The 144179-nt window shown below is 48.2% G+C and overlaps 1 protein-coding gene and 1 long non-coding RNA gene across 2 annotated transcripts; one reads left to right on the forward strand and one right to left on the reverse strand.

Annotated features, from left to right (window-relative positions):
- Nucleotides 1-11295: 11295 nt before the first annotated feature.
- LOC142257579 (uncharacterized) lies at nt 11296-11822 on the reverse strand. The gene is made up of 3 exons (XR_012727645.1): nt 11651-11822; nt 11445-11568; nt 11296-11363 (listed from the first exon to the last, which is right to left on the reverse strand). It is a non-coding gene; the product is annotated as an uncharacterized LOC142257579 (long non-coding RNA).
- Nucleotides 11823-79804: 67982 nt separating this feature from the next.
- On the forward strand, nt 79805-121568 carry LOC142257586 (uncharacterized). The gene is made up of 7 exons (XM_075329727.1): nt 79805-79853; nt 87546-87614; nt 93343-93519; nt 93602-93725; nt 93807-93874; nt 94076-94178; nt 116744-121568. The coding sequence occupies exons 2-7, from the start codon at nt 87561-87563 to the stop codon at nt 117892-117894; spliced, it is 1677 nt and encodes a 558-aa protein (XP_075185842.1). The 5' UTR covers nt 79805-79853; nt 87546-87560; the 3' UTR covers nt 117895-121568.
- The last annotated feature ends 22611 nt before the right edge of the window (nt 121569-144179 follow it).

The raw sequence follows: 144179 nt of genomic DNA on the forward strand, positions 1-144179 counted from the left end.
TCCACCAGGACTAATAGTGAGCAGTCTATATGGTCTACTAAACTGTATACTAGATACAGCAAAAACAAACATGCAAAAGTGAAGGGAAAAGGTTTCCACAGGACTATCAGCAATAACCTCTGCTAAGGTTCATTAGTGGGAACACAATGGGGAACAACTGCATATATGACCAAAAAAACGGAGTGTGTGTTTCAGGTCCCTATATCCCCCCTCTGCAGTCCCTGCTATGTCAGCAATAAACAGAGCAGTGACTTTGGCTGATAAAACAAAAATAGGGAACTGGGTGTCGGCTGGACTAAAATGGCGTCTAAAGATGAACTATGTAGTGTCTGAGTTAAAACGTCCACTGAAAATAATTACCGATAAGAAACAGCCGCTAAAAGAGGAAGTAGGTGTTGGCCAAAAATGGCATCTGAAGAGGCCTGGGAGGGAGTGACATGTATTGTGACATCTACATTCAGGAGGTATTCAATCTGTCACTGGGAATATGGATTATATAGGGATCCCTGGGCTGACCCTGTAACTAGGGACCCTGTGCTTGCCCTCATCTCGACGGTAGACCTGATGGTGGTCAGGGCCGAGCCTCCAGCGTATCCCTATCTCCTGTCAGCCCCTGCAATAATATCCCCATACCATACCCCACCCAGGGCTGGGTAAAACACTGAGTGACAGAAAGAAATCTACATTCAGAACAGGAAATAATGGGGTGGACCTACGTGGACACAGTGCTCCACAGACAGCACACAAGTCCACCCTATATATCAGCTTATGTTTCTTATTTTCACAGACAAGTAAAATACACATAGTGTAGTTACTAGATTCAGAATTACTCATCAATTCTCATCTAACCTCCCCCCTTGGGAGAATTCTCCATTTCAACATACGTACATTCACAGGACACTGAAATAGAAACTAACACTTCCCCTTTTTTTTTTTTTTTCCTTCCTTTCAATTTCAACCCTACGGTGTTATACACCAAAAACTGCGTACATTATACATAAAGTGATAAGGTACATACACCCTCACTGTAAACCCGCAAACCTGGCTCCATTACTGGCCAGAAAGAATCCCCAGCTTTAATTTGGGTGAAAACATCTTTCAGGGAAAACTATATATGAGATATTATGTCAGGGAGAGAATTCACGATATACATACACCTCCTTGAGAACGGTCTACCGAATACTCAATAATTCCGATTAAGGCCAAAGTTTAGGGGTCTTCCCCAGTGTATTCAATTCTAGGTAAGAATACATTGACATCCACCAAAACAAGACCAGTGAGTACGCATACAACGTTCAACTCACTGCTTAGGAGGAAAACCGTACCAGGTAACAGTCAGGGCTCTTTCACCCACTTTTTCCTTAACACTGCACCTGTAGATCAGGTCCAAGGTATCAAACATCAATCATTGATGACACGAAATGAAAAAGGAGAGGGCGCTCCTGTGTGGAACCTTAAAAGCACAAGATTTAAGTGGTGTGAGATACACACTCACCTGATAGTGTTGTACAGAAGGTACAACACTGTATGATGCTGAAGGGGGAAACCTGGTTCACCGCTCCTCATCAGCGGGGATCCCATCCTCTATGACCCGCAGGAATCTGCTCACACGATCGGAACTTCCACGTGTAGTGTGAAGCCGCCAGACCGGCGTCTGACAGCAGCTCTTCCTCCGAGACGGAAGGTCCCGTGATCCCGGTAGCAGTGATTCACCAGCCCCTTGCATACACATCAAATGGATCGCAGGATCCTGATCTGGCTGCAGCAGCACCGTGAGCTCCCAAGGGGAGATAATTTAGTGGAGAGCAAACAAAAAAAAACAAACAAAAAAAACCACGGTATCGGCCGCGCTGCTCAGAAGAAGGTAGTGATAAGATTATTGATGAAGATTTATTAAGGATTAATATGCCACTATGCGTTACGGAGGTACATCCTCTCCCTTCCTCAGGCCTGAGGAAAGGGGAGGATGTACCCCCGTAACGCGTAGTGGCATATTAATCCTTAATAAATCTTCATCAATAATCTTATCACTACCTTCTTCTGAGCAGCGCGGCCGATACCGTGGTTTTTTTTTTTTTGGTTTTTTTTTGTTTGCTCTCCACTAAATTATTGATGACACGTCACTCATAGGTGTATATATCTCAGTGTTCCTTCACAAGGACTGCAGCCTCTTGAGGCTTCCATGTCACATATTTAGGGCGTTCTTGTCTGGGACTATCGGAATAATGGTGCGATGCCATGTGTGGCCTGACGTCCTCAAATAAGGACAGCACCTGTGGTTTACCTCTACTAGGGACAGTGTTGGTGGTGGGGTGGATCATTGTTAAATCATTGTCATCTTCCTGACCCCCCCTGGTGTCTTCTGTTGCTCCAGCAACAAATAGGCCAGTGGCCTTGGGACTGAAGATGGCTGGAAAAGGGAACTAGGTGCGGCCCGACCTGAAATGACGTCTGGGCAGGCTAGGGAGGGCGTTTGGTGGGCAGGGGGACAAACTACACAACTCCAACCCTCTGGGGACGACTTATAAGGAGGGGGGCGTTGTTTCCTAATGGGCTTGGCCACTTCCTGAGGTGCCATTTTCTGAGCTGGTGCAATATAGAAATATCTACCATCTCTATCCCATTCCTCTTTCCATGCCAATCTTTTAACGTCCTTTGACGTTCTATACCATACCTCAGCATCCATAAGGAGATCTTTATCTTTCAAGATCCCTCGCTTATTTAACAAAACATCTTTCCATTCCTGCTCCTCTAATCTCCCTTTCTTGGCAGTGATTCCTGCCACCTTCAAGAGCGACCTCATATTTTTAACATACTTCCTTCCTTTTCGTTCGCTTACTAATTCTTCTGCCGTTAACTTGACAGGTGTGGACTGATTAGACCCCATGCTTCAAGGGTACACGACCTAGATGTCTGGTCTGCCGTAGTGCACTTCCTCTCCTGGACCAGTGACTATCCACATCCACAGAATACACAGAATTTCTACCTCAGTCCACAAACCACAACACAAACGGGTTGTCCTACCAGGAAGAAGTGTCACGTGGGTGATAGAAACTAAATTCACCCTCATTATCTCTTACTTCATGTACTAGTAACCTCTGTTCACACTATATACACCTTCTTCGAACGGTCCGTCCAGAACATCAATAATACTGTTTAAAACCAAAGTCAAGGGATTCTGCCAATGTTCCTCCTACCTAGGATCGCGGAGAACATCAAATTCCACCGGATACAGTCAGGGTCTTACCATGACGCTGTACCGGCCAAAACCAATCCCCCTATCGCCTCCTCTCCCTGGAAGACGCACCAGGATACAGTCAGGGTCTCACCATGACACTGTACCTGCCCTTTAGATTTATCAATTACTGACTGTCCACCGGACACGTCACACACCAGTGTATACACTATATACATAAACAGCATACTTTTCCAAGTTTCTCATTCACTCAAAGAAGAAACAGCTTCAATATATCAAAGTACATTCTCGAGACACTACTTCCTCTTTTTGCATAAACCAGTAAGTACGAACAAAGCACATAGAACTTCCTCTTTTTCAGGCAGCCAGCCTTGCTGCAAACACAGTGATTAGAGTGATACCAGCAAGTACTCCACCTGCTGCAAATAGACAGACATTTCAACAGGTAGACACAGGTCAACACAATGACATAACAATAAGGACACTATATACACCATCCAGGTGGCTGATCTCACCTGCAGATATAACCATATATATCCATATATCCAGCGTATATAACAACTTCCTCATTTTCCCCTGCAGTTAAGTCAGAGAAAAATAACATAGAACTTCTGCTTTTCTCCAACGAGCAGACAAAACCTCAAACCACATTACATTTCATGTGATTTAGAATTACATTACAGACAGCTTAAGGTGAACCTGACCACCTTGGTGTGAGATCTCTTAGGACGGCTTATCTCATGCGAGATGGCGGTCATTAGGTGTCTAGACTGGGACAGCCCAACCCCCCCTTCGAAATGCAAGTACACGCATGAGGTTGCAAGGTGAGATTATACAAATGTTCTCACCTGCAGCTGGAGTGTGCATCTCCACCTCTCGCGTAGTTGCCTTTCGACTGAAGGTGTCAGCACGGCTGTCCGCCATCCAGAGCTCCGTCCTAAGGTTCGTTGGGCGCCAAATGATAAGGCCTCATGGCGATGTACAGTTCCATTGGCAGTGATCAAGTCTCTTGTCCTCCACAGAGTAGATGCTGGCTGCCATCTTGCAGGCTTCAGCGAGAGCACATACATCTGCTCCTTCACAGACAGGCATGCGGGTAGCGACTGCTCTATCAGCACAGCGTCTTCTGCTACCAGCACCATACCCATGTGGAACCGTCTTCTTGATGCACATCTTGATCCATCCTCAAATGGGTTAAGTCAGGGTCCAAAGGTGTATCCGTCACTGTATCGAATCCAGAGTTTCAGCTATGCCAGAATCGACTACCTCTTCCACCAAGGTGTCAGAGGTGGGACACTAATGATAAGGCCTCATGGCGATGTACAGTTCCATTGGCAGTGATCAAGTCTCTTGTCCTCCACAGAGTAGATGCTGGCTGCCATCTTGCAGGCTTCAGCGAGAGCACATACATCTGCTTCTTCACAGACAGGCATGCGGGTAGCGACTGCTCTATCAGCACAGCGTCTTCTGCTACCAGCACCATACCCATGTGGAACCGTCTTCTTGATGCACATCTTGATCCATCCGCAAAGGGGTTAAGTCAGGGTCCAAAGTCTGTCTGTGAAAATAAGAAACATAAGCTGATATATAGGGTGGACTTGTGTGCTGTCTGTGGAGCACTGTGTCCACGTAAGTCCACCCCATTATTTCCTGTTCTGAATGTAGATTTCTTTCTGTCACTCAGTGTTTTACCCAGCCCTGGGTGGGGTATGGTATGGGGATATTATTGCAGGGGCTGACAGGAGATAGGGATACGCTGGAGGCTCGGCCCTGACCACCATCAGGTCTACCGTCGAGATGAGGGCAAGCACAGGGTCCCTAGTTACAGGGTCAGCCCAGGGATCCCTATATAATCCATATTCCCAGTGACAGATTGAATACCTCCTGAATGTAGATGTCACAATACATGTCACTCCCTCCCAGGCCTCTTCAGACGCCATTTTTGGCCAACACCTACTTCCTCTTTTAGCGGCTGTTTCTTATTGGTAATTATTTTCAGTGGACGTTTTAACTCAGACACTACATAGTTCATCTTTAGACGCCATTTTAGTCCAGCCGACACCCAGTTCCCTATTTTTGTTTTAGCAGCCAAAGTCACTGCTCTGTTTATTGCTGACATAGCAGGGACTGCAGAGGGGGGATATAGGGACCTGAAACACACACTCCGTTTTGTTTTTTGTTTTTTTTTGTTTTTTTTTTTAACTGTTTTGGTCACTTTATTAAATGAGATATTAAATATATTTTTTTTAAAGTTTCAACTACTAAACAGCACTTTCAATGGTGAAAACACATAGGATATCTTCATTTTAAATGCTCGCTCATTAAAAACACAATTTCAGTCCTTCAGTATTTTACAAACAGAGAAAAAAAAATCTGCGCTGTTGGAATTAATAACTTCTGTAGTACTTATACAGTACTTAATATCGAAATCAAAAGAGCTGGAAAGGAGAAAAAAAATGCAATTTCAACAGCTGTAGGATTTCAGCAGCCAAAGCTGATCAGATGGATTTGAAACTACTATACAACTGAGACATACATGTACAAGATCACAAATACCAACGCTTTACATTCAAAGTAACAGCATCAAAATGTGGAGAATTTAGCAGGCAAAACTGTAATACAAGCAACTCTGTTTTAACTGTGCTTAAAAGGTAACGCAGCTAGTTAAAACGCCAAGAACATAAAAAATGAGCCTTCCACTTCTTTCTAAGGTTGAGAGAAGTCTCTGAATATTGGTTAAAGCTTGATGCTCTACTTAGTACAGACAGTATATGCAACTAAAAGGTCTACTGACAAACTGGTGTGGGTGGTCCGCGATGTGCGTCCTCTTCGCAAAACTTGCTCTGTAACTGCAGGGACGCTGCTGATCTACCAAGATGTAGTTGTGAACTTAAGGTAAAAAGTCATTACTTCAAAAAAGGCAAAAATAAAAAACAAAATGCGTTTTGCATGTAGGTAAAAAAAAAAAAAATAAAATACTACAAGACATTTAAAGCAGTTAGAAAGCATGTACATTAATTTTTCTTAAACATCTGAACATTTTACTCGTTTGACAGATTTTGAACTTAATTCCGCTTTGACTTTCACTACTTATATGCAAAACTAATGAAACATTTAAATAACAAAAATATAGAAAGTTTTGTAAAATTGTCTGGTGGTGAGATTATTTTTGGAATCATAGTGGCTACAATTTTGCTTGTCTACTGAACGACTAGAGCCTACATGACAGCTCAATCTAACCCAATGGTTATAGTGTGATTTCTGTGTATACTGTAAGCTAGTTAATAGAACAAGTATTTTTATTTTCCCATGAAAAAGTGTGGGTTCCACTTTAACAGCAAATGCTGTCTAAATAGTTTCACTCTTTCCAGTGCAGCCATGGCTTATGAGTCCCATTTCCAATCACTGGTCATGGAAAGCTAACAACTAATGAAGAAATGTACAGAGATCCCACAAAATTTTGGAAGAAGCCCCAAGACCACTTACCAGAAAAACAGTCAGTCAATCTGAGCTTTTTGAATGACCCCAATGTGAAGAAGAAAGGAAAGATGGAAAGTCTTGAGAAAACGTTGTCCTGACCCTACAAGAGCAAGTCTCAGAAGAAGAAGAGGACTGGGATAGGGTGCAACTGTGGGCTCCCGGAGACCATAGAAAGTGGTTAGTGACCTGCTTTCACTGCCAGCCAAAGAGATATGGCAGGCCTTAGACACAGAACTGACTCTACACACCCCATACCAGCCACAGAATAGAGGGAAGGTTGGGAAGATGGGGCAGTGTAGAAGGCAAGGGCATGAGAGTCTTCCCCTTGAATTGTTCAGTGTCAGACACACCCCAGCAGGGACCACTAGGTTGAGACCCTATGAAATCCTGTTTAGAAGTAGCCTCAGATACTTCAACTAAGCTTGTTGTTTGTTTAAACATTTGCCTAATATACGTTTTTGAGTTTTCTCCTCCAGATCCAACCAGATCTAGATTTTTCTCTCTTTTCTTTTTCTCTCTCCTCTTTTCCTCTCTCTTTTCCTCTCTCTTTTCTCAATCTTTCTCTCTCTTCTCAATCTTTCTCTCTCTTTCTCTCTCTCCTCTCACTCTTTTTCTTTCGGACGAAGATCCATGCATTCCACTACAAAGAGATGTCGGACCTGCCTGAGACCAGGAGATGGCTGTCTTCCCTCTTCTATCCGATACTTTGTGCCAGGACGATGATATCTAAGCATGTGGACCAGAAGACGACTGTGCATCCCACCTTTGATGATGTCCCACCATCACTGCCTAAGGACTGAGGAGCATGAGACTCTGAGTGAACCTAACCCTGATAAATATTAGTCAATTAAAGGACTACTGCCACGTTCCCCCTTCCTGAATAATGTGTGCCAGCGGAACATAGCCATGAGGACAGTCTAGAGAATACGGTCAGGATCTGGTTTCCTATGCATAGTCTGTTGGGTGGGAAGATTCATCCACAAGGGATGGGGTATCTCGTATGTGAGTGAGGTAACCATCGGCATTAGGACAGATCAATAGACCTGGAAAAGTAAGGAAAGACTTTTTGGCTATCTCCAAAGGGGGGACTGTTATGGACAAGATTATGAGTATATAAGAATTACATGGAGATATCCATAAAGAACAGGATTTAAGATGCTGTTTCAGACTGTGTACCTCACCTAGTTCTGCATTTGGACATAAGACTCAGACAGTCTGGGCTATTCTTGTTACAAGTGAATCATGCTGACATTGCTTAATATAAATGAGGAACCAAGCACATTACAGTAAATTGTATATCACAGAATAAGCTGTTCTACTTTATCCAATAGGAGACGTGTTACGTATTCTTGGCACCTAGCCAATAAGCCCGGTTATATATATATGTACAAACTTCCCGAATAAAGGAGTCTTACTTTCTATTCATATCCGAGTACGTCTCTCTGGTGTGTGTGAAAGAGAGTGGTATGCATGCTACCACGAGTGACTCATAATTTGGACTGCAGACAGTTTAAGAGGGATGCATGACTGAATGGCATCAACCTAAATTGAGGCCTTATCATGTGTGTGTGTGTACATGCATGTGCGCTATGTGTGTATGCGTTCGGTGTATCCATGTGTGCCTGCTGTGTGTGTATATACATGCATGTGTGCTATGTGTGACACGGACGTCTGAAAGCAGCCGTGCACTGTGTACAGGACAGTGGCTGCGCCGCAACTTCCTGGTCACATGACAACATGTGATCGGAGCTTGTCGTGCGGCAACTGTAGTGTACACAGTGCACGGGAGCGCGCCGACAAAGTGGAGAAAAGGTAACTATTAAAAGCGACAGTGCCGACGTGTGCGGGACAAGGGGTAAGCTAGTTACATCGGGTAACTAAGGAAACCGGTTTCTATAGTTACCCGATGTGTACTATAGTTACCAGCCTACGCCGGCTCCGGCACACGTGTGCCAGCAGGCGGGGTAAGCTAGTGGCTTTTCTCCACTTAGTCCTGCCGGTGTGGGCTTCCGGGGCTGCAGCAGTCACCTGGGAGTCGGGCGTCTCCGTGTGGGTTCGAGGAATGCGTGCGGGGGGTGGGGCCAGGGCGAGCATCAATGAGTGAGGGGGCGGGGCCTGGCCGAACGCCCAATACGTGCAGGGGGCCGGGGCGAGAGGCCAATCCGTGCGGGGACGGGGCCAGGCCGAGCGGCCAATCCGTGCAGGGGGGCGGGGCCATGCCGAGCCCAGCGGCCAATCCACTGGTTGTCACTGTAACGACACAATTTTGGAGCAAGACAGACAGACAGACAGACAGAATAAGGCAATTATATATATAGATAATGGCAACTTGAGAACTGCGACGGCCATCAACTTTCAGAAACCAACTCTGTCCACAAGGTGGAAAGGCAGCATTTCAGTGGCCAACAAACTGATGGACTGTGAGGGAGGCCTAGGCAGAGATGTTATGGTGGGTTGAGAAAGATGTGGTTTGCTCTGTGTCTCACATCCGTCAAAAGCACCTGGCATGTCCATTTCCGTAAAAGGTGATAGGCTCTCACTCACCCTGACTGTAGCGGGAACACAAGTGGAGGGTCTGCGGCCGGAGACCTGTGTGAGGACACTTGTCATGGTAAGGGAGGAGGCAGAAGCAGCAGACAGAGTTGATGTGGTGGCCGGTAGTAAGCAAGGTGTTTTAGTGCAGTAAAATTCCCAGAATAACTCATGTAGGTTGTGGATGTGCAGTTTTATTCAGGTAGTAGTCAAATTGTTGGAATTTCTGCCTCTACTGATTTGTTTTGTTTGTGTCGTTTTTTTTCAACAAGTTTGGCAAATAATGTAAAGCCCGCTTTACACGCTGCAATGTATCTTACAATGTGTCGGCGGGGTCACGTCATAAGTGACGCACATCCGGCATTGTAAGGTACATTGCAGTGTGTGACAGGTACGTGCGATTGCAATTGAACGAAAATCCGTTCATCGCATACACATCGTACCTGTCTCTAGAATTGCACGAGAGATTGTTCATCGTACCCGGGGTAGCACACATTGCAGTGTGTGACACCTTCGGAACAATTAACAGATTTTACCAGCGTCCTGCGGCTCCCGGCCAGCAATGCAGAAGGAAAGAGGTGGGCGGGATGTTTACGTCCCGCTCAGCTCCGCCCCTCTGCTTCTATTGGCCGGCTGCCGCGTGACGTCACTGTGACGCTAACGTCCCTCCCATTCCAGGAAGTGGATGTTCGCCGCCCACATCGAGGTCGTATGGACGGGTAAGTACGTGTGATGGGGGGTTATTAGTTTGTGCGGCACGTTCAACAAATTGAACGTGCCACACATACGATGGGGGCGTTGCAAATCGCATACGCTATCGTATGCGAAATTGCAACGTCTAAAGCGGGCTTTTGTTGGGTCATTCTTTGCAATCTCAAAAAAAAAAAAAAAGCCCAGTAACCCCTCCTACAAACTGTATACCCACAGCCTGAGGTTTTGGCTGTGAATAAAGCACATGGCGTGGTTGCTCGGAAAGCGGCAACGTAACCTCCTCGTCTTCCTCCTCTCCTGAGCTACTTGGCTGCATGTCTCTGAGTTCACACCAAGTGGGATCTACAACATCATCATCATCCTCACTGTTGTCCCACTCCTTGCCCTGAGAGTCACTCTTCCTCCTCTTTCTGCCTTCACAGGACAATACATTACGCGTGCTCCTCAAGTGTCCGAGTCTCAACATCATCACCTCCAACCCGGGGGATAACATCTGTTGGCGAGGGTCTGGATCATGCTCGCACACAATTTTGTCCGGGCCCGGTTCCAATTGACAAAGATTTTGGGCATCAGTGCAGATGCTTTCCTCCTCGAGTCTGGGAATCTTTGGAAAAAACCTCTGATAGTCATGGGATAGAATGTGTGAATAGCTCTGAAGACTCGCTCATCTGTGATTCCGCACAGTCACTGGATGGTTGGAGAGTTGTGACGCGGAAAAAACAAGAGTAATTGGGGTGCTACTTCTGAAGACTGTTCTGTGTGGGATGTTGAGGAATAGGAGGAGAGGCCACTTGTTACAGTGCTTGCTGTCCACTGTAGCACATGCTCTATCTGGCCATCATCTACAAGTCATACCATTGTGAGGCTGCCAAAGAAAAGGAGCGGAGTAGCCCGCCCGGTAACGGAAGCCGTCAGCTGTCTTTAGACAAGACATGCCCGTGTTTGTTCAGTAGAGCTTGCAGGAACATTAGCACCTACCCCACGTACACCTCAAACACCAAACCTATGCCCCCTTCCACCACAACCGCGGGATTAATTACTCATATTTAATGTATCTTTCCCCTCTTTAAACCAGCTGTTTCCCAACCCGAGGCCCACACCTGTGTCACCTATCACTAAATTAATAATCAGTATTTACATGATGAAATGTCATTATGGGGCTGGACCACGGATTTGCAATCACCACTTAGATGATGAAATAGAAATTTTTGTCTGAACCACAGATTTTGTATGTGAGGTCTGTGGTCAGCTGTGATCCTGCCGTCTCCACCGCTCTCATTACACAAGTATAAAGCATCTAATACTGGAGGAGAAAACAAGACTGAACACAAGGAGGTCACAGCCGTCTACACCTCATAGGGGAGATCTCCATCTACCTGAGGATCCTGTGGAGGAGGAGGAGGAGCGGGACATCTCTCTGGGGTCGTCCTCGTACTGGAGAGACCTGCAGGAGACACAGACAGGACGGACATCATTATTACATACAGATAATTATAGGCCGGGTGTATTCAGTCCTGTCTATTACCTGGTGATGTGCGGGGCTGGGGCTCCTCCATCATCACCTCCTTGTACCGCTCCTTGTGTTCTTCTAGATACTCCCACTCCTCCATGGAGAAATAGACGGTGACGTCCTGACACCTTATAGGAACCTGAGAACACAATGATACCGTCATCACCCAGAATCCTCCAGTGCCGTCCAGTATAATGTCCCAGCATTCCCAGCAGTGTCACCTCTCCAGTCAGCAGCTCCAGCATCTTTTTGGTGAGTTCCAGGATCTTCTGGTCATTGATGTCCTCATGTATCCGGGGGTGAGGTGGAGGCCCCGGGATTGGGCTCAGGGTTCCTCCCCGTCCTTCACACACAGGGGCCTGACAGCGATCACTAGAGGTCTTCACTACTGTGTAATCCTGAGTGTGGATACATTAATAATATCACTACAGACATTTCCAGAGTCCATCACCTCCCCTGGTCATATCCTCTGTTATCCCCATAGATAATGATGTAATGTGATGACATCAGAACCTCTCACCTCTCCGGTCATATCCTCTGTTATTCCCATAGATAATGATGTAATGTGATGACATCAGAACCTCTCACCTCCCCGGTCATATCCTCTGTTATCCCCATAGATCATGATGTAATGTGATGACATCAGAACCTCTCACCTCCCCGGTCATATCCTCTGTTATTCCCATAGATAATGATGTAATGTGATGACATCAGAGCCTCTCACCTCCCCGGTCCTATCCTCTGTTATTCCCATAGATAATGATGTAATGTGATGACATCAGAGCCTCTCACCTCCCTGGTCATATCCTCTGTTATTCCCATAGATAATGATGTAATGTGATGACATCAGAACCTCTCACCTCCCCGGTCATATCCTCTGTTATTCCCATAGATAATGATGTAATGTGATGACATCAGAGCCTCTCACCTCCCCGGTCATATCCTCTGTTATCCCCATAGATAATGATGTAATGTGATGACATCAGATCCTCTCACCTCCACGGTCATATCCTCTGTTATTCCCATAGATAAATGATGTAATGTGATGACATCAGAACCTCTCACCTCCCTGGTCATATCCTCTGTTATCCCCATAGATAATGATGTAATGTGATGACATCAGAATCTCTCACCTCCCCGGTCATATCCTCTGTTATTCCCATAGATAATGATGTAATGTGATGACATCAGAGCCTCTCACCTCCCCGGTCATATCCTCTGTTATCCCCATAGATAATGATGTAATGTGATGACATCAGAATCTCTCACCTCCCCGGTAATATCCTCTGTTATTCCCATAGATAATGATGTAATGTGATGACATCAGAGCCTCTCACCTCCACGGTCATATCCTCTGTTATTCCCATAGATAATGATGTAATGTGATGACATCAGAACCTCTCACCTCCCCGGTCATATCCTCTGTTATTCCCATAGATAATGATGTAATGTGATGACATCAGAGCCTCTCACCTCCACGGTCATATCCTCTGTTATTCCCATAGATAATGATGTAATGTGATGACATCAGAGCCTCTCACCTCCCCGGTCATATCCTCTGTTATTCCCATAGATAATGATGTAATGTGATGACATCAGAGCCTCTCACCTCCCCGGTCATATCCTCTGTTATTCCCATAGATAATGATGTAATGTGATGACATCAGAGCCTCTCACCTCCCCGGTCATATCCTCTGTTATTCCCATAGATAATGATGTAATGTGATGACATCAGAGCCTCTCACCTCCCCGGTCATATCCTCAGTTATTCCCATAGATAATGATGTAATGTGATGACATCAGAGCCTCTCACCTCCACGGTCATATCCTCTGTTATCCCCATAGATAATGATGTAATGTGATGACATCAGAGCCTCTCACCTCCCCGGTCATATCCTCTGTTATTCCCATAGATAATGATGTAATGTGATGACATCAGAGCCTCTCACCTCCACGGTCATATCCTCTGTTATTCCCATAGATAATGATGTAATGTGATGACATCAGAGCCTCTCACCTCCCCGGTCATATCCTCTGTTATCCCCATAGATAATGATGTAATGTGATGACATCAGAGCCTCTCACCTCCCCGGTCATATCCTCAGTTATTCCCATAGATAATGATGTAATGTGATGACATCAGAGCCTCTCACCTCCCCGGTCATATCCTCTGTTATTCCCATAGATAATAATGTAATGTGATGACATCAGAGCCTCTCACCTCTCCAGTAAGATGGAAGATTATCTCCAGATTCAGGCTGAATATCTTCTCCATAATTTTGTCTTCGTCTTTATTCATCATTTATGGGTCAATCAAGAAAAATAAAAAGAAAACAGAGAATTTTTTTATTGTAATGAGGATGAAATGATGTTAACAAAAAATCAACTAAAAACACAAAATATGTGAAGATAATAAGGAGAAATCATTGGAGGCAATAAACTGTAGATTTCTTCCGTCCTCTTTCGGCGCAGATTGAACCTGATCTGAGGAGACTCCAACACTTTCTTAATGGTCCTAAAATTGTCCAGCTTTAAAGGAGTTAATCATAAATCATGTTTCCCTCTCCCCCATGTGTAGTGCGGGGTCTGTCGCTCTCTCCCTCATGTGTAGTGCGGGGTCTGTCGCTCTCTCTCCCTCATGTGTAGTGCGGGGTCTGTCTCTCTCTCTCCCCCTCATGTGTAGTGCGGGGTCTGTCGCTCTCTCTCCCTCATGTGTAGTGCGGGGTCTGTCGCTCTCTCTCCCTCATGTGTAGTGTGGGGTCTGTCGCTCTCTCTCCTCCATGTGTAGTGCGAGGTCTGTCGCTCTCTCTCCTCCATGTGTAGTGCGGGGTCTGTCGCTCTCTCTCCCCCTCATGTGTAGTGTGGGGTCTGTCTCTCTCTCCCCCATGTGTAGTGCGGGGTCTGTCACTCTCTCTCCCCCTCATGTGTAGTGTGGGGTCTGTCTCTCTCTCCCTCATGTGTAGTGCGGGGTCTGTCACTCTCTCTCCCCCTCATGTGTAGTGTGGGGTCTGTCTCTCTCTCCCCCATGTGTAGTGCGGGGTCTGTCTCTCTCTCCCCCCCATGTGTAGTGCGGGGTCTGTCGCTCTCTCTCCCCCATGTGTAGTGCGGGGTCTGTCGCTCTCTCTCCCTCATGTGTAGTGCGGGGTCTGTCGCTCTCTCTCCTCCATGTGTAGTGCGGGGTCTGTCGCTCTCTCTCCCCCATGTGTAGTGCGGGGTCTGTCGCTCTCTCTCCCTCATGTGTAGTGCGGGGTCTGTCGCTCTCTCTCCTCCATGTGTAGTGCGGGGTCTGTCTCTCTCTCTCCCCCATGTGTAGTGCGGGGTCTGTCGCTCTCTCTCCTCCATGTGTAGTGCGGGGTCTGTCGCTCTCTCTCCTCCATGTGTAGTGCGGGGTCTACTGTTGCACCCATAGTGGGAGAGTGTAGGGGACAGATTATCTTAGTGAGGAGAAGTTGTAGAATGCCATGAAACTGGTGACTGAGTAAATGTTTTAAGAAATCCCCGGAGTAGCGTGATTCATGTTACCAGGACGGGAAAACAGACGGAGACTCAGACGATGACGTGAGAGCCGCGCCCTACCCACAGGTCACACACACTCTGGGACCCCTCAGTGATGACCCCCCCACAGGTCACACACACTCCGGGACCCCTCAGTGATGGCCGCGCACCCCCCACAGGTCACACACACTCCGGGATCCCTCAGTGATGGATGCGCACCCCACACAGGCAGGGCCGCCATCAGGGCATTACTACTGACGGGTGTATCGGGCCCCGTGAAGATGGGGGGCCCGGCCAAGCCTGGGGTAATAACTTAGCTGTATTAAGCCCCAGGCCTGCCTCTTCACCAGGCCCCAGTCACAGCCGCAGCAGAGGGGCCCAGCAGTGTGGCTTCGGCTACTATAGATGGATAATTTGCATGCAACAGGGCGTGGCATGCCAATTAGCCACGTGTTGGACGGACTGGAGATCGGGTGAGTGGAGGAGGTAGGGCTTGGGGAGGGGAGATGCACGTCAGAGGGCGGACCTGGTGGGCAGAGGCACACAGGGGGGCCCAGACCCGCTGGCAGCCCAGGCCCCTCCTCTTTCATTCTTCTACTCACCAGGCCCCAGAGCCAAATGTAGAGAAGGCAGGCGGGCGCAGCTGGCAGGGGTCGCCTGATGTGGGGTCCACGGTATCTCCCAGCAACTGCCTGGGAGTCGGACGTTCTGAGCCGCTGTCAAGCTGACCGCGGCTCACAGAATCTGAAGCGCGGGCTCCCAGGGATCGCTGTACAAGTGTCTATTCAATGCCAGTACAAACCCTGACCCGGTGACGTCAGCATTGTGAGCCGGTCAGCTAATCACGCTTCTGACGACACTCGGCGCCGCAAAGGGCGAACAGAGCTGGTGGAAAAGTGCTCCAATGGATCTGGAGACGCCAAGATTGATTGTAATTAGGGGACGGGGAGGGGGTGTATGTGGAGCAAACGGGGCCATTTGAGAACCTAGAATGGGGAGCAAGGGAGTTAAAGTGCACATACAGTATGGGGACCGAATGGAGGAGGCGTATGGGGAACCATGGGTTAAATTTAAAGACAGTATTGTGAAGGGGGTTGGGTGAAGACAGTATGAAAGGTGAAGGGGGATGTTTGTGAACAGTATAAAATGTGAGGGGAGGGTTGGTGCGGACACAGTATGAGAAGTGAAGGGGACAGGTGCGGACATAGCATTGGGAGAGAGGGGGATGGGTGCAGACAAAGTATGCAGAAAGGGAGGATGGGTGCAGACATTATGGGAAGTGAGGGGGGATGGGTGCAGACACAGCATGAGAGGGGGGATGGGTGCGAACACATTATAAAATGTGAGGGGGATGGGTGTGAACACAGTATGCAGAGAGGGAGGATGGGTGCAGACAGTAAGGGAAGTGAGGGGGGATGGGTGCAGACACAGCATGAGAGGGGGGATGCGTGCGGACATAGTATGAGTGTTGAGGATAAAGAATTGAGTATCCAAAAATACTTAATTCAGCCATTTCATAGACTCAGTTATATAGTTCAGTAGATGTGAACTAACTCACATATTTGTGAATGCTTTTGTTTCTTACTAACATGTATATATGTATATTGCATATTCAGTGTATTTTCCTTAACCTCAGTATATACTAGGATATATATATATATGTATAGCAAGATGGCCACCATTTCCTGGTTTACACCCAAGACAGATGGACAATGAAATTCCTGAAGCCTTGGATTGACCAATCCAAGGGGCATATGCAGATCTCTCTACGTCATGAAGCCCTGACCTACGATACTTGATTGGACTAAAACTTTTGTTTACACCCCCTTACTGCTCGGTCTAGAGTCTCTTTCAAACAATAAAGAACACACTTGGTTAAGAGCCGGTCATGGAGATAGATGTAACTGACTTGCTGTGCAGTTATTTTTCATTCTCGTGTGCACCCATGACATTTTAATTAGAAGCAGCAGCCGGATATCAAGAGATCCTTTGAGTCTCATCATCATCGTCATTCTGACCTTGACAACTGGCGACCACGAAGGGACTACCGTAAAGGGTGAGTCAGAGCTTCCATTTTCCGGACGTCTGGGGGCTACTCCACAAGTATCCAGGTGTCGCTTGATAGGATTGATCACCCTTCATTTCGCAGGTAACCATCATATACATTGTGTGTGCTGTTTTACCTGTGGATCGAGAGACACCTGGCGAAAGTGGGTGGTCACTAGTCCGGAGAATGGTAGTGCACCGGAGACCTAACGGTGTGACTGTCACCCGCCGGTGGGCTAGAAGGACCCAGCTCCCATAGGGGCTAGGGGTAGGTTGTAAAGTATCCGGCTGTCTGTAATTAGAAATGGGGTGTTTTCTTGAGTAGCTGTTTATTTGTATATAAGTGTATGGTTAATCAAGCTTGTGATTTCTCTGTTTGGTTCTCGGAGAGTTAATTGCCTGTAGTTTTTTTTTTTTCTTCTTCGCTGTGAACAAAGGGAGAAGGGGGGTCTGGTTAAGCCCAGGGATATCCCTGACAGTCTTTCTATTGAGAACAAGGAATGCGAGAGGGGGGAGCACATCCTTACATTCTTACACTCAGAGGAAGCAAAAAGGTGGGGGCTATATGTCCACCAGCTGCTTGAGGCAGAGCGGAGATCAAGTTACACAGCTCCGCAGTCTTTGTATAGTACATTAAGTTGTAATGATTTGAAAGAAAAACAAGTGTTATTTTAGTTTGGATTTGAGAGAAATTAACGGGTTCATGCATTTTTCAGTTTTTTTAACTTGTTTGTTTTTGAACAGAAGTATGAGAACTAGCGATTCCCCTGTGTTGCGGACACAGCCACTGTTTGTTAGATATTAGACATCAGATATTAAATATTAAATATTGAATATTAAATATTAAATGTTGAATATTGAATATTGAGTGTTGGATAGATAATAAACGAGGCGGGAAGGGTTCTGTTAACTTAAAGTGGATTTAGCGTATTCCTCTGCGTATTAAACGCGAGCCACTGTTATGAGCAGGTAGGTCTTCATAACGAGGCAGGAAAGGAACTCACTTTAGTTGAGGTAAGGGTGCTGGAGTTAGCGGATTCTCATGCGTATTAGACGCGAGTCACTGTCAGTGTGTTACAAACGCGGACGAGACGAGAAAGGACTCCATTGGAACGGCCGATCCAATTAAGCACTGTATACTCTGTTCAAAAGATAAATATGTTGTTTTTAGTAGGAGCTGAGAACGCTGTCGCCCTAGTTACAAAAAACGGAAAAAATATAAAAGATTGCAAAAAAGTTGTGTAATATCGTTGGACTACCACTAGATGGCAGGCTGCAACCCATGTATTGAAGTTCAGATTAATCTGTAGTGAGTTTATAATGAAGAACAAAGACCTCATTCACTGTCTGTTGCTGTTTGTAGAATCACTAAATGTTTTTCTCTAGCGGTGCCTTATTGTTCTTCCCTAGAAGTCATTATATCTGGTGCTAATCATATCTCTCCTTTGTATGCTGGAATGCAAATTTACAGGCACTAAAGTATCCCTGGTTTACTACGTAGTTCCAGCCACTCCCAGTACACCCAGGGAGTCACAACATGGATGCTGCACCCGGAAGTCAGGTGCCTGGAACTTCCTGTGGCAGCCGTCTTGCTACACCCACTGATGGCAGTACACCTCATAAGCCACACCCCTCGCAATGGCTCTTTGTTCAAAGCTCTCCACCCATCCCCGGTGGGAGGTGTTCTCTGGTATATATGACTAACACATTTGAATAAGCATAAATAGTATATTTGTTTACTCAGTTATCCCATAAGTGCAAGTCAAAGATAAGTAAGTGAAATTTTTACAGAAATGATGTGGAAATAGATCTGTTCACATAAAATTAATTGGTATTTTAAAAGTCCTGCAGCATTATATCATAAAATAAAATAGAGGAAGGTAAATATATATATCTTTGTATTATGTTAGTTAATTTAAAACAAAAATTGTAAACGACTTACCCCTACTGATGTCAAAATGTATCAAATCCATTTGTAAAAAGGAATTAGGAAAAATGTATAATGCATTCAATGTACATGGGTAATGGATGTGTTCCCTGCTATGTCTTTGTTATAACAAAGGATGAGTTTTTTTTCCCTCTTCCTCTCTCACTTTAAGAAGTAAGAATGGAATGTGTCTCTCTCCAATAGTGACGTAAGTTTGGTTTAACCCTTAGAGTTCAGGGTTTCACATTTTTAGTTTGCTGTTTATACCTGAATAGGGAATATTAAATTTTATGGGATGCGCGATATAATTTGTGTTGTTTTGTTTTTAATGGCGATTTATTTGAACAATATATTTTTATTTTGTGACTCTATCACCTTTTCTGTTTTTACGATTATTTCTAAACCATTCATATATTTTTTTGCCAGTTAGTCGCCTAGTCACAGCTGTCATTTAATCATGTCTCAGTCGTTTCTACTATGAAAGGCTTTTCTTTTCTTTATGGATACAGTGTTGTTTATTGTAAAGTTTTGAAATTTCCCAGTATTGTATATTGTTGTGAGATGTACGTTATTTTCAGTGTTTGTTCATTTTAGTATGTGGCTAATTTATTACCTGCTGTTTTATCTTTTCTTTTAGGGAATACCAGTATAAAAATGCTGAATTTTGCCATATTGGTAAATAAACAATTAAACAAGGGGGGAATAAGGTATTAATTATATTCTCCAGTTTCTTGGAGGGTGCAGTAGGCATATTAGATAGGTTTTGAAGTTGACCTTGGTTTTGAAGCTGACCTTTTTCCCATAGGTTATGTTTATTAGATTACTATGAGGTATATCTGTTAACTGAAATAGGAAAGTCTTGTTTTATATGTTTATTTGTTTATTTATTTGTTTGTTTATTTATTTAGTATTCTCAGTCATGTGAAGTATAGATGACCACTAACTGTATTATGATCAGAGATGAAGTTATAAGAATGATCTAATGTATATTTTTTAGTTTTTGTTTTTATAGATGACACCAGATGGTGGTCGATTCTGCACTGGATATGCTGCTGTTTACACCACATGAGGTAGTCTAAATTCGACCACTCCCTCCAATCCTATTGATACAGGAGACAGTGATGCATTAAATGCCCTCTCTAGATGGGTAGAACAGGAGTGGGTAAGAGTCTTTAGAGGTGTATGTAGGTTGTAGATTTTTTCCTGTTGTCAAATGAATTAGGTATGCCGAAAAGAAAGTCTAGATCTGAGCTGATGGATTCGGATGGAGATCCTCGCACAGGTGCAGCTGACCAAGAAGCAGTGAACGGGCCTAGAGTTGAGAGTCTTTCACCAATACCGACCATGCCTTGGTGACATTGGTCACGTCAGTGACTTCTGTTACTCCTTGTGTTCTTAAATCCCTACAGGAACAAGCGATACAACAAGGAATGGAGTGTGACATGCAGGGAGCCAGCTGACTGAGGAAGGTCTGTGGATAAAGGGTGGTAAGCTTTCTCTGCCATGAGAGCTCTTCTTAATGATGGCCCAGGTAACATCTGTGAAAGACAATTGTCAGTGTGTGCTTTGGTGACACCGGGTTCAGTACCCAGGTGGGCAGACTCACCCAGTCTTGTGAGACAAGTGCCTAGAACGAAGTGAGAAAAAACTGTAAAGAGTCCGTAGAAACACCCTGCACCTGCTCTACCCATTCTTAGAGACTGCAAACTGATTATAGATGTATATCATGAGCACGTTGTATGCAAGTCTGTGCGTGTTGTGTAAATTTCTTTCCAGGTTTGGTCAGAGGTATTCCAGTGCAGAAAACGACATTATTGTTGAGAAGCACATGAAGGTGGTATGTAAAGAAAAATGTGTTTACAAAAAGTGTATATTTTATAGAAAAGTGGAAACTAGTAAATGGTGTATAAAATGTATATGTTCTGTTTTCTTTTTGCAATAAGCAGGTCTTTATGTAAGATGTTTTTTGGTTTAGCATAGGCATGTATATTTTTATATAATTGACTGAATAGTGTGCTAAACAGGTGTATTCTCCAATTCCAGATCTTAGATCAGAGCTATTAGCATATGGTCTCCAGTCAGGAGACTGATTGATTCTAAAGGACAAGCGAGAAAGAGCCATGAGTCAACACTAGAGGAGCTGATCCAACCACAGAAACATCTATGGATCCACACCTCGCATTGCAGAAGGGTTAATCAACCAGAGCTGCACTGAGCGTTCTGCTCATACTTATCCTTTCCAGAAAACCCTGTACAGTTTTAGACCAGTATTGCCAGAACAGTTAGAAGAGAGGACTTAGAGAACCTTGAGACATGGGAAAGTCCAACTACAAAGGGTGAGGACTCGCCTAGGAGTCCTTGGTCTCAAACTGGTGAAGAAAACCCCTTTCCCCTTTCCGCCCATGTTTCAACGTTCAGTTAGGCAGGTTTTTCAACAGATCTTTCTACCTCTCTTCCTAAGGGAACACAGTACCCTTAGAATTCAGAAATGGCAGAAGTAAGTCTTTAGGGGGGACTGTTGAGGATAAAGAATTGAGTATCCAAAAATACTTAATTCAGCCATTTCATAGACTCAGTTATATAGTTCAGTAGATGTGAACTAACTCACATATTTGTGAATGCTTTTGTTTCTTACTAACATGTATATATGTATATTGCATATTCAGTGTATTTTCCTTAACCTCAGTATATACTAGGATATATATATATATGTATAGCAAGATGGCCACCATTTCCTGGTTTACACCCAAGACAGATGGACAATGAAATTCCTGAAGCCTTGGATTGACCAATCCAAGGGGCATATGCAGATCTCTCTACGTCATGAAGCCCTGACCTACGATACTTGATTGGACTAAAACTTTTGTTTACACCCCCTTACTGCTCGGTCTAGAGTCTCTTTCAAACAATAAAGAACACACTTGGTTAAGAGCCGGTCATGGAGATAGATGTAACTGACTTGCTGTGCAGTTATTTTTCATTCTCGTGTGCACCCATGACATTTTAATTAGAAGCAGCAGCCGGATATCAAGAGATCCTTTGAGTCTCATCATCATCGTCATTCTGACCTTGACATGAGCAATGAGGGGGTATGGGTGCAGACAGTAAGGGAAGTGAGGGGGGATGGGTGCAGACACAGCATTAGAGGGGGGGATGCGTGCGGACACAGTATGAGCATTGAGGGGGCATGGGTGCGGACAGTATGAGGAGAGGGGGGATTGGTGCGGACACAGTATGAGGAAGGGAATAAGGCAGTCATAGTATGTGAAGCAAGGAGGTGATGACTACGGAGGTTGTTATATGACCGTATGGGATGAGAAAAATGGCACATAATAAAGACTGGGTAGGGTGGAGAGGAGTGTGAAGAGAGGGCTTAATATGGAAAGGAGAGGGCAGTGTGGAGGGCACGTATCATAAGAGGGACTGGGTGTGCCATGTTTTGTGCAGGGAACACAGTGAGGATTAATTATTTATTCAGGAGCGCAGCGTGGGGCAGATATTTTTATTCAGGGACATTATAATCAGGGCTGTGGAGTCGGAGTCGGAGTCGGAGCTCATTTTGGTGGAGTCGGAGTCGGAGTCGGTATAAAATGCACCGACTCCGACTCCTAAAATATATAATAAATTGGGGACAGGAGTGCAATGCAGAATGTGCTGAATATTTTACTAAATAATAACATTTAGTATAATGCTTATATTTAAGTGAAAAATTTATTGTAGTACAATGTGAACATCAGACATTTAATTGTTTTTATGATACAATAATCAAGATATTTGGATAGAACATAAAATATTTATTGGAATACAACTTTAGAACACAAAAAACTAATAAATTGTAAATATGTAATATATATATATATATATATATATATATATATATATATACAGTGTATATACACACACAAGATATATATGTAATCTACTGTATATTACATAGTGTATTACATATTTACAATTTATTACAGTTTTATGTGTTCTAAAGTTGTATTCCAATAAATATATTTTATGTTCTATCCAAATATCTTGATTATTGTATCATAAAAGTTATTAAATGTCTGATGTTCACATACACATATTCATGTACTACAATAAATTTTTCACCTAACTATAAGCAATATATGTAGGAGTCGGAGTCGGAGCCGGAGTCGGAGTCGGAGCCGGAGTCGGAGTCGGTGCAAGAGAATTTGAGGAGTCGGAGTCGGAGTCGAAGGTTTGGCTTACCGACTCCACAGCCCTGATTATAATGACACTTATTTTTCCGGCATTGTGTTGGGATGTGCTGCAGAAAAGTGGAGAAGATGGAAGTCTGCAGAGACGAGCTGTGGCCACGAAAATTCTTCATGGCAGCTGGACAAGATAAAGAAAAGAAAAAGAACGACTCTTTAGAGACAAGGTCATCTATAAGGGACCTGGATGTACAGTGGGTACTCAGATCCCTTTAAATTTTTCACTCTGTTTCATTGCAGCTATTTGGTAAATTCAATAAAGTTCATTTTATTCTCATTAATGTATGTAACGCAAAGGGGCTGAATACTTATGACCATGTGATACTTCAGTTTTTCTTATTTAATACATTTGAAAAAAAAATCTACATTTCTGTTTTTTCTGTCAAGATGGGGGATGGGGTGCAGAGTGTACATTAACGAGAAAAAAAAATGACCTTTTTTGAATTTACCAAATGGCTGCAATGAACAAAAGAGTAAAAAATGTTAAGGGGTTTCTATACTTTCCGTTTTTTTTCGGTTTTGATGCTGTTTCAGTACTGATAGGGATTATATGGATGTATTTCTGTACTGCTGGTGGTACTGATGATGAATTTCTTTCCTGATAAGAATTTTGATGCTTTGTTTCTGTACCTATGGTGGTTCTAGTGATGTATTTCTGTACTGATGAGGGTTTCAATGCTGTGTTTCTGTACTAATGGGGGCTCTAGTGATGTATTTCTGTACTTCTGGTGGCTCTCGGTTGATGTATTCCTGTGCTGTTATAAATCCTGATCCTGTACAGGATGTAACAGTTCAGACCTTGTAAGATTACATTATACAGGGCAATGTTAATAAAGTATTGTGCCATCTGCCAATTTAATGCCTGCTTTACACGCTTCAATAAATCTTTCAATCCGTCGTCGGGGTCAAGTTGTAAGTGACGCACATCCTGCATCGTTCGTGACGTATTTGCGTGTGACACCTACGTGCGATCAAGATTGAACGAAAATACGGTGATCGCATACACGTCGTTTATTCCTCATACATTGGACGTTTTGTTGTATGAACCTAGTCAATTGTAACGTGTGACATCCCTCATACGATTTTGGTGTCTGAGGCTATGTGCGCAGGTGTGCGCTCTGCACCGCAGCTTAAAAAAGCTCTGCTTCAGAGCGCAGCTGAAAAGCTGCGTTCTGAAGCGCCTCACAATGTCTGTCATTCACTAATCTCTGTCAGTCGGTCACTATCTCTGTCCCTCTCTCTCTGTCCATGTCAGTCTATCCCTCTTACCCCCTCTCTCATATACTCACCGATCCCCGGCCCGGCTCTGCACGGCATTCACACTGCTCCGGCGGCTTTTACTGTTTTGAAAAAGCCGGCCGCCCATTAAACAATCTCGTATTCCCTGCTTTCCCCGCCCACCGGCGCCTATGATTGGTTACAGTGAGACACGCCCCCACGCTGAGTGACAGGTGTCACACTGCACCCAATCACAGCAGCCGGTGGGCGTGTCTATACTGTGTAGTGAAATAAATAATTAAATAATTAAAAAAAACGGCGTGCGGTCCCCCCCCAATTTTAAAACCAGCCAGATAAAGCCATACGGCTGAAGGCTGGTATTCTCAGGATGGGGAGCTCCACGTTATGGGGAGCCCCCCAGCCTAACAATATCAGTCAGCAGCCGCCCAGAATTGCCGCATACATTAGATGCGACAGTTCTGGGACTGTACCCGGCTCTTCCCGATTTGCCCTGATGCGTTGGCAAATCGGGGTAATAAGGAGTTATTGGCAGCACATAGCTGCCAATAAGTCCTAGATTAATCATGTCAGGCGTCTCCCCGAGATGCCTTCCATGATTAATCTGTAAATTACAGTAAATAAACACACACACGCCCGAAAAAATCCTTTATTAGAAATAAAAAACACACACATATACCCTGGTTCACTACTTTAATCAGCACCAAAAAGCCCTCCATGTCCGGCGTAATCCAGGATGCTCCAGCGTCGCTTCCAGCGCTGCTGCATGGAGGTGACCGGAGCTGCAGCAGACACCGCCGCTCCTGTCACCTCCACGCAGCAACTGAAGACAGCCGCACGATCAGCTGAGCTGTCACTGAGGTTACCCGCTGTCACTGGATCCAGCGGTGGATGCAGCGGTGGCCGCGGGTAACCACAGTGACAGCTCAGCTGATCGCGCTACTCACCTCAGTTGCTGCGTGGAGGTGAGAGGAGCAGCGGTGAGTAGCGCGATCAGCTGAGCTGTCACTGAGGTTACCCGCGGCCACCGCTGCATCCACCGCTGGATCCAGTGACAGCGGGTAACCTCAGTGACAGCAGCTGATCGTGCGGCTGTCTTCATTACCTGCGTGGAGGTGACCGGAGCGGCTGTGTCTGCTGCAGCTCCGGTCACCTCCATGCAGCAGCGCTGGATGCGACGCTGGAGCATCCTGGATTACGCCGGACATGGAGGGCTTTTTGGGGCTGATTAAAGTGGTGAACCAGGGAATGTGTTTGTGTTTTTTACTTCTAATAAATGATTTTTTCGGGTGTGTGTGTTTATTTACTGTAATTTACAGATTAATCATGGAGGGTGTCTCATAGACGCCTGACATGATTAATCTAGGACTTATTGGCAGCTATGGGCTGCCAATAACTCCTTATTACCCCGATTTGCCAACGCACCAGGGCAAATCGGGAAGAGCCGGGTACAGTCCCAGAACTGTCGCATCTAATGTATGCGGCAATTCTGGGCGGCTGTTGACTGATATTGTTAGGCTGGGGGGCTCCCCATAACGTGGAGCTCCCCATCCTGAGAATACCAGCCTTCAGCCGTATGGCTTTATCTGGCTGGTTTTAAAATTGGGGGGGACCGCACGCCGTTTTTTTAAATTATTTAATTATTTATTTCACTACACAGTATAGACACGCCCACCGGCTGCTGTGATTGGGTGCAGTGTGACACCTGTCACTCAGCGTGGGGGCGTGTCTCACTGTAACCAATCATAGGCGCCGGTGGGCGGGGAAAGCAGGGAATACGAGATTGTTTAATGGGCGGCCGGCTTTTTCAAAACAGTAAAAGCCGCCGGAGCAGTGTGAATGCCGTGCAGCGCCGGGGATCGGGGATTGGTGAGTATATGAGAGAGGGCTGCTCAATTCAGTTACTCAGGAGTTTAGCGGTCACCGGTGAGCCCTTCACTGGTGACCGCTAATCGGGACGCGACTCAGACAGAGCCGCAGCATGACAATGAAGTCGGGTGAAGTTCACCCGAGTTCATTCTGACAGTGCGGCTCTGTCTGTGTCTGCTGTCAGCGGCCATTCAGCTCTGCTACATGGCTGTCTGTGGCTGCTGTTAGCGGCCATCTAGCAGAGCTGAATGGCAGATGACATAGTAAAAACGCATCTCTACACATTACACACGCTTGGCAAGTCAATAAATAAAAAAAAAAAAAAGGGTGCCCAATGCATACGTCACAGAACACATGATCTAAAGGATCGCACACAAAATTGATCAATTTAACATAGACTACTAACGCTCGTGTGACAGCAAATGAACGACCTACGTGCAATCTCGTTAGATCGCATATGCGACCTGGGCGTGTCACATCGCATACGAGATCGCATACCTAATTGTAAGGTGTAAAGCAGGCTTAAGGTTTACTCTGTTTTTTTTTTTTTTAATGTTAGGAGAATTAAAGGAGTTGTCCCACGTTTGTGATGTGTCTGCACTTACTGTGTCACTCTATGTGACTACAGACTTTGAGTTCTCACAGTGCGCACTCTGCACACTGTTAGTATTCTCTGGTGCCGGTGGTGAGAGTGGGAGGTCACAATTGCGATTTACATAGATGAGGTCACATGCTGACTAGACATGCGTGGCCTTGATCACTGAAAATTAATTGCATGAGGCCGGACACGTCTAGTCAGAATGTGGCCAGAAGTATACAAATCACACACTTGTGTTCATATGACCGTCCACTCTTAAGGGGGCTTTACACGCTATGATATCGTTAATGTTTTGTCGTCGGGGTCACGTCGTTAGTGACGCACATCCAGCGTCATTAACGGTATCGCAGCGTGAGACACTGACCAGTGACCTTAAACGTCCTCCAAAGTGGTGAAAATCGTTCTCCATCGAGAGGTCGTCCTAAAACCAAAAATTGTTAATTGTTGTTTGTTTAAAGATGTTGTTCCTCGTTCCTGCGGCAGCAGACATCGCTGTGTGACACCGCAGGAGCGAGGAACCTCACCTTACCTGCGTCCCACCCGCAATGAGGAAGGAAGTCTGTGGGCGGGATGTTCATCCCGCTCATCTCCGCCCCTCCGCTTTGATTGGCCGGCCGCTTAGAGACGTCGCCGTGACGCTGAACGCACCTCCCCCTTGAGGGAGAGATTGTTCGGCAGTCACAGCGACGCCGCCGACCAGGTAAGTGCGTGTGACGCTGCCGTATCGATAATGTTCGCTGCGGCAGCGATCACAAGATAACGCAGCTGCGACGGGGGCGGGTGCTTTTGCGTACGATATCGCCAGCAATTGCTAGAAATATCGTAGCGTGTAAAGCCCGCTTTACAACTAGCAAAGGAGAAACCTAAAAGTGTGCAGTGCAAGTGCAGTGAGAATGCAGAAGCCGGCAGTCACCTCATCTCAAACCTGCACAAGCCCTTCAATTATAAAATTCAGCCGTGTAGCATGCCCAATCCTAACAGCGTGTAATATACTCACTGTCAGGATTCGGCTCTGCTTGCTGGTTACAGCAGTCATCACATGGCCACTCCACTCATGTGTGATTTCATACTTACGGTCATCTGACAATTCGCTTTTCTTCTTACCGCTCTCTTTTTCACTGATCATTGAAAGAATTAGGAAAAGCAGCTCGACATCACATGACTAAGTATGAAAATCACATATGAATGATTGGTCACATGATGACTACTCAGACTATGGGAGCGGAGTGTCGATTGGAGTTTTTCCAGAGTGGACAGTGAGACTGTGGAAGGTCTGAGGGTTGGAGGCGGAGCTGTGCAGAGGCGGGGCTGGGGTGGAGCCTGGGCGGAGTCTCAAGGGGGCCCGAAAATTTTGCCAGTATGAGGCCCTGAAATTCCTAGTGGCGGCCCTGCATGCTGTACATGGGAACGGGCTACACACAAAATACAGATATAAATTACAGTGACTAAACCAATCCTGACAGACGGGTACAGAGGGGAGCGGACCCTGCCCTCGGGGGCTCACAGTCTACAGAGTAATGGGGAGGAGACAGTAGGGCGGGGATACAAATATATAACAATCAACTGTACAAATCAATACATAGAATTAGGCCATGTTGGACATTGGAGACAATGAAAGAAAAAAAAAATCTCTTGTACCCGAGTCCCGTGCGTTTTAGGTGTAAAAATTGTATTTCTGCATTTACCATAAATTCCTCTCATTGAATACATTGGAGGACACCGGAGGATGATGTGGATTACACCGCACTGTTCTCTCCGTCTCTAAGGTGGGACGACGGGGGGCAATTACACCCAGCGCCGATAGTCACAAGCTGTACATGAAAAACAAAGATTAATAACACAACAGTTTCCTGTGCGAGCCCCCCTTAACGTGCAACACGGACCCCTGCAAGCCCCCCAAAGCGCAGCGTCAGCCCCTGCGTAGTACGAGCCCCCCCAACGTGCGACCTGCCCCCCTGCGACACCCCCCACCGTGCGACCTGCCCCCCTGCGAGCACCGCCAACGTTCGACCTCCCCCCCCGCGAGCCTCCCCCAACGTTCGACCTCCCGCCCGGCGAGCCTGCCCCAACGTGCGACCTCCCCCCTCCCCTGCCAGCCTCCCCCAACGTGCGACGGCGACCCCCTCCCCCCGCGGGCGTCCCCCAACGTGCGACCCCCCCCCGCGGGCGTCCCCCAACGTGCGACCCCCCCCCTGCGGGCGTCCCCCAACGTGCGACCTCCCCTCCTGCAAGCCTCCCCCAACGTGCGACCTTCCCTCCTGCGAGCCTCCCCCAACGTGCGACCTCCCCTCCTGCGAGCCTCCCCCAACGTGCGACCTCCCCCCCGCGGGCCTCCCTCAACGTGCGACCTCCCCCCCTGCGAGCCTCCCCCCCAACGTGCGATCTGCCCCCCTGCAACCCACCACCGTGTGACCTGCCTCCCTGCGACCCCCCCCCCACCGTGCGACCTGCTCCCCTGCAAGCCCCCCCAACGTGCGACCTCCCCCCTCCCCTGCCAGCCTCCCCCAACGTGCGACCCCCTCCCCCCGCGGGCGTCCCCCAACGTGCAACCCCCCCCTGCGGGCGTCCCCCAACGTGCGACCTCCCCTCCTGCAAGCCTCCCCCAACGTGCGACCTCCCCTCCTGCAAGCCTCCCCCAACGTGCGACCTCCCCTCCTGCGAGCCTCCCCCAACGTGCGACCTCCCCTCCTGCGAGCCTCCCCCAACGTGCGACCTACCCCCCGCGGGCCTCCCTCAACGTGCGGCCTCCCCCCCCGCGGGCCTCCCTCAACGTGCGACCTCCCCCCCTGCGAGCCTCCCCCCCAACGTATGATCTGCCCCCCTGCAACCCACCACCGTGTGACCTGCCTCCCTGCGACACCCCCCACCGTGCGACCTGCTCCCCTGCGAGCCCCCCCAACGTGCGACCTCCCCTCCTGCGAGCCCCCCCAACATGCGACCTCCCCCCTGAAAGCCTCCCCCAACGCTCGACCTCCCCCCCCCCAAAGCGAGCCTCCCCCAACGTGCGACACCCCCCCCCCCCGCGGGCGTCCCTCAACGTGCGACCTCTCCCCCTGCAAGCCTCCCCCAACGTTCGACCTCCCCCTCACAGCGAGTCTGCCCCAACGTGAGACCTCGCCCCCTGCCAGCCTGCCCCAACGTGCGACCCCCCCCCCCCCTGCCAGCCTCCCCCAACGTGCGACCCCCTCCAACCCGCTGGCGTCCCCCAACGTGCGACCCCCCCCCCTGCGGGCGTCCCCCAACGTGCGACCTCCGCTCCTGCAAGCCTCCCCCAACGTGCGACCTCCCCTCCTGCGAGCCTCCCCCAATGTGCGACCTCCCCTCCTGCGAGCCTCCCCAAACGTGCGACCTCCTCCCCCGCGGGCCTCCCTCAACGTGCGACCTCCCCCCCTGCGAGCCTCCCCCCCAACATGCGACCTGCCCCCCTGCAACCCACCACCGTGTGACCTGCCTCCCTGCGACCCCCCCCTACCGTGCGACCTGCTCCCCCTTGACCCCCCCCCAACGTGCGACCTTTCCCCCCTGCGAGCCCCCCCAACATGCTACCTCTCCCCTGAAAGCCACCCCAACGTTCGACATCCCCCCCAGCGAGCCTCCCCCAACGTGCGACCCCCCCCTGCGGGCGTCCCTCAACATGCGACCTCTCCCCCTGCAAGCCTCCCCCAATGTTCGACCTCCCCCCCCAGCGAGCCTGCCCCAATGTGCGACCCCCCCCTGCCAGCCTGCCCCAACGTGCGACCTCTCCCCCTGCAAGCCTCCCCCAACGTGCGACCTCCCCCCCTGCGAGCCTCCCCCAACGTGCGACCTCCCCCCTGCGAGCCTCCCCAACGTGCAGCGCCTCTCCCTGTGAGACCCCCCAATGTACAGCCACTCTCCATGCGAGCCCCTCCAAACAGTCAGCGTCCCCCCTGCCCAGTACGAGCCCTTCCAAAAGTGCAATCACCTCCTGCCCAGTGCGAGCCCCCGCTATATCCCCTCCTTCCTTCTAGAAGCCTCCACAGCCTCTCCCCCTGCCCTGTGTAGCCCCCCATATCCGCCTCCTTATAGAAGCCTCCACAGCCTCTCCCCCTGCCCTGTGTAGCCCCCCATATCCCCCTCCTTATAGAAGCCTCCACAGCCCCTCCCCCTGCCCTGTGTAGCCCCCCATATCCCCTCCTTATAGAAACCTCCACAGCCCCTCCCCCTGCCCTGTGTAGCCCCCCATATCCCCTCCTTATAGAAGCCTCCACAGCCCCTCCCCCTGCCCTGTGTAGCCCCCCATATCCGCCTCCTTATAGAAGCCTCCACAGCCTCTCCCCCTGCCCTGTGTAGCCCCCCATATCCCCCTCCTTATAGAAGCCTCCACAGCCCCTCCCCCTGCCCTGTGTAGCCCCCCATATCCCCCTCCTTATAGAAGCCTCCACAGCCTCTCCCCTGCCCTGTGTAGCCCCCCCATATCCCCTCCTTATAGAAGCCCCCACAGCCTCTCCCCCTGCCCTGTGTAGCCCCCCATATCCGCCTCCTTATAGAAGCCTCCACAGCCTCTCCCCCTGCCCTGTGTAGCCCCCCATATCCCCCTCCTTATAGAAGCCTCCACAGCCTCTCCCCCTGCCCTGTGTAGCCCTCCATATCCCCCTCCTTATAGAAGCCTCCACAGCCCCTCCCCCTGCCCTGTGTAGCCCCCCATATCCCCCTCCTTATAGAAGCCTCCACAGCCCCTCCCCCTGCCCTGTGTAGCCCCACATATCCGCCTCCTTATAGAAGCCTCCACAGCCTCTCCCCCTGCCTGTGTAGCCCCCCATATCCCCCTCCTTATAGAAGCCTCCACAGCCCCTCCCCCTGCCCTGTGTAGCCCCCCATATCCCCCTCCTTATAGAAGCCTCCACAGCCTCTCCCCTGCCCTGTGTAGCCCCCCATATCCCCTCCTTATAGAAGCCTCCACAGCCCCTCCCCCTGCCCTGTGTAGCCCCCCATATCCCCTCCTTATAGAAGCCTCCACAGCCCCTCCCCCTGCCCTGTGTAGCCCCCCATATCCCCTCCTTATAGAAGCCTCCACATCCTCTCCCCCTGCCCTGTGTAGCCCCCCCATATCCCCCCTCCTTATAGAAGCCTCCACAGCCATTCCCCTGCCCTGTGTAGCCCCCCCATATCCCCCTCCTTATAGAAGCCTCCACAGCCCCTCCCCTGTGTAGCCCCCCATATCCCCCTCCTTATAGAAGCCTCCACAGCCCCTCCCCCTGCCCTGTGTAGCCCCCCATATCCCCCTCCTTATAGAAGCCTCCACAGCCCCTCCCCCTGCCCTGTGTAGCCCCCCATATCCCCTCCTTATAGAAGCCCCCACAGCCCCTCCCCTGCCCTGTGTAGCCCCTCATATCCCCTCCTTATAGAAGCCCCCACAGCCTCTCCCCCTGCACTGTGTAGCCCCCCCATATCCCCCTCCTTATAGAAGCCCCCACAGCCTCTCCCCCTGCCCTGTGTAGCCCCCCATATCCCCTCCTTATAGAAGCCCCCACAGCCCCTCCCCCTGCCCTGTGTAGCCCCCCTGCCCTGTGTAGCCCCCCCATATCCCCTCCTTATGGAAGCCTCCACAGCCCCTCCCCCTGCCCTGTGTAGCCCCCCATATCCCCCTCCTTATAGAAGCCTCCACAGCCCCTCCCCCTGCCCTGTGTAGCCCCCCATATCCCCTCCTTATAGAAGCCTCCACAGCCCCTCCCCCTGTCCTGTGTAGCCCCCCCCATATCCCCCTCCTTATAGAAGCCCCCACAGCCCCTCCCCCTGCCCTGTGTAGCCCCCCATATCCCCCTCCTTATAGAAGCCTCCACAGCCCCTCCCCCTGCCCTGTGTAGCCCCCCATATCCCCCTCCTTATAGAAGCCCCCACAGCCCCTCCCCCTGTCCTGTGTAGCCCCCCATATCCCCTCCTTATAGAAGCCTCCACAGCCCCTCCCCCTGCCCTGTGTAGCTCCCCATATCCCCCTCCTTATAGAAGTCTCCACAGCCTCTCCCCCTGCCCTGTGTAGCCCCCCCATATCCCCTCCTTATAGAAGCCTCCACAGCCCCTCCCCCTGCCCTGTGTAGCCCCCCCCATATCCCCTCCTTATAGAAGCCTCCACAGCCCCTCCCCCTGCCCTGTGTAGCCCCCCATATCCCCCTCCTTATAGAAGTCTCCACAGCCTCTCCCCCTGCCCTGTGTAGCCCCCCCATATCCCCTCCTTATAGAAGCCTCCACAGCCCCTCCCCCTGCCCTGTGTAGCCCCCCCATATCCCCTCCTTATAGAAGCCTCCACAGCCCCTCCCCCTGCCCTGTGTAGCTCCCCATATCCCCCTCCTTATAGAAGCCTCCACATCCTCTCCCCCTGCCCTGTGTAGCTCCCCATATCCCCCTCCTTATAGAAGCCTCCACAGCCTCTCCCCCTGCCCTGTGTAGCTCCCCATATCCCCCTCCTTATAGAAGCCTCCACAGCCTCTCCCCCTGCCCTGTGTAGCTCCCCATATCCCCCTCCTTATAGAAGCCTCCACAGCCCCTCCCCCTGCCCTGTGTAGCCCCCCATATCCCCCTCCTTATAGAAGCCTCCACAGCCTCTCCCCCTGCCCTGTGTAGCTCCCCATATCCCCCTCCTTATAGAAGCCTCCACAGCCCCTCCCCCTGCCCTGTGTAGCCCCCCATATCCCCCTCCTTATAGAAGCCTCCACAGCCCCTCCCCCTGCCCTGTGTAGCTCCCCATATCCCCCTCCTTATAGAAGCCTCCACAGCCTCTCCCCCTGCCCTGTGTAGCTCCCCATATCCCCCTCCTTATAGAAGCCTCCACAGCCCCTCCCCCTGCCCTGTGTAGCTCCCCATATCCCCCTCCTTATAGAAGCCTCCACAGCCCCTCCCCCTGCCCTGTGTAGCTCCCCATATCCCCCTCCTTATAGAAGCCTCCACAGCCCCTCCCCCTGCCCTGTGTAGCTCCCCATATCCCCCTCCTTATAGAAGCCTCCACAGCCTCTCCCCCTGCCCTGTGTAGCCCCCCATATCCCCCTCCTTATAGAAGCCTCCACAGCCCCTCCCCCTGCCCTGTGTAGCCCCCCATATCCCCCTCCTTATAGAAGCCTCCACAGCCCCTCCCCCTGCCCTGTGTAGCCCCCCATATCCCCCTCCTTATAGAAGCCTCCACAGCCCCTCCCCCTGCCCTGTGTAGCTCCCCATATCCCCCTCCTTATAGAAGCCTCCACAGCCCCTCCCCCTGCCCTGTGTAGCCCCCCATATCCCCCTCCTTATAGAAGCCCCCACAGCCCCGTGCTGCAGCTTCAGGCCATTCCCTGTGAGATATACACGAGCTGCAGCCCCAAGAAATGACCGGAGGCAAAATCCAGTCTGAGAGGAAAGTTCTAGAACTAATGAGGAGCCGCTGAATCTTCTCCACCTCAGGGTCAGGATCCGTCCGCTCTGCCCCGCCCACAGCTCTGCCCCGCCCACAGCTCTTCCCAGCCCGAGTACTGCCCCGCCCACAGCTCTACACAGCCCACAGCTCTGCCCCGCCCACAACTCCGCCCCGCCCACAGCTCTGCACAGCCCACAGCTCTGCACAGCCCGAGCACTGTCCCGCCCACAGCTCTGTCCCGCCCACAGCTCTGCCCCGCCCACAGCTCTGCACAGCCCGAGCACTGCCCCGCCCACAGCTCTGTCCCGCCCACAGCTCTGCCCCGCCCACAGCTCTGCACAGCCCGAGCACTGCCCCGCCCACAGCTCTGCACAGCTTGAGCACTGTCCCGCCCACAGCTCTGCCCCGCCCACAGCTCTGCTCAGCCCGAGCACTGCTCCGCCCACAGCCCTGCCCCGCCCCTTTCGGTGACGTCACCCCCTCAGGAAATCAGCTCCAGACGCTCCCGCGCATGGGCAGCAGAGCAGTGTGAGAGGAAGAAGTGGAGAGTGGAGGAGACGGAGCCCTCAGCACAGGACGCTACATCGGGACCGAGGAGAAGCAGCAGCTGTGAGTGTCCCCGGCTCCTCTGTGCAGGGGCAGCGCGGGCTGTAGAGACGGGGACTCCTCTGTGACCTGTGGGGGGAGCGCGGCCATCACTGAGGGGTCCCGGAGTGTGTGTGACCTGTGGGGGGTCATCACTGAGGGGTCCCGGAGTGTGTGTGACCTGTGGGGGGAGCGCGGCCATCACTGAGGGGTCCCGGAGTGTGTGTGACCTGTGGGGGGTCATCACTGAGGGGTCCCGGAGTGTGTGTGACCTGTGGGGGGAGCGCGGCCATCACTGAGGGGTCCCGGAGTGTGTGTGACCTGTGGGGGTCATCACTGAGGGGTCCCGGAGTGTGTGTGACCTGTGGGGGGAGCGCGGCCATCACTGAGGGGTCCCGGAGTGTGTGTGACCTGTGGGGGGTCATCACTGAGGGGTCCCGGAGTGTGTGTGACCTGTGGGGGGTCATCACTGAGGGGTCCCGGAGTGTGTGTGACCTGTGGGGGGGAGCGCGGCCATCACTGAGGGGTCCCGGAGTGTGTGTGACCTGTGGGGGGGTGCGCGGCCATCACTGAGGGGTCCCGGAGTGTGTGTGACCTGTGGGGGGCCATCACTGAGGGGTCCCGGAGTGTGTGTGACCTGTGGGGGGAGCACGGCCATCACTGAGGGGTCCCGGAGTGTGTGTGACCTGTGGGGGGAGCGCGGCCATCACTGAGGGGTCCCGGAGTGTGTGTGACCTGTGGGGGGGACATCACTGAGGGGTCCCGGAGTGTGTGTGACCTGTGGGGGGCCATCACTGAGGGGTCCCGGAGTGTGTGTGACCTGTGGGGGGTCATCACTGAGGGGTCCCAGAGTGTGTGTGACCTGTGGGGGGTCATCACTGAGGGGTCCCGGAGTGTGTGTGACCTGTGGGGGGTCATCACTGAGGGGTCCCGGAGTGTGTGTGACCTGTGGGGGGCCATCACTGAGGGGTCCCGGAGTGTGTGTGACCTGTGGGGGGTTCATCACTGAGGGGTCCCGGAGTGTGTGTGACCTGTGGGGGGTCATCACTGAGGGGTCCCGGAGTGTGTGTGACCTGTGGGGGGTCATCACTAAGGGGTCCCGGAGTGTGTGTGACCTGTGGGGGGAGCGCGGCCATCACTGAGGGGTCCCGGGGTGTGTGTGACCTGTGGGGGGACATCACTGAGGGGTCCCGGAGTGTGTGTGACCTGTGGGGGGTCATCACTGAGGGGTCCTGGAGTGTGTGTGACCTGTGGGGGGCCATCACTGAGGGGTCCCGGAGTGTGTGTGACCTGTGGGGGGCCATCACTGAGGGGTCCCGGAGTGTGTGTGACCTGTGGGGGGTCATCACTGAGGGGTCCCGGAGTGTGTGTGACCTGTGGGGGCCATCACTGAGGGGTCCCGGAGTGTGTGTGACCTGTGGGGGGTCATCACTGAGGGGTCCCGGAGTGTGTGTGACCTGTGGGGGGCCATCACTGAGGGGTCCCGGAGTGTGTGTGACCTGTGGGGGGTCATCACTGAGGGGTCCCGGAGTGTGTGTGACCTGTGGGGGGTCATCACTGAGGGGTCCCGGAGTGTGTGTGACCTGTGGGGGGTCATCACTGAGGGGTCCCGGAGTGTGTGTGACCTGTGGGGGGTCATCACTGAGGGGTCCCGGAGTGTGTGTGACCTGTGGGGGGCCATCACTGAGGGGTCCCGGAGTGTGTGTGACCTGTGGGGGGGTCATCACTGAGGGGGCCCGGAGTGTGTGTGACCTGTGGGGGGTCATCACTGAGGGGTCCCGGAGTGTGTGTGACCTGTGGGGGGAGCGCGGCCATCACTGAGGGGTCCCGGAGTGTGTGTGACCTGTGGGGGGCCATCACTGAGGGGTCCCGGAGTGTGTTTCACCCCTGCATTACACGTGATGGGGGGGGAAGTGAAATATTGTTTGTTTTTGATTAACTCCTTTAAAGCTGGACATTTTTAGGACCAAGAATAGTGTTGGAGTCGCCCGATCTACTGCAGTCTCCTCCTCAGATCGGGGTCAGTCGGCGCTGGCAGAAAAGAGGGAAGACGACATCTGCACTGTTATATCTTCTCATTATCTTTAGTTTATTTTTTGTGTTTTTCCCTTTAGTTGATTTTCTCTTTCTACAGTAAAGAATATTTTATGTATTTATTTATTTTTTTTACAAATTAGAGATTTTTCCTGTTTCACCCAAGAAAGATAAATAAGAACAAAGACCAAATTATGGAGAAGATATTAAACCTGAGTCTGGAGATAATCTTCCATCTTACTGGAGAGGTGAGAGGCTCTGATGTCACCACATTACATCATTATCTATGGGGATAACAGAGGATATGACCGGGGAGGTGAGAGGCTCTGATGTCATCACATTACATCATTATCTATGGGAATAACAGAGGATATAACCGGGGAGGTGAGAGGCTCTGATGTCATCACATTACATCATTATCTATGGGAATAACAGAGGATATGACCGGGGAGGTGAGAGGTTCTGATGTCATCACATTACATCACTATCTATGGGAATAACAGAGGATATGACCGGGGAGGTGAGAGGTTCTGATGTCATCACATTACATCACTATCTATGGGAATAACAGAGGATATGACCGGGGAGGTGAGAGGTTCTGATGTCATCACATTACATCACTATCTATGGGAATAACAGAGGATATGACCGGGGAGGTGAGAGGTTCTGATGTCATCACATTACATCATTATCTATGGGGATAACAGAGGATATGACCGGGGAGGTGAGAGGCTCTGATGTCATCACATTACATCATTATCTATGGGAATAACAGAGGATATGACCTGGGAGGTGAGAGGTTCTGATGTCATCACATTACATCATTATCTATGGGAATAACAGAGGACATGACCGGGGAGGTGAGAGGTTCTGATGTCACCACATTACATTATTATCTATGGGGATAACAGAGGATATGACCGGGGAGGTGAGAGGTTCTGATGTCATCACATTACATCACTATCTATGGGAATAACAGAGGATATGACCAGGGAGGTGAGAGGCTCTGATGTCATCACATTACATCATTATCTATGGGAATAACCGAGGATATGACCGGGGAGGTGAGAGGTTCTGATGTCATCACATTACATCATTATCTATGGGGATAACAGAGGATATGACCGGGGAGGTGAGAGGCTCTGATGTCATCACATTACATCATTATCTATGGGAATAACAGAGGATATGACCGGGGAGGTGAGAGGCTCTGATGTCATCACATTACATCATTATCTATGGGAATAACAGAGGATATGACCGGGCAGGTGATGGACTCTGGAAATGTCTGTAGTGATATTATTAATGTCTCCACACTCAGGATTACACAGTAGTGAAGACCTCTAGTGATCGCTGTCAGGCCCCTGTGTCTGAAGGACGGGGAGGAACCCTGAGCCCAATCCCGGGGCCTCCACCTCACCCCCGGATACATGAGGACATCAATGACCAGAAGATCCTAGAACTCACCCACAAGATGCTGGAGCTGGTGACTGGAGAGGTGACACTGCTGGGAATGCTGGGACATTATATAGGACAGCACTGGAGGATTCTGGGTGATGACGGTATCATTGTGTTGTCAGGTTCCTATAAGGTGTCAGGACGTCACCGTCTATTTCTCCATGGAGGAGTGGGAGTATCTAGAAGGACACAAGGAGCGGTACAAGGAGGTGATGATGGAGGAGCCCCAGCCCCGCACATCACCAGGTAATAGACAGGACTGAATACACCCGGCCTATAATTATCTGTATGTAATAATGATGTCCGTCCTGTCTGTGTCTCCTGCAGGTCTCTCCAGTACGAGGACGACCCCAGAGAGATGTCCCGCTCCTCCTCCTCCTCCACAGGATCCTCAGGTAGATGGAGATCTCCCCTATGAGGTGTAGACGGCTGTGACCTCTTTGTGTTCAGTCTTGTTTTCTCCTCCAGTATTAGATGTTTTATACTTGTGTAATGAGAGCGGTGGAGACGGCAGGATCACCAAAAATTGCCAATTCATCATCTAAATACTGATAGTTAATTTAGTGACAGGTGACACAGGTGTGGGCCTCGGGTTGTGAAACAGCTGGTTAAGGCCTCTTTCACACGTACGTGCCTCCGGTAGTTTGGCAGTTTTCTCACGTACCGGAGACACTTACACATGTAGACGTACATCTATGTATTCCTATGGTTTTGGACACACTTAAGTATTTTCGCACGGAACGTGTGTCCATTCCGTACTTGCGTGTGTCCGTGTGTTTCTCACGGCAACATGCCCGTTTTCTCTCCGGCATTACAGGTTTCACACGGAACGCAAACGGACCACACGGATGTGTTCCGTGTGATACGCACCGGATAAAAGACATGTCTGTGAGGGGAAAAAAACCCAAACCTTTTCGCCCTTTCTCCAGCCCTCCTGTCACTTGCTGCTGACAGCCGCTCATTGAATATTCACTTTACTGCGGACGGAAGCAGCAGCAGCGGGGAGTCGGCAGGATCGGAGACTGAAGATCAGCACCACGGACAGCGACGGCAGGGACAGGTGAGTAGAAAGTTCCCATTCTCCGTGTGTTTATCACGGAGAACACACGTAGCCCATAAACATGGCTCACGGAGGGCAAAACGCACGTCTGACACGTCCATGAAAAACGTGCGTGGTTTTTCACAAACGTGTGAAAGAGGCCTAAAAGGGGAAAGGTACATCACACATGAGTAGTTAATACCACGATTGTGGTGGAAGGGGGAATAGCGGTGGTGTATGTAGGGTAGATGCTAATGTTCCTGAAAGCTCTACTGAACAGACACCGGCATGTCCTACCCAAAGACAGCTGCCGGCTTCCGTTACTGGATGGCTGCTCCACTCCCTTTCTTTGGCAGCCGCACAGCGGTATAACTTATAGGTGAGGGCCAGAAGGAGTATGTGCTACAGTGGATGTCAAGCGTTGCGTCAAATGGTCTCTCCTCATCACACACAGTACAGTCTTCAGAGGTAGCACCCAAATTACTCTTGTTCCCTGGATGTTACAACTCTCCATCCGCTCCATCACTGTGGGGAGCCACAGATGAGTTTGTCTTCAGAGATATTCACACATTCTATCCCATGAGTAACAAAGGTCTGCTCCAAAGATTCCCAGACTCGAGAGGAAAAAAGCATCTGCATGGATTCCCAAAATCTTTGTCAATTGGATCAGATTCTGGACAAAGTAGGGTCTGAGCAGGATCCAGACCCTCAAGAGACGTTAACCCCCAGGGGTGGAGGAGACTGCGATACTCGAGGCACAAGCGTATTGTACTGTGGAGGCCGGAAAAGGAGGAGGGTGACTCTGGGTGAGGAGTGGGACAACCGAGAGGATGACGATAAGGTTGTAGATCCCACTTGTTGTGAATCCAGAGGCATGTAGCCAAGTAGCTCAGCAGAGGAGGAAGGCGAGGAGATTATGTTGCCGCTTCTCGCACGAACACGTAGTGATGCAACTACGCCAAGCGCTTCATTCTCAGCCAACTCTGACTGTGGCCAGCAGCAGTCATTGGTCTGCAGTTCGTAGGAAGGGTTGTCTAGCCTGGGCCTTTGTTGAGATCGCAAAGAATGACCCAACTTTCATTATCTGCCAAAAAAAAAAACCCCACACCTCAGTAGAGACATCTAAGGCTATGTGTCCACGAGAGAATGTTGCTGCAGATTTTTCTGCATTAAAATCCGCGGCTTTCCCTCAAAATCCGCACCGTTTCAAAGGTGCGGATTTACTGCGGAATTGCCGCGGATTTTGGTGCGGATTTTTTTTTTTTTTCCCAATTCTAAAGCCAAAATCCGGATCAAAATTTGCAACAATAATTGACATGTTGCAGATTTTTCCGGATCAAAATCCGCACCAAATCCGCCGCGGAAAAATCCGCAGCATGGGCACAGCATTTCCAAAAAGCCATAGAAATGGCTGGGAAGTGCCGCTGCTGCAGATTTTCGGAAGATCCGCGGCTTTTCAACGAGAAATCCGCGGCAAAATCCGCGCATTTTCCGCAGTGTGGGCATATAGCCTAAGCGTAAAGCTTTTCTCCTTGCAGAGACCTGACAAAACAATCTGCCTGTGAGGAGTCTTAGGCTACATGCGCACGCTGCTTCTTTTTCGTGTTCACAAACTGCAGCCAAAACTGCACCTTGTCAGAGAGAGCCTGGAAATGTCACAAAAAATGTAGGTGCTTTTTTGGTGCATTTTTGCTGCTTTTTTTGGTGCGTTTTTGGCTGCAGTTTTGTCAACAATTGTTTCATGTATTTTTCAGTTCAAACAAGCCCATAAAGCTTGTTGAATTGAAAAAAAAAAATTTAGAAATAAATAATTTAAAAAAAAATGGCGTGCGGTCCCCCCCAATTTTAATGCCAGCCAGATAAAGCCATACGGCTGAAGGCTGGTATTCTCAATATGGGGAGCCCCACGTTATGGGGAGCCCCCCAGCCTAACAATATCAGTCAGCAGCCGCCCAGAATGGCCGCATCCATTAGATACGGCTGTTCTGGGACAGTACCCGGCTCTTCCCGATTTGCCCTGGTGCGTTGGCAAATCGGGGTAATAAGGAGTTATTGGCAGCCCATAGCTGCCAATAAGTCCTAGATTAATCATGTCAGGCGTCTATGAGACACCCTCCATGATTAATCTGTAAATTACAGTAAATAAACACACACGCCCGAAAAATCCTTTAATAGAAATAAAAAACACAAACACATTCCCTCATTACCAATTTATTAACCCCGACAAAGCCCTCCATGTCCGGCGTAATCCAGGATGCTCCAGCGTTGCATCCAGCTCTGCTGCATGGATGTGACCGGAGAAGCAGCAGACACCGCCGCTCCGGTCACCTCCATGCAGCTAATGAAGACAGCCGCGCGATCAGCTGAGCTGTCACCGAGGTTACCCGCGGCCACCGCTGAATCCAGCGGTGGCCGCGAGTAACCTCAGTGACAGCTCAGCTGATCGTGCTACAGCGTGGAGCCGGCAGGAGCGTGGAGGACGGGACTTTCAGCGGCGGTGGCAGTGAGAGGGGTCCATCATCTCCCCTGTGCGTGCACGCTGGGGACAGCGGTACTTCAGGGAACACGTGGAGGACGGGACTATCAGCGGCGGCAGCGAGAGGGGGATGGACATTGGCAGTTGAAAACATTGATTTTTCCCTCTCGCTGCCGCCGCTGTTGATAGTCCCGTCCTCCACATCATCTCCCCTGTGCATGCACACTGGGGACAGCGGTACTTCGGGGAACATGTGGAGGACGGGACTATCAGCAGCGGCAGCAGCGAGAGGGAAAAATCAATGTTTTCAGCTGACAATGTCCATCCCTCTCTCTGCCGCCGCTGCTGATAGTCCCGTCCTCCACATCATCTCCCCTGGGGACAGTGGTACTTCGGGGAACACGTGGAGGATGGGACGGGACCACTTGCCTGACCTCACTTCCTGACAAATCACCTGCGTTTCTGCTAGCAAAAACGCAGGTAAAATGCACCACTTTTGATTAGCATGCATTTTTCCTGCGTTTTTGATGCCCTCATTGATTTCAATGGGTGACAAATGTTGACAAAAACGCAGGAAGAATGAACATGCTGCATTTTTTTTGTCACAAACTTTTGACAAAAAAACGCTGACAAATAAACTGCAATGTGCGCATGACAAATCTGACTTCTCATAGACTTTGCTGGGAAGTCAAATGTCAAAGTTCAGCTGACAAAACTGCAGCCAAAAAAGCAGGAAAAAAAGCAGCGTGCGCATGTAGCCTAATAGCTGCAGAGCTCCTTTGGGGAATATGCAAATTGTCCCTTTAGGGAGGAAGGAGACGAGCTCTAGTGCAATCACCCCAAAACACTGTCTGCAAATTGAGGTTCTGGTCTGGCATAAAGCCTAATTGGTACTTTGCACGCTGCGACATCGCTAGCGATCTTGTTAGCGATGTGAAATTCTAGATCGCAATTGCGATCTTTTGAGATCGCACATAGGTCATTTTACGCATGTGCGATCTCAAAAGATCGCAATTGCGATCTAGAATTTCACATCGCTAACGAGATCGCTAGTGATGTCGCAGCGTGCAAAGTACCCCCAAGTCCTATGAAAAGGCTCGTTAAAGGGCCACTTTTGACTTTTAGGATTGCTGCTTCCATCAGTAGAGGCAGAAATTCCAATAATTTGACTACTACCTGAATGACTCTGCACATGCGCGACCAACAGGAGTTATTCTGGGAATGTTACTGAGCTATAACGTGGCCTAGAGGGGCCTTGCAAACCACCGGCCGCCACTTCACCCGTGACTGCTGCTTCTTCCTCCTCAGTCACTGTGGCAAGTGTTCTCACACCAGTCTTCAGCCGCAGCACCTCCACTTGTTTTCCCACTACAGTCGGGGTGAGCGAGAGCCCGGGCTCCGGGGCCGCAATTTCGCCATGACGTAACCAGTACGTCATGGGTCGCTAAGGGGTTAATTACCTTGCAAAGTTTAGTCTCATCTGCAAATATTGAAATTCTACTCACTGCCCCCTACAAGGTCATTAACCTACGGAGGCTGTGATTGGCTGAGCGGCATTCGTCAGCCAATCGCAGCCACTGTAATGTTTTAGCCATTGAAAATAGCTGAAACATTGAAATCCAGCCATGATCAGAGCAGCTATAGCACTGATCTTTGGCTGTAGCTGGGTGACCTTTAACCCGCCCCCAGCTCTGATTGGAGAGACCAGCGTTGTGACCGATCTTGTGACCGTCCGTGGAAGCTGAGGAGAGCGATCCTTGCGCGTGGCAACCTCTCACCCTCCCCGATCTGTTGCCTCCTCCACCTCCTGTGATCCTGCTGCCGAGATCCATCCTGTAAGGTAGCTATCCCCAATCTCCCATCCTCCGCCGCTCCTTCATCCGCTGCGCCCTCTCCCAGCCGCTGCCACCCTTTCACATCCACCTCCACCCATCTGCTGCCTCATTGATCTGCCTCTATCTCTCCTGTGATCCTGCTGCTGTTCTGATCCATCCCGTCAGTATTGTTCGTGGCTCTTTTCTAACTATCCCACCTCCCACTCCCTCTCCACCCCCGCCTGCTTGCCGCCAAGTGCTGATCAGGTACATAATTGCTCGAATTTTTGCCTTTAGCCTTTTTTTTTTTTTTTTTGTGCACTCCAAATAAAAAAGACAAAACTTGATCCATTAGGTACCTGATCAGCAAGCGTCCTGCAGCCATACTCTACTTTGAGCAGGACTTCTTTTCTTTGTCGCTCCTAATTGGGAGACCCAGACAATTGGGTGTATAGCTATTGCCTCCGGAGGCCACACAAAGTATTACACTTAAAAGTGTAAGGCCCCTCCCCTTCTGGCTATACACCCCCCGTGGGATCACGGGCTGATCAGTTTACATGCTTTGTGCGAAGGAGGTCAGACATCCACGCATAGCTCCACTGTTTAGTCAGCAGCAGCTGCTGACTATGTCGGATGGAAGAAAAGAGGGCCCATACTAGGGCCCCCAGCATGCTCCCTTCTCACCCCACTCTTTGTCGGCGGTGTTTGTTAAGGTTGAGGTACCCATTGCGGGTACGGAGGCTGGAGCCCACATGCTGCTTTCCTTCCCCATCCCCCTTAGGGCTCTGGGTGAAGTGGGATCTTACCGGTCTCCAGGCACTGAGGCCGTGCTCCATCCACAGCCCCCGGGAATCTGCTGGACTTGGAGCGGAGTATCTTCAGGGACATGGCCCTGCTACGTTGAGGTACTCGGTGTCCCCGTGGGGACCGCGCACAGACACACGGCAACATTGCTGGGTCTGTTAGTGCGCCAGCGGCGCTGCCCGCACTAGTGCCATCGCACACCACAGCGTAGCTGGGTGTGTTAGAGTATTGGGGGACTACCGCGCTAACCGCCGCTGCCATTTTTATTCAGGCGCGGCTGGGACTTGTGGTGCGCCGGGGACTTCCACGCCGACCAGGGCTTATATGCCGGCCGCGTTTATCACTCGAGTCCCCGGCTTGTGCGGCCTAGTCTCACTTCGTTACCGCCCACAGGCCTGCCAGTCAGGGTAGGGGCGTGACGCTGCACAGCACGACAGCGCTGAGAGCTGGGGTATGTTTTGCATACTCCACCTCTCTCACTGTGCACAGTGTGAAACCGGATTCCCGCACTTTCTCAGGCACGCCCACGGCTTCCTCCTCTACACAGGACGCTGGCAGCCATTCATGTCAGTTTTTTTCTGTAGCAAGAAAAGAGACAAGTTTGGGAAGACCCTGGCAGGGATTCGGATAGTCACACAACCGCTGTGAGCAGGCGTTATGCAGCACCTGTAGTGCTGACTCCACTAGTGCCGAAGTGCACATATATATATATGCTTATACGCCATACATTGCACTGTTTGGTCGCATTTTTTGTATATACCTTCCTTGATTTGTTCGGAAGAGATTACAGCATATTGTCGATGTAAAACAGGGGTGCACAAGCACATGTTTTCTTCAGCGCTCTATTGGGAGACCCAGACGATTGGGGTATAGCTACTGCCCTCTGGAGGCCACACAAAGCACTACATTAAAAGTGCAAGGCCCCTCCCCCTCTGGCTATACCCCCCCCGTGGTATCACGGGTTCTCCAGTTTTAGCTTTGTGTGCGAAGGAGGTCAGACATTCCATGCATAGCTCCACAGATTTTAGTCAGCAGTAGCTGCTGACTATTTCGGATGGAAGAAAAGAGGACACATATAGTGTCCCCAGCATGCTCCCTTCTCACCCCTGGATGGTGTTGTAAGGTTGAGGTACCTATTGCTGGTACAGGGCTGGAGCCTGACATGCTGTTTTCCTTCCACATCCCCTGGAAGGGCTCTGTGGAAGTGGGATCCTGCCGGCCTCTCAGCTCTGACGCCGGGCTCCAACCACAGACCCATTAGAACCTGCATCATACAGGTACTCTGTGTCCCCGGCAGGCACAGACACACTCCGGGCTGGCTGGGTGTTGTAGTGCGCCGGGGACCGCAACGTTGGAGTTAGTGTCCCTACAGATTACTGGGGGATTTTTTGTGTATGGGAACGCAGCGCCGACCCCCTCTGGACCGGGCGGCGCTGCTGTGACTTGTGGTGCGCCGGGGATCCGCCGTCCGCGCTTTTACGGCGGCGGCGGTTATAAATTGAGTCCCCGGCTTTTTGGGCCTAGGACGCCGGCAGCTCCGATTCGTTCCCGCCCCCACCCTGTCATTCAGGGTAGGGGAGAGACGCTGTTCGCTAGCAGCGACGAGGGCTGGAGCCTGATTTACATGCTCCAGCCCTCACACTAAGCACAGAGGGAAGCAGGCTTCCCGCACTTAGTCAGGAACGCCCAGGGCCCGCCCCCCTTCTCTCTCAGGACGCCGGCAGCCATTACATGCATGTCTGGCTGGAGGAAGGACGCAAGGCTCTGGGAGACCTGGACTAGGGGCTATCTGGCGACCACACACCCGCTTTTTAAGCGGGCGGTAAGCGATTTTTCTGTGCTGGTCCCTCTAGTGCCTCATGGTGTATCGGTGGACTGTGTAAGATATAGAGAGATTGTATTTCTTGCACTGTGAGGTCGCTTCTGGCTGCATTTCCCAGATCCCTCTGTGGAAGCAACAACATGCCATCCTCAAAACGCAAGGCTGCCAAGGCTAGGGCTGTGTATTCTGCGTGTGCTGCATGTGGGGCTAATCTACCAGCAGGCTCCGATGACCCCCATTGTGTGCAATGCTCCGACCCGGTGCTGCTTCGCCAGCCGGAGTCAGGAGAGGTAGTGACCCAGGCTGAGACGCTTGTAAGTTCTGCCCCGGTGTCAGGGACAGACTTTGCAGTTTTTACTGATAATATGTCTGTGACTATGGCAAAAATCCTTGAAACCTTGCAATCCATGACTGGGGCTCAGTCTATGGACACGGCGAGGTCTCTGTCCTCTAATCCCCCTCACTTGGATTTAATCCAGCCCACAGGGGGGTCCCCGGCTTCACAGGCCGAGGATTATGACTCAGATGATAGCCCCAGCCACCCTAAGCGAGCTCGCTGGGAAAGACCCTCGACGTCATCACACTGCTCAGGGTCTCAGCGCAATCAGTCTCCCGGTGATGTGTCTGATGAGAGTGATCAGGAATCCACTCCTGGAACCCCTCTCAACCTGGATACCCCTGATGGGGATGCCATGGTAAACGACCTTATCTCAGCCATCAATAGGCTGTTGGATATTTCTCCCCCAGCCCCTTCAGCAGAAGAGACGGCTGCGGAGCAGGAGAAGTTTCGTTTCCTTTATCCCAAGCGTAAATTAAGTGCTTTGTTGGATCACTCTGACTTCAGAGAATCAATCCAGAAGCACGACGCTCACCCAGAAAGGCGTTTCTCTAAACGATCTAAAGATACGAGTTTCCCTTTCCCCCCTGAGGTGGTCAAGCGCTGGACCCAGTGTCCAAAGGTAGACCCCCCGATTTCCAAACTCGCAGCTAGGTCCATAGTTGCAGTGGAGGATGGCGCTTCACTTAAAGATGCCAATGACAGACAGATGGACCTTTGGTTAAAATCTGTCTATGAAGCTATCGGCGCGTCGTTTGCTCCGGCATTCGCAGCCGTATGGGCACTCCAGGCTATTTCAGCTGGCTTAGCAAAAGTGGATGCTATCATACATCCAGCAGTGCCGCAAGTGGCGCACCTTACCACGCAGATGTCGGCGTTTGCGTCTTACGCTATCAATGCGGTCCTAGAATCTACCAGTCGCACCTCAATGGCGTCCGCCAATTCGGTAGTTTTGCGCAGAGCCTTGTGGTTAAAGGACTGGAAAGCAGATGCTGGTTCCAAAAAATGTTTAACCAGTTTGCCTTTATCTAGAGATAGACTGTTTGGCGAGCCATTGGCTGACATCATTAAGCAGTCCAAGGGTAAAGACTCCTCTTTACCACAACCCAGAACAACCAAACCTCAGCAGAAAAAGTGGCAGCAGAGGTTTCAGTCCTTTCGAGGTTCGGGCAAGACACCATTTACCTCGTCCAAAGGGACTCAGAGGACGCAAAGAAACTCAGATTCGTGGCGGGCTCACACGCGCCCCAAGAAAGCAAATGGAGGTACCGCTTCCAAAGCGGCTACCTCATGACTTCCAGCCCCCTCCCTCCGCATCGCCGGTCGGGGGCAGGCTCTCCCGCTTTTCCGGCATTTGGATGTCACAGGTTAAAGACCGGTGGGTGACGGACATTTTGTCTCGCGGGTACAGAATCGAGTTCAATTCTCGTCCTCCAGCTCGGTTCTTCAGAACCTCCCCACATCCAGACCGAGCAGATGCTCTGCTGCAGGCGGTGGACTCCCTAAGAGCGGAAGGAGTGGTGATCCCAGTCCCTTCTCAGGAACAAGGGCAAGGGTTTTACTCCAATCTCTTTGTGGTTCCAAAAAAGGACGGCTCGTTCCGTCCTGTTCTGGACCTAAAACGGCTCAACAAACATGTGCACGCCAGGAGGTTCCGGATGGAGACCCTGCGTTCTGTCATTGCCTCAATGTCCAGAGGAGACTTCCTTGCCTCAATAGACATCAAAGATGCTTATCTCCACGTGCCAATTGCTACAGAACATCAACGTTTTCTACGTTTTGTGATAGGAGACGACCATTTTCAGTTCGTAGCTCTGCCATTTGGTCTGGCGACAGCCCCACGGGTCTTCACCAAGGTCATGGCGGCGGTGGTAGCAGTCTTGCACTCTCAGGGACACTCGGTGATCCCTTACCTAGACGATTTATTGGTCAAAGCTCCCTCTCAAGAGGCATGTCAGCACAGCCTGAATGCTACGCTGGAGACTCTACAGTCTTTCGGATGGATCATCAACTTTCCAAAGTCGATCCTATCACCGACTCAATCACTAACGTATCTTGGCATGGAGTTTCATACTCTAGCAGCGATAGTGAAGCTTCCGCTGAACAAGCAGCGGTCACTACAGACAGGGGTGCAATCTCTCCTGCAGGGCCAGTTGCATCCCTTGCGGCGCCTCATGCATTTCCTAGGGAAGATGGTGGCAGCCATGGAAGCAGTTCCCTTTGCGCAGTTTCATCTGCGCCCACTTCAATGGGACATTCTCCGCCAATGGGACGGGAAGTCAACGTCCCTGGACAGGAAAGTCTCGCTTTCCCAGACGGCCAAGGACTCTCTACAATGGTGGCTCCTTCCCACCTCATTGTCTCAGGGAAGATCCTTCCTGCCCCCATCCTGGGCAGTAGTCACGACAGATGCGAGTCTGTCAGGGTGGGGAGCAGTGTTTCTCCACCACAGGGCTCAGGGGACGTGGACTCCGCAGGAGTCCACCCTTCAGATCAATGTTCTGGAAATCAGGGCAGTGTATCTTGCTCTACTGGCCTTCCAACAGTGGCTGGAAGGAAAGCAGATCCGAATCCAATCGGACAACTCCACAGCGGTGGCATACATCAACCACCAAGGAGGGACGCGCAGTCGGCAAGCCTTCCAAGAAGTCCGGCGCATTCTAATGTGGGTGGAGGACAGAGCATCCACCATATCCGCGGTTCACATCCCAGGCGTAGAAAACTGGGAAGCAGACTTCCTCAGTCGCCAGGGCATGGACGCAGGGGAATGGTCCCTTCACCCGGACGTGTTTCAGGAAATCTGTCGCCGCTGGGGAGTGCCGGACGTCGACCTAATGGCATCCCGGCACAACAACAAGGTCCCGGCATTCATGGCGAGATCGCGCGATCAAAGAGCTCTGGCGGCAGACGCCTTGGTTCAAGATTGGTCGCAGTTTCAGCTCCCATACGTGTTTCCGCCTCTGGCGCTCTTGCCCAGAGTGCTACGCAAGATCAGATCCGAGTGCAGCCGCATCATACTCGTCGCTCCAGACTGGCCGAGGAGGTCGTGGTATCCGGATCTGTGGCATCTCACGATCGGTCGACCGTGGTCACTGCCAGACCGACCAGACTTACTGTCCCAAGGGCCGTTTTTCCATCTGAATTCTGCGGCCCTGAACCTGACTGTGTGGCCATTGAGTCCTGGATCCTAGCATCTGCAGGATTATCTCAAGGAGTCGTTGCCACAATGAGACAAGCTAGAAAGTCGAATTCTGCTAAGATCTACCACAGAACGTGGAAGATTTTCTTATCCTGGTGCTCTGCTCAGGGAGTGTCTCCCTGGCCATTTGCATTGCCCAAGTTTCTTTCCTTCCTGCAATCGGGGTTAGAAAAGGGCTTGTCGCTCAGCTCACTTAAAGGGCAAGTCTCGGCACTATCTGTGTTTTTTCAGAAGCGTCTAGCACGTCTTTCTAAGGTGCGCACGTTCCTGCAGGGGGTCTGTCATATTGTGCCCCCGTACAAGCGGCCGTTAGATCCATGGGATCTGAACAGGGTACTAGTTACTCTCCAGAAGCCGCCCTTCGAGCCTCTGAAGGAAGTTTCCCTTTCTCGCCTGTCACAGAAGGTGGCGTTTCTCGTTGCGATCACATCGCTTCGGCGAGTGTCTGAGCTGGCAGCTCTGTCATCCAAGGCTCCCTTCCTGGTGTTCCACCAGGACAAGGTAGTGCTGCGCCCCATTCCGGAGTTTCTCCCTAAGGTCGTATCCTCTTTTCATCTTAATCAGGATATATCCTTGCCTTCTTTTTGTCCTCATCCGGTTCACCGGTATGAAAAGGACTTACGTTTGCTAGATCTGGTGAGAGCACTCAGGATCTACATTTCCCGCACGGCGCCCATGCGCCGTGCCGATGCACTTTTTGTCCTTGTCGCTGGTCCGCGCAAGGGGTTGCAGGCTTCTAAAGCCACCCTGGCTCGATGGATCAAAGAACCAATTCTAGAGGCCTACCGTTCTGCGGGGCTTCCGGTTCCTTCAGGGCTAAAAGCCCACTCAACCAGAGCCGTGGGTGCGTCCTGGGCATTACGTCACCAGGCTTCGGCTCAACAGGTGTGCCAGGCAGCTACCTGGTCCAGTCTGCACACTTTCACCAAGCATTATCAGGTGCATACCTATGCTTCGGCGGATGCCAGCTTAGGTAGAAGAGTCCTGCAGGCGGCAGTGACACCCCCGTAGGGGAGGGCTGTTTTGCAGCTCTAACATGAGGTATTTCTTTACCCACCCAGGGACAGCTTTTGGACGTCCCAATCGTCTGGGTCTCCCAATAGAGCGCTGAAGAAGAAGGGAATTTTGTTACTTACCGTAAATTCCTTTTCTTCTAGCTCTTATTGGGAGACCCAGCACCCGCCCTGTTGTCCTTCGGGATGTTTTTTTGTTGTTTGCGGGTACACATGTTGTTCATGTTGAACGGTTTTTCAGTTCTCCGATGTTATTCGGAGTTAATTTGTTTAAACCAGTTATTGGCTTCCTCCTTCTTGCTTTGGCACTAAAACTGGAGAACCCGTGATACTACGGGGGGGGTATAGCCAGAGGGGGAGGGGCCTTGCACTTTTAATGTAGTGCTTTGTGTGGCCTCCAGAGGGCAGTAGCTATACCCCAATCGTCTGGGTCTCCCAATAAGAGCTAGAAGAAAAGGAATTTACGGTAAGTAACAAAATTCCCTTCTTCTATGCAGCCTGTACAGCATGTACGGCTATACGTCCGGCAAATCACATAGACCCCCATTGTATTCAACTCAGCCGGAGTCTCTGATAATGGTCCAGGGGATGGGGACGGAGTCTGCAGTATTTACTGACAGATTTTCTGAGACTATGGCTATGATACTAGAAGCCTTGCAGTCCAGACACGTCTCTCAGACCATGGGCACTGTTGAATCATTGCTCCCTGGTCCCCCTCAGTTGGAACAACTGCGAGCTCCGGGGGTGCCACGGGCATCCCAGAGTGACGGCTCTAGCACGGACGACAGTCCCAGACAGCCTAAGCGAGCTCACTATGAGCGGCCCTCGACTTCATCACACTGGAGGACCCCAGCAGGAGGACTCTCTGTGGGATGAGGCGGAGGTAGCTGCTCAGAATTCTGATCCTCAGACCGCTTTCAATCACGATATACCTGAGAGTGACGCCATAGTGAATGATCTTAGCGTCCATCAATAGAATGTTGGATATTTCTCCCCCAGCTCCTCCAGTGGAGGAGTCAGCTTCACAGCAGGGGAAATTCCATTTCTTCAGCGCTCTATTGGGAGACCCAGACGATTGGGGTATAGCTACTGCCCTCCGGAGGCCACACAAAGCACTACACTAAAAAGTGCAAGGCCCCTCCCCCTCTGGCTATACCCCCCCGTGGTATCACGGGTACTCCAGTTTTCAAGCTTTGTGCGAAGGAGGTCAGACATTCCATGCATAGCTCCACAGATTTTAGTCAGCAGTAGCTGCTGACTATTTCGGATGGAAGAAAAGAGGGCCCATATAAAAGGGCCCCCAGCATGCTCCCTTCTCACCCGTAGATGGTGTTGTAAGGTTGAGGTACCTATTGCTGGTACAGAGGCTGGAGCCCCACATGCTGTTTTCCTTCCACATCCCCTTGTAGGGCTCTGTGGAAGTGGGATCCTGCCGGCCTCAAAGCTCTGACGCCGGGCTCCATCCCCAGACCCATAGCACCTGGTGGATGCCGAGCAGGAGTACCATCAGGGACAAGGCCCTGCATCATACAGGTACCCTGTGTCCCCGGCAGGCACAGACACACTCCGGGCTGGCTGGGTGTTGTAGTGCGCCGGGGACCGTAACGCTGGAGCTAGTGTTCCTACAGTTGAACTGGGGGACTTTCTTTGTGTTGTGGGAACGCAGTGCCGACCCCCGCTGGACCGGCGGCGCTGCTGTAACTTGTAGTTCGCCGGGGACACGCCGACCGCGCTTTTACGGCGGTGGCGTTTATAAATCCAGTCCCCGGCTTTTGCGGCCTAGGACGCCGGCAGCTCCGATTCGTTCCCGCCTCCACCCTGTCACTCAGGGTAGGGGAGAGACGCTGTTCGCAGCAGCGATGAGGGCTGGAGCCTGATTTACATGCTCCAGCCCTCTCACTTGGCACAGAGGGAAGCAGGCTTCCCGCTCTTGGTCAGGAACGCCCAGGGCCCGCCCCCCTTCCTCTCTCAGAACGCCGGCAGGCATTACATGCATGGCTGGCTGGAGGAAGGACGCAAGGCTCTGGGAGACCTGGACAGGGGGCTTTTGGACTCCACACACCCGCTATTAAGCGGGCGGTAAGCGGCTTTTCAGGCCCCTCTAGTGCCTTAGTGTATTTTGGACTGTGTCATTGGACATATATATTTATTTGTTTCTTGCACGGTGAGGTCGCTTCCTGGCTGTATACCCAGATAGCTCTGAGGAGGCAGCAACATGTCATCCACAAAACGCAAGGCTGCCAAGGCTAGGGCTGTGTACACTGCGTGTGCTGCATGTGGGGCTGCTCTACCAGCAGGCTCCAACGACCCCCATTGTGTGCAATGCTCAGATCCGGTGCTGCTTCGCCAGCCGGAGTCAGGAGAGATAGTGACCCAGGCTGAGACGCCTGTAAGTCCTGCCCCGGTGTCAGGGACAGACTTTGCAGTTTTTGCTGATAATATGTCTGTGACTATGGCAAAGATCCTTGAAACTTTGCAATCCATGCCTGGGGCTCAGGCTATGGACACGGCGAGGTCTATGTCCTCTAATCCCCCTCAGTTGGAACTTATCCAGACTGTAAGGGGGTCCCCGGCTTCACAGGCTGAGTATTATGACTCAGATGATAGCCCCAGCCACCCTAAGCGAGCTCGCTGGGAAAGACCCTCAACGTCATCACACTGCTCAGGGTCTCAGCACAATCAGTCTCCCTGGGATGCGTCTGCAGAGAGTGATCAGGAATCTAATCCTGGAACCCCTTTCAATCTGGATACCCCGGACGGGGACACCATGGTAAACGATCTTATCTCAGCCATCAATAGACTGTTAGATATTTCTCCCCCAGCCCCTTCAGCAGAAGAGGCAGCGGCAGAGCAGGAGAAGTTTCGTTTCCTCTACCCCAAGCGCAAATTGAGTGCTTTGTTGGATCACTCTGACTTCAGAGAATCAATCCAGAAACATGACGCTCATCCAGAAAGGCGTTTCTCTAAACGTTCTAGGGATACACGTTATCCTTTCCCCCCTGATGTGGTCAAGCGCTGGACTCAGTGTCCAAAGGTAGACCCCCCGATTTCCAAACTTGCGGCTAGATCCATAGTGGCAGTGGAGGATGGCGCTTCACTTAAAGATGCCAATGACAGACAGATGGACCTTTGGTTAAAATCTGTCTATGAAGCTATCGGCGCATCGTTTGCTCCAGCATTCGCAGCCGTATGGGCACTCCAAGCTATTTCAGCTGGTTTAGCAAAAGTGGATGCTATCATACATCCAGCAGTGCCGCAGGTGGCGTCTCTTACCTCGCAGATGTCTGCGTTTGCGTCTTACGCTATCAATGCGGTCCTAGAATCTACCAGCCGCACCTCAATGGCGTCCGCCAATTCGGTAGTTTTGCGCAGAGCCTTGTGGTTAAAGGATTGGAAAGCAGATGCTGGTTCCAAAAAATGTTTAACCAGTTTGCCTTTATCTAGAGATAGACTGTTTGGCGAGCCATTGGCTGACATCATTAAGCAGTCCAAGGGTAAAGACTCTTCCTTACCCCAACCCAGAGCAAGCAAACCTCAGCAGAAAAAGTGGCAGCAGAGGTTTCAGTCCTTTCGAGGTTCCGGCAAGACGCCGTTTACCTCGTCCAAAGGGTCTCAGAGGACGCAAAGAACCTCAGATTCCTGGCGGGCTCACGCACGCCCCAAGAAGACAAATGGAGGAACCGCTCCTAAGGCGGCTACCTCATGACTTTCAGCCTCCTCCCTCGGCATCTCCGGTCGGGGGCAGGCTCTCCCGCTTTTGCGACATTTGGCTGTCACAGGTCAAGGACCGGTGGGTGACAGACATTTTGTCTCGCGGGTACAGAATCGAGTTCAGTTCTCGCCCTCTAGCTCGGTTCTTCAGAACCTCCCCACATCCAGACCGAGCAGATGCTCTGCGGCAGGCGGTGGATTCCCTAAGGGCAGAGGGAGTGGTGATCCCTGTTCCTCATCAGGAACAGGGGCGAGGGTTTTACTCCAATCTCTTTGTGGTTCCAAAAAAGGACGGCTCATTCCGTCCTGTTCTGGACCTAAAACTGCTCAACAAACATGTACACGCCAGGCGGTTCCGGATGGAAACCCTAAGATCCGTCATTGCATCAATGTCTCAAGGAGACTTCCTTGCCTCAATAGACATCAAAGATGCTTATCTCCACGTGCCCATTGCTACAGAACATCAACGTTTTCTACGTTTTGTGATAGGAAACGACCATCTTCAGTTCGTAGCTCTGCCATTCGGTCTGGCGACAGCCCCACGGGTCTTCACCAAGGTCATGGCGGCGGTGGTAGCAGTCTTGCACTCGCAGGGACACTCGGTGATCCCTTACCTAGACGATCTACTTGTCAAGGCTCCATCTCAAGAGGCATGCCAACTCAGTCTTCATGCTACGCTGGAGACTCTACAGACTTTTGGATGGATCATCAACTTTCCAAAGTCCACTCTGTCACCGACACAGTCACTAACGTATCTTGGCATGGAGTTCCATACTCAAGCAGCGAGAGTGAAGCTTCCGCTGAACAAGCAGCGGTCACTACAGACCGGGGTGCAGTCTCTCCTTCAGGGACAGTCGCACCCCTTACGGCGCCTCATGCACTTCCTCGGGAAGATGGTGGCAGCCATGGAAGCAGTTCCCTTTGCGCAGTTTCATCTGCGTCCACTTCAATGGGACATTCTCCGCCAATGGGACGGGAAGTCAACGTCCCTGGACAGGAAAGTCTCCCTTTCCCAGACGGCCAAGGACTCTCTACAATGGTGGCTCCTTCCCACCTCATTGTCTCAAGGCAGATCCTTCCTGCCCCCATCTTGGGCAGTGGTCACGACAGATGCGAGTCTGTCAGGGTGGGGAGCAGTGTTTCTCCACCACAGGGCTCAGGGGACGTGGACTCCGCAGGAGTCCACCCTTCAGATCAATGTTCTGGAAATCAGGGCAGTGTATCTCGCCCTACTAGCCTTCCAACAGTGGCTGGAAGGAAAGCAGATCCGAATCCAGTCGGACAACTCCACAGCGGTGGCATACATCAACCACCAAGGAGGGACGCGCAGTCGGCAAGCCTTCCAGGAAGTCCGGCGCATTCTGAAGTGGGTGGAGGACACAGCATCCACCATCTCCGCGGTTCACATCCCAGGCGTAGAAAACTGGGAAGCAGACTTCCTCAGTCGCCAGGGTATGGACGCAGGGGAATGGTCCCTTCACCCGGATGTGTTTCAGGAAATCTGTCGCCGCTGGGGAGTGCCGGACGTCGACCTAATGGCGTCTCGGCACAACAACAAGGTCCCGGCATTCATGGCGCGGTCGCGCGATCAAAGAGCTCTGGCGGCAGACGCCTTAGTGCAAGATTGGTCGCAGTTCCGGCTCCCATATGTATTCCCGCCTCTGGCACTCTTGCCCAGAGTACTACGCAAGATCAGATCCGATTGCAGCCGCGTCATACTCGTCGCCCCAGATTGGCCGAGGAGATCGTGGTATCCGGATCTGTGGCATCTCACGGTCGGCCGACCGTGGTCTCTTCCAGACCGTCCAGACTTACTGTCTCAAGGACCGTTTTTCCATCAGAATTCTGCGGCCCTGAACCTGACTGTGTGGCCATTGAGTCCTGGATCCTAGCATCCACAGGATTATCCCAAGGAGTTGTAGCCACAATGAGACAAGCTAGAAAGCCGACTTCGGCTAAGATCTACCACAGAACGTGGAAGATTTTCCTAGCATGGTGCTCTGCTCAGGGAGTGTCTCCCTGGCCATTTGCATTGCCCACTTTTCTCTCTTTCCTGCAATCGGGGTTAGAAAAGGGCTTGTCGCTCAGCTCCCTTAAGGGGCAAGTCTCGGCACTATCCGTGTTTTTTCAGAAGCGTCTAGCACGTCTTCCTAAGGTGCGCACGTTCCTGCAGGGGGTCTGTCATATTGTGCCCCCGTACAAGCGGCCGTTAGATCCATGGGATCTGAACAGGGTACTGGTTACTCTCCAGAAGCCGCCCTTCGAGCCTCTGAAGGAAGTTTCCTTTTCTCGCCTGTCACAGAAAGTGGCGTTTCTTGTCGCGATCACATCGCTTCGGCGAGTGTCTGAGCTGGCAGCTCTGTCATCCAAGGCTCCCTTCCTGGTGTTCCACCAGGACAAGGTAGTGCTGCGCACCATTCCGGAGTTTCTCCCTAAGGTCGTATCCTCGTTTCATCTTAATCAGGATATATCCTTGCCTTCCTTTTACCCTCATCCAGTTCACCGGTATGAAAAGGACTTACGTTTGCTAGATCTGGTGAGAGCACTCAGAATCTACATTTCCCGCACGGCGCCCATGCGCCGTTCCGATGCACTTTTTGTCCTTGTCGCTGGTCCGCGCAAGGGATTGCAGGCTTCTAAAGCCACCCTGGCTCGATGGATCAAAGAACCAATTCTAGAGGCCTACCGCTCTGCGGGGCTTCCGGTTCCTTCAGGGCTGAGGGCCCATTCAACCAGAGCCGTGGGTGCGTCCTGGGCATTACGACACCAGGCTTCGGCTCAACAGGTGTGCCAGGCAGCAACCTGGTCCAGTCTGCACACTTTCACCAAGCATTATCAGGTGCATACCTATGCTTCGGCGGATGCCAGCTTAGGTAGAAGAGTCCTGCAGGCGGCAGTGACATCCCCGTAGGGGAGGGCTGTTTTGCAGCTCTAACATGAGGTATTTCTTTACCCACCCAGGGACAGCTTTTGGACGTCCCAATCGTCTGGGTCTCCCAATAGAGCGCTGAAGAAGAAGGGAATTTTGTTACTTACCGTAAATTCCTTTTCTTCTAGCTCTTATTGGGAGACCCAGCACCCGCCCTGTTGTCCTTCGGGATTTCTTTGTTGTTTGCGGGTACACATGTTGTTCATGTTGAACGGTTTTTCAGTTCTCCGATGTTACTCGGAGTTAATTTGTTTAAACCAGTTATTGGCTTCCTCCTTCTTGCTTTGGCACTAAAACTGGAGTACCCGTGATACCACGGGGGGGTATAGCCAGAGGGGGAGGGGCCTTGCACTTTTTAGTGTAGTGCTTTGTGTGGCCTCCGGAGGGCAGTAGCTATACCCCAATCGTCTGGGTCTCCCAATAAGAGCTAGAAGAAAAGGAATTTACGGTAAGTAACAAAATTCCCTTCTTCAGGTATCCCAAGCGTAAATTAAGTACTTTTCTGGACCACTCTGACTTTAGAGAGGCAGTCCAGAATCACCACGCTTATCCAGATAAGCGCTTCTCCAAACGGCTTAGGATACACGTTATCCCTGTCCCCTGACGTGGTCAAGGGCTGGACCCGGTGTCCCAAGGGGCATCCTCCAATCTCCAGGCTTGCGGCTAGATCCATAGTTGCAGTGAAAGATAGAGCTGCATAAAGATGCCACTGACAGACGGATGGATCTCTGGTCGGAATCCATCTATGAGGCTACGACACGCCGTTGGCTACAGCCTTCGCAGCCGTAGGGGCACTCCAAGCTATTTCAGCTTGTCTTACACAGATTGTCACGGTCACACGTACATCTGTTCCACAGGTGGCATCCTTAACCTCTCAAATGTCTGCATTTGCGTCTTACGCGATTAATGCTGTCCTGGACTCTACCAGCCGTACGGTAGTGGCGTCCGCTAACTCCGCGTTTTTTACGCAGAGCTTGGTCGTTAAGTGAATGGAAGGCAGATTCTGCTTCCAAACAAGGGCTTAACCAATTTGCCTTTTCTGGTAACCGACTGTTTGGTGAGCGTTTGGATGACATCTTTAAACAAAGAATTCATCCTTACCTCAGCCCAGACAACACAAACCCCAGGGACAGTCGGGGTTTCGGTCCTTTCGAGGTTCGGGCAGGTCCCAATTCTCCTCGTCCAAAAGGACTCAAAGAGATCAGAGGAGCTCAGATTCTTGGCGGGCTCAGTCACGCCCAAAAAAGACAGCCGGAAGACCCGCTACCAAGGCGGCTTCCTCATGACTTTCGGCCTCCTCTCTCCCCATCCTCGGTCGGTGGCAGGCTCTCCCGCTTTGGCGACATTTGGCTGCCACAGGTCAAAGACCGTTCGGTGAGAGACATTCTGTCTCACGGATTCAGGATAGAGTTCAGTCTCGTCCTCCAACTCGATTCTTCAGAACTTCACCACCTCCCGACCGAGCCGATTCTCTTCCGCAAGCGGTCTGCACGCTAAAGGCAGAAGGAGTGGTGACCCCCGTTCCTCTTCAGGAGCAAGGTCACGGTTTTTACTCCAATTTGTTTGTGGTGCCAAAAAAGGGACGGGTCTTTCTGTCCCGTTCTGGACCTAAACCTGCTCAACAAGCACGTGATAACCAGGCGGTTCCGGATGGAATCCCTCCGCTCTGTTGTCGCCTCTATGTCTCAAGGAGATTTCCTAGCTTCATTAGACATCAAGGACGCTTATCCCCACGTGCCGATTGATCTAGAGCACCAGCGTTTCTACGCTTCTTTATAGGAGACGAACACCTTCAGTTCGTAGCTCTACCTTCCGGCTGGCAACAGCCCCACAGGTCTTCGCCAAGGTCATGGCAGCAGTAGGAGCAGTCCTGCACTCTCAAGGTCACTCTGTGATCCCGTTTTTGGGCGATCTACTTGTCAAGGCAACCTCTCAAGAGGCATGCCACCACGCCCTGAACGTTGTGCTGGAGACGCTCCAGAGTTTCGGGTAGATCATCAACTTTCCAAAGTCACATCCGACCCCGACCCAATCGCTAACATATCTACGCATGCAGTTTCATACTCTCTCAGCGATAGTGAAGCTTCCGCTAGACAAACAGCGTTCACTACAGTCAGGGCTGCAATCTCTCCTTTAAGGCCAGTCGCACACATTGAGACGCCTCATGCACTTCCCATGTAAGATGATAGCAAACATGGAGGCAGTCCCTTTCGCGCAGTTTCATCTGCGTCCACTACAATGGGACATTCTCCGCCAATCGGACGGGAAGTCGACGTCCCTCGACAGAGACGTCTCCATTTCTCAGGCGGCCAAGGAATCTCTACAGTGGTGGCTTCTCCCACCGCATGGTCAAAAGGAAGGTCCTTCCTACCCCCAACCTGGGCGGTAGTTACGACAGACGCGAGTCTATCAGGGTGGGGAGCGGTTTTTCTCCACCACAGGGCTCAAGGTACGTGGACTCAGCAAGAGTCCACCCTTCAGATCAATGTTCTGGAAATCAGAGCAGTGTATCTTGCCCTACAAGACTTCCAGCAGTGGCTGGAAAGCTAGCAGATCCGAATTCAGTCGGACAACTCCACAGCGGTGGCATACATCAACCACCAGGAAGAACACGCAGCCGGCAAGCCTTCCAGGAAGTCCGGCGGATTCTTACGTGGGTGAAAGACACGGCATCCACCATATCCGCAGTTCACATCCCAGGCGTGGAAAACTGGGAAGCAGACTTCCTCAGTCGCCAGGGTATGGACGCAGAGGAATGGTCTCTTCACCCGTACGGGTCTCTGGAGATCTATCGCAGCTGAGGGATGCCGGACGTCGACCTAATGGCGTCAAGGCACAACAACAAGGTCCCGGCTTCATGGCACGGTCTCACGATCATCGACCTCGGGCGACGGACGCCTTAGTTCAAGTTGGTCGCAGTTCCGGCTACCTTGTGTGTTCCCATTGCTGGCATTGTTGTCCAGAGGGCTGCGCAAGATCAAGTCCGACTGCCGCCTCGCCATCCTCGTCGTTCCAGATTGGCCGAGGAGGTCGGGGTACCCGGCCTCACGGTAGGCCAACCGTGGGCACTACCAGACCGACCAGACTTCCGGTCTCAAGGGCCATTTTTCCTTCTGAATTCTGCGGCCCTGAGCCTCACGGTGTGGTCATTGAGTCCTGGATCCTAGCGTCTTCAGGATTATCTCAGAAAGTGGTTGCCACCATGAAACAGGCTAGAAAACCAACGTCCGCCAAGGTCTACCACAGGACGTGGAAGATATTCTTCTCTTGGTGCTCTGCTCAGGGAGTTTCTCCCTAGCCATTTGCATCGCCTATTTTCTTTCCTTCCTGCAATCTGGGTTGGAAAAAGGTTTGTCGCTCGGCTCCCTTAAGGGACAAGCTCAGCGCTATCTGTATTTGTTCAGAAACGCCTAGCACAGCTTCCTCAGGTGCGCACGTTCCTGCAGGGGGTTTGTCATATCGTCCCTCCTTACAAGCGGCCGTTGGAGCCCTGGAATCTGAACAAGGTTCTAATTGTTCTCCAGAAGCCGCCTTTCGAGCCTATGAGGGATGTTTCCCTTCTCGTCTTTCACAGAAAGTGGCCTTTCTAGTATCGGTCACGTCTCTTTGGAGAGTGTGCGAGCTAGCAGCGCTGTCATGCAAATCTCCCTTCCTGGTCTTTCACCAGGACAAGGTAGTTCTGCGTCCAATTCAGGATTTTCTCCCTAAGGTGGTATCCCACTTTCATCTCAATCAAGATATCACCTTACCTTCTTTGTGTCCTCATCCAGTCCATCAATTTGAAAAATGCATCTATTGGATCTGGTGAGAGCACTCAGGATCTACATTTCCCGCACGGCGCCCCTGCGCCGCTCGGATGCACTCTTGGTCTTTGTCGCTGGTCAGCGTAAAAGGTCGCAAGCTTACAAATCCACCCTGACTCGGTGGATCAAGGAACCAATTCTTGAAACCTACGGTTCTGTTGGGCTCCCGGTTCCCTCAGGGCTGAAGGCCCATTCTACCAGAGCCGTGGGTGCGTCCTGGGCATTACGGCACCAGGCTACGGCTCAGCAAGGGTGCCAGGCACCTACCTGGTCAAGTTTACAAATTTTTACCAGGCATTATCAGGGCATACCTACGCTTCGGCAGACGCCAGCCTAGGTAGACAAGTCCTTCAGGCGGCGATTGCCCGCCTGTAGGAAAGGGCTGTTTGATGGCCCTATCACGAGATATTCTTTTACCCACCCAGGGACTGCTTTTGGACGTCCCAATTGTCTGGGTCTCCCAATTAGGAGCGACAAAGAAGAAGGGAATTTTGTTTACTTACCGTAAATTCCTTTTCTTCTAGCTCCAATTGGGAGACCCAGCACCCGCCCTGTTTTTATTAGGGTTTTTTGGGTTTTTCGGGTACACATGTTGTTCATGTTGAATGGTTTCAGTTCTCCGATGTTTCTTCGGATTGATTGGTCTTTAAACCAGTTATTGGCTTTCCTCCTTCTTGCTTTTGCACTAAAACTGATCAGCCCGTGATCCCACGGGGGGTGTATAGCCAGAAGGGGAGGGGCCTTACACTTTTAAGTGTAATACTTTGTGTGGCCTCCGGAGGCAATAGCTATACACCCAATTGTCTGGGTCTCCCAATTGGAGCTAGAAGAAAAGGAATTTACGGTAAGTAAACAAAATTCCCTTCTTTTCCATCCCACCTAGTCCCCCCTCTTTTGGCAGCACATACAAGCATGCGTCCTGATTTTGTTTCTTTATGACATAGGGGTCTAGTTTCCAAAATGGGGTCACATGTGGGGGAGCTCCATTGTTTCGGCACATCAGGTCTCCAAACACAACATGGTGCGGCTAACAATTCCAGCTAATTTTCTTTCAATAAGTCAAATGATTTCCTTCTGAGTCCTGCCGTGCGCCCAAACAGTGGTTTTTCGCCACATATCAGGTATCTGCGTGCTCAGAATAAATTGCCCAACACATTTTGGGTCCCTTTAATCCTGCTACCCTTGTGAAAATGCAATATTTGAGCTAAATTAACATTTTTGTTGCAAAAAGTAAAATGTTCATTTTTTCCTTCCACATTGCTTTAGTTCCTGTGAAGCACCTGAAGGGATAATAACCTTCTTGAATGTGGTTTTGAGCAGCCTGAGGGGGGCCGTTTTTGGGATGGTGTCACTTTTGGGTGTTTTGTGTCACGTAGGCCTCTCAAAATCACTTCAAATGTGATGTGGTCCCTAAAAAAATAAAGTGGCTTTGTAAATTTTGTTGTAAAATGATAAATTGCTCATAAATCTGAACCCCTATAACTGCCTTATAAATTCGCCACCCCCCCCCATCGACTATCGTTGTGATTGGCTGTTCAAATCTGAATTGCCAACCACATCGTTCGCACTGGTTTCGGCTAAAACAATGCCTGAACCAGTGCGATCCTGTGAGATCCTGCTATGAGGTGCTGCAGCAGATCATAGCAAGAGATCAAACATGGCGCCCCCCAGCCCCTGCAGCGCTGACTGGAGCGATCAAGCTATGACACGCAATCGCTCCAATCAGCTTGCAGTGGGGCGGTCTGATCTGGAGGTGACCGCCCTCTTCAGGCTTGTGCTGGTCTGGGGAGCCCTCCCCCAACATGTCTGCGGCATGAACCGGCTGGTACTTGTAGTACCACGCTGCCACTGCCGCCGTCGCTGCTTTCAGGTTGCCGCTCTTAGGGCTGCTTCTCACTTGCGAGTTTCTCGCAGTAGAGCAATGCGAGAAAATCTCGCATTGGAATCGGACACATGTTAGTGAATGATTCAGCTCTCATCTGCGATTTTTTTTTTTTTTTTTTCTCAGTCCAAATCGGACTGAGAAAAAAAACGCAGCATGCTGCTTTTTTGCGAGTTTCTACTGCGAGTCTCTCCAATGCAAGTCTATGGGAGCGTGTAAATAATCGGATGTCACGGGACGGCACTCACACCATCCTAGTGACATCCGATTTTCTAAATACATTTCTCGCATGTTTCCTAAAACACTGGAAACGAGTGATGTCTCCCAACGTCTGTCAATCACTATTCTCTGTCAGTCGGTCTCTCCCTCTCGGTCTCTATTCTCTCTCTGTCGGTCGGTCATTATCTCTGTCCCTCTCACAGTCTGTCGGTCATTTTCCCCTCCTCTCTCATACTCACCGTTCCCCGATCTCCGGCGCGGCCCTGCACGGCATTCACACTGCTGCAGCGGCTTTTACTATTTTGAAAAAGCCGGCCGCTCATTAAACAATCTCGTATTCCCTGCTTTCTCCGCCCACAGGCGCCTATGATTGGTTGCAGTGAGACACGCCCCCACGCTGAGTGACAGGTGTCTCACTGCACCCAATCACAGCAGCCGGTGGGCGGGTCTATACTGTGCAGTGAAATAAATAAATAATTTAAAAAAATGGCGTGCGGTCCCCCCCAATTTTAATACCAGCCAGATAAAGCCATACAGCTGAAGGCTGGTATTCTCAGGATGGGGAGCTCGAAAAAATCATTTATTAGAAATAAAAAACACAAACAAATTCCCTCATTACCAATTTAATAAGCCCCAAAAAGCCCTCCATATCCGGCGTACTCCACGGACCTCCAGCGTCGCTTCCAGCATGAAGGTGACAGGAGCTGCAGCAGACACCGCCGCTCTGGTCACCTCCACGCAGCAATTGAGGTGAGTAGCGCGATCTGCTGAGGTGTCACTGAGGTTAATCGCGGCCACCGCTGGATCCAGTGACAGCGGGTAACCTCAGTGACAGCTCAGCTAATCGCACTACTCACCTCAGTTGCTGCGTGGAGGTGACAGGAGCGGCGGTGTCTTCTGCAGCTCCTGTCACCTTAATGCTGGAAGCGACGCTGGAGGTCCGTGGATTACGCCGGACATGGAGGGCTTTTTGGGGCTTATTAAATTGGTAATGAGGGAATGTGTTTGTTTTTTATTTCTAATGATTTTTTCGGGTGTGTGTTTTACTGTAATTTACAGATTAATCATGGAGGGTGTCTCATAGACGCCTGACATGATTAATCTAGGACTTATTGGCAGCTATGGGCTGCCAATAACTCCTTATTACCCCGATTTGACAACGCACCAGGGTAAATCGGGAAGAGCCGGGTACAGTCCCAGAACTGTCGCATCTAATGTATGCGGCAATTCTGGGCGGCTGCTGACTGATATTGTTAGGCTGGGGGGCTCCCCATAACGTGGAGCTCCCCATCCTGAGAATACCAGCCTTCAGCCGTATGGCTTTATCTGGCTGGTATTAAAATTGGGGGGACCGCACGCCATTTTTTAAAATTATTTATTTATTTATTTATTTCACTGCACAGTATAGACCCGCCCACCGGCTGCTGTGATTGGTTGCAGTGAGACACCTGTCACTCAGCGTGGAGGCGTGTCTCACTGCAACCAATCATAGGCGCCGGTGGGCGGGGAAAGCAGGAAATACGAGATTGTTTAATGAGCGGCCGGCTTTTTCAAAATAGTAAAAGCCGCCGCAGCAGTGTGAATGCCGTGCAGCGCCGGGGATCGGTGAGTATGACAGAGGGGGGGACACTTCAGTCACTCGGGGGATTAGCGGTCACTGGGGAGTCCTTCACAGGTGACCGCTAATCAGGACGCGGCACAGACAGAGCCGCGGCATGACAATGAAGTCGGGTGAAGTTCACCCGAGTTCATTCTGATTGTGCGGCTCTGTCTGTGTCTGCTGTCATCTGCCATTCACCGCTGCTACATGGCTGTCTGTGTCTGCTGTCAGCGACCATGTAGCAGCGCTGAATGGCAGATGACATAGTAAAAAATACGCATTACACACGCATTACACACGCATTACACACGCATTACACACGCATTACACACACATTACACACGCTAGTAAAATCATTAATTTATTCAGAAAAAGCATCGCACTTGCGTTGCACTCGCACCTAACGTGAACTAAAATCAGCCGAGTTTTTTTTCAGCCCATTCGGACCGATTTTACTCGCATAGATGTGTTTCCACCCTTACTGTGAGTATTGCATGCGTGCTCCCCCTGTAACCCCTGCGCGCTCCCGTGATGGCCCGTGCCGATGTTCCCCTCCACCGCGATCTCTATTCTGCTCCCATTCTCCCGCCTCTGCTTTTTGCTGATATTGTATAAATCTGAGAGATTTGTTACACATAATAGTTACTAAATAAACTTTCCCACTTGTCTACTTTACATCAGCGCAATTTTCAAAACAAATTATTTTTTTCGTTAGGAAGTTAGAAGGGGTCAAAGTTCATCAGCAATTTCTCATTTTTCCAACAAAATTTACAAAAACGTTTTTTTTTAGGACCACATCACATTTGAAGTGACTTTGAGAGGCTGAGGTAACAAAAAAATACCCAAAAGTGACCCCATTCTAAAAACTGCACCCCTCACACTGCTCAAAACCACATCCAAGAAGTTTATTAACCCTTTAGGTGTTTCACAGGAACCAAAGCAATGTGGAAGGAAAAAATGAAAATTTTACTTTTAACACAAAAATGTTATTTTAGCCATAAAATTTAGCATTTTCACAAGGGAGAAAAGAGAAAATGCACCATACAATTTATTGCGCAATTTCTCCTGAGTACGCTGATAACTCATATGTGGTAAAAATCAATTGTTTGGGCGCACGGCAGAGCTCGGAAGGGAAGGAGCGCCATTCGAATTTTTTTTGAACGCAAATTTAGCTGCACTTCTTAGGCACCCCTCCTGAGGTGCCTAAACAATGGAGCTCCCCACAAGTGACCCTATTTTGGAAACCAGAGCCCTCAGATAATTTTTCTAGATGTTTGGTGAGCACTTTGATCCCCTGGGGGCTTCACAGAAGTTTAGAACATTGAACCGTGAAAAGAAAAATTTTTTTTTTTTTACCACAAAACTGTTGCTTCATCTAGGTAGCTTTTTTTTCACAAAGGTATCAGGAAAAAAATGCACCATAAAATTTATCGTGCATTTTTTCCTCAGTACGCAGATACCTCACATGTGGTAGAAAGTAATTGTTTGGGCACAAGGCGGGGCTCAGAAGAGAAGAAGCACCCTTTGACAGCAAGATTGATTGGAATCAGCGGACGCCATGTCACGTTGTGTGACCCCCTATGGTGCCTAAACAGTGGAGCTCCCCCACAAATGACCCCATTTTGGAACTAGACCCCACAAGAAATTTATCTAGCTGTTTGGTGAGCCCCTTGTACCCCCAGGGGCTCCACAGAAGTTGATAACGTTGAGCCGTGAATTATTTTTTTTTGTTTTTTTTACCACAAAATTTTTGCTTCAACAAGGTATTTTTTTTTTTTTTTTTTTTCAACGGTATCAGCAAAAAATGCCCCATAAAATTTATAGTGCAATTTTTCCTGAGTGTGCAGATACCTCGTATGTGGTGGAAATCAATTGTTTGGGCGCACAGCAGGGCTTGGAAGTAAAGGAGTGCCATTTGACTTTTCAAACGCACAGACGCCGTGCAGTGATCGGCCGCTGCAGGACGCACAGTCGGATGAGATACAAAAAGCGACCAGGGATACGGAAAAAAAAGTCATGCCGAAAATTGGCCGAAACATTATGTGCATCCCTGATCAGCGCTCGGCCGCTGCAGGACGCACACACGGATGAGATGCAAAAAAATGACGCAAGCTATGGACAAAAAAAAAATCCTGCAAAAAATTGACCGCGGATGCAGATATGTTATCTGCATCACTGATCAGCGCTCGGTGGGACACACTGACGGATGAAGTGTAAAAATGGACAGGGGATCCAAAAAAAATTATACTCACAGTACCCAGAAGATTTGCAGGAGGATCACTAACCAGAAGAACTGCAGGAGGAATAGAAGGCAGAAAGTGGACAGCTTCTTACAGGAGCTGCAGGCATGAAGTTGGACAGCTCACCAGAAGACCCAGGAAGGACCCAGCGATGGAGGCAGATGTGATCAGGCCAGTGAAGACCTCAGACGGACCCGGTGGAGGCAGGTAGGGAACGTCTGAGGGAGAGGGGGAGTGGGAGACCGGAGAAGCAGTGGCAGAATGGGAGCAGAATAGAGATCACAGCAGGGGGCACATCGGCAGGGGGCAGGGCCAGCACGGGAGCTCGCAGGGGGCGATCACGGGAGCGCGCAGGGACCATCAGGGAGAGCGCGCAATACTCACGTGGAGCAGGAGAGACTATCGGGCGTGGGCATCAGCGTCGGTGTGGTACTATAAGTACCAGCCGGTTCACGCCGCAGACATGCTGGGGGAGGGCTCCCCAGACCAACACAAGCCTGAAGAGGGCGGTCACCTCCAGATCAGACCGCCCCACTGCACGCTGATTCGAGCGATTGCGCGTCATAGCACGATCGCTCCAATCAGTGCTGCAGGGGCTGGGGGGGGTGCGCCATGTTTCAGCCCCAGCTACAGTGCTGGCCACAAGTATTGGCACCCCTGCAATTCTGTCAGAGAATACTCAGTTTCTTCCTGAAAATGATTGCAATCACAAATTATTCGGTATTATCTTCATTTACTTTGTCTTCAATGAAAAAAAAAAGAGAAAAAATTGTCACAAAGCCAAATTGGATATAATTCCACACCAAACATAAAAAGGGGGTGGACAAAAGTATTGGCACTGTTTGAAACATCATGTGATGCTTCTCTAATTTGTGCAATTAACAGCCCCTGTAACTTACCTGTGGCACCTAACAGGTGTGGGCAATAATAAATCACACTTGCAGCAGGTGACATGGATTAAAGTTGACTCAACCTCTGTCCTGTGTCCTTGTGTGCACCACATTGAGCATGGAGAAAAGAAAGACCAAAGAACTGTCTGAGGACTTGAGACTCCAAATTGTGAGGAAGCATGAGCAATCTCAAGGCTACAAGTCCATCTCCAAAGACATGAAAGTTCCTGTGTCTACGGTGCGCAGTGTCATCAGGAAGTGTAAAGCCCATGGCACTGTGGCTAATCTCCCTAGATGTGGAAGGAAAAGAAAAACTGACGAGAGATTTCAACGCAAGATTGTGCGGATGGTGGATAAAGAACCTCGACTAACATCCAAACAAGTTCAAGCTGCCCTGCAGTCCGAGGGTACAACAGTGTCACCCCGTATTATCCGCCGGCGTCTGAATGAAAAGGGACTGTATGGTAGGATACCCAGGAAGACCCCACTTCTTACCCCGAGACATAAAAAAGTCAGGCTGGAGTTTGCCAAAACTTACCTGAGAGCCTAAAACGTTTTGGAAGAATGTTCTCTGGTCAGATGAGACAAAAGTAGAGCTTCTTGGAAAAAGCCATCAACATAGAGTTTACAGGAAAAAAAAAGAGGCATTCAAAGAAAAGAACACGGTCCCTACAATCAAACATGGCAGAGGTTCCCTGATGTTTTGGGGTTGCTTTGCTGCCTCTGGCACTGGACTGCTTGACTGTGTGCATGACATTATACTACAAAATTTTGCAGCATAATGTAGGGCCCAGTGTGAGAAAGCTGGGTCTCCCTCAGAGGTCATGGGTCTTCCAGCAGGACAATGACCCAAAACACACTTCAAAAAGCACTAGAAAATGGTTTGAGAGAAAGCACTGGAGACTACTAAAGTGGCCAGCAATGAGTCCAGACCTGAACCCCATAGAACACCTGTGGAGAGATCTCAATATGGCAGTTTGGAGAAGGCCCCTTCACATCTCAGGACCTGGAGCAGTTTGCCAAAGAAGAATGGTGTAAAATTCCAGCAGAGCATTGTAAGAAACTCATTGATGGTTACTGGAAGCGGTTGTGCGCAGTTATTTTGGCTAAAGGTTATGCAACCAAGTATTAGGCTAAGGGTGCCAATACTTTTGTCTGGCCCATTTTTGGAGTTTTGTGTGAAATGATCAATGATTTGAGTTTTGTTTCATTCTCTTTTGTTTGTTTTTTTTTTTTTTTTTTATTGCAAGCAAAATAAGTGAAGATAATAATACCAAAGAATTTGTGATAGTACTCAGTTTCTTCCTCAAAATGATTGCAATCTGTCAGAATTGCAGGGGTGCCAATACTTTTGGCCAGCACAGTATGATCTGCTGCAGTGCCTCATAGCAGGATCTCACAAGATCGCACTGGTGCAGGCATTGTTTTAGCTGAAACCAGGGGGAATGATGTGGTTGGCGGTTCAGATTTGAATCACAACGATCGTCGATGGGGGTGGCAATGCTACACCCCCACCCCACCCCCAGGGGTCAAGCAAAGGTCTCCTTCTGTAAGAAACAGCAGGGGACATCATTTGAAATCCGTTGCTATGGCCACGGCAATCAAATGATTTTTAGGCAGTAAAGTTACGTCCCTGGTCGTTAAGTCACGTAAAAATAGGACGTAACTTTACTGCCCGCAGTCGTGAAGGGGTTAAAGGAATAAGTGGAATGCTGAAGATGGGTTATTAAACTGGGGGGTTCAGTCTGGAAAAACTAAGGCTTTTGTAGGCGATCTTATTACAATGTACAAATATGAGGGGACAGTACAGTACCCCACCCGCAGTCTGTATGTGGTGGTTTAGGCGGGATGTTGTGAGGAGAGGAGCAGCTTCCTGTGGTGAAGTCTGACAGGACCGGGATTCTGGGACGGTTTGGATCAGGAGCCAAGAGGCAGAACACTGCACCGCTACTGGCGCATCGTCAGCAGTACCGTGTGAGAGGAAGGGCCGCAGAGCAAAACAAACTGAGTGCGGGGGGACCAGTGACCGCTCAGCATAGAAAGCGGGACCCCGCCTGCCCCAGAAACTGACGGAAACCTCAGGGTCAAGGAAGAGGAGAAAAGAACAAAGTCAGCTCAGCTACATCGAGACGAGTAGAAGTAGCGACTTCCTCCTCCTCATCGCTGCAGTGCTGCGCGTGTGACCGTGGTGCTCCTCTGTGCAGAGTGCAGCGCCGGCTCCGTTACTGAGTTAGAGTTGCACCGGCTCCATTAGTGCGTTGCTCTGGCTCTATTAGTGTGTTGTAGCGGCGCCTGCTCCATTGGTGCGTTGCACCGGCTCCATTAATGTGTTGTAGCGGCGCCGGCTCCATTGGTGCGTTGCTCCGGCTTCGTTAGTGCGTTGTAGCAGTGCGGCCCGGTTAGCAGTGTAGAGCAGCGCAGTCTGTAGAGATTATTCCTCTCGGAGTTGTGGTCTTTATCGCCATAGCTGGAGGGCAGTCTGTGTCACCGGCTCCCGCCGTCCTTCTTCTATTATTGCTCTTATCATTATACTGACTGTTAATGGCAAAATCTTCTGTCCTTGGATACAGCCGGTGTGTGGTTTCTGCCTCGTCTCCTGTATTGTAGCCCGGCTCATCGGTGTCTCACTGGCTACGAGCAGGGTCTACTGGAAAGAGGGCACCGGACCGCTCGGGTGCCACGTCCTTCACTGAGGGGTCCGGAGTGTGTGTGACCCTGTGCGGGGTGTGCGGCTCTCGCTTCCTCCTCAGTCGGCCTCCATTTTCCCATCCTCATATTCGAAAGCTGCTATACAGGAATCGCACCACATCACAGACTTATTAACAAAACATTATTTACTCGTAGTCACCAATCTCATGGCATTCATCATCTTCTCCTCACTACAATACTCTCTCCTATTCGCTCCCACTATTGGTGTAATAGCAGACCCCGCACTACACATGAGGGAGAGAGAGCGACAGACCCCGCACTACACATGAGGGAGAGAGAGAGCGACAGACCCCGCACTACACATGAGGGAGAGAGAGAGCGACAGACCCCGCACTACACATGAGGGAGAGAGAGCGACAGACCCCACACTACACATGAGGGAGAGAGAGAGCGACAGACCCCGCACTACACAGGGAGAGAGAGCGACAGACCCCGCACTACACATGAGGGAGAGAGAGAGCGACAGACTCCGCACTACACATGAGGGAGAGAGAGCGACAGACCCCACACTACACATGGGGGAGAGAGAGTGACAGACCCCACACTACACATGAGGGAGAGAGAGCGACAGACCCCGCACTACACATGGAGGAGAGAGCGACAGACCCCGCACTACACATGAGGGAGAGAGAGCGACAGACCCCGCACTACACATGAGGGAGAGAGAGCGACAGACCCCGCACTACACATGAGGGAGAGAGAGCGACAGACCCCGCACTACACATGGGGGAGAGAGAGCGACAGACCCCGCACTACACATGAGGGAGAGAGAGCGACAGACCCCGCACTACACATGAGGGAGAGAGAGCGACAGACCCCGCACTACACATGAGGGAGAGAGAGCGACAGACCCCGCACTACACATGAGGGAGAGAGAGAGCGACATACTCCGCACTACACATGAGGGAGAGAGAGCGACAGACCCCACACTACACATGAGGGAGAGAGAGCGACAGACCCCGCACTACACATGAGGGAGAGAGAGAGCGACATACTCCGCACTACACATGAGGGAGAGAGAGCGACAGACCCCACACTACACATGAGGGAGAGAGAGCGACAGACCCCGCACTACACATGAGGGAGAGAGCGACAGACCCCGCACTACACATGAGGGAGAGAGAGAGCGACAGACCCCGCACTACACATGGGGGAGAGAGAGCGACAGACCCCGCACTACACATGGGGGAGAGAGAGCGACAGACCCCGCACTACACATGAGGGAGAGAGAGCGACAGACCCCGCACTACACATGAGGGAGAGAGAGCGACAGACCCCGCACTACACATGAGGGAGAGAGAGCGACAGACCCCGCACTACACATGAGGGAGAGAGAGCGACAGACCCCGCACTACACATGGGGGAGAGAGAGCGACAGACCCCGCACTACACATGAGGGAGAGAGAGCGACAGACCCCGCACTACACATGGGGGAGAGAGAGAGCAACAGACCCCACACTACACATGAGGGAGAGAGAGTGACAGACCCCGCACTACACATGGGGGAGAGAGAGAGCGACAGACCCCGCACTACACATGGGGGAGAGAGCGACAGACCCCGCACTACACATGAGGGAGAGAGAGAGCGACAGACCCCGCACTACACATGGGGGAGAGAGAGCGACAGACCCCGCACTACACATGAGGGAGAGAGAGCGACAGACCCCGCACTACACATGGAGGAGAGAGAGCGACAGACCCCGCACTACACATGAGGGAGAGAGAGAGCGACAGACCCCGCACTACACATGAGGGAGAGAGAGTGACAGACCCCGCACTACACATGAGGGAGAGAGAGTGACAGACCCCGCACTACACATTGGGGAGAGAGAGTGACAGACCCTGCACTACACATGGGGGAGAGAGAGTGACAGACCCCGCACTACACATGAGGGAGAGAGAGCGACAGACCCCGCACTACACATGAGGGAGAGAGAGTGACAGACCCCGCACTACACATGGGGGAGAGAGAGCGACAGACCCCGCACTACACATGAGGGAGAGAGAGAGCGACAGACCCCGCACTACACATGGGGGAGAGAGCGACAGACCCCACACTACACATGGGGGAGAGAGAGCGACAGACCCCGCACTACACATGGGGGAGAGAGAGCGACAGACCCCGCACTACACATGAGGGAGAGAGAGCGACAGACCCTGCACTACACATGAGGGAGAGAGAGCGACAGACCCTGCACTACACATGAGGGAGAGAGAGCGACAGACCCCGCACTACACATGAGGGAGAGAGAGCGACAGACCCCGCACTACACATGAGGGAGAGAGAGCGACAGACCCCGCACTACACATGAGGGAGAGAGAGAGCGATAGACCCCGCACTACACATGAGGGAGAGAGAGCGACAGACCCCGCACTACACATGAGGGAGAGAGAGCGACAGACCCCGCACTACACATGAGGGAGAGAGAGCGACAGACCCCGCACTACACATGAGGGAGAGAGAGAGCGATAGACCCCGCACTACACATGAGGGAGAGAGAGAGCGATAGACCCCGCACTACACATGGGGGAGAGAGAGTGACAGACCCCGCACTACACATGGAGGAGAGAGAGCGACAGACCCCGCACTACACATGGAGGAGAGAGAGCGACAGACCCCGCACTACACATGAGGGAGAGAGAGCGACAGACCCCGCACTACACATGGGGGAGAGTTTCGGACCGCGACACTTTATAGTGTTACTGAATAGCACCCACCATACCAAGACCAATAATACTACTATACATTGCAAAATAATGCCGCCACGCCATCACCATATATTATCACCACATGGTTACTGAGCAAAGGCCAGTGGGTTCACGCCTCAAATCCCCCCAGTACAGGGATAATGCACACAGTGATGTCACAGTACAGGGGTAATACACACAGTGATGTCACAGTACAGGGGTAATGCACACAGTGATGTCACAGTACAGGGATAATACACACAGTGATGTCACAGTACAGGGGTAATACACACAGTGATGTCACAGTACAGGGGTAATGCACACAGTGATGTCACAGTACAGGGGTAATGCACACAGTGATGTCACAGTACAGGGATAATACACACAGTGATGTCACAGTACAGGGGTAATGCACACAGTGATGTCACAGTACAGGGGTAATACACACAGTGATGTCACAGTACAGGGATAATACACACAGCGATGTCACAGTACAGGGATAATACACAGTGATGTCACAGTACAGGGGTAATGCACACAGTGATGTCACAGTACAGGGATAATGCACACAGTGATGTCACAGTACAGGGATAATACACACAGTGATGTCACAGTACAGGGATAATACACACAGTGATGTCACAGTACAGGGATAATACACACAGTGATGTCACAGTACAGGGGTAATGCACACAGTGATGTCACAGTACAGGGGTAATACACACAGTGATGTCACAGTACAGGGATAATACACACAGCGATGTCACAGTACAGGGATAATACACAGTGATGTCACAGTACAGGGGTAATGCACACAGTGATGTCACAGTACAGGGATAATGCACACAGTGATGTCACAGTACAGGGATAATACACACAGTGATGTCACAGTACAGGGATAATACACACAGTGATGTCACAGTACAGGGGTAATGCACACAGTGATGTCACAGTACAGGGGTAATGCACACAGTGATGTCACAGTACAGGGATAATGCACACAGTGAGGTCACAGTACAGGGATAATGCACACAGTGAGGTCACAGTACAGGGGTAATACACAGTGATGTCACAGTACAGGGATAATACACACAGTAATGTCACAGTACAGGGGTAATACACACAGTGATGTCACAGTACAGGGGTAATGCACACAGTGATGTCACAGTACAGGGGTAATGCACACAGTGATGTCACAGTACAGGGGTAATACACACAGTGATGTCACAGTACAGGGATAATACACACAGTGATGTCACAGTACAGGGATAATACACACAGTGATGTCACAGTACAGGGGTAATACACACAGTGATGTCACAGTACAGGGATAATGCAGACAGTGATGTCACAGTACAGGGATAATACACACAGTGATGTCACAGTACAGGGATAATACACACAGTGATGTCACAGTACAGGGATAATACACACAGTGATGTCACAGTACAGGGATAATACACACAGTGATGTCACAGTACAGGGATAATACACACAGTGATGTCACAGTACAGGGATAATACACACAGCGATGTCACAGTACAGGGATAATACACACAGTGATGTCACAGTACAGGATAATACACACAGTGATGTCACAGTACAGGGATAATACACAGTGATGTCACAGTATATGGATAATGCACACAGTGATGTCACAGTATATGGATAATGCACACAGTGAGGTCACAGTACAGGGGTAATGCACACAGTGATGTCACAGTACAGGGGTAATGCACACAGTGATGTCACAGTACAGGATAATACACACAGTGATGTCACAGTATATGGATAATGCACACAGTGATGTCACAGTATATGGATAATGCACACAGTGAGGTCACAGTACAGGGGTAATACACAGTGATGTCACAGTACAGAGCTAATACACACAGTGATGTCACAGTACATGGATAATGCACACAGTGAGGTCACAGTACAGGGATAATACACACAGTGATGTCACAGTACAGGGATAATACACACAGTGATGTCACAGTACAGGGATAATGCACACAGTGATGTCACAGTACAGGGATAATACACACAGTGATGTCACAGTACAGGGATAATACACACAGTGATGTCACAGTACAGGGATAATACACACGGCGATGTCACAGTACAGGGATAATACACACGGCGATGTCACAGTACAGGGATAATACACACGGTGATGTCACAGTACAGGGATAATGCACACGGTGATGTCACAGTACAGGGATAATGCACACGGTGATGTCACAGTACAGGGGTAATGCACACGGTGATGTCACAGTAAAGGGGTAATACACACGGTGATGTCACAGTACAGGGATAATGCACACGGTGATGTCACAGTACAGGGATAATGCACACAGTGATGTCACAGTACAGGGATAATGCACACAGTGATGTCACAGTACAGGGATAATGCACACAGTGATGTCACAGTACAGGGATAATGCACACAGTGATGTCACAGTACAGGGATAATGCACACAGTGATGTCACAGTACAGGGATAATGCACACAGTGATGTCACAGTACAGGGATAATACACACGGTGATGTCACAGTACAGGGATAATACACACGGTGATGTCACAGTACAGGGATAATACACACGGTGATGTCACAGTACAGGGGTAATACACACAGTGATGTCACAGTACAGGGATAATACACACAGTGATGTCACAGTACAGAGATAATGCACACAGTGATGTCACAGTACAGAGATAATGCACACAGTGATGTCACAGTACAGGGGTAATGCACACAGTGATGTCACAGTACAGGGATAATGCACACAGTGATGTCACAGTACAGGGATAATACACACAGTGATGTCACAGTACAGGGATAATACACACAGTGATGTCACAGTACAGGGATAATACACACAGTGATGTCACAGTACAGGGATAATACACACAGTGATGTCACAGTACAGGGATAATACACACAGTGATGTCACAGTACAGGGATAATACACACAGTGATGTCACAGTACAGAGATAATACACACAGTGATGTCACAGTACAGGGGTAATGCACACAGTGATGTCACAGTACAGGGATAATGCACACAGTGATGTCACAGTACAGGGGTAATGCACACAGTGATGTCACAGTACAGGGGTAATACACACAGTGATGTCACAGTACAGGGATAATACACACAGTGATGTCACAGTACAGGGATAATGCACACAGTGATGTCACAGTACAGGGATAATGCACACAGTGATGTCACAGTACAGGGATAATGCACACAGTGATGTCACAGTACAGGGATAATGCACACAGTGATGTCACAGTACAGGGATAATGCACACAGTGATGTCACAGTACAGGGATAATACACACAGTGATGTCACAGTACAGGGATAATACACACGGTGATGTCACAGTACAGGGATAATACACACGGTGATGTCACAGTACAGGGGTAATACACACAGTGATGTCACAGTACAGGGATAATACACACAGTGATGTCACAGTACAGAGATAATGCACACAGTGATGTCACAGTACAGAGATAATGCACACAGTGATGTCACAGTACAGGGGTAATGCACACAGTGATGTCACAGTACAGGGATAATGCACACAGTGATGTCACAGTACAGGGATAATACACACAGTGATGTCACAGTACAGGGATAATACACACAGTGATGTCACAGTACAGGGATAATACACACAGTGATGTCACAGTACAGGGATAATACACACAGTGATGTCACAGTACAGGGATAATACACACAGTGATGTCACAGTACAGGGATAATACACACAGTGATGTCACAGTACAGAGATAATACACACAGTGATGTCACAGTACAGGGGTAATGCACACAGTGATGTCACAGTACAGGGATAATACACACAGTGATGTCACAGTACAGGGGTAATGCACACAGTGATGTCACAGTACAGGGGTAATACACACAGTGATGTCACAGTACAGGGATAATACACACAGTGATGTCACAGTACAGGGATAATACACACAGTGATGTCACAGTACAGGGGTAATACACACAGTGATGTCACAGTACAGGGATAATACACACAGTGATGTCACAGTACAGGGATAATGCACACAGTGATGTCACAGTACAGGGGTAATACACAGTGATGTCACAGTACAGGATAATGCACACAGTGATGTCACAGTACAGGGATATTACACACAGTGATGTCACAGTACAGGGGTAATACACAGTGATGTCACAGTACAGGATAATGCACACAGTGATGTCACAGTACAGGGATATTACACACAGTGATGTCACAGTACAGGGGTAATACAGTGATGTCACAGTACAGGATAATGCACACAGCGATGTCACAGTACAGAAATAATATATATACAAAAAAGGGGTGCACACCCGGACTAAATCAATAAAACCGAGTGCAGCATCCTGTATGATCACAATACGACCAAAACAGAAGAAAAAAAAGCTCACACATAATGGATGCGCATTCCAGAAAATGGAAATGCTAAATACAAATATAGCAATCTTTATTAAATCCAAAAGGACAGTAAACACACATAATAAAATCATTTAAAGGGAACCTGTCAACAGATTTGGGGCCTATAAGCTGCAGCCACCACCAGTGGGCTCTTATATACAGCAGTCTAGCATGCTGTATATAAGAGCCCAGGCCACTGTGTATAACGTAAAAATCACTTTATAATACTCACCTAAGGGGGCGGTGTGGTGCAGACTGGTCGGATGGGTGTCTCCGTTCTCCTCTTTCGGCCATCTTTGTCCTTCTTCTGTAGCAGGGGTGCATGACGCGTCCTAAGTCATACACACTCGCCGGCATTGAGGTCCAGCGCAGGCACACTTTGATCTGCCCTGAGCAGGTTAGATCAAAGTATTGTAGTGCGCCTGCGCAAGACCTCAATGCCGGCGAGTGTGTATGACGTAGGATGTGTCATGCATGTTAGACTGCTGTATATAAGAGCCCACTGGTGGTGGCCGCAGCTTATAGTCACCAAATCGGGTGACAGGTTCCCTTTAAAAGCATGAACAAATCCCAATTGACAAACTCCGCAAAAGTGTGATAACCTACTGTAATACAATACCCATATACAGTTAATGCGCATAACAATTCAGTACATGGAATAAATATGTGCAGCTCCGCACAGGGACATACGTATAAATAAATTCAACTTATTCTGTAATAAACCTGATCTGGGCGCTGCAGAAGGATTAGTATAGAAGAGACGACCGTCAGATAGCCCTGAATAATGCTCTGTGTGACAGCGCATGGAGCAGAGCCAGTATATCAGATGTGGCACTTATAATAACCCACTCTTATAATAGGCCCATAAACAATAATGCACAATAACAATACAGAGATTAAATACGCGTCGTGCTACACAGCCAGCACAGAGTCATATGTATCGCTTCATTACAGGCTATTATAGCTCACTGCTAACATGTCAGGGTATCCATGTGATCCAATCTAATAACAAAAAAGTAATACATAGGATCCTATACCCAGTATGATGATCCACTGAACCGTGCACTCTCAATCCCTGTATAGATATAGCTATGGGCAAGGAGTGCAAAAATATGCCAAAAAGAACTGAAATATACATGTGCTGGGCTAAGAGAAGGGGGTGGAGGACGGGGATAAATGATCTGTGCGGCAAAGCATAAAGCAGACCTGATGAGCCTGATCTAGTACTGCAAAAGAGTATTAGAGTAAAAGGGAAACTGTCAGCAAGCCCTAAATAAATGCTCTGTGCAGCGCTCTGCAATAGAGCATGAAGCAGAGCCAATGTACCAGATGTGGCTCTGCAGAGGGGTATCAGAGTAGGAGGGAAGCCCCACGCTTATTGCAGCGATACATGGGGCTTCCCTGATACTCCCTCTACAGTGCCACATCTTATATATTGGCCCTGCTTCATGCTGTGTTGCACAGCGCTGCACAGAGCATTTACTTATGGCTTGCTGATGGTTTCCCTTTTAGTACAGAGCTATTACACACAGGGATGACACAACACAGGGCAGTTTATGTAGTGGTACAGGCAGACATCTGCACATTATTATACTCACCTGCTCCTGTGCTGTGAGAGATGTTAGTGGCTTCTGCCTCCACTTCCTGTGGCTCCTGCTGGCTGTGTTCAGTTCCTCTCCTCTGCTATTTATCTCTGGTGCTTTTGCTCTCCCTTCTTGTTTGCTGAGCTCAGCTCTCTGTTTTCTCAGCTTCTTCTGCTCTGTTGTCTTCTTGTCAGGTCTGTGCTGCTTCTGCTCTGTTTTAGCTTTCCAATCTCTCTTCAATCTCCCGCAGCTGTACTGAACAAGCTCCGCCCCCTCTCCTGATTGGTTGTTCTCCTCCTGGCAGCTCTCACAGCTCTCTGACTGGTAGAAGACGCTGCCTGGCCATTCCCCCCTCTACAGCAGGAGCAGCGCTGTGCAGTGTGGGTGAGTCGCATCTCTGTATTGGCACCTGCAGCTATTCACACAGTGCGCCCCCCCCCTCCTTAATCAGCTGCTTGGTGAAGTCCCTGGCCAGCCCACCTGTGTTGGAAATGATGCAGAGTGAAAGTATACAGTCACACACCGCAGGTAGCCGCTCAGGGCCCGTTTAGGTCACGGGCCCCGTAGCAGCCGTGTGGTCTGCCTGTATTGACGGTACGCCACTGAACGTAGTCCTTCACTATAGGAATTGCAGCGTTCAGCATTGAACGCGCCGTGCGCAGTTTTAAGGGGTCAGCAGCCAACAAGATGAGGCTGCCGTCCCAGCACTGCGGTCCCTGGGATTCTGCCCAGAGGCCGTAGAAAAAATCATTGTGGGCTGCATACGGCCTGCGGGTTGGAGGTTCCCCACCTCTAAATTAAGGTCTGGAGACTGGTTAAGCCACTCCATGATCTTAATCTGCTTCTTTTTGAGCCACTCTTTTGTTGCGGTGGCTGTATGGTTTAGGTCATTGTTGTACTGGAAGACCCAGCCATGACCTGTTTTTAATTTCCTGGTGGAGGGAAGGAGGTTGTCACTCAGGATTTTATGGTACATGGCTCCATCCATTGTCCCATTGATGCAGTGAAGTAGTCCTGTGTGCTTAGCAGAGAAACACCCTCAAAACCTAATGTTTCCACCAACATGGTTGACAGTGGGGACGGTGTTCTTTGGGTCATGGGCAGCATTTCTCTTCCTCAAAACACGGCAACTTCAGTTAAGGCCAAAGAGCTCGATTTTTGTCTCTTCTGACCCCAGCACCTTCTCTAAATCACTCTCAGAATCATCAAGGTGTTCATTGACAAACTCCAGATGGGCCGGCTGCACATGGGCCTTCAGACGGGACAGCTGCACATGTGCCTTCTTGAGCCTTCAGACTTTGCCGGCACTGAAGGATTTTAAGCCATTACGGCGTAATGTGTTACCAATGGTTTTCTTGGTGACCGTGGTCCCAGCTGCCTTGAGATCATTAACAAATTCGCCCATGTAGTTTTAGGCTGATCTCTCACCTTCCTCACTATCCTGGATACCCTACGAAGTGAGATTTTGCATAGAGCACCACATCGATGACGATTGACACTCATTTTGTATTTCTTCTATTTTCTTACTATTCCACCAAGTTGTCTCCTTCTCACCCAGCGTCTTACTTATTGTTTTGTAGCCCATTCCAGCCTTGTGCAGGTCTATGATCTTGTCCCTTAATTCAGAAAACCCCGGCACATAGATTGAGAAAAAGAGAATATCCAGTCAAAGGTTACTTTTAATATGCTGGTGTTTAATTCGTGAAAAATTCCATAACAGTCAGTGTGTGGCGTTTCGGCTCATATGAGAGCCTTCACCAGGGACATGAAATACTAGAACAGTATTGTACAAAAATACAAAGAAAAAATAATTACAATAACATCATGATATGAATACATAGCATATCAACATAACGCCTGTAAGATAATTAGAAAGGGAGGGGGAGGATCAGTTTACAGTGCATGGGTGAAGGGGTGTATGATAAAATGTACATCCGGGGTGGGATTAGTATGATAGAAAGGGGGGAGGTGAGAAAGTGAGGACGTGGAGGTCCAAGAAGCAAGGAAGAAGGAGAGCTGGAGAGGAGGGAAGGAAGTAAGGAAGAGGTTAATGAGAGAAGATGAAAAAGGGAGGAAAAAGGGGAAGAGTAGGTGGCAATGGAGAAAAAGAGACATACCCGTACTGTGTAAAGGAAGAGTCCTGCACACACAGTATAAATAGAGACACTGTAAGGAAAAAGAAGAAAAGGGAGAGAATTTTTTTTTTTTTTATAAAATATATACAGTCTATATAATGTAATGCGGTCCAAGGATAAGGGATGAGAGGAAAAACTTTTTTAGACTTACATGTAGGTTATAGGAGAAGCACAAGGCTACTAATAGAATCCGTGGTTCTGGATGGAGTCAGGGTAGAGGAATGTCTGGACTACAGAGCATGGAAGAGGGGAATAGGGATTAAAGTGTACCGGAAGAAAAAATGGCAAGGATTTATTTATTGTAGTAGTATGAATACGTACCAGTATTACGGCCGTATTATGTGACATGTGGGGGCTCTCATATGGAGAATACAATAAGGGCTGATCTCAGTATGAGGTGATGCTATGAGAAGGTAAAATATATAGTGAGGTCAGAATAGGTATGAATCCGATGTGGGCAGAGGTGGAATCAACATACCAATAGATTATGAAGATGAGTCACATCAAGAGAGTGACAAAGATTTTTATATATGTATATACATATATGAGAAACGGGTTTATGCCGCGCTCAAGAATCACTGTATCCAAGGAATTTACTTTAAAACTCTTTTTTTATTTCAGTTCCAACGCGTTTCAGAGACATATACCGTCTCCTTCTTCAGGGAAAAGAGAAAATGTATCCACAGTATGCATACTGTGGATACATTTTCTCTTTTCCCTGAAGAAGGAGACGGTATATGTCTCTGAAACGCGTTGGAACTGAAATAAAAAAAGAGTTTTAAAGTAAATTCCTTGGATACAGTGATTCTTGAGCGCGGCATAAACCCGTTTCTCATATATGTATATACATATATAAAAATCTTTGTCACGATCATCTCGGGGCCGCTGCTTGGAACCACGCTGACACTCACAGGCTTTTCAAGGGGTTGTGACTGGCACAACCTCATCAGGTGAGTGTTCTCATTCGTGTTTTTCTAAACGGTTATTGCCGGGTAAGACCCTATTTGCGCCTTTTGTTTCCTCATCTCTAGCAGTCACATCAAGAGAGGGGAGCCTAAGGATTATATTCCGTGGCCAGGTAATAGGGGTAATTGCCCCATGAGTATAACAAGGCTGAAAAATGAACAGTGGGTAACGTGACAGAGTTATCAACAAAGAGCAATATGTGCAAAGTACAATCTGTGGGAGTAAAGGAACATACAGTCAGGGCCAGAAATATTTGGACAGTGACACAAGTTTTGTTATTTTAGCTGTTTACAAAAACATGTTCAGAAATACAATTTTATATATATAATATGGGCTGAAAGTGCACACTCCCAGCTGCAATATGAGAGTTTTCACATCCAAATCGGAGAAAGGGTTTAGGAATCATAGCTCTGTAATGCATAGCCTCCTCTTTTTCAAGGGACCAAAAGTAATTGGACAAGGGACTCTAAGGGCTGCAATTAACTATGAAGGCGTCTCCCTCGTTAACCTGTAATCAATGAAGTAGTTAAAAGGTCTGGGGTTGATTACAGGTGTGTGGTTTTGCATTTGGAAGCTGTTGATGTGACCAGACAACATGTGGTCTAAGGAACTCTCAATTGAGGTGAAGCAGAACATCCTGAGGCTGAAAAAAAAGAAAAAATCCATCAGAGAGATAGCAGACATTCTTGGAGTAGCAAAATCAACAGTCGGGTACATTCTGAGAAAAAAGGAATTGACTGGTGAGCTTGGGAACTCAAAAAGGCCTGGGCGTCCACGGATGACAACAGTGGTGGATGATCGGTGCATACTTTCTTTGGTGAAGAAGAACCCGTTCACAACATCAACTGAAGTCCAGAACACTCTCAGTGAAGTAGGTGTATCTGTCTCTAAGTCAACAGTAAAGAGAAGACTCCATGAAAGTAAATACAAAGGGTTCACATCTAGATGCAAACCATCAATTCCAAAAATAGACAGGCCAGAGTTAAATTTGCTGAAAAACACCTCATGAAGCCAGCTCAGTTCTGGAAAAGTATTCTATGGACAGATGAGACAAAGATCAACCTGTACCAGAATGATGGGAAGAAAAAAGTTTGGAGAAGAAAGGGAACGGCACATGATCCAAGGCACACCACATCCTCTGTAAAACATGGTGGAGGCAACGTGATGGCATGGGCATGCATGGCTTTCAATGGCACTGGGTCACTTGTGTTTATTGATGACATAACAGCATACAAGAGTAGCCGGATGAATTCTGAAGTGTACCGGGATATACTTTCAGCCCAGATTCAGCCAAATGCCGCAAAGTTGATCGGACGGCGCTTCATAGTACAGATGGACAATGACCCCAAGCATACAGCCAAAGCTACCCAGGAGTTCATGAGTGCAAAAAAGTGGAACATTCTGCAATGGCCAAGTCAATCACCAGATCTTAACCCAATTGAGCATGCATTTCACTTGCTCAAATCCAGACTTAAGACGGAAAGACCCACAAACAAGCAAGACCTGAAGGCTGCGGCTGTAAAGGCCTGGCAAAGCATTAAGAAGGAGGAAACCCAGCGTTTGGTGATGTCCATGGGTTCCAGACTTAAGGCAGTGATTGCCTCCAAAGGATTCGCAACAAAATATTGAAAATAAAAATATTTTGTTTGGGTTTGGTTTATTTGTCCAATTACTTTTGACCTCCTAAAATGTGGAGTGTTTGTAAAGAAATGTGACAATTCCTACAATTTCTATCAGATATTTTTGTTCAAACCTTCAAATTAAACGTTACAATCTGCACTTGAATTCTGTTGTAGAGGTTTCATTTCAAATCCAATGTGGTGGCATGCAGAGCCCAACTCGCCAAAATTGTGTCACTGTCCAAATATTTCTGGACCTAACTGTACCTAATCAGAAATGGTGCAAGGACCAAGCACCATTTCCTTCAGTAGTAGAGCGCAGCTTATCTCTTCTCAGCAATACTTATGATCTTGTCCCTGACATTCTTAGAAAGCTCTTTGGTCTCCCATGTTGTAGAGGTTAGTCTGACTGATTAATTGAGTTTGTGGACAGGAGTCTTTTATACAGGTGACAATGTAAGACAGCGTCTATAATGCAGGTAACAAGTTGATTAGAAGCTTCTTAGTGTCTGTAGGAGCCAGAGATGTTAATGGTTGGTAGGGGGTCAAATACTTAGGGTATGTGCGCACTCTGCATTCTGTCAAGTGTAAAAAAAAAAGCACCCTCTGGCAGACTGGATAACTATAAACACTGCGTTTGACAAAAAAAATGCATCCAAAACGCATGTATTTTGGATAAATTTTGAATGCGTTTTGAATGCATTTTGGATGCATTTTGACAGTGCGGTCCCACTCAGCTCTGCTACATCCCCATAGAGCATGGCTGACAGCGAGACAGAGCTGCGCGATCAGAATGAAGTCGGATTAACTTCACCTGACTGAATTGTCATCGCACGGCTCTGTGTGCCGTGGCCTGATTTGCGGTCACCGGTGAATGACTCACCGGTGACCGCAAATCCCGTGAGTGACTGAAGTAAGCCGTGGGATTAGCGGTGCCGTCACTCGGGTTACCCGCGACCAGCTGGAGTCCTCCACCCAAGACCGCAAATCACATGAGTGAGGGCACCGCTGATCGCGAGGCTCATTTCAGTCACTCGGGCGCCTTGCTGTCACAGTTGGAGGACTCCAGCTGTGGCCGCCCGCGGGTAACCTAAGTGACGTCATCGCTGATAGCGCGACTCATTTCAGTTGCTCCGTGAAGCTGACAGAGAGCGGTCGTGGTCTGTGGCCGCTCGCTGTCAGCTCCGATGTAACTAAAAGCGTCATGGGACCTTGTGTGTATTACATCGGACCTGGATGGGTGTTTGGTGGCTAATAAAGTGGTGAAAGAGGGTTTTTGTTTTTTTTTTTTTTGTCTTTTATTCCAAATAAAGGAATTTTCGGTGTTTGTGTTAATTTTCTTTAAAGTACAGATTAATCATTGAGGGTGTCTCATAGGCGCCTGCCATGATTAACCTAGGACTTATTGGCAGCTCTGGGCTGTCATTAACTCCTTATTACCCCATTTCCCACCGCACCAGGGCAATTTGGGAGGAGCCAGGTAGAGTCCTGGGACTGTCGCATCTAATGGATGCGGCAATTTTGGGCGGCTGCTGGCTGATAATTTTAGGCTGGGGGGCTCCCCATAACGGGGGGCTCCCCATCCTGAGAATACCAGCCCTCAGCCGTATGGCTTTACCTTAGCTGGTATCAAAATTGGGGGGAACCGAACGTCTTTTTTTAAAATTATTTATTTATTTATTTTACCGCCCACCGGCGGCTGTGATTGGTTGCAGTGAGACAGCTGTCACTCAGCGTGGGGGCTTGTCTGAATGCAACCAATCATAGGCACCGGTGGGCAAGGGAAGCAGGGAATACGAGATGGAATAATGAGCGGCCGGCATTTTCAAAAGCAGGAGAAGACTCCAAAGAAGTGTGACTGCCGTGCAGCGCCGTGCCGGTGATCGGTGAGTATGAGAGGGGTGGGAGAGGGAGGGACAGACTGACAGAGAGACAGAGACCGACACCGACAGAGAGAGACCGAAAGACGTGCATTCTGTTTGTCAAAAAAGCATGCAGAACGCAGCAAAAGTGCAGTGCAAGCGCAGTTTGGTTGTGTTTTGACACCTCATTGATTTCAATGGGTGGAAAATGCAACCAAAACGCACAAAAGAAGTGACATGCTGCTTTTATAAACGCATCGATTTTGTGAAATAGTTGGCATCCAAAACGCTGTGTTTAAAAAAGCAACGTGCGCATGGAATTTGCTGACTTCTCATAGACTTTGCTGGGGAAGCACAACGCATGCATTTTTGACAATGACACGCTGCAGATTTAAATGCAGCCAAAATGCAAGAAAAAACGAAACGTGTGCACACAGCCTTATTTCTCTCTGCAAAATGCAAATAATTTTAGATAATTTATACAATGTGATTTTTCTGGATTTTATTTTGGATATTCTGTCTCTCACTGGTAAAATTAACCTATATTTAAAATTATAGACTGTTCATGTCTTTGTCAGTGGACAAACTTACAAAATCAGCAAGGGATCTAATACCGTATTTTTCGGATTATAAAATGCACTTTTCCTCCCTAAATTTGGGAGGAAAATGAGAGGTGCGTCTTAAAATCCGAATACAGCTTTACCTGGGGGTCCTGTCTGTGCGGCGATCGGGCGGCCGGGTGCAAGCGGTGGGGTACCTGTGCTTGCGTGCAGGTGGCAGTCGGGTGCCTGTGTGCGGGCGGCAGCCGGGTGCCTGTTGGTGCTGGCTGCCTCTCTGTGGGGGTGGGCGGGCAGCCTGCTGGCTGCCACTCTGTGCGTGCGGGCGGCTGTGCAGCAGGTTACCCAGTGTGTCCACGGTCCCAGTTTCAAATGATGGCGCCGGGAGTCAGCGAGTGCACAGATGGAGCCCTTGGATGAGCGCTCCACCTGCGCAGGCGCCACTCCAGGTGCCATCATTTGAACCGGGACCGCGGTCACTGGGACACTCACCGCACTAGCCTACTCTACCACTCACCCGCCGCCGCTGCTGCTGCCGCCGCCACTACTGACTCGCCGCCCCTGCCACCACGGAAGCCGCCGCACCTGCCACCACAGATACCACTGCACCTGCCACCACAGACACCACCGCACCTGCCACCACGGACCCCGCCACACCTGCCACCACGTACCCCGCCGCACCTGCCACAATGGACGCCGTCGCACCTGGCATCACAACATCTGGAGTGCGTCTTTTAATCCGGTGCGTCTTATAAAGCAAAAAATACGGTACTTATTTCCCCCACTGTATTTCCCCTTATTCTCTTCAGTTGTTTTTGTTTCTTTTTTTCCTTTTAGTTGATTTTCTTAACATCATCTCATCCTCCATATAAGAAAGGCTCAATTTTCTGTTGTTTTCTTTTCATTTTTCCTGATTGACCCAAAAATGATGATCAAGGACAAAGATAACATTATGGAGAAGATATTACACCTGAGTCTGGAGATAATCTTCCATCTTACTGGAGAGGTGAGAGGTTCTGATGTCATCACATTACATCATTATCTATGGGGATAACAGAGGATATGATCGAGGAGGTGAGAGGCTCTGATGTCATCACATTACATCATTATCTATGGGAATAACAGAGGATATGACCGGGGAGGTGAGAGGTTCTGATGTCATCACATTGCATCATTATCTATGGGAATAACAGAGGATATGACCGGGGAGGTGAGAGGCTCTGATGTCATCACATTACATCATTATCTATGGGAATAACAGAGGATATGACCGGGGAGGTGAGAGGCTCTGATGTCATCACATTACATCATTATCTATGGACATAACAGAGGATATGACCGGGGAGGTCAGAGGTAGAGATGAGCCACCCCTCTAGAGTTTGAGTTCGGTTCGTCGAACGGAGGACAAGTTCGTCAAACGTTCGACGAACCAACTCAAACCCCATTGAAAAGAATGGCAGGCAAACACATACAAACACATAGAAAACACCTTCAAAGGTGTCCAAAAAGTGACAAACAACTCCCAAGACACCACAAACACATGGGAAAGTGACAAGGACATATACTCATGCGAAAACAAAAGAGGTGGACGAGTAAAGAGAGGAGGAGACAGATAGAGGCATGTCATGCCCTTCTAAAATCATGTAAAACACAGCAAGGGGACTCCAAGCAGAGTCTCCCTTTTTTCCATAAATTGGGGCACACACACCACTTCAGTGGCATCACTTGTGCCCCAGTTGCAAACTTCACATGTTGATTAGCATCAAGCACATTCAAAAATACGCCAGCCTTAACTGTCCCCAGAATGACACCAGGGTAGCAAAGTCCTTGCTGAACTATGACTTGTTCATCTTGGATCATTTCTAAAAACACAGCAAGGGAACTCCAAGCAGAGTTTCCCTTTTTTCCAAAAATTGGGCCACACACACACCACATTGCAACATGTGTAGAGTCGAATTCCAGCGTGTCGGCACATCGCATTTCAGGCGGTGAATCAGCAGGCTGAAAGACTTCTGGAGCGATGAAAGTCGGTCTGCTGCGGCGGTTGAACGGTGGACGTGAGCAGAGAGTGACCGTGCCCTGTGGAGAAGCCCATCTAGGCCTGGATAGTGGGTTAAAAATTGCTGGACAACAAGGTTCAACACGTGAGCCATACAAGGCACGTGTGTCACCTTGCCCCGGCGAAGGGCCGCACCCAGGTTTGCAGCATTGTCGCACAAGGCCTTCCCTGGCTGCAGGTTGATTGGAGACAACCATTTACTAAACTGTCTCCAGAGCTGACCACAACTCCTCAGCTGTGTGACTCCTATTTCCCAGACATTTCAACGTAAAGACCGCCTGATGCCGTTGAGCTCTGCTGCCAGCATAGTAAGAAAGTGTGCGGGCTTCCTTGTGCGCAGTTACAACGCGGGTGGCCTGACCAGACAAGCTTTGGGCGGAGGTGGAGGACCCAGACGAGGTGGAGGAGGCAGAAGCAGTGTAGGAACTTCGACATACAGAGGATTGACGCACAAGTCGTGGGGACAGCAAGACTTGTACAGCAGACCCTTCTCCATCTCTCACCATAGTTACCCAGTGCCCAGTCAGCGACATGTAACACCCCTGTCCATGCTTACTGGTCCAAGTATCGGTGGTGAAAAGCACCCGTTCACACACAGAGTTTCTCAAGGAAGCGGTGATGTTGTGTGAGACATGCTGGTGTAGCGCAGGCACACCTTTCTTGGAGAAGTAGTGGCGACTGGGCATCTGGTACTGGAGCACTGCGACGGACATAAGGTCTCGAAAATCCTCTGTGTCCACCAGGCGGAAAGGCAGCATTTCTGTAGCCAACAGCTTGCAGAGGGTGAAAGTTAACCTCTTAGCTTTGTCATGGCTAGAAGGAAATGGCCTTTTAATTGTCCACATCTGAGGGACAGAGATCTGGCTGCTGTGCGGAGACGGCGTTGAGTAGGGTGCCCCTGGAAAACTGCTCGTCTGTGAGGAAAGTGCAGTTGGAGACATGATGTTGCCTTCATCTAAAGTTGGTGCTCTCGATGTCTGAGAGAGCTTTACACCAGCACCTGTTTCCCCTTCCAAAACAACTGACGACCTGCCAATCAAACTGCCTAATGTGCTTAAAGAGGTGGAAGGTCTGCGTCGAAAAACGTGTGACAGCTGTCCCCTTAGTCATAGAGGATGAAGAGCGCGCGTATGCACTTTAAGGGGCAGACGGTGGTTGGCCCGCTCCGCTAGGCCGCATTGTAGCACAGTGAGCTTCCCACTGGGACTTATGCTTGTTATTCATGTGACGGTTCATGGACGAAGTAGTCAAACTAGTGAGTTTTTGGCCTCTACTTACAGATTGGCAACAAATCTTACAGATCACATGAGTTGGGTGATCCTTTGCGATGTCAAAAAAGGACCAGGCTAGGCAACTATTAGAGCCCATGTGACCTGTCGAGCCACCCCGACTTGTGCTCAGAGGTAGAGTTGTGGCTGAGGATGCAGTTGTTGACGTGCTTCCAGTACTCCGTCTGTGTCCAGGAAGGGGCAAGCTAACCTCGTCGTCAGTCGCATCATCCTCCACCGCCTCTGCTGACGTCCTTGAGTGCCTGACTGTGGGTTGACAGTAAGTGGGATCGAGAACCTCATCATCTACCTGTGTGTTTGCACTCCCTTTGCCCTCAGACCTAACCTCTTCCTGCCCTGACTGAATAATTAAGTTGTCATTCCAATCAGGTATCGGAGTCTCATCATCATCAGCATGTTCCTCATTGTCTCCACCAAGATATGGTGTACCTTGCTTGGCAGTAAAGGAACACTAAGGGGTAATTTGCATGTTGCGACATTGCACCTGCAATATCGTCGGGGTCAAATCGAAAGTGACGCACATCCGGCGCCGGTAACGACGTCGCAACGTGTAAAGCCTAGATGCGCCTATAAACGATCGCAAAAGCGTCGTAAATCGGCGATCTCTGTAGCGTCGATCATTTCCATAATGTCGGATCGACCGCTGTTACTATGTTGTTCCTCGTTCCTGCGGCAGCACACATCGCTGTGTGTGAAGCCGCAGGAGAGAGGAACATCTCCTTACCTGCGTCCTGCCGCCAATGCGATAGGAAGGAGGTGGGCGGGATGTTTACGTCCCACTCATCTCCGCCTTTCCGCTTCTATTGGCCGCCTGCCGTGTGACGTCGCTGTGACACCGCACGACCCGCCCCCTCAGGCGACGTCGCAGGGCAGGTAAGTGCATGTGACGCTGCCGTAGCGATAATGTTCGCTACGGCAGCTATCACAAAGTATCGCATGTGCGACGGGGGTGGGTACTATCGCGCTCGGCATCGCTAGCATCGGCTTGCGATGTCACAGTGTGCAAAGTACCCCTTAGGTTGTTTCCCAGACAATTTTAGTATGCCCCTAACAGTGGCAGAACTGTTTGCAATTAAAATTGCGTTGCTAAAAATGGACAGGTGTGTAGAATGCACAGGTGCTGTACCTTGCTTGGCAGCAAAGGAACACTAAGGTAGTATCCCAGACAATTTTAGTATGCCCCTAACAGTGGCAGCACTGTTTGCAATTAAAATTGCAAAAATGGAGAGGTGTGTAGAATGCACAGGTGCTGTAGGTAGCTGGTCAGCAAAGGAAGCCTCACTTTCTATCCCTGCCAATGAAACAATGCCCCAAGGAATTGCCTGAGCTGATGTAGCCAGACGCTGTTATATAAACCCATGCACAGCGTTGGCACAGACCTGCCTAGCAACTATGGCTATGAACGGCTGTAATGTAGCCCTGAAAAGGGCTGAAATTACAAGTAGTCCCTAATCCCTAAAGCGCTGTGTAGCTTGCACTGTATGTCTATAGCGCACGCAGCAGCAGCGGGAGCGGTGACTCACCCACCCGCTGCAGGGAGATAATGGCGGCGATGGGGAAAATGGCCGGGTCTTATAGAGCAGAGTTCCCCAACTCCAGTCCTCAAGGCCCACCAACAGTGCATGTTTTCAGGATTTCCTTAGTATTGCACAGGTGATAATTTAATCACCTGCAAAGGTGCTGAATCCAACACCCATGCAATGCTAAGGAAATCCTGAAAACATGCACTGTTGGTGTGCCTTGAGGACTGGAGTTGGGGAACTCTGTTATAGAGCAAAGACATGTGACATGCACAGCCTATGACACATGGCCTTGCTTGTCTGGCAAAAATACACTTTGCTGTGTGTGTGTCTGTAATTTGCTGACAGCCTGGCCCACCCCACTGTACGCGCGGTTAGCAAAAGGAAAGAAAAATGGTGATCTCTGCATATTCTTCTAACAAAGATTCCTTGATCTGTATCTGTGCAATATAGCTTGAGCATCTCTATCCATGGTGATTTATTCATTTTCGGCCTTCTCAGTGACCCTCACCACTCATTTGGGGAGTTATATTTATTCATCATTGTTGGACATTGTCTATTTTCGGCCAGCATAACACTATATATATATATATATATATATATATATATATATATATATATATATATATATATATATATATATATATATATATATATATATATATATATATATATATATATATATACACATGTACCTTGCTGATATTTTTATATCGCTGTGTTATCCCCTATGTGCACTACCCGATATCTCTGGTTTCTGTTTTTTTCCGCTTTTAGCCTGACTGTCTAGTATATCTATATTATTATTAAATGAATTTTCTCCTCTTATGGCTGTAACTTTGTGGTAATAAAATTTAATTGGATTTTTTTCAAGAGGTTGATTCATTGTGTATTATTTTTGACCACTTTGTGGCCTCACTAGTAGAAACCCCTTCTTTCTCCTGTTTTCCTCTACTACAGTGAAAAGCCAGCTAGTAACTAGCTACGCTTTTTGGTGATCGAACCGTTCTCGAACGTAACTCGAACTGCCGAACTTTTAGCAAATCGTTCGAGTTCGTTGAACGACTCGAACACCCCCCAAAATCACTCGAACATGAAATTGGCGAACCGTTCGACTCGAACATCGCTCATTTCTGGTGAGAGGATCTTATGTCATCACATTACATCATTATCTATGGGAATAACAGAGGCTATGACCGGGGAGGTGAGAGACTCTGATGTCATCACATTACATCATTATGGGGATAACAGAGGATATGACCGGGGAGATGAGAGGCTCTGATGTCATCACATTACATCATTATGGGGATAACAGAGGATATGACCGGGGAGGTGAGAGGCTCTGATGTCATCACATTACATCATTATCTATGGGAATAACAGAGGATATGACCGGGGAGGTGAGAGACTCTGATGTCATCACATTACATCATTATGGGGATAACAGAGGATATGACCGGGGAGGTGAGAGGCTCTGATGTCATCACATTACATCATTATCTATGGGAATAACAGAGGATATGACCGGGGAGGTGAGAGGTTCTGATGTCACCACATTACATCATTATTATTCATGGGAATAACAGAGGATATGACCGGGGAGGTGAGAGGCACTGATGTCATCACATTACATCATTATTATTCATGGGAATAACAGAGGATATGACCGGGGAGGTGAGAGGTTCTGATGTCACCACATTACATCATTATTATTCATGGGAATAACAGAGGATATGACCGGGGAGGTGAGAGGTTCTGATATCATCACATTACATCATTATCTATGGGAATAACAGAGGATATGACCGGGGAGGTGATGGACTCTGGAAATGTCTGTAGTGATATTATTAATGTCTCCACACTCAGGATTACACAGTAGTGAAGACCTCTAGTGATCGCTGTCAGGCCCCTGTGTCTGAAGGACGGGGAGGAAGCCTGAGCCCAATCCCGGGGCCTCCACCTCACCCCCGGATACATGAGGACATCAATGACCAGAAGATCCTGGAACTCACCAACAAGATGCTTGAGCTGCTGACTGGAGAGGTGACACTGCTGGGAATGCTGGGACATTATACAAGACGGCACTGGAGGATTCTGGGTGATGACGATATCAATGTGTTGTCAGGTTCCTATAAGGTGTCAGGATGTCACCGTCTATTTCTCCATGGAGGAGTGGGAGTATCTAGAAGGACACAAGGAGCGGTACAAGGAGGTGATGATGGAGGAGCCCCAGCCCCGCACATCACCAGGTAATAGACAGGACTGAATACACCCGGCCTATAATTATCTGTATGTAATAATGATGTCCGTCCTGTCTGTGTCTCCTGCAGGTCTCTCCAGTACGAGGACGACCCCAGAGAGATGTCCCGCTCCTCCTCCTCCTCCACAGGATCCTCAGGTAGATGGAGATCTCCCCTATGAGGTGTAGACGGCTGTGACCTCCTTGTGTTCAGTCTTGTTTTCTCCTCCAGTATTAGATGTTTTATACTTGTGTAATGAGAGCGGTGGAGACGGCAGGATCACAGCTGACCACAGACCTCACATGTCCGGATCTTATCTCCATTATTCCCGGGGACTTTTACAATATTTTGTTTTGCAGTTTTTGGATCCGGATAAAGATCTGAACAATATTAATTCTCCAGAGAAAAGTGTGAGGGGCGATCAGCGGAGTAAAGAGGAGATTCCTACAGATCATCGCCCCGGTGAGTACAGACCACCCAATAACACACACATTCCTATTTTTCTGCTCTTTGCCGTGTCAGTTTCTCCAGCGGTGTATTAACCCTTCATGTAAAATACTAATGAAATGTGAATGACTCTGTGATCCCGGTGCAGGTGATAACACGGGATGTGCAGTTATGTTATAGAGGAGAAATACAGCTGGACATGAATTCTGCCGATGTGAGCGAGGACGAGCTCCCGCTCTTTCCTATTATCCGCTGTCAGGGCTGATGAGGGGTTTCTCCAGTTTAGGGACTAAAGGGGGCTTTACACGGTAGCGATATCGCTAGCAATTTCTAGCGATATCGAGCGCGAAAGCACCCGCCCCTGTCGTGCATGAGATTGTATGTGATCGCTGCCGTAGCGAACGTTATCGCTATGGCAGCGTCACACACACTTACCTGGTCGTCGTCGTCGCTGTGACTGCCGAACAATCCCTCCCTCAAGGGGGAGGGACGTTCGGCATCACAGCGACGTCACTAAGAGGCCGACCTATCAAAGCGGAGAGGCGGAGCTGAGCGTGATGTAAACATCCCGCCCACCTCTTCCTTCCGCATTGTGGCCGGCGGCAGGTAAGGAGACGTTCCTCGCTCCTGCAGTGTCACACACAGCGATGTGTTGTGCCGCAGGAGCGACGAACCACGACGAAAAACAACCCTTACCAATTTTTGAGTTTGGGACGACCTCTCCATGGTGAACGATTTTCACCATTTTTGAGGTCGCTTAAGGTCGTTGGTAAGTATCACACGCTGCGATATCGTTAATGACGCCGGATGAGCATCACTAACAATGTGACCCTGACGATAAAACATTAACGATATCGTAGCGTGTAAAGCCCCCTTAAGAATCCATTATCTCCTATTACACTCATGTCAGTGTGTGACAGTTGCAGAACATGGACACATAAACTCACTTGTTTATTTTCACCAGGTAAACCAATATAACTGCACAACATTTAGAAATAAACATTTCTGACATGCAAAAACAAAACCCAAAAAAATTAATGACCAATATAGCCACCTTTCTTGATGATGACACAACAGCCTACCATCCATAGATTCTGTCAGTTGCTTGATCTGTTTACGATCAACATTGCGTGCAGCAGCCACCACAGCCTCCCAGACACCGTTCCGAGATGTATACTGTTTTCCCTCCCTGTCGATGTTACATTTTATGAGGGACCACAGGTTCTCTATGGGGTTCAGATCAGGTGAACAAGGGGGCCATGTCATTATTTTTTCATTTTTTAGACTAGGAGTGGGGAACCTTCGGCCCTTTCTGCGGCCCCCGGGCAGATTCCAGAGACCGCAGTACTTGGGTGGCAGCTGCGTCTTGCTGCTGGCCTTTTAGATCCTGTGAGGCTTACGTCCTCACACTAGCCAATGCTAGCGTGATGACATACTTTCTGGGTGGAGTATGCGCTCGATTTGCTCTCTTTCCAGAAGAGGAGCTGCTGCCTCAGTGTCCAACTGGTTTGTTTGTGCTCCCATGCTTGTGTGCCCCTCCAGCGTCCAAAGGCCTGTATGTCCCCCTGCACATCCCCATGGCAGCCTGTGCCCCTGCAGCGTCCCGTGCTCCTCGTGCATCACCACGGCAGCCTGTGCTCCTCGGTCCTCCCCACGGCAGCCTGTGCTCCTCGGTCCTCCCCACGGCAGCCTGTGCTCTTTGGGCTTCCTCACGGCAGCCGGTGTCCCTGCACCCTCGACACTGCTGCCTGTCCCCCTGCGGCATGCACACTGCTGCCTGTGCCCCTGCGGCCTCCACACTGGTTTGTTTGTGCTCCCATGCCTGTTTGCTCCTTTAGCCTGTGCTCCTCGGTCCACCCCACGGCAGCCTGTGCTCCTCGGTCATCGCAACGGCAGCCTGTGCTCCTCGGTCCTCCCCACTGCAGCCTGTGCTCCACGGTCCTCCCCTCGGCAGCTTGTGCTCCTCGGTCGTCCCCCCGGCAGCTTGTGGTCCTCGGGCTTCCCCACTGCTGCCTGTGTCCCTGCGCCCTCGACACTGCAGTCTGTGTCCCTGCGCCCTCGACACTGTTGCCTGTGTCCCTGCGCCCTTGACACTGCTGCCTGTGTCCCTGCGCCCCCGCGCCCCCGACACTGTTGCCTGTGTACCTGCGCCCCCGACACTGTTGCCTGTGTACCTGCGCCCCCGACACTGCTGCCTGTGTCCCTGCGCCCCCGATACTGCTGCCTGTGTCCCTGCGCCCCCGATACTGCTGCCTGTGTCCCTGCGCCCCCGACACTGCCGTCTGTGTCCCTGCGCCCCCGACACTGCTGCCTGTGTTCCTGCGCCGCCCTCGGCAGTGCTGCCTGTGTTCCTGCGCCGCCCTCGGCAGTGCTGCCTGTGCCCCTGCGGCCTCCACACTGCTGCCTGTGCCCCGCCTATATGTCTGTACCCCAAGCGATGTCCTTACATTTCTACAAGCGATGTATAATCCTCCCAGCCCTCCCCAGTATTTAGTCCTTCCAGCCCTCCCCAGTATTGTCTAGTTCTCCCAGCCCTCCCCAGTATTATCTAGTCCTCCCAGCCCTCCCCAGTGATATCTAGGCCTCCCAGCCCTCCCCAGTGTTGTCTAGGCCTCCCAGCCCTCCCCAGTGATGTCTAGGCCTCCCAGCCCTCCCCAGTGATGTCTAGGCCTCCCAGCCCTCCCCAGTGATGTCTAGGCCTCCCAGCCCTCCCCAGTGATGTCTAGGCCTCCCAGCCCTCCCCAGTGATGTCTAGGCCCTCCCAGCCCTCCCCAGTGATGTGCATGCCCTCCCAGCCCTCCCCAGTGATGTGTATGCCCTCCCAGCCCTCCTAAGTGATGTGTATGCCCTCCCAGCCCTCCCCAGTGATGTGTATGCCCTCCCAGCCCTCCCCAGTGATGTGTATGCCCTCCCAGCCCTCCCCAGTGATGTGTATGCCCTCCCAGCCCTCCCCAGTGATGTGTATGCCCTTCCCAGTGATGTGTATGCCCTCCCAGCCCTCCCCAGTGATGCGTATGCCCTCCCAGCCCTCCCCAGTGATGCGTATGCCCTCCCAGCCCTCCCCAGTGATGCGTATGCCCTCCCAGCCCTCCCCAGTGATGCGTATGCCCTCCCAGCCCTCCCCAGTGATGTGTATGCCCTCCCAGCCCTCCCCAGTGATGTGTATGCCCTCCCAGCCCTCCCCAGTAATGTGTATGCCCTCCCCAGTGATGTGTATGCCCTCCCAGCCCTCCCAAGTGATGTGTATGCCCTCCCAGCCCTCCCCACTGATGTATATACAGCAGTCCCAGCTGACACAAACATGGAAAAGCAGTTGTCAGAAGCAACAATATCGCCTTATATCATAGCTGCACCAAAAAATAACCCTCCAGCCACCACGATGAGTTAATTGTTTGATCAAATATAGCAGGGTCATTTTTAAGATAATAATGTTGTGCGGCCCCCGAAGGTTGGTAGAAAATTCCAAATGGCCCCCAGCAGTAAAAAGGTTCCCCACCCGTTTTAGACCTTTACTGGCCAGTCACACTGTGGAGTAGTTGGATGCATGGGATGGAGCATTGTCCTGCATGAAAATCATGTTTTTCTTGATCAATACCGACTTCTTCCTGTACTACTGCTTGAAGAAGTTGTCTTCCACAAACTGGAAGTAGATCTGGGAGTTGAGCTTCACTCCATCCTCAACCCGAAAAGGCTCACAAGTTCATCTTTGATGATACCTGCCCATACCAGTACCCCACCTCCACCTTGCTGGCGTCTGAGTCGGAGAGGAACTCTCTGCCCTTTACTGATCCAGCCTCTGGCCCATCCATCTGGCCCATCAAGAGTCACTCTGATTTCATCAGTCCATAAAACCTTTGAAAAATCAGCCTTAAGATATTTCTCGGCCCAGTCTTGACGTTCTATCTTCTGTTCATTGTTCAAAGGTGGTCGTTTTTGTCAGCCTTCCTTACCTTGGCCATGTCCCTGAGTATGGCACACCTTGTGCTTTTTGATACTCCAGTAACGTTGCAGCTCTGAAATATGGCCAAACTGGTGGCAAATGGCATTTTGGCAGCTTTACGCTTGATTTTCCTCAATTCTAGGGCAGTTATTTTGCGCCTTTTTTGCCCAACACTCTTCTTGCGACCCTGTTGGCTATTTTCCATGAAGCACTTGATTGTTCGTGATCACGCTTCAAAAGTTTGTCAATTTCAAGACTGCTGTATCCCTCTGCAAGACATCTCACAATTTTGGACTTTTCAGAGCCTGTCAAATCTCTCTTCTGACCCATTTTGCCAAAGGAAAGGAAGTTGCCTAATAATTAAGCACACCTTATATAGGGTGTTGATGTCATTACACCACACCCTCCTAATTAGAGATGCACATCTCCTGATTTACTTAATTGGTAGTTGGCTCTCAAGCCTATACAGCTTGGAGTAGGACAACATGTATAAAAAGCATCATGTGATCAAAATACTCATTTGCCTAATAATTCTGCACACAGTGTATAACCAATTGTGTCCTGATAGGATGTCCGGCGTTCAGCAATTTAATCCTGATATTGGGGGGTGGGATTCTTGAGCGATTCTTCTACTGACGTCATCTCATCAGTGAATGTGCAGGAGACGAGTTTAAAAATCGGAATAAGGATAAAGTATTTGTATTTTCTGATTTTCTTCTAGAAGAGAAATGTACAGATTTTATTTTTAATCATAAGATGCTGAAATGTAACAAATCTCTCCTTGGTTGCTCACTTCTGTTGCTGACTCCTCCATCTTATAGAGGATTTATGGAAGGAAAGGGGCTGCAGAGCGGCATTCTGTAAGAATTGATGGTTCCTGCACTGGCTCGCCACCTCTTTTTGCAGCGCCCGGATCATCCCGCTCTGCAGCCCCTTTACTTCCATGATCAGCTCCCTGTCTTTGGTGGTCGGAGTCGGCGGTCAGTGCAGTAGCTTCTGGAGGAGTTTCCTGGGCAGTTTCCAGTGTTGTACCTGCTAGCACAACTTGCTGCGGGGAGTGCTGTAGACAATATTCACACATGGAGCCCTGTCCTCTGTCCTTTTTTTTTACTATATTTTTATTAATTTTAATAAAACATTACATAGAAAAAACAACTTGAAAATAGAAATTCAGCATAAGATAGTGAACGCGTACTGTCCGCAGTCATGGATCCAATCCATCAAATATCTAGTTAGGCATTCTATATTGTATCCTCTAACATTTGGGAGGTTTAGACCTCCATTATCTAATATCTTTAGAAGCCATCAGCTTCTTTAACCCTATGCGTGGCTGTTTCCCTCTCCAGATAAAATGCGAGAATGCTTTATTTAAAAATATTACGTCCCTATATTTTAGGAGTAAGGGGAGGGTTTGTATATGGTACATTAGCCTAGATACCGACATCATCTTGATCACATGCATTCTGCCTATCATATTTAGTGGAAGCTCCTGCCATCTTTTAAGATCTTCTGCTATGCGTTTTAGCAGGGGTGGAAAGTTTAGGCCATATAGAGTTCTGGGGACCCTTCTTATTTTCACCCCTAAATAAGTTTTATAAATGACTTGGCTACTGAGATCCCTGCAAAAACCTGGGTTTGGTGCTGGTGTATACTGTTTCCCAATATAGAGCAACTCGCACTTTGTTGTATTGATCCAAAAACCCGAATATTCCCCAAATGCTCACAAACTGTACATTATCTTGGTTTATTGGGTCAGAGAGGAAGAGTAAGCTGTCGTTTGCAAAAAATGTTGCTTGGAGTCGTTTTTTATTTATGGAGATACCTTGAAATATATTCTGGCCCGACAACAGTCTCACCAGGGGTTCAAGTGCCAAATTGAAGAGCAGCGGGGAAAGAGGACAGCATTGTCTGGTCCCCTTAAACAGCTGAAAGGGAGGTCTACAAGAAAACAGGATTGTATACTTGTGCCTTTGGGGACCTGTGTATTGCTCGGATATATGTATAAAAGGATCCCAAGAAATGCATCTCATCTAATACGCTATAAGGCCATGGCCACTCGATGTTATCAAAGGCTTTCTCAGCGTCTATTGTTAGTAGTGCAGGGGTTTCTGTGTCTTTAGGGTTGAGGTTTACTCTGTCCAGGGCTAGGAGGACTTTTCTAATGTTTGCCGTGGCAGGTCTTTTCTTAGCGAAACCTGCTTGGGCAGGAGAGATTAACTTTGGCAAAATTTCTTCTAATCGGTCTGCCATTATTTTGGACAGTATTTTTATGTCTACGTTAATAAGGGATATTGGTCTGTATGACCCCAGGTTCAATGGGTCGTTCCCCTGTTTTGGAATCAATTTTATGTGTGCTAAATTCCAGGGCTGTGGAGTCAGTAAACCAAACCTCCGACTCAAAGTCCTCAGTTTCCCTTGCACCGACTATGACTCCATGACTCCGACTCCCACATATATTGCTTATATTTAAGTGAAAAATGTATTGTAGTACAATGTGAACATCAGACATTTAATCAGTTGTATGGTACAGTAATCAAGATATTTAGATAGAACATAAAATATATTTATTGGAATACAACTTTAGAACACAAAAAACTAATAAATTGTAAATTTGTAAATATGTAATATCCTATGTAATATAGATTTTATATATATATATATATATATATATATATATATATATATATATATATATATATATATATATATATATATATATATATATATATATATATATATATATATATAAAAATCACACTGTGTAATAAACTATTAAACTATGTAAGTTGCAAAGAACAGTTTTCAACAAAAATGTAACATTTGTGCAGTCTATGAATTTGTTCTAAGAAATAGAATCGCCTCCATCAGATCCTCCTCCATGGATGACCTCAAATCTGACCTAATAATTTTAAGGCTGGAGAACAACCTCTCTAGAGTAACTTGGGTTGGAGGCAAAGCCGTAACCACATGGGCAACATCTCTATCAATTTCCGGGTATAAAGAAATTGCCTCATGCACAGTCAGTTTTGATGAATGGTTGAATTTTTCTATTTATTTGAGAGCAAGTGAAAACTTTTGCTGAAATATGGTCAATCTGCTTGCTATAGGAGATGGAGTGAAATCTTTTTCCTTGCGGCAACGCTTTGTCTGCTCCATGTCATCCAAATACTCGTCAAAGTTAAACTTCTCATTTGATGAGGATGAAGATATGGCAGCAGTAGCACTGTCCGGACCCAAGTCGTCTTGCGTCTGGTAGTCCTGTAGGCCACTCATCCTAACTGCTACCTCAGTCAGAGCTTCTTTTCCTTTAGTAAGCTGTTGATCATCAAGCAGTATACGATGACTTGGGTCAACAAGCTGTTTAAGCTGCCAGAAGAATTTTATTTTCCAATAGCTGTGTCTCTCTCCGTTTCATTGAAGCAGCAATGCCATCTGCGATTAAACCTCCTCTTTGGGACAGGCAAAATAGCAAGTTCTTTTACTCCCTTATGAAAATGCCTGGAGTTAAATCCTCAGCTTATAATTTTTTAGTCACGGTAAATGGGTGATGAAGCAATTCCTTCAATTCAGCCACCTGTGTGCATTGACCTTCACTTATTGTTACCTGAGGGTTCGCCATATCTATAAGAAACTGTTTTAGTTCAAGTAATCGCTAAATCATTGAATAAGTGCTGCCCCACCGAGTGGCTTGATTGACAATTTCCCATTTCCCAGCATGTCTCTTCAAGATGGAATCAATTTTAGGGGTTCTGGCGGCAATAACCAATTTCCTCACTTTTCCAATCAGATTTCCAGCATGTCCCTCTTGCAGACTATCTCTTATTGCCAGCTGTAGCGTGTGCACAACACAGCGCATGTGATGAATATGAAAGTGTTTTGCAGCAGCTTCAACAAGATAATCTAATTCTAAAGTATCATTTTGCTGTTCTTCTGTTTTAATATCTGTTTGTTCCTCAGTTACATGAACAGCACTGTGGCCTTCCATCTCAAACATACTGAATCCTAAATTTTCTTCTAGCTGTTGTTCATTACTCTCATTCATCAGTTTAATTGTGCTTATGTTTGAAGCATTGCCCGTTATAATAGGAAGAACCTGTTCTTTTTTGAGTTTGTAATCTTGCAGCACTTTTTACACTAAGGTCTGGAGAAACTGGCTGGTGTGATGAGCTTTAGTGTCTTTTACTGCCAAAGTCTCAGTAACAATTTCTTTTTTGTCACAAACATATTGAACATAGCTGGTCGTGCAAATAATGATAATGATACATCGTCCTTCACAACAAGCTGTATGAGCTGTCTTTTAAACATATCTGCTGTCATTGTTACAGTAACTTTGTCATTTACAAAATATCTTGTCAATGATGTTTGAGATGCTCTTTCCTCCACCTTTGTCTGGCAGGAAGTGCTGTTGCACTGGTTTCTTGGTGCTGATGTTATCTTTCTCAGTCACAGCTTTGGAAACCTCTGGGTGGAAGCATTGTAAATGTCTTTTTAGATTGGAAGCTCTTGTAGGAGCATTTTTATCACTGCCTGAGTATGCACTGATTTTGGCATCACAGCATTTGTTTTCATCTGGGTCACTTGTCATACATGTCATTGCATAAATTGCCTTCATTAGCTGCGTGGAGCTGACAGGAGCGGCGGTGTCTTCTGCAGCTCCGGTCACCTCCATGCAGCAGAGCTGGAAGCGACGCTGGACCATCCTGGATTACGCCGGACATGGAGGGCTTTTTCGGGCTTATTAAAGTGGTGAACCAGGGTATATTTTTGTGGTTTTTATTTCTAATAAAGGATTTTATCAGGTGTGTGTGTTTATTTACTGTCACTTACAGATTAATCATGGAAGGTATCTTGGGAAGACGCCTGACATGATTAATCTAGGACTTATTGGCAGCTATGGGCTGCCAAAAACTCCTTATTACCCCGATTTGCCAACGCACCAGGGCAAATCGGGAAGAGCCGGGTACAGTCCCAGAACTGTCGCATATAATGTATGTGGCAATTCTGGGCGGCTGCTGACTGATATTGTTAGGCTGGGGGGCTCCCCATAACGTGGGGCTCCCCATCCTGAGAATACCAGCCTTCAGCCATATTGCTTTATCTGGCTGGTATTAAAATGGGGGGGGACCGCACGCCGTTTTTTTTAATTATTTATTTATTTTACTGCTCAGTATAGACACGCCCACCGGCTGCTGTGATTGGGTGCAGTGAGACAGCTGTCACTCAGCGTGGGGGGCGTGTCTGACTGCAACCAATCATAGGCGCCGGTGGGTGGGGAAAGCAGGGAATACGAGATTGATTAATGAGCGGCCGGCATTTTCAAAGTAATTGTTGCCGCGTATTCTCTGCACAGCTGTTCCTCACCGCGCTGGTGATCGGGGAGCGGTATGAGCCGGGGGAAGAAAAAAACAGAGTGCCAATGTAAGTATGACTGAGAACAGCAGAAAAAAAGGTAAGTATACTGAATTTAATTTAAAAAAAAACAAATAAGATCGCTAGTGTAAAAACGCACACGCACGAAACGTGCTGAACACGGACATACTCCGTGTGCGGTCCGTGCAGGCACGGACCCATAGACTTTAGCGGGTCCGTGCCTGCGTGATGCCGGCCAAAAACGGACATGTTGTCCGTGTAGAAAAGCGCACACACGTACTTATCACACGGACACACGTTCCGTGTGATTTTACGTGTGTGCCATCTACCATAGAACAACATGGGTCTCCGTGTGTACGTGTCTCCGGTACGTGCAAATACTTACCGCACACGTACAAATTAAACGGATGTGTGTTGCGGGTCTTAAGAAGTAATTACCTTAATCTTGTTCTCCTGTTCACTCCAGCAGTTCTGAGATGAGTGCGGCCTTCCTTCTTTCTGAGTGTGGTTACAGATATCACCAAGTCATGTATAGAGACAGAGCGGAGTCCGCACATCACATTGTTTGAAGCAAAAAAATAGTCGATTCGGGACTACAAAACATTTGCATGGGAATAGTGCGTATATTCCCTATCCTGGGGATGCATATGTCGCCACGCGTCGTGGAGAGCCGTGATCTCTAGGAAGGGTTTAATGACTTTCTCCTGACTTAGCGGCGGCTTAGACCTGATATTAGGGATTTTCCAATCTTCTGATGGCAGAACCACTGAGTTGAAATCCCCTCCCACTATTGTGTTGGGGTATGAGTGCTCTAGGAGTTTAGCTTCCAGCTGATTTAAAAAATGGCTTATTGTTATATTAGGGGCATAGACATTAAAAAAATGTATAAGTGTCCCCTGAAACCTCTATCATGACCACATGTAGTCTGACCTCTATATCTGCATATGTATCTATAACTGGATCTTGTAATTTTCTGTGCACTAGTGTGATAACCCCAGCTTTCTTTTTGATAGAAGGGGAGCCATATGCGTTACCCACCCACAGCCTACACATCCTTTGTATGTTTAGTGCCTCTAGATGCATCACTTGTAAAAGCGCTATATCTGGTTTGAGACGATTAAGATGGCAAAGAACTTTAAGTCACTTCTGGGGATAGCGTAGCCCTTTGACGTTCCAGTGACTATCCGCATGAATCAATCGCAAATAGTGTACTTATACAAACTATATAACTGTTATACTTCCTTACTGCTGCTGTCAAATCATAACATAACCTAGAGTAAACACCTAAAACTAGCCTGTAGGTAACATTACAAACAGAAGGATTAACTTTCTCTTTTCTCCGAAACAATAGACGTTAGTGTCTTTTTTCAGACCCCCTTTTCAAACTGTCCCTAACTTCAGGCTTCACTTCTTCCCGATCATGCCTCCGAGGCCCGTCTTCCACCTTATGGTGCCTTTTAAACTGTAATTCAAAGAGAACGGCATGTCACAACTGTGGAAGAGGAGACAAGCAGAGAGCAAAAGGAGAAGGGGAAAAAAAGGGGAGGAGAGGATGGGGGGAGGGATTATTTGGGGGAGGGAGGAGAGGATTGAGAGGGGGAAAACCTCCTTACACCGTCCACATTACCAACACTTCCATTATGTCCACAGAGTCTCTGTAGCATGTTCTGGGGCTAAGTTAATGAGCTAGCCTCCAACCTTTTTAAAAAGGAAAAAACAGTCAAGATACCGTGGTACCTCTAAGGCGGGTATATTTGGATTGCAGTTGTGCCTCTGGTCTTTAGGTCCGACTGGTGATGGTCTTACAGAACCTCCCTTTGTCAAGCGATGGCCGTGCCTTGTGGGATACTTTCTGGATCTTGTAGGACTGTCCATTAGTTCGATGAAGTCTTCTGCTTTCTTCGGATTGGAGAACGTGTTAGAGGAGCCATCTCAGTGACGGATGATTACCACAGCAGGATATCTCAGTTGGAACCTTATATTACGTTTGAACAGGGCTGAGCATATAGGTGTAAACGCCCTGCGCTGTCTGGTGACCTCCGCTGAGAAGTCCTCAAACAGCAGGATTCGAGTTCCATTCACTTCTATGGGATGGCATGCTTTCTTGTATGCCTGAATTATCCCCTGCTAGTCAGTAAAGTCCAGATATTTTTTTATGACTTGTCTTGGGTGCTTAGTGGTATCCTCCTCCAGATTCCTCCTTGGTGGACCAACACGATGGACCTTTTCTATCCTCTTACCCACCGAGACTCCCAGGGCTTTAGGTATGATTGGTTCACATAGTCTTCGCAGTTTCTCCTGTGGATATGATTCTGGGAGACTGACTATGCGTATATTTCTTCTTCCGGATTGGTTCTACTGTTGGGGGAGACCTCTAAGGGGGTCTCTCAGGGTGGCGGAGGAGGATTTCAAATCAGAACTGCGCAGTGTATATGAGAATCAGGAAGAATGACCATACAGAGACTTATCTCTATCTGGGAGAAGCATAATAAGCTTCTAACCCGTATATTGTAAAACAAACACAGTTATACAGTTCATTCCGTACATCCCCTTATTTGGCTAGAGTTTTTACATGACCAAACTGTCCTTGATAAGACACCTGGTGATAAGGAAAATCTATGCAAGTAGGTCAGCAGCTTGTTAAGCCCCCGTCACATTTAACGACTTACCAGCGATCCCAAAAATGATGCGACCTGATAAGGATCGCTGGTAAGTCACTGGGAGGTCGCTGGTGAGATGTCACACAGTCAGACCTTACCAAAGACTCAGTAACGATACAGGTCGCAGTAGCGACCTGTATAACAATCTCGGCGGTCATTGAGACCCTGTCACACAGTGTCAAACACAGTGATGCATCCTGCCCAGCAGGACATCGCCTTTGAAGAAAATGGTCCGGACCACTCTGCAACGACTAGCGATCTAACAGCAGGGGCCTGATCGCTGGTAGGTGTCACACATAACGAGATCGCTGCTGCGTCACAGAAACGGTGACTCAGCAACGATCTCGTTAGTGATCTCGTTGTGTGTGACGGGGCCTTTACTGACATTCAAGAGACCAGTCTCCGGAATGCCTGCATTGTTGAATTTAGCATAATTTGCTTCAATAACGCAGTCCAAAGGCGCATCCTAATATGCACATCAGCATCTGAGCAATAATCATACAAACACAGATGATCTTATTATTTTGGACAATTGATTCATAGCTAGACCCTCACTCCAAGTCATCAATACGGTCTCTTAGGATGACATTTTCTCTAGATAGGCGTTACTATCGTGTGGTCAGAGATAATATCATCTTCCATAGTGGATAGCCTGGTTTCTATAGCCGCCACTTGTTACACTGTCTCATCAAGATGGTTTTGCAGCGCTTGGAGAGATGTGGCGACTGTTTCTTGAAGTGTGATGGAGATGTCCGGGATTTTGACCACGCCCCTAGCCACACCCCCACACCCATTTGTCAATAAGGATCATTCAGCAGATGCCCCGGACTGTTCATTCATAGTCGTAGCAGCCAGATTTTTCTTATATTTATGTGTCACTATATGACATGTGGCTGATTTGTGCCTATAAGGCCGTGGTCACACGCTGCATAAATTCTGTGTCTTTTTGTTTCTGCCGCTGTCTGCACCAAACTACACAATAACTATCTCCTCTGATCTTTCCATTTTTTCTGCCTTTTCTCCATTGATTAATGCGTTTTTGGTTCAGATGTGAATCTGCGTTTTTTAGTGTTTTTATTGTAGAGAGAGACTTTTTCCTGCATTTTTTTAAGCTCCACATAGAAACCTCCAGAGAAAAAAAAGCATCAAAACCGCAGAGTTCGGCGGCGTCTTCTCATGGAATCCACTTTGCTTGGACAATTAAACACAGCAAAATATCTGTGCAAAAAAACAGCAGAAAAAAATGCAGCATTTACACTACATGTGAACACGGACTAAATGTCCAAGCAAAGAGGATGAGACATCATGAAATCTCCGCCCTCGGTCTGAAGACGCCGCTGAACTGCACGGATTTGGTGGTTTTTTCTTTATAATCTTCAGGATTCACATCTGCACAAAACGTATCATATAAGGGGACAATGGATAAAAAATACCGCAAACACGCAATAATCAGAGGAGATTGTTATCGCGCTCGTGGTGCGGACACCTGCAGAAAAAAACACAGCATTTACACTCCGTGTGAACACGGCCTCAGTGATACATTTTTATTACTTTTTTTATGGGTTTTAATAAAGAAAAATAATAAATTGTGCCATTTTTTTTCCCATCATTTACCGATCCCCATAAATAACCTGATCGCTGCGTTGTTCGGGTCGTTACGATTACAGGGACACCAAATATGACCATGTTATTTGCTGATTTGTGATGTTTATGATTTTATAAAAGAAAGTGCAATAAAATTACATTATTCTATTTTATTTATTATTTTTAGCAATTTTATTAGAAGAAAAAAAAACCTCTTTTCCTCTCCCTGTAGAATAAAGGACACAGACGCTGCTCTGTACAATGGAGCTGTGTCCTGTGTAATTACTGTGTAATCAGAGGCTTCATTGTAGGTTCATTTATGTACAAACCTCCCACTTACATCATCAATTACTAATGGCTCAACAGCTAGAGCAGCTAGGAAAGCTAGGTGGCTGCTGGGCACATGTTTGAAAGTTGCTGGTTTGAATCCAAGGTGGTGAAAATAAAAATAATTTATTTGTATTTTTTTCCTCATTTCTTTATAATAGTTTTATGGGAAGAAATGAATCTGACTCTTTCCTTCACCTATAAAGAGATGCAGTGTTTATCTATCTATACCTCTATCCATCTATCCTCTATCTATCCTCTATCTATCCTCTATCCATCTATCCTCTATCTATCCTCTATCCTTCTATCTAATCTATCCTCTATCCTTCATCCTCTATCTTCTATCCTTCTATCTAATCTATCCTCTATCCTTCATCCTCTATCTAGCCTCTATCTATCCTCTATCTATTCTCTATCTATCCTCTATCCTTCTATCTTATCTATCCTCTATCCTTCTAATCTATCCTTCATCCTCTATCCTTCTATCTATCCTCTATCTTCTATTCTATCTAATCTATCTTCTATCCTTCATCCTCTATCTATCCTCTATCTATTCTCTATCTATCCTCTAGCCTTCTATCTAATCTATCCTCTAGCCTTCTAATCTATCCTTCATCCTCTATTCTTCTATCTATCCTCTATCTTCTATCCTATCTAATCTATCCTCTATCCTTCATCCTCTATCCTCTATCCTTCTATCTAATCTATCCTCTATCTTCCATCCTTCTATCTAAAATATCCTCTATCCTTCATCCTCTATCTTCTTTCCTTCTATCTAATCTATCCTCTATCCTTCTATCTAATCTATCCTCTATCCTTCTATCTAATCTATCCTCTATCCTTTTAGGTAATCTATCTTCTATCTATCCTCTATTCTCTATCCATCTATCATCTATCCTTCTGTCTAATCTAGCCTATATCCTTCATCCTCCATCCTTCTATCTAATCTATCCTCTATCCTTCTATCTAATCTATCCTCTATCCTTCTATCTCATCTATCTTCTATCCTATCTAATCTATCTTCTATCCTTCATCCTCTATCTTCTATCCTTCATCCATCCATCTATCTTCTATCCTTCATCCATCCATCTTCTATCCTTCATCCATCCATCCATCTTCTATCCTTCATCCATCCATCCATCTTCTATCCTTCATCCATCCATCCATCTTCTATCCTTCATCCATCCATCCATCTTCTATCCTTCATCCATCCATCCATCTTCTATCCTTCATCCATCCATCTTCTATCCTTCATCCATCCATCTTCTATCCTTCATCCATCCATCCATCCATCTTCTATCCTTCATCCATCCATCTTCTATCCTTCATCCATCCATCTATCCTTCATCCATCCATCCATCTTCTATCCTTCATCCATCCATCCATCGTCTATCCTTCATCCATCCATCTTCTATCCTTCATCCATCCATCTATCCTTCATCCATCCATCCATCTTCTATCCTTCATCCATCCATCCATCGTCTATCCTTCATCCATCCATCTTCTATCCTTCATCCATCCATCTTCTATCCTTCATCCATCCATCCCATCTTCTATCCTTCATCCATCCATCTTCTATACTTCATCCATCCATCCTTCATCCATCCATCTTCTATCCTTCATCCATCCATCTTCTATCCTTCATCCATCCATCTTCTATCCTTCATCCATCCATCCATCCATCCATCTTCTATCCTTCATCCATCCATTCATCCATCCATCCATCTTCTATCCTTCATCCATCCATCCATCTTCTATCCTTCATCCATCCATTCATCCATCTTCTATCCTTCATCCATCCATCTATCCTTCATCCATCCATCCATCTTCTATCCTTCATCCATCCATCCATCGTCTATCCTTCATCCATCCATCTTCTATCCTTCATCCATCCATCTTCTATCCTTCATCCATCCATCCCATCTTCTATCCTTCATCCATCCATCTTCTATACTTCATCCATCCATCCTTCATCCATCCATCTTCTATCCTTCATCCATCCATCTTCTATCCTTCATCCATCCATCTTCTATCCTTCATCCATCCATCCATCCATCCATCTTCTATCCTTCATCCATCCATCCATCCATCTTCTATCCTTCATCCATCCATTCATCCATCCATCCATCTTCTATCCTTCATCCATCCATTCATCCATCTTCTATCCTTCATCCATCCATCCATCCTTCTTCTATCCTTCATCCATCCATCTTCTATCCTTCATCCATCCATCTTCTATCCTTCATCCATCCATCCATCTTCTATCCTTCATCCATCCATTCATCTTCTATCCTTCATCCATCCATCCATCCATCTTCTATCCTTCATCCATCCATCTTCTATCCTTCATCCATCCATCTTCTATCCTTCATCCATCCATCCATCTTCTATCCTTCATCCATCCATCTTCTATCCTTCATCCATCCATCTTCTATCCTTCATCCATCCATCCATCTTCTATCCTTCATCCATCCATCCATCTTCTATCCTTCATTCATCCATCCATCCATCCATCTTCTATCCTTCATCCATCCATCCATCCATCTTCTATCCTTCATCCATCCATACATCCATCTTCTATCCTTCATCCATCCATACATCCATCTTCTATCCTTCATCCATCCATCTTCCATCCATCCATCCATCTTCTATCCTTCATCCATCCATCATCCATATTCTATCCTTCATCCATCCATCCATCCATCTTCTATCCTTCATCCATCCATCCATCTTCTATCCTTCATCCATCCATCCATCTTCTATCCTTCATCCATCCATCCATCTTCTATCCTTCATCAATCCATCCATCTTCTATCCTTCATCCATCCGTCCACCTTCTATCCTTCATCCATCCATCCATCCACCTTCTATCCTTCATCCATCCCTCCCTCCCTCCATCCATCCCTCACTCCATCCCTCCATCCATCCCTCCCTTCATCCATCCCTCCATCCATCTTTGCAGCTGGATAATCTGCTTATGATTTTTCTATGGCAATATAGAGGTTAAGATTACCAAATTTTCCTATGTTTTACAATACGGGCAGTAGCTCAGTGGTAGAGCTGCTGCCTTTGGAACAATGTGCTTCACAGTTTAAGGGATTCAAGTCCCGCCTGCCCTCGATAATCCAGAGCCGATGATAATTTAATTTAATTTATTCACTGCACTGAGGGGAGGAGTCGGGACATCAGCTGTGAGCCGCGGGAGTGCGGGACACACTTCTAAAATCGGGGCAGTCCCGCAGAATCCGGGACAGTTGGGAGGTATGCCAGCAGGTCGTCAGTTTGCAAGCACACACGTGGAGTGAGGAGCTCAGCTATGCTGCCAGCGCCATCTTTATCGTGCAGCCTGATGTCCCTCTGTCTCCCGTGGGTCTCTCCAGCGACGCTCCTACAGGCGGTCGGGGGCTTGCTGAGCGTGTTAGTGCTCCCACATTGTGATTCTGGGCGAGAGGTGACGGAGCCCAAGAGAAGGCCGACTTACATAATCGGTGCCGGAACCAGAAGTCGTCCTTTTCTTTTTTTTAGAGTATTTAGACTGTTAGTTTTATAACCTCAAAAAGTATAATTCCTCCTATATTCCTTATATAAGGCAGCCATGGACACTGTGCTTGTGGTGCCAGGTATGACATTCAGGATATAGTCAATATTATCTAATTTTCTGTGTAATTTCTTTTTGGAATTGTGGTAGAGTTGTTTTGGTAATAAGTAGAGATGAGTGATGTAGCGAACCGTTCGCCAATTTCAAATTCGAGTTGTTTTGGGCGGTGTTCGAGTTGTTTGACGAACTCGAACAATTTGCTTCATGTTCGACCGTTCGAGTTACCGTTCGATAACTGTTCAATCACCAGAAGCGTAGCTAGTTACTAGCTGGCTTTTCACTGTAATACGGTTAGTCACTGTTACTAATGATATTATCAAAAGTAAGCGTATAGTGTATGGGGGGGCGGGGTTTAGATCAGTGCTGCTTAGAGAATGGCGATCGCCATTTTTTTTTCCTAACCGCGCGTACAGTCGGGCGGGCCAGGCTGTCATCCAATCACAGACACACACACAGCAAAGTGGATTTTTGCCAGACAAGCAAGGGCATGTGTCATTGGCTGTGCTTGTCACATGTCCTTGCCCTATAAGACCCGGCCATTTTCCCCATCGCCGCCATTATCTCACTGCTGCGGGTGTGTGACAGTCACCGCTCCCGCTGCTGCTGCTGCGGGCGCTATACACTTAAAAAGTGCAATCTACACATTGGTTTAGGGATTAGGGACTGCTTGTAATTTCAGCCCTTTTCAGGGCTAGATTAGAGCAGTTCATAGCCATTTTTGCTAGGCAGGTCTGTGCCAGCGCTGTGCAAGGGTTTATCACAGCGTCTGTCTAAATCAGCTCAGGCAATTCCTTGGGGCATAGTATCGTTGTCTGGGATAGTCAGTGACGTTCCTCTTCTGACAACAAAGCTATACCACCTCTGCATTCTACACCACATCTCCATTTCTGCTATGCAATTTTAAGTGCAAAAACTGCAGGCAATTCCTTGGGGCATAGTATCATTGTCTGGGATAGTCAGTGACGTTCCTCTGCTGACAAGAAAGCTACACCACCTCTGCATTTTACACCACCTCTCCATTTCTGCTACGCAATTTTAAGTGCAACAAACAGTGTCCAATTTGTTCACAAACAAAATGAGTGGCAACAGGACAGATGCTGTTGGAAACGGGAACAGGCATGTTGGAAAGGGAAAAAAAGTTTGTGTTCGTGGGGTAGGTGGTAAAGCAACAGTAACATCTGCTGAAGAAAGGCCATCTTCCAGCAAAAGTAAGATGTCTACTACTTTCCGTGGACAATCTGATATGATCCCTTTGTTACGGAAACGACCATTGCTACCAAAGGTAGATGAGGCACAAAAACAGCAGATGCTTGAATGGATCTCAAGTGCTCCATCAAGTGGCCTCTCCTCCACCTCTACTTTAACTTCCCAAAGACTCCAGTCCTCTGAGTTGACACCCCAATCGCACTTTCTTTCTACCAGCTCTCAAGTCTCCACCCACCCTGCAGAGTATGAGGTAACAGAGATGGTTGAGTCTGCAGAGCTGTTCAGTTATACTATAGCCTGGGAATCAGAGGTCTGCTCCAAAGCTACAGTGAGTCCAGAGAAGGAAATGATTTGCAGCGATGCCCAGAAGCTTTGTGAGTCAGATTCAGGCGCAGATGAATAAGGTTCTGAGCATAATGTAGACCCTCATTCCCAAACTGTAACTCCTCTTAGTGGAGACAATGAGAAACATGCTGATGATGATGAGACTCAGATACCTGATTGGAATGACAACTTAACTATTCGGTCAGAGCAGGAAGAGGTTGGCTCTGAGGACAAGGGAAGTGCAAACACACAGGGTGATGATGAGGTTGTAGATCCCACTTACTGTCAACCCACAGTCAGGCACTCGATGAGGTCAGCAGAGGCGGTGGAGGAGGAAGCAACTGACGACGAGGTTAGCTTTCGCCTTCCTGGACACAGATGGAGTACTGGAAGCACGTCAACAACTACATCCACAGCCACAACTCTGCCTCTGAGCACAAGTCGGGGTGGCTCTGCAGGTCGCATGGGCTCTAAGCTTTGCCTAGCCTGGTCCTTTTTTGACATCGCAAAGGATCTCCCAAATCATGTCATCTGTAAGATTTGTCGCCAATCTCTTAAGTGGAGGCCAAAAACTCACTAGTTTGACTGCTTCGTCCATGAACCGTCACATGAATATGAAGCATAAGTCGCAGTGGGAAGCTCACTGTGCTACAATGCGGCCTAGCGGAGCGGGCCAACCACCGTCTTCCCCTTCAAATGCATCCGTGCGCTCTTCATCCTCTATGACTGTGGGGACAGCAGTCACACATGCATTTCGACGCAGACCTTCCACCTCTTTAACCGCAACAGGCAGTGTGATTGGCAGGTCGTCAGTTGTTTTGGAAGGGGAAACAGCTGCTGCTGTTGAACTCTCTCAGACATCGAGAGCACCACCTTTGGATGAAGGCAACATTATGTCTCCGCCTGCACTTTCCTCACAGACCAGCAGTTTTCCAGGGACACCCTACTCAATGCCATCTCAGCACAGCAGCCAGCCATCGGTCCCTCAGATGTGGACAAGTAAAAGACCATTTCCTCCTAGCCATGACAAAGCTATGAAGTTGACTTTTACCATCTGCAAGCTGTTGGCTATAGAAATGCTGCCTTTCCACCTGGTGGACACAGAGGATTTTCGAGACCTTATGTCCGTTGCAGTGCCCCAGTACCAGATGCCCAGTCGCTACTACTTCTCCAAGAAAGGTGTGCCTGCGCTACACCAGCATGTCGCACACAACATCACCGCTTCCTTGATAAACTGTGTGTGACAGGGTGCATTTCACCACAGATACTTGGACCAGTAAGCATGGACAGGCACGTTACATGTCGCTGACTGGGCACTGGGTAACTATGATGAGAGATGGAGAAAGGTCTGCTGTACAAGTCTTGCCGTCCCCACGAGTTGTGCATCAATCCTCTGTATGTAGAAGTTCCTCAACTGCTTCTACCTCTTCCACCTCGTCTGGGTCCTCCACCCCCGCCCAAGGCCTGTCTAGTCAGGCTACCCGCGTTGTAACTGCGCACAAGGAATCCCGCACACCTCCTTACTATGCTGGCAGCAGAGCTCAACGGCATCAGGTGGTCTTTAAGTTGAAATGTCTGGGAAATGTGAGTCACACAGCTGCCTAGTTGTGGTCATCTCTGGAGACTGAGTTTCGTCAATGGTTGTCTCCACTCAACCTGCAGCCAGGGAAGGCTGTGTGCGACAATGCTGCAAAACTGGGTGTGGCCCTTCGCCGGGGCAATGTGACACATGTGCCTTAGGGTTGCTTTACACGCTACGATGTCACTACAGCGATCTCGTTGGGGTCACGGAATTTGTGACGCACATCCAGCTGCTGTAGCGATCTCGTTGTGTTTGAATCCAATGAGCGTTCAAAACGTTCAAATCGCTCATCGTTGACATGGGGGTCCTCACCCAATTATCGGTGCTGTCACTGGGGCGAAGTTGTTCCTCGTTCCAGCGGCAGCACACATCGCTGCATGTGACGCCGCTGGAACGAGGAACCTCTCCATACCTGCGTCCAGGCAACAATGAGGAAGGAAGGAAGGAGGTGGGCGGGATGTTTGTCCCGCTCATCTCCGCCCCTCCGCTGTGATTGAGCGGCCGCTTCGTGACGTTGCTGTGACGCCGAGCGAACCGCCCCCTTAGAAAGGAGGCGGTTCGCCAGTCATAGCGACGACGCTGACCAGGTATGTGCGTGTGACGCTGCCGTAGCGATAATGTTCGCTACGGCAGCGATCATCACATATCGGGTTTACGTTGGGGGCGGGTTCTATCACGCTACACATAGCTAGCATCGGCTAGCGATGTCGTAGCGTGTAATGCCCGCTTTACTCACGTGTTCTAACTTGCTAACCATGAGACTGTCGAGTCATCATCACTCAGACCGTACCAGCAACACCGTATCTGGTGGTAACAGCAATTTTATGGAATCGTTTCATGAATTTTTTAGACCATCCTTTGCAAGGCCACAAGACACAAGAAGTCTGACACATAGTCAATGCCTGGAGAGGATGATACAAGAGTATTTCCAAGTGAATATCGATGCCATGACTCTGCAACTGGAGCCTTGCTCATTTTGGGCTTCCAGTCTTGAAAAATGGCCTGAACTCGCCACTTACGCCTTGGAGATCTTATCATGTCCCGCAGCCAGCGTTCTCTCGGAACGTGTCTTCAGTGCTGCTGTGTGTGTGCTGACAGATAAGCGCACGCGTCTGTCCACTGACAATGTGGACAGACTAACGTTCATCAAGATGAACAAGTCAAGGATCCGCAAGGACTTTTCTACCCCTGTGTCATCCTGGGTAGAGTAAAGGCTTGTGGATTTTTGATTGTGCTTCATGCAAATCAACATGTTAATTTTGCTACTGTGGGACAATTGATGCCACTTAAGTAATGTCTGTGGCCCAATTTTTGGAAAACATGGAGACTCTTGTTGGAGTCCACTTGCTGTGTTTTAAATGATCCAAGATGAAAAAATCATGGAACAGCAAGGAGTTTTCTACTCCTGTGTCATCCTGGGGAGACGAAAGGATTGTGGATTTTGATTGTGCTTCATGCAAATCAACATGTTAAGTGGCATCAATTGTCCCACAGTTGCAAAATTAAGTGGTGTCTGTGGCCCAATTTTTGGAAAAAATGGAGACTCTGTTTGGAGTCCACTTGCTGTGTTTTACATGATTTTAGGAGGGCATGACATGTCTATATCTGTGTCTCCTCCTCCTTTTACTCGTCCAGGTATTTTCTTTTCGCATGAGTATATGTACTTGTCACTTTTCCATGTGTTTGTGATGCCTTGTTAGTTGTTTGTCACCTTTTGGACACCTTACAAGGTGTTTTGTATGTGTTTGTGTTTGCCTGCCATTGTTTTCAATGGGGTTCGAAGGTGTTCGTTGAACGTTCGACGAACACACCCGCCGTTCGACGAACCGAACTCGAACACTAGGGGGGTGGCTCATCACTAGTAATAAGACCATCACTATCTGGGCAGCACAACGATAATCCAGTCAGGGCCCTGAGTTTACCAGTGAAAACCAAGTTTAAAGGTTAAAGTGTTTAAAATTTACAAATTCTGTTTTATTGTTTTGACAGAAGATTTTGGCATTATAAAGAATACATCTGAAGAGCAATTCATTATCGCAGAAAAACCTTCAGCCCTTCACACCCAAGATCCGTCATGTGATGCTGCTAAACAATATCCTGATTCACAACAGAATGTTCAGCAAAATAAAAGCCACAAGAGTGGAGATCAACAACAAAGAGCTCACACAGGGGAGAAGCCATATTCATGCTCAGAATGTGAGAAATGTTTTACTAGGAAGTCACACCTTGTTGTACATCTAAAAATTCACACGGGGGAGAAGCCATATTCATGCTCAGAATGTGAGAAATGTTTTACTAGGAAGTCACAGCTTGTTGAACATCTAAAAATTCACACGGGGGAGAAGCCATTTTCATGTCCAGAATGTGGGAAATGTTTTCTTTGGAAATCATCTCTTCATTTGCATATAAAAACTCACACAGGGGAGAAGCCATTTTCATGTCCAGAATGTGGGAAATGTTTTATTCTGAAATCATCTCTTGATCGACATATAATAACTCATACAGGCGTGAAGCCATTTTCTTGTTCCGATTGTGGGAAATGTTTTATTCAGAAATCATCTCTTGATTTGCATATGAAATCTCACACGGGGGAGAAGCCATTTTCCTGTTCAGAATGTGGGAAATGTTTTATTCGGAAAGCACAGCTTGATCAGCATATAAAAAATCACACAGGGGAGAAGCCATTTTCTTGTTCAGATTGTGGGAAATGTTATATTTGGAAATCACTGCTTGATCGGCATCTAAAAATTCACACGGGGGAGAAGCCATTTTCCTGTGCAGAATGTGGGAAATGTTTTATTCGGAAATCACAGGTTGATCTGCATGTAAAAACTCATACAGGGGAGAAGCCATTTTCTTGTTCAGAATGTGGGAAATGTTATATTCGGAAATCACAGCTTGATCAGCATATAAAAACTCACACAGGGGAAAAGCCATTTTCTTGTTCAGAATGTGAGAAATGTTTTATTCGGAAATCACATCTTGATCGGCATATAAAAACTCACACGGGGGAGAAGCCATTTTCATGTTCAGAATGTGGTAAATGTTTTACTCGGAAAGCACAGCTTGATAGTCATATAAAAACACACGGGAGAGAAGCCATTTTCTTGATCACAAATCCCATTTTGTTAGACACATGAGAATTCAGAAGACTTTTTTTATTTCATTTATTGGGGCAACTATAAGTCTGCACATAGACTTTTCGTCTGCACCATATAAGTATGATGCATTGAATTAGGACAGAATTGGGCCAGAAGTGCCCGGAAGGTAACTGGAAACATAGTCACTGTAAACAATGTTTGTGTTTACTTTCACTCCTATAATACTTCACTTTATACTACCCCATCTGATCCCTAAACCCAGTAATGAACTTTTTCTCTCTCTGCCTCCATCCTCCCCACCCATCTCACCTTCCCCTCAGATATTTTCCTCCACATTTCACCCAGTGTCTCCAGACACACACGACCATCTCATGGCCTCTCCTTCTCCCACCTACTAACACTCTCACTGCTTCTCCTCACTGCTGGAGATATCTCTCCTAATCCTGGTTCTCCTCACCACATCCCTATTGTCACTTCAAACCTTCATCCACAACCTATCACAAATTTTCGCAACCTCTCTAACCTCATACCGCTCCCCCCCAGTCCCACTAACAGGAGCTCTTTGGAAAGCTCGCTCTGTTTGCAACAAAATATCCTACATTCATGATCTTTTCATCACTAATAAACTTTCCTTCCTCGCCATCACAGAAACCTGGCTCACCCCCTCTGACACTGCCTCTCATGCTGCACTTTCTTATGGTGGTTTCCAACTCTCTCACACCCCCCGCCCCAGCAACAAGCATGGTGGAGGAGTTGGTTTGCTCCTGTCCGACCAATGCTCCTTTACACCAATTCCAGTACCACCCTCGGTTACTCTCTCCTCTTTTGAGTTGCACTCCGTACCCATCTACGCCCCCTCCAACCTTCAACTGGCTGTCATTTACCGCCCTCGAGGGCCAGCCACTGCCTTTTTTGACCATTTCACCATCTGGCTATTACACTTCCTTTCCACCGACATCCCCACCATCATCATGGGTGATTTCAATAACCCCATTGACACTTCCCAATCATCTGTCTCCAAACTTCTAACACTCGCTTCCTCCTTCGGCCTCACCCAATGGTCTTCTGCAGCTACTCACAAAGATGGCCACACGCTGGACCTCATCTTCACTCGCCTCTGTTCCCTATCTAACCTCTCTAACTCACCTCTCCCCCTATCTGACCACAACCTACTCACATTCTCTTCCCTCTCTTCTCGAAGTACGCAACCCCCCTCCACAAACTTTCACACCCTCCCTGAAATATCAAACATCTTGATTTACACGCATTTTCTCAGTCCCTTCTACCTCTCACAGACATTGCATTTTTACACGATGCAGATGCTGCTGCAACTTTATACAACACTACAATCTCTGCAGCTCTCAAATCAGCTGCCCCCCTCACACACACCAAAACCCGCACAATCAACAGGCAACCCTGGCACATGAGGCAGACTAAAGAACTGAAACAGGCTTCCAGAATTGCTGAGCGCAGATGGAAGAAGTCTCATTCCACTGAGTGCTTCATTGCATATAAAGAGTCCCTCACCACTTTCAAGTCCACACTCACTGCTGCAAAACAAACCTACTTCTCATCCCTCATTATTATTTATTTATAGAACACCATTGATTCCATGGTGCTGTACATGAGAAGGGGGTTACATACAGAATATAAATACAAGTTACAATAGACAGACTAGTACAGAGGGAAGAGGGCCCTGCCCTTGCGGGCTTACATTCTAAAGGCGGGCTTACATTCTAAAGGATATCCTCTCTTTCACAACCCTAAACAGCTATTCAACACTTTCAATTCACTCCTCCGTCACCACCTCCCTCTCCTTTCATCTTAGCTGATGATTTTGCCTCTTTCTTCAAGCAGAAGATTGACAACATCAGAGCAAGCTTTGGCCCACAATCACCACGGCCCCTCATCATAGCTACTCAACCCTCTTCCTCCAAATCCAGCTTCTCCACCATGACAGAAAACAATCTTTCCACTCTACTCTCAAGATCACATCTAACCACCTGTGCACTGGACCCGCTCCCATCGCACCTCATCCCCAACATCCCCGCAGTTTTCATCCGAGCCCTAACCCATCTCTTCAACCTATCACTAACAAGTGGTGTATTCCCCTCATGCTTTACAAATGCCTTCATTACACCCATCCTTAAAAAGCCCTCCCTTGACCCATCCTCTGTGTCAAACTATCGCCCCATATCCCTTCTCCCCTATGCCTCAAAACTACTGGAACAGCATGTCCATCTTGAATTGTCCTCATACCTCTCCTCCTGCTACCTCTTTGACCAGCTACAATCTGGCTTCCGACCACATCACTCTACTGAAACTGCCCTAACCAAAGTCACCAATGATCTAACCACCAAAGCCAAGCGACACTACTCTATCCTCCTCCTTCTGGACCTGTCCTCTGCCTGCGACACAGTAGACCATTCCCTCCTACTACAGATTCTCTCATCTTTGAGCATCACAGACTTGGCCTTATCTTGGATCTCCTCATACCTAACCGACTGAACTTTCAACGTCTCCCATTCTCACACCACTTACTCATCTCGCCCCCTATCTGTCGGTGGCCCCCAAGGCTCAGTTCTTGGACTCCTGCTGTTCTCCATCTACACCTTCGGCCAGGGACAGCTCATAGAGTCCCACGGCTTTCAGTATAATCTCTATGCCGATGACACACAGATCTACCTCTCTGGACCTGACATTACCTCTCTACTAACCAAAATTCCACAATGTTTGTCTGCTATTTCATCCTTCTTCTCTGCGCGATTCCTAAAACTTAACATGGACAAAACAGAATTCATTGTCTTTCCTCCTCCTCACTCATCTCCAACAAGCCTTTCCATCAACTTGATGGTTGCTCACTGTCCCCAGTCTCACAAGCTCGTTGCCTTGGAGTAATCCTCGACTCTGCTCTATCCTTCAAGCCACACATCCAAGCCCTCTTCACCTCATGCAGACTACAACTCAAAAATCTCTCCCGGATTCGTGCTTTCCTTAACCAAGAATCAGCAAAACCATTAGTGCATGCCCTCATCATCTCCCGCCTCGACTACTGCAACCTCCTGCTCTCTGGCCTCCCTTCCAACACTCTTGCACCCCTCCAATCTATCCTAAACTCTGCGGCATGCTTAATCCACCTCTCCCCACCTATTCCCCTGCCTCGCCACTCTGCCAATCCCTTCACTGGCTTCCCATCGCCCAACGACTCCAGTTCAAAACATTAATCATGACATACAAAGCAATCCACAACCTGTCTACTCCCTACATCTGTGACCTAGTCTCCCGGTACCTACCTGCACGCAACCTCAGATCCTCACAAGATCTCCTTCTCTACTCCTCTCTTATCTCCTCTTCCCACAATCGCGTACAAGATTTCTCCCATGCCTCCCCCATACTCAAGAACGCTCTACCTCAGCATATCAGACTGTCCCCTACCATGTAAAGCTTCAAGAGGAACTTCAAGACCCACCTCTTCCAGCAAGCCTACAACCTACAATAGCCCTCAGTCCAGTACACCACTGCGCAATCAGCTCTGTCCTCACCTATTGTACTATCACCCATTCCCTGTAGACTGTGAGTCCTCGCGGGCAGGGTCCTCTCTCCTCCTATACCAGTCTGTTTTGTACTGTTAATGATTGTTGTACGTATATCCTCTTTCACTTGTAAAGCGCCATGGAATAAATGGCGCTATAATAATAAATAATAATTTAGAATGTGGCAAGTTATAGCATTAAATCACATCTTGTCAGACATCAAATAATTCACACAGGGGAGAAGCCATCTTTTTGTTCTGTAGGTGGAAAATGTTAGCCAAAATACATCTGATTGCAGATGAAAAGCTCACACAGAAAAAAAATATACATAACTTAAATTTTATTAGAGACGACAAAACTCACACACAAGTGTTACGCTCACCGAGGGGCGGCGAGCGGCCGGAGGTGGACCCACTGGACCGTGCACCGGACTCCCCTGAGAAGGAGACCAGCAGCGAACCCCTATACAGGGACTGTGCGGCGCCTCCCCAGAAGGCCTAAATGCACGGCAGCCAGGAACCGGTAGTAGGAGTCTCTGTAGGGCCAGGTGTAGCAAGGTTGTGACGTCCACAGCCGGCAGGACACGGAAACTGCACCGGAGATGTTCACAACAGGTGACGTCCGCCGCAGGTACGGCACGGATAATGTCCACGACAGGTAGGGCACGGTGACGTCCACTGTCGGTATGAGCGGTGACGTCCACAGCAGGTACGGCACAGATAATGTCCACGGTAGGTAGGGCACGGTGACGTCCCCAGCCGGAATGGTACGGATGGCACTACGGTGAGACAAGGGATTAGAACCAGGTATCAATGCACAGAAAACATAACAGCACAAGGGGTCTGGACACTGGCAAGGCTCTAATGGAAGCGTTGCTCGGGCGCCTGCTGCTGGGGGAGGTGAAGCTAAATACCCATTAGGTAACAGGTGACCTCTGAAGTCACTTCCAGAAAACGGGGCATACCGTAAGAAAGGGGGCGTGGCCTCGCGCGCAGCCTAGAGTCACTTACTGCAGCTCTGTGTAAGGAAGGGAGACAGGAAGAGGCTGCAGCATGCCTGGGAGCAGGAGCAGCGCCTGCAGAGCCATGGGACCGGTAAGAGGAAGGCCGTCGCCTGGGGCTATGACTGGGAGTGCTAGTGGGAGCCATGCTGGGACTGGGCACATGTGAGGGAGCGCGCCCCCCACGGGGTCTGGTGGGACCAGGCGCTACAGTACCCTCCCCCCCTGAAGACCCCCTCCTCAGGAAGCTCCGGAGGAGACGAGGAGCATCCACGTCCTCCGCAGGTACCCACGTCCTCTCCTCAGGACCGAACCCCTTCCAGTCTACCAGATAGTAGGTTCTTCTTCGGACCTCCTTAGCCGCAAGGATGGCTTTTACCTCATAGACGTCGTCATCACCAACAGGAGGAGGCGTAGTACCAGGATCACTGTGGAAATGGCTCAGGACCACCGGCTTGAGGAGGGACACATGGAAGGAGTTCGGGATGCGAAGTGTAGACGGCAGCTTCAACTTGTAGGACACGTCATTGATCCATCGGAGCACTTCAAAGGGACCAATAAAGCGGGGACCCAGTTTGTAGGACGGCATCTTCAGGCGGACATACTTGGATGAGAGCCAGACTTTATCTCCAGGTTGAAAGAAAGGAACATCCAGACGTTTCTTGTCAGCGTGTTTCTTCATGCGGACAGAGGAATGTTCCAGAGCCGACATGGTCTCAGCCCAGACGGCGGAGAAGGACCTCACAAGGTCATCAGCTGCCGGGTTGCCGGAAGAACATGTCACAGGGCACGGCACTTTGGGTCGCTGTCCATACACCACCTGGAACGGGGATTTAGCAGAGGACTCACTGTCATGATTGTTGTCGGAGAACTCAGCCCATGGAAGCAGGTTGACCCAGTTGCTATGGTGTTCGTCCACGAAGTGGCGGAGATAATTAGTCAAGACTTGGTTAATGCGCTCCACTTGCCCATTGGACTGAGAGTGGTAGGCAGAAGAAAAGTCCAATTGTACCTGCATCATTTTGCAGACTGCTCTCCAAAACCGAGCGGTGAACTGGACCCCTCTGTCGGACACGATATGGAGAGGCAAGCCGTGAAGCCGGAAGATATGTTGAATGAATAAGTCAGCAAGAACCGGAGCGGACGGTACCCCGGAGAGTGGTGTAAAGTGGGCCATCTTGGAGAACCGGTCCACCACCACCCAGATGACTGTGCAGCCAGACGATTTTGGCAGGTCCGTGATGAAATCCATGCCGATATGTTGCCATGGAGTGGATGGTACGGGTAAAGGAAGCAAAGGGCCCGCCGGAAGAGTCTTCGGGACTTTGTTCCGGGCACAGGAAGAACAGGATGAAACAAAGTCCTGGACGTCTTGACGTAGCCCTGGCCACCAATAATATCGGGATATCAATTGCAGAGATTTCTTTTGACCCACATGACCTGCTATTCGGGAAGAGTGTCCCCACCGGAGTACACGTTCCCTATCGACCTCCGCAACAAACGTCTTACCGGGAGGAAGGTGGTGCATGTCAACTGGTGCCGCCATTAGCTTGGAAGGTTCAATGATGTGCCGAGGTTCATCTTCCTGATCCTCTAACAGGAATGATTGAGACAACGCATCGGCCTTCAGGTTCTTCTCGGCTGGACGGAAATGCAGAACAAAATCAAAGCGGGCGAAGAATAATGACCATCGGGCCTGTCGGGGGTTTAGCCTGTGGGCTGTCTGAAGATATGCCAGATTCTTGTGGTCAGTATAGATGGTAACTGGATGTAATGACCCTTCCAGCAGGTATCGCCACTCTTCCAGGGCCAGCTTGATTGCCAGCAACTCACGGTCTCCGATTGAGTAGTTTCGTTCTGCTGGGGAGAAAGCCTTAGAAAAGAAGCCACAGGTTACTGTCTTACCCTCTGACGTTTTCTGTGTAAGAACCGCACCGGCTCCGGATGAGGAGGCATCTACCTCAAGGATAAACGGCTTGTTAGTGTCGGGTCTGTGTAAGGCTGGAGCAGAAGCGAAGGCTCGTTTAAGGGACATGAACGATTCTTCAGCTTCCAGGGTCCATTTCTTAGGGTTCTCCCCTTTGCGAGTGAGAGAGGATATGGGACGCACCAGAGACGAGAAGTGTGGAATGAATTGCCGGTAATAGTTGGCGAATCCCAGGAATCGCTGGATAGCCTTCAATCCTTCCGGACGGGACCAATTCAGTACGGCTGATACCTTATCGGGGTCCATCTTCAGGCCAGTATCAGAGACTATGTAGCCAAGGAGGGGTAGCGAGGTCTGCTCAAACAGGCATTTTTCGAGTTTGGCATAAAGGCGATTCTCTCTCAATCTCCGCAGTACAAGACGGACATGTCTTCGGTGGGTATGCAAGTCCGGAGAGAAGATAAGGATGTCGTCTAAATACACAACCACACAGGTGTATAGAAGGTCACGGAAGACGTCGTTCACGAACTCCTGGAAGACCGCTGGAGCGTTACTGAGCCCGAAGGGCATCAATCGATATTCATAGTGCCCATCCCGAGTGTTGAACGCAGTCTTCCATTCGTCTCCCGACCGAATGCGAACCAGATTGTACGCACCCCGGAGATCTAATTTGGAGAAGATCTTGGCACCTTGAAAGCAGTCAAACAGTTCCGGTATCAGGGGTAGCGGGTATCTGTTCTTCACCGTGATCTTATTCAATCCACGGTAGTCAATGCAAGGCCATAGACCCCCGTCCTTTTTCCCCACAAAGAACAAACCCGCTCCGGCAGGAGAGGAGGATTTTTGGATGAAGCCTCGTGCTAGATTTTCCTTTATGTAATCAGACATGGCTTGGGTCTCTTCTCGGGACAGAGAGTAGATGCGCCCACGCGGAGGGGTTGCCCCGGGGAGCAGGTCGATGGGACAATCGTAGGGTCTGTGTGGCGGCAACGTCTCAGCCTCCTTCTTGTCAAAGACATCGGCATAGGCCCAATAGGCAGGGGGTAACCCGGGAAGGGTGACCGGTTCAACGGGTCGGTGCGGAGGATGCACTGGTTTCAGGCAGTTGCTGTGGCAAGACGCACCCGATTGCAGGATGTTTCCAGAATCCCAGTCCAGTACTGGCTTGTGCGACCTATTCCCAGTAGTAGGGCATGCGTCATGCCAGGGAGTATGTGGAAGGCGATGGTCTCAGAGTGTAGCAACCCCACTTGCATAGTACAGTTCTCCGTGATGTACCGGATGGGTTCGGATAGCGGTTTTCCATCCACGGAAGAAAGACTGATGGGGGTAGCAAGACATCGGACGGGAATCTGGTATAGGTCCACCACGGCTTGTTGGATAAAGTTCCCGGCAGAGCCTGAATCCAGGAACGCATGCTCTGACAACGGGATGGAACCACAGGACAGGGATACAGGTACATGGAGAAAAGGAGAGGACTTGGCATGACCTAGGGTGGCCTCTCCGATGGACCCTAGGCTCTGTAGTTTCCCAGCTTTACTGGACAGTCCCGAATCAGATGTTTGGCACTTCCACAGTAGAAGCACTCTCCTGCCATTCTCCGATTCCTCTGTCGCAGTCTGGACTCACTGACGCGATCGACCTCCATGGGCTCGTGCGGAGCAGTAGGCCGGGTGGAGGGAGGTGACATCGGCCTTTGGAAGGTGGGTGCAAGGTGCGGGGTTCTTCTCACCCGGATGACTTCTCTGGCACGCTCTTGGAACCGGAGATCAATACGGGTAGCCAGAGAGATCAGCTCTTCCAGGGTGGTAGGTACATCCCGGCCGGCCAGTTCATCCTTGATTTTACCGGATAACCCTTCCCAGAAGGCAGCTACCAAGGCGTCATTGTTCCACTTGAGTTCGGAGGACAGAGTGCGGAATTCGATTGCATACTGTCCCACGGTGAGATTCCCCTGGTGGATTCTCATGAGCGAAGAGGCAGTAGACGAGAGACGGCCTGGCTCATCGAACACCTTACGGAAGGTGGTCAGAAAGACAGACAGGACTTGAACGGTCGGGTCATTCCTCTCCCAGAGCGGATTCATCCAAGCCAGAGCCTGACCAGTCAGATGAGACATGATAAATGCGATTTTCGAGCGATCAGTCGCTCGCTGCAGCGGCGACAGCTCAAAGTGCAGGGAGCACTGGTTTAAGAAACCGCGACACAAACGGGGATCCCCTCCATACATGGGTGGGGAGGCCAGGCGGGAAGGAGACATGCATGTCGATAATCCCGCAGAGTCGGGGGTTGTTGAGGAGGCCGGATACTGCAGGGCGTATAGACGGGAATCCACGGACGCCATATATTCGGCCATGCGTCTCTGGGCCTCATGCTGGCGGGACAGTTCCTTCTGTAGTTCACTTAACTGGGAGCCGTCGGAGGATCCGGAGGTTTGCATGGATGCCAGACGGGATTCCACAGACTTCATATGAGCCACTAATCTTGCTTGGGTCTCGCGTTGGCGGGAAAGCTCCTGTTGCAGGTCAGTCAGCGGGTTAACCTTGATCCCGGCGGAGTCCATGGCCCGAGCAAACTGCTATGCTTACCGAGGAGCGGCGAGCGTCCGGAGGTGGACCCACTGGACCGTGCACCGGACTCCCCTGAGAAGGCGACCAGCAGCGAACCCCTATACAGGGACTGTGCGGCGCCTCCCCAGAAGGCCTAAATGCACGGCAGCCAGGAACCGGTAGTAGGAGTCTCTGTAGGGCCAGGTGTAGCAAGGTTGTGAAGTCCACAGCCGGCAGGACACGGAAACTGCACCGGAGATGTTCACAGCAGGTGACGTCCGCCGCAGGTACAGCACGGATAATGTCCACGGTAGGAAGGGCACGGTGACGTCCACTGTTGGTATGAGTGGTGACGTTCCCAGCCGGAATGGTACGGATGGCACTATGGTGAGACAAGGGATTAGAACCAGGTATCAATGCACAGAAAACAGATAACAGCACAAGGGGTCTGGACACTGGCAAGGCTCTAATGGAAGTGTTGCTCGGGCGCCTGCTGCTGGGGGAGGTGAACCTAAATACCCATTAGATAATAGGTGACCTCTGAGGTCACTTCCAGAAAACGGGGCATACCGTAAGAAAGGGGGCGTGGCCTCGCGCGCAGCCTAGAGTCACTTACTGCAGCTCTGTGTAAGGAAGGGAGACAGGAAGAGGCTGCAGCATGCCTGGGAGCAGGAGCAGCGCCTGCAGAGCCATGGGACCGGTAAGAGGAAGGCCGTCGCTGCCTGGGGCTATGACTGGGAGTGCTAGTGGGAGCCATGCTGGGACTGGGCACATGTGAGGGAGCACGCCCCCCACGGGGTCTGGTGGGACCAGGCGCTACAACAAGGAAGAAGACATTTGTTCGATTGTTTCAGTCAAATCCCCCAAAGGATGACATCTACTGGGAGCCTGTATGTTCTGCCCGTGTTTCCTCTGCCTAGCAGATACCCCCCATTACTAATCCAGTCGTTGAACCAAGAAAAAACGGCTGACCTCATGAGGTTATCTCAGGTCAGTGCACGGATTCTCAAAAATGTTTGTTAGTGCAGTAACTGCTGTCCCAACCAATGGGGAACATTCTGTTCTTCATTGACTGGGGCAGTGAGTATTGTATCGTCGTGGGACCCCCTTATTGGATTATGCTGGACCGGGATTAGGGATTTGCCTGGAAAATAAATTAGTGAATGAGGGTGTCTCTTGTCTTTATTTCTTTAATAATTTTCTCTTTTGATGTCTTTCAGGTTAGCTTATTGTAATCGTCGTGGGACCTTGCTATGGATTACATTGGACATTTTGTTTTTAAAAATTGTAATAAATTGGTGAGTGAGGTCTGTATTCAAGGGGTGTTTGTCCAAATAAAATGTATTTTTCTTGAATCAATGACTGGATTAATAATGGGAGGTTTCTGATAGACACCCACCCATTACTAATACCAGGGCTTGATGTCAGCTGGCAATTCACGGCTGACATAAACCCCATTTATTACCCCATTTGCCACCAGACGAGTGCAACTGGAAGACGCGAAGCGCCAGGATTGGCACATCTAATGGATGCATCACTTCTGGGGTGGCTGCGATCTGCGATTTTTAGGTTGTGGAGGGACCAATAACCATGGGCCTCCCGCCTCCCCAGCCTGAGAATACCAAACCAGAGCTGTCTGCTATACATTGACTGGTAATCCAATTTGGGAAGGATCCCACATCTTTTATTTTACTTATGTATTTATTTATTTATTAATTTAATTTTATTAAAAAATTTAAAATAACTGCGTGGAATGCCCTCTATTTTGGATTACCAGCCAAAGTAGAGTTGCCAGCTGTGGTCTGCAGGATGCAACTGTCATGTTTGTTAGCCAGCTAAGGTAAAGCTAAGAAGAACCTTACTTTTTTGGGGGGAAAGTAATGAATTTGGAGCTGAACACCCTTTAGTGCCACATTAAAGGCACTAAAGGGTGAAAGCTTACAAAATACAGGGGAGTGGGACATTAATTATGTGCTGCGCATCTATTTATCTACCTTATGACAGTATGTTAAACTCCATGTTAAAAACGCATGTCTCACCGACATGACATGGACAACAGATGGGGAAAAAGCACTCACATGACATACGAAATGACACTTGCATTTCACTCCAAGACAGTTTCAGGAGCAACAATGGAGCTATAGTTTATACGATGTGACGGCACCCTAAAGCTGCGGAATTAATGGCGCTATATAAGTGAGTAAAATAAAAAAAAATTAAGAAACAGTGCAAGAAATAATACAAGTTACTTTCCAGATAAAGTCGCATGTTATATGAAAGTGATGATTGTGCTGTATGCAGTTGTCAGTAAATATCAGAAGTCGCAAGTAGAATCCGAATAACATCTATATATCAGCCATGTGCACAGAACATTGTACATTAATGTAGAATTGTATCCTAAATCTTGTTACTAATCAACAATTTGCTTTAAAGTATATGGGTTTATTTACATGTTGTCCTTTTGATGTTCCAATATTTCATCAGAACCTGCGGAGTTGAGATTGAGCTGGTCGGCATAGTGTGTATAAATATACGAGTTTGTGACAATTTGTTAGCACATTTCCTAAGTTTTTAAAATTATCCTTAGGTTCGTGTACTACAAATAGGACTTTGAGGTTTTGGTCGAAGAATGATGTTACCACCATCATCAGGGTAAAAAAAAAGCGTGGAATAGAAAAGCAGAGAGAGGCAGAGTCCATCTCTCACATTAGAGTGGTCGTCCACTACCCTGACTCAGTTACGTTTTTTCCATAAATGCTGAGGGATCGTGCCTCTAAGATCCCCCTAAGGCCCTGTGCGCACTTACCGGATTTTGCCGCGGATTTTCCGCGGATTTGCTGCATGTTTCGCTGCAGAAAATGTTCATAACATCTCTGCAGTGAATCACCAGCAAATCCTATGGATAAAAAAAATCCTGTGCGCACTGGGCGGAATTTGACAGCTGCATGTTTTGCTGCGGGAATCCCGCAGCAAAAACAAGTTCATGTCACTTCTTTTCCGCACATCGCTGCGGGATTTCACTCCATTGACTCCAATGTTAATCATGAAATCCCGCAGGGAATAACGCAGGCAGCAAATTCTGTGCGGTTCACTGCGTTTTCCTGCGTTATTCCCTGCAGTATTTCGCGGTTTACCTCCGGTAATGTACATCGCCTGTCTGCGGTTTTGCAGGGAAGTGATGTCATTACAGGAAGAGGAAGCCGTGCAGAGAGTAAACACACACACATCACAGACACAGAACACATCACAGACACAGAACACATAGAACACACATAGAAAGAAAACGGAAATATAGAAAACAAAGAACGTGGGCTCCGCTGCATATTTACCTTCCAGCCGAGGTAAGCACACAGCGGCGGCCCGGTATTCTCAGGCTGGGGAGGGAGAGGGGCAGGGTTAATGTCCCCCGCCTCACTCCCCCTCCGGCAGCTGAGAATATCAGCCGCAGCTGCCCCGGCACTGTCGCATGCATTATGCGGCAGCACCGGCGTGTCCTCGGCTCTTGCCACCGTGTAGCAGTGGCAGCAAGGTAATACAAGGGGTTAATGATGGTGGGGGACCACCGCCATTAACTCCAGGCTTGATCATGGCAGCGTCTATGTGACAGCTGACATGATCAACCCATAAGTAAAGTGAAAAAAACACAGACACCGAAAAATCCTTTATTTTAAATAAAACAAACAAGCCTCGTTCACCATTTTATTAACCCCTCCCGCACCAAAGCTCCGGCGTAATCCACCGCTCCGGCGTAATCCACAGCTCCTGCGCTGCTTCCATCCAGCCGCGACTGTCACAGACACAGCGCTGAATGAAAGCAGCAGACAGCAGAGGTAATTACCGGTCATTTCCCACGGCCGGTAATGTGAACTCACTGCCGACCGTGGGAAATGCAGCGATCTGTCATCTATCTATCTATCCCTCTATCTATTCTTCTGTCTATCTACTATCTCAGAATTAAATGACTTTTTTTTTTTTCAATGTGCTTTATTGCATTGAATGCAATAAAGCACATGCCAACCCGCACGCGGCAATACCGCGAATAATACCGTGGTAAAACCGCTGCAAACCGCGGCAGCAAACCGCATGCGGTTTTCGGGTGCGGTTTCCCGCGTTTTTTTACCGCGGGTGCGGTAATCTTTGAGAGCATGCGGAATTTTCTCAAGAAAATTCCATTTCCCAGTGCGCACATAGCCTAAGTCATTTTTGCCTTTTTCATGCTGTTTTATGCCTTTCTGCTTCTCTTCCAACCCCTGGCATCAGCTTAGCTGTCAGCCACCATCTCTTCTTCCAGATTCTTTTGCTCCCTTCTGACTCATCATCCCTTGTGCTGGGCTTCAGACCAGTGGTGAGAACAGACCTGTAAGGCTATGTGCTTATGATCAGCGTTCACATTGTTTTGGACGCATGTTATCTCTGGGTACAAAATGCTGCATTGTACAGTACAAGCACAGTGGATGGGATTTCTATTTCCGATGCCCACTGTGCTTGTTTTTCCTGCCGCAAAAACTGACCTGCGGTGTGGCTTCTCGAGGCTACAGCATGTCAATTCTTTGCCATGGAGATGCAACTTTTCTCTGCAGGCAGAACACAGCAAGAGACCGCATCTGCTCGACCCTGAATCGTAGGCACAAGCAGATGCGGTCTCCTGCGGAGGAGACTCGCGGCCACACAGGTGAGTACCCGCCACGTCCAGTACACAGTGGGTTCTGATCGTGTGCACGTACTCTGAAGGGCCATTTACACGCTGCGACATCGCTAACGATATATCGTCGAGATCACGGTATTTGTGACGCACATCCGGCGCTGTTAGCGACATCACAGCGTGTGACAGGCAGGAGCGACTTTAAACGATTGCAAGAGACAAAAATCCTTGGTATATGAGAGGTCGTTCATTTACCATAAATAATTGTTTCGTACGTAGCGAGGTTCTGCCTCGTTCCTGCGGCATCACACATCGCTATGTGTGACGCTGAAGGAGCGACGATCATCGTCTTACCTCCGTCCACCGGCAATGAGGATGGAAGGAGGTGGGCGGGATGTTACGTCCCGCTCATCTCCGCCTCTACTCTGCTATTGGACGGCTGCCGTGTGACGTCGCTGTGACACCGCATGAACCTCCCCCTTAGAAAGGAGGCGGTTCACCGGCCAGAGCGACGTCGCAGGGCAGGTAAGTCCGTGTGACGGGTGTTAGCGATGTTGTGCGCCACGGGCAGCGATTTGCCCGTGTCGCACAACCAGCGCGGGTGGTTATGCTCTCTAGCGATATCGGTACCGATATCGCAGCGTGTAAAGTACCCTTGACTCTTCCTAAACTCTTCTCACTTCACCCCTAGTGTCACTCACAGCATCAGCACAATCTATATAGGACACTGTTACAGAGGAAAGAAAAAATGCACAAAGCACCAGAACAGCAGCCCTGGCAATAAAGGTTATCCCCTACTAATCCGAACTGAGTAATGGATGGATAGGGAGAGAGTTATAAATGTATTCATAATACAGCAGGGTGTATATACAGTGCACATGGTATAAACATATAAATATATATATATATACACAGTACAGACAAAAAGGTTGGACACACCTTCTCATTCCAAGAGTTTTCTTTATTTTCAGGACTCTAAAAATTGTAGATTCACATTGAAGGCATCAAAACTATGAATTAAAACATGTGGAATGAAATACTTAAAAAAGTGTGAAACAACTGAAAATATGTCTTATATTCTAGGTTCTTCAAAGTAGCCACCTTTTGCTTTCATTACTACTTTGCACACTCTTGGCATTCTCTTGATGAGCTTCAAGAGGTAGTCACCGGAAATGGTTTTTCAACAGTCTTGAAGGAGTTCCCAGAGATGCTTAGCACTTGTTGGCCCTTTTGCCTTCACTCTACGGTCCAGCTCACCCCAAACCATCTTGATTGGGTTCAGGTCTGGTGACTGTGGAGACCAGGTCATCTGGCGTAGCACCCCATCACTTTCCTTCTTAGTCAAATAGCCCTTACACAGCCTGGAGGTGTGTTTGGGATCCCGCGATAGTGCCACTGGGCATGCACGAGACCTCAGGAGCACTGGGCGGCCTCATGTATATAAATGAGCAATTGGGGACAGCGAACAGCGCCAGGAGGGCGAATAATGGACGCAATAGAGCCCGTCCCCGTGACCATAAACTACATTAGCATACCAAAAGGTAAGATTTTATAACGTGTTTATTTAGGTCTGAAAGGGGGGCACAGTAGCAAGAGGAACCTTTCTAGAATGCAGCCCAGGAGCTGCAGAAGGGGATTCTTTTACTTTAATTGCGAACATTCTGCTGACAGGTACCCTTTAATCCTGACCTCCGGTTGTTAGTGACTCCGCGGCCTCCCGGCATCTACTGCATTACACGGAAGATAATAAATTCTCTTTCTTCCTATAACCTCTTTCTTGTCAGCCTGTGTGATTATTTCTGTTTTTTTTTTTTTTTTGTTATATTAGTGGTCGAGCATTTTAATCTTTTAAAGACTGGAGCTATTATTCTCCTACTTTTCAGTGTTACTGGATCATTCTGAGCCTGTACACATTACAGAGCTGAATTATTGAAAACCGAAGTAGATCAAAAGAAACAGCCGTGCATAACACCAAAAATAAATAAATATATGTATAACAAGTGCATATTGTATAAAAGGTGTATGGGCTGTAAGGATGTAATGGACCTGCGGGATTTAACAATAGAGACACAGAATTGTAGAAACAAAATTCTACGGAGAACTGATGAGGTAAAACCAACAATGATATTTATTGATTAAAAATAATACCCGCCACCACCAGCAGTTTACACCAGAACAAAAAAAAGAAAAGAGAAGGAGGGCATCACATGTGATACAAAAAGCATAGTGGCAGAGCACAGGTACTCAGTAATGTATAAAGGAAGTCGGTCCAGGAAAGGTATAGGAAGCCAAAAACGTGACAAATAAATTAATGACCAGAGAAAATTCATGAAGCATATAAATAAAAAACAAAAACATAGGACACCCAGCTCCACACAATGAGGTGTAACAAGATGTATATCACATAGTATTGAAATGAAAATTGCTGGAATGGGGTAACCAAAAAAGATTGTGTGAGCATGTTAAGCAACCAGGTGTCAGAAGAATGCTATCAGAGAGAACACCACATGGAGCATGCTCAGAACAATGTTATGCTAAAGGTCACCTTCGTTGACTCCCTGACGAAGGTGACGCCGAAACGTGCGCATCGAGGTTACATGTGCTCACAGGTCCTCGCTGTCCAGGTGCTCTTGTCAAGGATTGGACCCAAGTGGTCCCTCTTTCGATCTGACTGCTGTTTCAAATTATATTGTCATGTGTGCACATGAGACTATATAACGGACTACGAGTCAGTTACATCTATCTCCATGACTGGCACTAACCAAGTGGTCTTTATTCTTAGACAAAGCCCCTATACCGAGAAGTAAAGGATTGTAAACAAAAGTTTTAGTCCAATCAAGTATCGCAGGCTGGACTCAAGACATAGAAATTAGCATAGTCTCTTCTCTGTATTGGTCAGTCCAAGCTCTAGGAATTTCTTTGTTCATCATCTTGGGAGTTGGCCAGGATGTAGGCACCATCTTTAAAGTTACATATACTAATACATACTGTGTTTAAGGAAAATCACTAAATCTACAATATACATATATACACACATATTAGTAAGAAACTAGAACATTCATAAATATGTGTGTTAGTTTACATCAACTAAACTACATACCTGAGTCTATGAAATGGCTGAATTAAGTATTTTTTGGATACTCAATTCTTATCCCCAACAGCCCCCCCTAAAGACTTATTTCTGCCATTTCTGAATTCTAAGGGTACTGTGCTCCCTTAGGAAGAGAGGTAGAAAGACCTATAGGAAAAACCTGCCTAACTGAACGTTGAGACATGGGCGGAAAGGGAAAAGGGGTTTTCTTCACCGGTTTGAGACCAAGGCCTCCTAAGCGAGTCCTCACCCTTTGTAGTTTGACTTTCCCATGTCTCAAGGCTCTCTAAGTCCTCTCTTTTCCCATTTATTCTAGCAGAATCGTTTTAAAACTGGGGGAGAGGGTCGTGTTGGTCTTTATGGGCATGTCATCTGTCATATCTAGGTCTTCTGTTTCGAGTAAAGGAAATGTCCCTCCTAATGTGACTTCAGCTGTTTTGGAAAATATTTTCTTCAAACACGAAATTACAGGAACCAAAATGGCTAGTAATATAACTAATACTATACTTAAGGCGGTCCCTATCTGGATCAACCAGCCTTTAAAAGAACTCGTCCACCCAAAATAGTCTCCCCAAGGGTCAGTCACTCCTGAGTTTTTCTTTAATTCTTCAGTGTAGTGAGTTTCTTTATAGCTAAGGTGACCTTCCCATCCACTCCAGTGTTATGTGGTATATATGTGCAACAAACATCCCCCACCATTTTACAGACTCCACCTTTCTCTGCGAGGAGATATCTAAAGCCATTCTGTTTTGATAAGCCATGATGGAGGTCGGATCTAGTTGTTCTGCCAGTCCCTGTAAGGCGTCACGTGTATAATTAACAAAACGTTGCTGATTACAGTAGATATAATTAATCCAGTCTACATTTTTATTTACAGTAATTATGGGGATAATGGATTCAAATCCCGCCCTGACTTGGTCTCTAGCTTTATATTCGTCAGGGACCCCCCTGGGCACTCCAATAGCGTCAATGTAAACTTGTGGGTCAAAAGAGCCTTTAGGTGTACTCTGTCGATTCCGTAATTTGACTTTGATGTGCACCACAAAGTCATTTTCTTTGACAGTGTGGTCAGCGGGGGCTATGTGTATAGGCATAAGTGCTTTAGCTAAAGTACATTCTCCCATCCAATTTCCTTCTACTCATGATCGAATTTTCATATCCCCACAAATCCAAAACACATCTGCCACAGACTGTACCTGGATAATTAAGTGATCACGGGTGAGATTGCTATAGGATCCACAGAACCCATCTCGAAATCTACCCATATCTCTCCCTTGACCACTCACATTGTAACAGGTATAGTTGCCAGGATATGCAGTGATGCCTTTCCCAGGGGAGGAGGCCTTGGCTACTATAGGGTATCTCTTTTTCCATTCTTCACATGCATTTCCCTCATAATTCAGCTTCGTAATTTAAATTCAGTGGAACAGTTCCTAAATGAGGTCTGGCTCCTGTACATACATAACAGTCTGACCTGTTGGCTTGGTGTATTGTATATTTCATCCATTCTAACCACAGGTTGGTGTCTGTATAACCCTGTTCAACTGCATATGCATCTTCCATGGTGGGATTGGCTATGGCTACCATACTATGAAAGGTCTGAATATGTGAGATCATTTGAAATACTTGTCGAACTTTTGTCATCTGTAATAGCCTGAATTTTCCCAACTGTGTACAACCATTGTGTCCACCCTTCATTTGTGTACCCAGAAGGTATATACCTTCATCTTGTGGTTGGGGGTGTTCTATGTTGAGAACTAAAGGGTTACACTGGTTATTTGTAGTACATGGTCTTGTGACTGGTGCACGGGAGAGTGTCATCCTGGTAAGTAAAGATCTGCCCTTTTCATCCCATTTATTTAAGGCTACACTTGGTTTGTATCCCCAATTTTCACCAGTATTCCACCCAACAGCCTTCCATGAGCTACATGTGTCTCCATATCCACCTCCTGTAACACATACAGTCATATGTAAAAGTTTGGGCACCCCTATTAATGTTAATCTTTTTTCTTTATAACAATTTGGGTTTTTGCAACAGCTATTTCATTTTCATATATCTAATAAATGATGGACTCAGTAATATTTCTGAATTGAAATGAGGTTTATTGTACTAACAGAAAATGTGCAATCTGCATTTAAACTAAATTTGACAGGTGCATAAGTATGGGCACCCTTATCAATTTCTTGTTTTGAACACTCCTAGCTACTTTTTACTGACTTACTGAAGCACTAAATTGGTTTTGTAACCTCATTGAGCTTTGAACTTCATAGGCAGGTGTATCCAATCATGAGAAAAGGTATTTAAGGTGGCCACTTGCAAGTAGTTCTCTTATTTGAATCTCCTATGAAGAGTGGCATCATGGGCTCCTCAAAAGAACTCTCAAATGATCTGAAAACAAAAATTATTCAACATAGTTGTTCAGGGGAAGGATACAAAAAGTTTCAGAGATTTAAACTGTCAGTTTCCACTGTGAGGAACATAGTAAGGAAATGGAAGAACACAGGTACAGTTCTTGTTAAGCTCAGAAAGGCAGAGAAGAAGAATGGTGAGAACAGTCAAGGACAATCCACAGTCTACCTCCAAAGACCTGCAGCATCATCTTGCTGCAGATGGTGTCACTGTGTATCGGTCAACAATACAGCGCATTTTGCACAAGGAGAAGCTGTATGGGAGAGTGATGCGAAAGAAGCCATTTCTGCAAGCACGCCACAAACAGAGTCGCCTGAGGTATGCAAAAGCACATTTGGACAAGCAGTTACATTTTGGAAGAAGGTCCTGTGGACTGATGAAACAAAGATTGAGTTGTTTGGTCATACAAAAAGGCGTTATGCATGGAGGCAAAAAAACACGGCATTCCAAGAAAAGCACTTGCTACCCACAGTAAAAATTGGTGGAGGTTCCATCATACTTTGGGGCTGTGTGGCCAATGCTGGCAGCGGGAATCTTGTTAAAGTTGAGGGTCGCATTGATTCAACTCAGTATCAGTAGATTCTTGACAATAATGTGCAAGAATCAGTGACGAAGTTGAAGTTACGCAGGGGATGGACATTTCAAGAAGACAATGATCCAAAACAGCGCACCAAATCTACTCAAGCATTCATGCAGAGAAACAATTACAATGTTCTGGAATGGCCATCCCAGTCGCCAGACCTGAATATCATTGAACATCTGTGGGATGATTTGAAGCGGGCTGTCCATGCTCGGCGACCATCAAACTTAACTGAACTGGAATTGTTTTGTAAACAGAAATGGTCAAAAATACCTTCATCCAGGATCCAGGAACTCATTAAAAGCTACAGAAAGCGACTAGAGGCTGTGATTTTTGCAAAAGGAGGATCTACAAAATATTAATGTCACTTTTATGTTGTGGTGCCCATACTTATGCACCTGTCAAATTTAGTTTAAACGCAGATTGCACATTTTCTGTTAGTACAATAAACCTCATTTTAATTCAGAAATATTACTAAGTTCATCATTTATTAGATATATGAACTGAAATAGCTGTTGCAAAAACCCAAATTGTTATAAAGAAAAAAGGTTAACCTTAATAGGGATGCCCAAACTTTTTCATATGATTGTATGTACTGTTGTCCCTGTCTCAAGTGTGCTTGACATCCCATTTGGGGAACCCGTCCTATTTCACATTTCACAATATCGCAGTAATCAAACGTGAAAGTGACAACTTGTGTCGAAGTATTATACCAAAACGTAACCACCTCATTTGTTTTGGTAACAGTGGCCTGAGACCATACAGATTTTTTGAAAAGGATAAGTATAAGCAGGACACTCAGTGCAGCTCTGGTGGATCGACCCTTCTGCAATGCGAGGCGTGGATCCATAGATTTTTCTGCGGTTGGATCGGCTAATCTAGTGCTCACTCATGTCTCTTTTTTGCTCGTTCTTTAGAACCAATCAGTCTCCTGACCGAAAACCATATACTACTAGCTCTGATTTAAGATCTGGAATTGGAAAATACACCTGTTTATCACACTCTTTAGTCAATCATATAAAAATATACTTGCCTGTGCAAAACCAAAAACATCTTACATAAAGACCTGTTTATTACGAAAAGAAAACAAAACATACATTTTGTACAAGATATGCCAGTTTCCACTTTCCTATAAAAATATACACTTTTTGTAAATCCATTTTTTTTTTTACATACCACCATCATATGCTTCTCAGCAATAATGTCGTTTTCTATACTGGAATGCCTCTGACCAAACCTGGAAAGAAATTTTCACGACACGCACAGACTTACATACAACATGCTCATGATATACATCTATAATCAGTTTGCAGTCTCTAAAAGTTCGTAGAGCAGGTGCAGGATGTTTCTACGGATTCTTTACAGTTTTTTCTCACTTTGTTTTAAAAACGTGTTCTACAAGACCGGGTGAGTTTGGGTACTGAACCCTGGTGTCACCAAAGCACACACTGATATCCATTTTACACAGATTTTAGTCCATAGGTTACCTGGGCCATTATTAAGAAGAGATCTCATGGCAGAGAAAGCTTACCACCCTATGTCCACAGACCTTCCTCAGTCAGCTGGCTCCCTGCATGTCACACTCCATTCCTTGTTGTATCACTTCTTCCTGTAAGGATTTAAGAACACAAGGAGTGACAGAAGTCACTGATGTGACAGGTGTCACGAGGTATGGTCCATATTGGTGAAAGACTCTCAACTCTAGGCCCGTTTACTGCTTCTTGGTCAGCTGCACCTGTGCGGGCATCTCCATCCGATTCCATCAGCTCAGATCTAGACTTTCTCTTCAGCATACCTAGCTCATTTGACAACAGGAATAATCTACAACCTACATACACATCTAAAGACTCTTAAGGCCACTTTACACACACAGATAAATCTGTGGCAGATCAGTGGTTGCAGTGAAATTGTGGACAATCAGTGCCAGGTTTGTGGCTGTGTACAAATGGAACAATATGTCCATGATTTCACTGCAACCACAGTTCTGCCAAAGATTTATCTTTGTGTGTAAAGTGGCCTTTACCCACTCCTGTTCTACCCATCTAGAGAGGCATTTCTGCGTCACTTTCACCTGTACCGATAGTAGGGGAGGAAGTGGTTAAAATTTAGACTACCTCATGTTGTGCAAACTGCAGCATATCCAGTGTAGAATCGACCAACATCTTGTTCCATCTATGAAAACAAAAAACTAAAAAAATATACATTAGATCATTCTTATAACTTTAACACTGACCATAATACAGTTAGTGGTCATCTATACTTCACATGACTGAGAATACTAAATAAATAAATAAACAAACAAATAAACATATAGGACAAGACTTTCCTATTTCAGTTAACAGATATGCTTCATAGTAATCTAATAAACATACCCTGCGGGGGAAGGGTCAGCTTCAATACCTATCTAATTTACCTTCTGCGCCCTCTACTGTTGGAGAATATAATCAATACCTTATTCCCCCCTTGTTTAGTTTTTTGTTTACCAATGTGGCAAAATTCAGAATGTTTATGCTGGTATTCCCTAAAAGGAAAAAATAAGACAGCAGGTAATAAATTAGCTACATACTAAAACTAAAGTTGGACAAACACTGAAAATAACTTATATTTTACAACAATATACATTGCTGGGGAATTTTAAAACCTTACAACACGGTTCATATATATTCTGTATCTATAAAAGAAAGGAAACTAATTAATATTGGCAGTTTGTATGCAGACATACAAAACAAAAACATAACCATAAAAACAAAAACCCTGATTTGTATATTTTAAGAAATATAATTTTCCTTGCAAAATTAATTTAATTATTCAGGTATTAGCTGGAAACTAAAAATGTGAAATCCTGAACTTAAAGGGTTAAACAGAACTTACGTCACCATTGGGAAAAAAACACATTCCATTCTTATCTCTTACTAAAAGCCAGAGAAAGGAGAAAAAAAACCCAAACCTCATCCTTTGTTATAACAAAGACGTAGCAGTGAAAACGTCCATTCCCCACATCTCCGTCGGATACATTATATATTTTTCTTTTTTTTTCTTTCTACAAATGGATTTGATAGCTTCTGGCATCAGTAGGGGTAAGTCTTTCACAGATTGTTTTTTAGATTAACTAACACAGTACAAAGATATATATATTCCTACCTCTATTCTATTTTATGATATAATGTTGCGGGATTTCTAAAATACCAATTATTGTATGTGGACAATTACCCCTTTCTATTTATCAATTCTGTAAAAGTTTCACTTATTTATCTTTGACTTGCATTTATTGGATAGCTGAGTAAGCAAATATACTATTTTATACTTATTCAAATGTGTTAGATATATATACCTGAGAACACCTCCCACCGGGGATGGGTGGAGAGCTTTGGACAAAGAGCCATTGCGAGAGGCGTGGCTTATGAGGTGTACTGCCATCAGTGGGTGCAGCAAGATGGCCACCTCAGGAAGTTCCAGGCACCTGACTTCCGGGTGTAGCATCCATGTTGTGACTCCCTGGGTGTAATGGGAGGGGCAGAAGCTACGGGCGGAGCCAGGGGTGTTACTTGTAATGACTGTAAACCAGTTTGCATTACAGCATACAAAGGAGAGGTTTGACTAATACCAGATATAATGACTTCTAAAGGAGAACAATGAGGCACAGCTAGAGAAAGACATTTAGTGATTCTACAAACAGCAACACATAATGAATAGGGTCTTTGTCCTCCAGTATACCCTCACTGGAGATTAATATGGACTTCCGTACATGGGTTGCAGCCTGCCATCTGGTGGTAGTCCAACTACTTTACACAATTCCTCACAATCTTTTTGTATACTGTTTCCCGCTCTTTTTTTTTTTTTTCCTTTTTGTAACTAGTGTTCTCAGCTCCTACTAAAAAACAACACATTTCTTTTTGAACAGAGTATGTATAGTGCTCTAATTGGACTGGCCAGTTCCAACAGCATTCTTCCCGCCTCGTTATGAAGACTCACCCCCTCACAACAGTGGCTCGCATCTAATACGCAGGGGAATCCGCTAATTCCAACACTTTTAACTTACCTGTACTGGAATCTTTTCCCGCCTTGTTTGCGTGTCTAATACGCAAACAGTGGCCCGCGTCTAAAACGCAGGGGAATACGGTAATTCCACTTTAAATTACCTGAACCCTTCCCTCCTCGCTTATTTAATATCCAACATTCAATATTTAATATCTAATAAGCAGTGAATATGTAATCTGCAACACAGGGGAATCGCTAGTTCTCATACTTCTGTTTGAAAAGAAAACAAATTCAATTGGAAATACCGAGAAACGCATAAACCAGTTAGTTTTTACATATATATATATATATATATATATATATACTGCAGCAGTAGGTAATTGACCCTTCCTTCCTATCCCCCTTCGGCTTCACCTAAAAGATTCCTCTCACTCACACTAGCCCCTCCTTTTCTTTCAATGTAAAGACTAAGGCAGTGGGGGATTGCTAACACACACTGACCCCCCCCCCCTTCTCCTTGCTTTCTTTGCTCTCAGTGAAGAAATGCAGCCATGTGGCTGGGCTCTACCAGACACCCCCCGCTGTCTGCCTCTTTGCTCTAAGCAGCGATGGATAAGTGACCCCTCCTACCTCTTCCCTCTTAGTGAGAGACTGCAAGCACGTCGTTGGGTAATTCGACCTCCGCTCTGTCTCTAGCTAGCCCTTTATGAACAGTAACAGACAATGACCTCTTTGAGAACTGAGTCAGAGCTAAAAGGAGAAATTACAAACCTAATTAATCACATATTAGTCCGCTACATACACTACATACAAATCTGTGGGCAGCAGCCACTCAGAAAGCCCCCCTGATTTCTCCCTCTATGCAACTCAGAAATACAGACAGTCAGATCGTATGACCCACGGACCCTATGACCCTATGGGGTCTGGGTCCTTTTCTTTGTTCTCAAACTACCGGCGAAAGATTCAGGCCCGTTGAGGTCAACAACGTCAACACCCCTCTCAGTTCAGAGGTCAAACCTTTCGCCAAAGGCCACCGAGTCACAGGTAATTCGTCATATACAGTGTACATGAAACTTACCTGTGATTGAGAGTGATCAATTCTCGTTGTCGGGGGGCCTCCGGGTACTGGGAAATGGTCTCCTGGATCCGAGAAAGAAGTTCGGCCAATCTTTTTTACGGTAATCTCAGCAGTGCCTCCACTGTTGGAAACGGGACTCAAGGATTGGACCCAAGCGGTCCCTCTTTCGATCTGACTGCTGTTTCAAATTATATTGTCATGTGTGCACATGAGACTAAATAACGGACTACGAGTCAGTTACATCTATCTCCATGACTGGCACTGACCAAGTGGTCTTTATTCTTAAACAAAGCCCCTATACCGAGAAGTAAAAAGGTGTAAACAAAAGTTTTAGTCCAATCAAGTATCGCAGGCTGGACTCAAGACGTATAGAAATTAGCATAGTCTCTTCTCTGGATTGGTCAGTCCAAGCTCTAGGAATTTCTTTGTTCATCATCTTGGGAGTTGGCCAGGATGTAGGCACCATCTTTAAAGTTACATATACTAATATATACTGTGTTTAAGGAAAATCACTAAATATACAATATACACATATTAGTAAGAAACAAGAACATTCATAAATATGTGTGTTAGTTTACATCTACTAAACTACATACCTGAGTCTATGAAATGGCTGAATTAAGTATTTTTTGGATACTCAATTCTTATCCCCAACACTCTCTGTACAGGTATGTACCGTTTCCTTATGATTTTGCTATGCATCTTTCACTCCACTACATCTACAACATTTATCACTTGGTGCATTGCTCACCATTTTATGCTAAGACCTCAAGTGCTTGATGCCTTTAGCATTCCATTGTGTGGAGCTGGGTGAAGTCCTAAAGTGGGGTCTGTGGGTTGGAATTACGCAAACTCCTTAGGATCTTTCTCCCCTCCAGTCAATGGCTACAGTATGGTTAGGTGAATGCACTGTCGTTAGCTTAGAGGAGGGTGATGGAGCCTGGGGATAAGGGTTATCCTCAGAAGAGGTGGCAGAAGAATCCGCATCAAGGTGCTGCTTGGCTTGGTTACGAGTGATGTTTGTGACAAACTGGCTGGAAAGTCCTTGTGCTAGGTCATTTCCAAAATAACAGGTGTGGGGAGACTGTCCATGAGTAGAGAGGAGCCAACTCCCCCGCGGTTCGGTTTGCCAAACCTTTATCGAACTGAACTTCGATCCTTTATGAAACCTTTATGAACCCCATTGGATGCAATTGGAGGCTACACGTAAGACACAGAAAACACCTTAATGGGGGTCAAAAAGCTTCCAAAACAGCAAAAATACGTTTTAAAGTCCATCACCACTGTTTTAAAATAGCCATTAGCTTCCTGGGCTATTGATATAGAAATTAAAACAAGTATATCAATTAAAAAAAAGGAAAAATATTTATACAGTTTTATTTTTATAGACAACCATTGATTCCACGCTGTACATGGGAACGGGTTACACGCAAAATACAGATATAAATTACAGTGAATAAACCAATCCTGACAGACGGGTAGAGGACCCTGCCCTCAGGGGCTTACATTCTGCACGGTAATGGGGAGGAGACATTA

Source organism: Anomaloglossus baeobatrachus, chromosome 1 (genome assembly GCF_048569485.1).
Source record: "Anomaloglossus baeobatrachus isolate aAnoBae1 chromosome 1, aAnoBae1.hap1, whole genome shotgun sequence".
NCBI classification, from domain to species: Eukaryota; Metazoa; Chordata; class Amphibia; order Anura; family Aromobatidae; genus Anomaloglossus; species Anomaloglossus baeobatrachus.

Coding starts and splice junctions, on each gene's coding strand:
- LOC142257586 (XM_075329727.1), top strand. CDS start 87,561: ATGGAGAAGATATTACACCTGAGTCTGGAGATAATCTTCCATCTTACT. Junction 87,615..93,342: donor TCTTCCATCTTACTGGAGAG/GTGAGAGGTTCT, acceptor CTCCACACTCAG/GATTACACAGTAGTGAAGAC. Junction 94,179..116,743: donor TCCTACAGATCATCGCCCCG/GTGAGTACAGAC, acceptor TTGTTTTGACAG/AAGATTTTGGCATTATAAAG.